Source organism: Crotalus tigris, unplaced genomic scaffold, assembly GCF_016545835.1.
Source record: "Crotalus tigris isolate CLP2741 ecotype Arizona unplaced genomic scaffold, ASM1654583v1 scf7180000017545.3456711, whole genome shotgun sequence".
NCBI classification, from domain to species: domain Eukaryota; kingdom Metazoa; phylum Chordata; class Lepidosauria; order Squamata; family Viperidae; genus Crotalus; species Crotalus tigris.
The window spans coordinates 2,597,985-2,718,044 of NW_024096464.1; the positions used below are offsets into that span (position 1 = coordinate 2,597,985).

Below are 120,060 nucleotides of genomic sequence, written 5' to 3' on the forward strand. Positions count from 1 at the left end.
CATCTTCAGTCCACCATTTCTTCCTCTGGAAACCTCTCATTATTGTTCTCAAATATTTTTCTTAGTGCACAGCCGATTCAGCTCCTTGGTAACCATTTCAGCTGAAGGCGATGAAGCAAGTCAAGAGATGATGAGAACACAGGTGGAGCAAAATAATAATAATAATAATAATAATAATAATAATAATAATAATAATAATAATAATAATAGCAGAAAGGAAACCGCCCCAATAGCAGAGGAACAAAAGATCAACTCCTAATAGACAAAATGATCTTGGAAAACTGCAAGAGAAGGAAGACCAACCTGAATGTGGCATGGATTGACTACAAAAAGGCATTTGACTCTCTGCCACATGATTGGATAATAAAGTGCCTAGAAATAACAGGAGTCAGTAGAAACATCAGAAAATTTGTGCAAAGATCGATGGCACAATGGAAGACACAGTTGCAGATCAATGGTGAGAGCTGGGAGAGGTTAATATCAAGAGAGGAATATTTCAAGGAGATTCATTATCACCATTACTATTTGTTATTGCACTGTTTCCTCTGTCAACAATACTGAATAACTCAGGACATGGCTATCAAACATCAAAAACATCTGCCAGACTATCCCACCTCCTTTACATGGATGATCTGAAGCTGTATGGAAAAACATCATCTGAAATAGAATCGCTGCTCAACACTGTCCGTATATATAGCCAAGATATTGTAATGGAGTTTGGCTTGGACAAATGTGCCACACTTACTATCAAACAAGGAAAAATAGTGAAAACTGAAGGAATCAAGATGCCCCACGAAAATAACATTAAGAGTCTGGATGAGGAAGAATACTACAAATACTTGGGTATCCTTCAAGCTGACAACATCAAGCACACTGAAGTCAAGAAAAAGATTAGAGGTGAATACATCAAGAGAGTGAAGAAGATCTTAAAATCCAAACTCAATGGAGGAAATACCATAAAGGCAATCAACACCTGGGCAATCCCAGTCATTAGGTACACAGCTGGAATAGTGGACTGGACTCAAGCAGAACTAAAAGCAATGGATAGGCAGACCAGAAAAATAATGACAATGAATCATGCCCTTCATCCACGCAGTGACATTGATAGACTTTATCTACCAAGGCAAATAGGTGGGCGTGGAATGCTACAAGTACATCAGATGGTTGAAGAAGAAAAAATGGCTTTGGAAGAATATCTGAAGAACAATGATGAAGATGCACTGAAATTAGTATATCAGGAAGGCTTACTAACTACTGGAGAGACCAAACTGGCCTACAAGAAAGACCAAATGAAGAACAGAATAGAGGCATGGGAAGACAAAGCACTACATGGCCAATACATTAAAAAAATAGCTGGGAAAGCAGATAATAATAAAACCTGGCAATGGCTAAGAGCAGGAAAATTGAAGAAAGAGACCGAGGGACTAATTCTGGCTGCACAAGACCAAGCCTTAAGGACAAATGCATACAAAGTCAAAATTGAGAAGACAGCAACAGACAGTAAGTGCCGCCTATGCAAAGAAGCTGAAGAAACAGTGGACCACTTGGTAAGCTGTTGCAAGAAGATTGCACAGACTGATTACAAGCAGCGGCATGACAAAGTAGCAACAATGGTGCATTGGAAGATCTGCAAAAAATATCATTTGCCTGTAAGCAAAAACTGGTGGGATCATAAAATAGAGAAAGTCATAGAAAATGATAAAATTAAACTGCTCTGGGACTTCAGAATTCAAACAGACAAGCACCTGCAACATAACACCCCAGACTTAACAATTGTCGATAAGAAAGACAAAAAAGTCTGGATAGTGGACGTGGCAGTGCCTGGAGATAGCAGAATAGAAGAGAAAGAACTGGAGAAGATAACAAAATACAAAGACCTACAAATAGAAATAGAAAGACTGTGGCAAAAGCAAGCAAGGGTAGTACCAATAGTCATAGGCTCCTTGGGCGCAATCCCAAAACAACTGGAGCACCACTTGAACACCATTGGCATTGACAAATTTGCTATTAGTCAATTGCAAAAGGCGGCCTTATTAGGAACTGCTTCCATCCTGCGACGATACCTGTAATACCATCAAACATCCACATCTGCCTATCCCAGGTCCTGGGTAAGGACTCGATAGGTAGACAAAATGCCAAATCCAGTCTGAACATCTGGCTTACTGTGCGATGAATGATAATAATAATAATAATCTTCCAATCCTCTCAAACTTAATCAAACACTACTAAGGATTGGTAGCTGAGCCTACATGGCATCCTTCCCATAGTCACAGACAGGGCAGAGGGGTCCTTGACAGAAATATGCAAGAATGATACATAAGCAAAAGGATGACCCCAAGGGTACTTTTTCAAAAGTACCACTGGACTTGGTTATCCCTTGAAGACGTTTCGCTTCTCATCCAAGCTTCTTCAGTTCTGACTGAACATAAACAAAAGGAGTTGAAACATTCTTTAAGATTTGGAAAACATGATAATATACAGAAGCCTCCCTGATTTTCTTGAGTAGAAGATGAGGGTAGGAGGAGGAGATAAAGCACAATCAGGCATACAAGGTTCTATTCATATAGCCAATCTCAATAAAATATAATTTAAGCCTTCCTGTAGAGTTGATTTTTCTGATGGGGCTGATGTATTCTGAACAGTTTGGGAATTTCAGGGATAGGGCTCAACTAAACATTCTATAAAACCCTCCACAGTTCACTATGACATGTTGGCTAGACAGGTTGAGGACAAAATTGATCCTAACTTAAGTCTTTACAATTTCAGTACTTCAATCTATAGATGAGTCTAGGACCCCATTTGGTCAGAACTTTTTGGACGCATTTCACTTTTTAAAGCCTAATGATACAGACAAGGCAGGGAGCTTTCATTAATGTGTAAGTTTGCCTACCACTAGTGACCAAACAGCAAAGCACAAAAGCTAAGAAATCAAACATTAAGCTTTTAAAAACCAAAATCTAATTACCAAATTATTAATTACCATGTCTCCCTTGTAAACCAGTACTGAATAGAATTGGTTGTTTTTATAAATGAATCCACTAATGAGGGAAATGACATTTTCTTCCTATATCTGGCTCTGTTAAGTAAAAGCATTATTAGTTGAGGACCCCCAGCACTCATCCCGAGAATGTATGGGAAGCTGATTAGGTTGACCCTTTGGAGCTGGGGCATAGCCAATCCTATACTAGGATATTACTGTACTCCACACAAGACTCCTCGGTGTTAGGAAATTATATTTAATTGATAAAAAACATTCTCCAATGCAAGAAAGACCCAGTAAAGGTAAAATGCTTGACTAGAGGAAAAGGTCTTCTGAATCAATCATCTCTGTAGTAATAGAAGAATAAACTTTGATCTTTCTGGAAACTGTTATCAAGAATATCTGGTTTTATGTCTGAAATTCTTGCTGGAGCAGAAACTGAGCTGAAAGGCTGCAATAACTTAAGTGAAAATTAGTATCTTTCTTCCAGGAAGGAGCTAAACTATGAGCAGTTAAGGGGGTCAGTCTTATGAAGTGTATAATTTTAGACAATATCTTAGCCACCATATTCTAATATGAATCTGGAGAAGAATCTCCACAAATAACAGATAACATCAGGATCACCTTTATACAAGTATATTTGGGGTGAAATTCTTCACGAGCTCTTAGATATTTATCATATGCACAGCTGTATATTGTAAAGCAAAAGACTGAATACCTTGGCAGCCACAGAATTATTTTCTTTGCAGCTAGCAAATTGAATTATTGCTTTAGAGATCTTTTGTGCTCAGCAATGCCTTTTGTTTTTCCATGCTGTAGATGAAAAGAAGGTTATTGAAAGGAATTTAAACCCTTTGACTTGTTCAATATAGATAAATTGGAGTCTATGTCAGCATAGAGTGTGTCAATCTTCACCTTAATATAGAAAAAAAACTATATAGAGAAAGGGTGTTTGGAGGAGAAGCATAAAACACAAAATAAATATCTTGGTGAACTTTGACAATATTCTACATCCAGTGCTGGTCAGATATTAATATAATTAACAACTTGTAAGGTTATCTTGTGAGTGTGGGTGAGCATATATAGTTTGGGGAGTATGCAGGTTATGTAAGGAAGACAGCAAGAAATATAACTAATAACATAACTAATTAAAGGCATTGAGTTAATAATAATAATTATGAGTTAATAATAATCTTACACATTATTTATTGTAGTGTCCTGTTTCTGCTTCAGCACATGGAGAATTTTTAGAATCCTCTTGATGAGAAAATCACTTTGGTTTGATTCACATATAAATGAATATAAATTAAATTAAATAAGGAGATATCAATATGTCCAGATTTTAATATATCATTATATTTATCAAAATAAAACCTATTTTTAACATTTTCAACACTATAACAATGACTTATTCGCTCTAATATTGATACAGATAGATGCAAATCAGTTATGTCTGCTTGTTTATGTTCTTCAGTTTGAGTACAAATTGAAGGGGTGTGTGTGGATAGAGCTGAAAGTGGTTCATCAGCATAAAATCATACAGATGGCAAAACTGTAGCTGACCCTGAAAAGCATATAACTTTCCAAGGGTGCAGTGTGTCTAAAGCTGTGTTATCTAAAGTTGGTCAAATGATATTGACCAGCTTTAATCAAGATCAATTATTAACCCGATTATGTGTCCTCTAGCTGATCCTGGCATCTAACCATAAGCCTGAATCTGATAAATGCGAGCTTCCTTGTGAATACAAGTATTTATGCACATCAAATACAAGTCTGATTCTGAACAAAGAACATATGTAAACATATTCATACCAAAGTCTGCACTCTTAGTTAGATCAACTACAGCAGTGTTTCTCAACCTCAGCAACTTTAAGATGTGTGGACTTCAGCTTCTAGTATGTGTGGAGTTGAAATCGACACTTCTTAAAGTTGCAGGGGTTGAGACACATTAAACTAAAGGCAAATCTAAAGGCTTTCCTTCAATGTGACAAACTAGAAGATACACAATCAACCCCAATATTATTAACCTGTTTAGAAATACATTTCATTCTGAAAAATTCCTTTGATGTTTTGAGGCTGGAAATGAATTACACGTTGACCCTTGAGTATCTTAATCACTGATATGCTAGTAAATTTGAGTTAGTGCTGTTTGCAATAGTGGTGAATATCTCTGCTGTTTCATTATATTCTAAAAGAGACTCAGGAGTACTGCTTGGGGATTATTGTTTTTTTGTGAGTATAGTAAATAAGTAACGTTGGTTGCTTTTGCCCTGTTGATGATTTTATTTATGCTTCTGGCCAGTAGTGTCTGCAGGGTATGGGTAAAAAAGTCAAGATGGTGAACATAACAATGTGATCGAGCCTGTAGTCTTTTTTTCTCACACTGTTGTGGTCTCCATCTTGATTGTTTTTTTCTTTACTCTGCAGAAAAACCTACTCCAGTTAGCCCTCCCTCCCTCCCTCCCTCCCTCCCTCAGCGTAAAATAACTAACACATGATACCATTTTTCTATATTCCAGACATGGAAGTTGGATTTCTGCAAATAGAGGGTAATGATTCATCAAGCAGGTGTTAGCTGTTTTACTTTTGAAATATACATTTAAGGTTGTCAAGAAAGCTTAATACATAGACAGGGATGTCTGTAGCATATGGTCAAAAGAGTCAAAATGGCAGCCAAGATGATGTGATCAAAGCTGTGCCGGTTTTTTTATATTCAAGTCAACTGTAGGGCCAAGATTATGCAACATATTTTGAGAAAGAGCAGGTTTGCAACACAGCAATGGTCCTTAACCACCAGCGGGGCTGTCTTGTAAAAGAGGGAGGCAACCTATTTCCAGGTGAGAGGGGCCTTTCTCCGATGACTTTGCAAAATAGCTAAAAGGTGTCGTTCACCCAAGCATTTAACTGTTAGCAGGATTTGGTCTTAATTTCCTCCTGATTGTAATTGCACGGATTTTATTGTTGTGCTTTATTGGTTTGCATCTTGATGCATGGCTTGTGATTACTGCCTTGGGTGCTTATGTAAGCAGAAATGTGGGATATTTATAATCAGGCCGTCAATGGATATGGAGAGTTTGCGGAAAGGAGGGCTTAGAAGAAAGAATTCACCCTTGAACCTGAGACAATCACTAAAGGTATAATTGTCTTACTGTATTCCAAAGACAAAACAGCAAGAGTCACAATCCTCCTCACTAATTCTACTTCTAAAACTAATCCTATCATCAGGATTGGAGTAGAAAATGTTATTGTCAGTGCACTTAGGTTCTTATGAGACAGGATTTCATTTGCCCTTTCATCACATGTTCAAAATTCTGCCTGTTGTCAATAGTAGCATTTGTTTCTCTTCAAAGATGAGCACTAAAACAATCACAGCTTCTTCGATTCCTCAGCTTAGGGAAATGGTATTTCAGCCCTGCTGCCTCCTCAGGGCAGGCAGGCAAAACCAAATAAATGTTCTCTTTATTTTTTCCCTGAGAACCACCAACTGATGCTCGCTTCAGCTGAGAGTCCATATTAACAGGGCAACATTTCATTTTGTTCCTAACATGTTACAAGAGCTTTTATCATTTATTTCATTAGATTTCATATCTTCTATTTCATCAGGGAGTGCAAGAGAAGTAAGGAAGTGGCAAAGCAGCATTATCATAGTACCAGAAAGACAACTCAAATCTTCCAGAGCCACAAATTGACTTGGGTGGAGTTGCATAAAATCTTGGGAGGCTGTGACAGGTCAGATTTATCAAGACAACATTTTCCAGAGCTTTTCTTTTCTTTTTTAGTTCAACAGCTTATCTTTCCGGGTTTTAGAGCAACCATAGATGATCACAAAGGTAATAGCTGCTGCAGCCTGATATGACTTATCTCAATGTGTAAACATCAGGATTGAATTGCCAAAATGCAGGATATCTGTTAGCAGAAGCAATTTCAGGATTAAACAGACTTCTGACTTTTGCATGAGTAACTCCTCTGCCCCCACAATCTGCCAGTTAGAAATCTAGGCAGAAGGATATGTGGGGAGGACAAAAAGTCTTCCCTCAGGATTACAGAAAACAGTTTACAAAATATTGGCTGTCAAACGCTCAGTCAGAAACATTGAGCTTAGGCATGAAATGCTCAATTGGAAATGAGGAGTGAGAAGTTAGGCAGGTCTTCAATCAAATATAGAGGATGAAGCCTTATTATGGGGAAAGAACTCAGGGTAGTTAGTGTAGTTGGGGCCAGGCCACAAGGTGGTGTTCATATACCCTCTTCTAACCTTAACTTTCATGGTGTGAGACTACAATTCCAATAATATCTGGCTAGCAGCCATCTGGGTTGGGATAAAAGAAAGCAGGGTATAACAACTTCTGGAGAAAGAACTGGAAATTGTTTGAATAGCTTTATTTGGATTCAGTCTTGACTATGCCTATGGCTTACCAAAATCATAGATCTCTTCTCAACAACATTTAAGCATGTTTTGTAAAAGCTGAGTAAGGAATTGTTGTCTACAACCTTTTGAAACAGTAAAGAGCCGAGGTGGCACAGCAGTTAGAGTGCAGTACTGCAGGCCACTTTAGCTGACTGTGTTCAGCAGGTCAGCGGTTCAAATCTCACCGGCTCAAGGTTGACTCAGCCTTCCATCCTTCCGGGGTAGGTAAAATGACCCAGATTGTTGGGGGCAATGTAAATATATATATATACATTGCTTACTGGTGTACACCGCTTAGGGAGTGCTTGCACTTAAAGCGGTATATAAGTCTCATAAATAAATAAATAAATAAATAAATTGTGCTGCACTGAAGACACATCATTAATAAGTTGGTGGAAAGCAAAATGTTCTCCCTTTTGTTTATCAGAGTCATCACAGCAACTTGCCTCCACTTCTACTGCAGCATAAGGACTCCTGTTAAGAATGCTTAACTGTAAATAGATGCATTATGTTGAAGTATAATAAATATAATTAAGTATAATCCAAAGAATATCAGAACACACTCCTTTTAGACATCTGGATACTTTCATTGGAGACAAACAAAATGGCTATAAAGTTCTGGCACGGGGAGAGGAAAAGAGATAAAAAATGTTAATGCAAAACATTCAACATTAAGGGCAATTTCTCAGACTGGAAATTCAGAGCCTATTTATAAACAACAGCTCTAAGCAATCAGAGACAAAATTAGAAGGGCAGTGCAAGATTATCTCAGACAGGAGATGGACAAAGTAATTCATCCTCTTGATTTCCTTGTCTCTTCCCTAGAGAAACAGAAGAATACAGATAAGGGATTGTGCTGTCATCCAGTTTTCAGGCTCACTTATATAGGATCATATTTTGCAGCTTCAGGGAAGATACAAACAGAGTTTTGGTAGCTCGTAAGGAGTTTGGATAAAAGGACATTTTGATTCAATGCAGCTGATACAGTTTCCAAGGTTTGTTCATGTCTGTGGGTTCTTTTGTGGTAATAGGATATTGTAGATCAGGGGTTCTCAACCTTGGCAACTTTAAGACTTGTGGACTTCAACTCCCAGAACTCCTCAGCCAGCAAAGCTGGCTGAAGAGTTCTGGGAGTTGAAGTCCACAAGTCTTAACGTTGCCAAGGTTGAGAACCCCTGTTGTAGATGTTTTGACTCCTGCAGCTTTCTTTAAATTGTTGATATCCATCATGGCCTCATTTCACTGGACCACTGGACACTCCTATTTCAGATGATTTTGTATCCATTGTCCTGGTATTAAAATACTTTCATCTCTGTGCTTGAATACTTCTTGTGCTTATTTTAAGAACTGAAGCTTTACAGTGAAATCCTACTGTTTACTGTGCAATTATGGGGCTTTATAGGGCTCACTCCTAAGAAATATGCAGTGACAGTTACAACACAAGGTTGGATTGTTGTTGCCATCTGCTGGAGGCATCATGTTAGTTCACAAAAAAAATAATAATCAAGGGGTAAAATCCAAAACTGGATTATTTTGAAAATAAAACAAATGTGCTTTTTGCTTGGGAACCCTTTATTAAGAAATACGGTAAGTATAGCAACAGCAGTAACGCGTAAGCATTCTACCACAAGGATTGATTTAAAAACCATAAAAAAATAACATAATGTACCTTGGATTTGCTTAGGGCTCAAGTCAAACTTCCTACTTCAGGGGTTCTCAACCTTGGCAACTTTAATACTTGTGGATTTCAACTCCTAGAATTCCTCAGCCAGCTTTGGGAGTTGAAGTCCACAAGTCTTAAAGTTGCCAAGATTGAGAATCCCTGCCCTACTTGGATGTTTCCCATTGATAGTTATGGAAATAAATAGCTATATATTTTTTTTAAAAAAAATTCTTCCACAGGAACTGAAAGAGAATTAATCATGCCAAATTTTCAACTAAAAGATGCAAGTATTTTCTGCTTTGCTACTTACAAGTTCTTTACTTAAATGAAGTGGGTGGGAAGTTTACAGTAAAACTTTCGTATGGTGAGCTAATTAGATCTAGTACGTTTTAAATGAAAATGGTCAAATTTTGTTTTCAATACAAAAAGAGCCTCTTTTGAGGTTTTCAGGAAAAATGCACTTACGTATTTTGAGGGCAATTCTCACAAAACAGCCCAGAATCACTTAAGTGAGATGGGCAGTGTAGACATAAATAATATTCTAGTACAGAAATAATCCTAGCCAAAAAACTGTAAATATTCATAAAGTTAGATGTTATCATTTGTGTGAGTAGGGAGGTTTCAAATAAGAGCAGGAAGGACTATTACGTATATTTGCTGCCTTGAGTTATTTATAAAAAAAAATAATGAAGGTGGATTAAAAAGTAGCTAAAAAATTGGATTGTGTGTGAATTGCTTTTCTTTAGCCCGATTGTTATTTTAAAGTGTGTGTGAGCATGTGGTAATTTGTACAAACTATGTATAATCACAGGTATATCTTAGCCAAAATCACAGGCTTCAAGCAAGCATAGTCATAAATATCAGATACGCAGATACTGAAAACCTTATTCTGAAACTGGCTTACTTGGCAGAAGTCCTGCATATGATTTGGCAAGATTCGTCTCTTTATTGCAAACAAAAATGAAGCCATAAACACTGGGAAGATTTGTCCATTGCAGAAATCAAGAAATCAAAGCCCTTCTCGAAAACCATATTTCTGTTTTTCAATTCTAACCTTTTTCCTACTACCTTTCTAAATCAATGAAAAACTTGGTGCTTTTCTAGATAGTCAGAGAAGGCACCTGATCACTGTTGACATAATGGCATGTTCTAGTATGCGAACTACTAGTTCCTGCTTCATTAACTTCATTCCTTTAAAGAATTTTAATTTTAGCTCCCCATTAAAGAATTTTGGTAAATCAGAAGAGGTTTATTTTTTATTTGAATGGCACCAAATTCATTTTAGTTATTTTTATGTATTTATTAAATGTGTTAGCTACCCATCTCATCACAAGGCAACTCTGGGTGTTTTACAACATTAAAAAAAATCATAGACAGCATAACGTAACAAGTATGATGATGAGAGGGAGACAAACCCCAGCATTTTCCAATTACACGTCCTGGGTTGCAAAGTCTTCAGCCCTCAGAGAGAGCAAGAACTAGTAAAAAGTGCTGGACAGTAGTAAAAGTATATAGTAACATATTAAGTCAGCACTTTCATAAAGCATGAGAATTGGAGACTTTGGTAAAAAGCATCCACCATAATTATAAACTATAAATCAGAAAAACTCAATTTTCCAGGTTTTTTTCCTTTGGTGAAAAGAAAAATTGGAGATATCAAATAATTTCATAAGGAAACATAGGCTTATCATATGCATACAGGACTAGGTTATAAGTGGCTTAAGTATAGCACATCCCTCCATTATTTTATTTATTTATTTATTTATGAGACTTATATACTGCTTTAAGTGCAAGCACTCTCTAAGCGGTGTACACCAGTAAGAATGTATATATATATTTACATTGCCCCCAACAATCTGGGTCCTCATTTTACCTACCCCGGAAGGATGGATTATTGTTTACTTTTATATGTAAATCAGACAAATATGGATTACTCCACTAAAACAATTCTGGCTTAATGTTTGTGCTGAATGCAGCTATTTCCTGTGTCTGTCTGAATTACCAGAAAAAATCAGTAAGGTAAAGGTCTAGCCCTAATCTACAAGGAACAGTCCTGAATTTTTCCAACACAGAGTGGCCAAAGCCAGTGTCAATGTGATAGTTAATTAAGACAGCAATAGCAATAGCACTTAACAGTTATATACCACTCCAAAGTGGTTTCCAGCACTGTCTGAGCCATTTACAAATGTCAGCGTACTGCCTCCAACAATCCAGGTTCTCATTTTATCGACCTCAGAAGGATGGAAGGCTGAGTCAACCAACCTTGAGCTGCTGAGAATCGAACTGCCGGCGGCCAGCAGTCAGCAGAAGTAGCTTGCAGTACTGTATTCTAACCACTGGGCCACCATGGCAGTATTTTTTTTATTTTTAACATGGCCCAATATAGTATTTTTAGATACGCTTGTAAAAGGTTTTTACAAATCTTTAATCAAAATATTTTCCCAAAAAGCTACTTTTACCTATCAGAATGTGATACCAATATTTTCAAAATATTCCAAGGAACTGCTATGCCTTTTAATTTTTGTTAAATTTGCAGGATACAGCTTCATCAATATAAAATGACCTATTCTGGCTGAAAGCTAAAACAAAATCATGTGGATGTGAAATTATAGTTTTGACATTTCTTATGGCAAATTATTTACATGTCTTGGCTCATTTTCACCCACCCACCCCATTTATATACATGTATTATGCATAACACTCAACTCTCTGTTTATACCCTTTTTTGACACTGTTGTCTTCACTCCTACCATTTCCTATTCTATCCTGATCATTCTAACTTCCTTTTTTACTTCTCACACAATGTAATTCTTCTCTCTTTATTGTGCTCCAAAGTGTACTGTATTGTCAAATGACATAAGTTCCTCTATTAAAATACTGGCCTTTATTTAGCACAAACTTCTCTCTCCTATCTTTCATTAGCTCATTTCCCTTTCAGAATTATTCACATCTTTCACTGTTCCGACAATACAATTTCTAAAATGTCTTGTCTTTCCTTTCTTACATCCAACATTCCTTCCTGAAATTTTATTTACCAGCACCAGCTCCTTAAATCACCTTGAGTTGTGATCAAAATCTCTGGAGACCATTTAATGTGGAAGAATAATCTATCAGATAAGAATGAGAAACTGTGAAGTCTCTGCATCAATTCTTAATTTAATCAGAGAATTATTACATGGCCATAAGCAATCATTATTCCTTGGTTTATCTGGTTTTATATTTTGTATGAATTTGCAAAAATTCTTATAGACAAAAGCAATGATAAAAAGCAAACTAGGAAATCTGTCTCTCCGAGTTTTGAATGGTTGATTTTGAATTTTCCTGTATTCAAAGTCAGTATATTTTTTATACTTAAGTAGGATTGCCTCACTTTATTTCTTCTGACATGTTTCTCAAATCCATGTACTCCTCGTGGTTTCAGTCATAATTCAAAGTGTTGCATACAGAAAAATCCCAAGAGCACCTCCAATATACCTGCTACTAGAAAAGGTTACTATCAGAGGGTCTCTTTTTACAGACTGAATAATATTGGTCAGGTGATCTTACCTCAGGCAGTGTGTGTATTAAGTGTTACTGAATATTACTACAATCTTATATAAGACTAATCTCATTTGGGGGGGGGCGAGAGGGGTTAGAAAGAAAGGGATATGCCCTTCTGAAATTTATCATGAATGTAATGAGAATAATGATAATAACAGGAGCTAAAATATAGCATGAGTACAATAAAATGCACTTCTATAAAAATGCAAAACCTTTCAATAAATGACAGTTTTGGAGCTTGGCAATGGAAGAATACATAAAGTCATTTCTATTTAAAGAACAGAAGAGAAGGTATATTAACCAGAACATTTTTCACCATTGTTTTTCAAGGGAAAAAGAATAGTGAAACATATAACATTTATACATAGTTGTTTAAAAGTCTCCAATATAAAAAACCGAACATGAAAATAAAACAAGGGACAAGAAGATTTTTTTTAAATTTTGTTGTTTCTTCACTGTCAATACTGTCTTTTCAAAGCAACATGTTACAAACAAATCCTGTCAACTTTTCCCAGTTTTAAACAGCGACAATATTTACAGGCTGTTTCAAACAACATACACACACCCACACGCTCATACTCTCACTGACACATACAAAGTACACATAACCCTATCCCTGGCAAGTTCTCCATATGCTGGTAAATGCAAAGCACATATTCCATTTTCCAACTCATTTTATCTTCACCCTCCCATTATTTAAGGTAATAATAAGCAGTTCATTATCTGGCTGAGTTCATAAAGAAGTAACGTTTGACTTTTAACCTTTGTGACTTTTGTCATCCATTTGGGTCATGTGTAAAGTTAGTATAAATATCTAAATGGTATTTTCAAATATATTTGCTGATGAACGGTGCAGCCTTTTAGAGCAGCCATCTTTTAAAAAATTTTGGGAAAACTAGATATGGGCATTAGCTCCCACCAAGGTCTTATGTACTCATCACCATTTTACTAAGGCACACATTAAATACTGCTATAATTCTTATACTGTCTAGCATTGCAGGGCTAATGGCATCAGGTTACCAATCACCAAGTAGGACCAGACAAGTAGAACCTATATAATAGGTAAGAAAAATCTCTCTTAATAAAATTAAGTATATAAAACCAAGGTGGCTGAAGCTACAGCACATAAGAAATATTTAGATAGTCTTTGAAAAGCTCTTTCAAATGCACTAGTCCATTGGCAGAGTTATTACCACTTAAAATGTATAGAACTGAAGGGCTGGCTGGCATCATTGCTTTATCTCATCTGTTAAGAAGGCATTTCAATGTCAGCTTGGGTAAAATTTACCCCCAAATCTAAGTTTTCAAAGGCCTCTTCCATAACACTCTGTACCATTTATTCAATATTTTCACACAACATTGCAGCTATGCAACTAGTCATTCTCCAACAGCAGCAAGCATGGGTAGAAAAAGCAACAAATAATAAAAAAACACCTTGTAAAAGATATAATTTTTCAAAAACATTTTCCTTCCCTCCATATCTATTTCCTAGGTTACAAGAACATCTACAGAACATTACCTCAATATTAAGCAATAATAAGATTTTGTTCTTTATGAAAATTAACGCACTTCACGAGGTAAAAGAAATTTCTTCTTTAATTTCCCAAAACATTAACTGGGAAGCTAAGTATATGTCTGTGATTTTACATTAAATTAGTGCCTAGTTGGATTATCAGTTTATTATGCATATATTTATAAACGATAGTAGGCAAATTGACTTTCATAAACTTTTTCTACATAAATATTATAGCTTAATCTAGAAATTAATTTAGAGGATTACTAGTTTTCTACAAGACTTAGTATCAACTGCAAAAAAAATGTAAAGTTTTCAGAATGCTTGTCATAACTAGTTGGAGAAATTAATGAAGAAAGCCACTAAGTCCACATATGAAAAACTGCAAAACTATTAATTTGGCTTTCAAGCTCATGTACCGCAACAAGCAAAGAATTTTTTTTCATAAATACTAAATAGTTAATCCAAATAAAGGATATTCCACCAAATTATTGGGAAATGAACATCTTAAAAACTTGGAAATAAAACTAAATATATATTCTCATGAATACTAATTATATGAGATTTATATCTAACAAAGATGTGATTGAGATTGTGCTAATCAAGTAATTTGTTTTCAGTTATTTAAACTAAATTTATCACAGTCTAAATGTATCTACATATAATCATATCAAAAGTCTTGAAATTATAATCTTTCAATAAACCTATATAATCAGTAGTGTGGAGTATCCTGTCAGAGTGCCATTTTTTGTTCCTATTAATAATTAAAAATAGGAAAGAAAAATCTTATCAGAAAAATCCATTTTTCCACATTACAGTTTTTATTGCCTCATTCCAGTTAACCTTCCAAAGCACTCTCTTTATCAATGGATTTAATATATTCAAAATGACTGATTAATCTTTTTGAAAGGTAGATTGCGTTTCTTTCTATTTTTAGGAAAATCAAAAAGATAAATGAATATTTGTCAGTTAAATTATGAAGAAAGATGGCTGACAAAACTCAGAAAATGGTTTTTCTCTTGTTCATAAAATGATGAAAATATGATAGCATCAGGGTTTAAATTGGGGGCATTCAGACATTAGCAGGTGATGTATATTTTACCAGAACAGCAACATCTTTTTGAAGCTTTTTTTCTATATTTTATTATTAATGCTGCTCCCCCCACACACAAATTTTGTGGTTTTCAGATGCTAAAAACAATTATCTGCAGCAGTGAACAGCTTTGCAAATATGTGACCTGGTCAAGATTATAATACAGTAAGAATAGCATTTGCATTTTACTGCTATAGTATATTCTTAGCAAGCTGCAAAGGCTGTTTTTTATGGTATCGGATTGTTCATGTTGTGACATCATTTGGCTATGTTCATTAAATGTACAATGGTTATGTTTCACTGCAATTTCTTGCTTGTAAACCCAACACAGGAATAGTTAAAAAATAAAAGATGGCTGCTTCTAAAAGCTACAACTGCAAATTGTTCTGTTTCCCACTGAGCCCAGGCTTTCAGATCACATGAAGGAAATAACTACTGCACATAAAACTTTCCATTAACATTGTGAGCAAGTCATAGAAACAGCAAGATAAAAAAATTGCAATTTTGTCCCCTTACTCTGTTGCTGTTGGAGTAACTTGTTTCCCTGACAACACACACTAAAAATTCCAATCAGTAAAAATCGATGATATGCAACATAAATCAGTTTCACAGTTATATGCAAAGTACAATTATTATAGAATATATAATTACTGAAAATAAATTCAAGTCACAGAACATAATAGCAACTAAAAGGAACTAAAACGCAAAATGATACAGATAATACGATACAACATGCCTTCTGATTTTTGTCTTTTCGTTTTTTAAAAAAGTAAACTATTTTGCTTAATAAAGGAGTAAGTCCGAAAACAGAGATAAAGTCACAACCTTATTTAAAACAATGTATCTCATCCAGTTTTCCAAAGGAGCCCAGTCATATATTTTTGTTGACTCCATATTGGAAAATAACAAAAATAACAAAAATAGAGAAAAAATATGCACAATTGTATGATTGAGCCCATCGTAAAAAAAAATACACTATTAATTGGTTTCACCACGAGTAGGCTTCCCTGTAGTTTTCTTCTATAATTACTGGTAATCCATCATATATTTTAAATAGGACAGAATAAATAAGTTGCTGGGCAATTTTAAGCCAAAAATGAACCAATGATACTTCCTACCATATGGAGGAGAAGGTGGTTAATCCCAAAGGCAATTTAAATAACGGTATTTTCTTTTATATATATATATTTATATCAATAAATGTTCTGAGCAATCTCAGATTTTTGTAGTGCATTGCCATAAAAAAAAATAGTGCAGTTTTCTCAATCATCTTTTTTTTCCACTTAGAAGAAATAAGAAGTTTGAAATCTGGTTACACTTGCAGTTGATGAAACATTCTATTCAGCTTCACACTGACCTCAACATTTATACAGTTTTCAGCTGCTTTAAAAAATGAATTGAATCTACATTAATGAGACAAAATATTTTTGGCAAGACAATTAGAAAAACGAGATGCTCCTGTTTTGAAACTTGGAAAATGTGGGATTGTTTTAAAGCATTGCAATGGATAAAATAATGTATAAAGCAAAAGATACATCCTGTTTACCCTTCATGCACAATATTTTCTTCAGTAGCTAACTTGAAAAAGATCAAAAGCTTCCCCTTAATTGTTTTGGAGACTGACATCCTACCCTTAATTTCATTTTCAAGCCTCTTCCTGTTACTTAAGCTGTTAGAGCAGTGTTTCTCAACCTTGACAATTTTAAGGCATGTGGACTTCAACTCCCAGATTCCACAGCCAGCAATGCTGGCTGTGGAATTCTGGGAGTTGAAGTCCACATGCCTTAAAATTGTCAAGGTTGAGAAACACTGTGTTAGAGTATTCTTCTGAGACTCCTTACTTCATTTCTAAACATTGTGGAGATGGACTAGATTTTAATTGTCCAAGAAGGTCACACTTCAGCCCCAAGTTCCAGGACTCCAGTTTCAATCACTGCAACATATTTGTCTTCAATTTGGACGAGCAAGATGGTTTTGTCTATATGGGACCTATGCCCTGGATCTCTGCTGCAAGGCACCCAACGGTGAATCACCTAGCAGGGATAGCAAGCAAAGAAAATATATTCAGCTGTAATACTAGAACTTTATCATTCTGAAGTAATATATACAGACTACGTGAGGATCAAGATTAGGCTTTCAGATCTTACTTATCTATATTGTTGCTCCAGCACAGAAACTATTCTGATTCTACTTTTGAAAGTTATTGGTAAGAATCTTCTCTGCTACAATATTGAGAATAAAATAATAATAGAAATATTCCTATATTTCACAGAAGAAAATACCTTCTAGAAAGTTTTTTTTTTTAAAAGTTAAGATTTCCAGAACACATAATGCAAAGAGATATGATGCATATTCCCGTCTATTGTTATAATTTAGAATTTATAGAATTAGTTTTTTTCTTATTGCTCCACTTTTTGAATTTACGTACAATCAGTATAATCTCTGAGCATGCCAATAACAAAGGCAACTGAGGAATGAAACTCACATGGCCTTCCATGCCTTCCTGAGGATTCCAGTCTTTCCAGCTGTTTCTTCCAGCTCTTAGTCTTATCATTTCATCTGGCCATTGCAATTCTTTTCTTTTGGATAAGTTGATCCCTTCCAAAATCTGGCTAGGATCTATTATCTAAAAAAAGAAGCAGCTTAAAATTAGTGCTATGCAAGAACTGAGTTTGAAATGCCCCATTTTGAAACAGGTCAAAACTTTTTCAACTTGAAATGTTTTGCATATCCCTCCAAGTATAACTGGATTCCAAACACAGAAAACCATAGACAGCAAAATAAGAAAGGAGATATATTTCAACAAACTTCACACTCCTACAACTAGTTTGAGTAGAACACAAAGGAAATATGATATAATTTGTTGTTTCCCATTAATGCTTTTCTCAGGTTCCAAACTTGGGTCATCAAGCTTGGACCTCAAAGCAACATTAGACAAGCAAACCTATTTAATGTAAAAACACTGAAACGTGGAGACTCAATGAAACAAATCACTGCTTAATTCCCCACCTAATAGTATTATTGTAACTTTACAGAAATTGTTGAAACAGCTTTAATACTTAACTTGCACCATATTTTCCTGTGATACAAAGATCTTTATTCCCTGATCATATCTTTGCCTTATTCATTCTCTATTCTTTGGTGAATGTATACCATGAAGCACCATTTTCGAAGTGTAGCCAAAGCACAGCACAGCCCTAGAGCAGGGCTTTTCAACCAGTGGAATGGGTACCACCTGTGGTACATTGGCACCTGGCAGGTGGTATGCGGCCATCCTAGAAAAGTGGTAGGGGGGAGGGGAATGAGCTGAACCGGTGGCAGCATCGCACAAGCTTGAGCGAGAGATGGCTGGAGCTGCAGGGCTGTCAGGGCTCAGCGGAAGCGCCAGGATCAGTGCTTCTTCGGGGCTGTCAGGGCTCAGTGGAAGCACCAGGATCAGCGCCAGGCTCCAGCTGGAGCTTGGCACTGATCCTAGTGCTTCTGCTGAGCCCTGAAAAAGCACCAATCAGCTGGAATGTTGCAGCATCTCCAGGATCTTGTGATTTACATTCAGATGCCTGGCAACTGATTCATATTTATGACAATCACAATGTCCCAGGGTCACGTGAAGTGACCAAAACCTGCTGCAGCCACCCAGCAGACGGGGGGGGGGAGGATAAAAACCAAACACCCCCCCACCCCACCCCCACTGCCAATCCTCAACAGAAATGCTCACAACAATGAAAACCTCGGACAGGAGGAAGAGCACCGCAGGCAGGTGTCTTGCTCGGCTGTGCCTTGGGGGGCACTTTTTTCAGTGCTATTGTAACTTCAAACAGTCACTAAGCGAACTGTTGTAAGTCGAGGACTACCTGTACTTTATCACTTTCTTCCTTTTTTTTGGTCATCAAGTTTTTGACACCTTCCTAGGCGACTGGTGGTACTCGGATGTTGCCATATCCTAAAAGTGGCACAATGGGTGAAAAGGTTGAAAAGCCCTGCCCTAGAGGATACCAGCCCTAGAGACTTCAGTGTTACATCTGAAGTCTTCAGCGAATTCTGTATATTAAGAATTAGTGTTTCATTCCACAGGGTTGCATTCCAGAAGCATAGGGAAGATTAAAAAAATAAACACATAACTGTCCAGCCATAAAAATAGTCATTAGGTAGTAAAGGGATATAAACCATATCAGTTCCTACATTTCATTTACCTGAATTCTGTAAACAACATCATCCCTTTTGGTTTGTGCCTGGCTCACAGGGCTCACATTTGTGCCTGCCTGTGAATCGGTGGCATTCGTCGTTCCGTCAGTCCCTAAAAAGCCAACAAGGGCATGCTGTTTGCAGGCTGGGATGCTCTGACTGGAACTGCTTGAAGAAGGGAGGCCATGCTGCATGTTGGCAATGCCAGTCTGGTTAGCGGGTTCCATTTGGTTCACCATGGACAGACGGGACTGTATGGATGAGGGAAGATTGCGAAGGGAAAGCTGGCTGGTGGAAGACCGTCGGCAAGGCACAAAGCCCGTGGTGGATGTTCGGAGGGATGAATGACGACTGCTGTAGCAGTAAGTTGACTGGCTGGCAACTGAGGCACGAGCAGGGGAATGTCTGATAAGGCTTGACTGCACAGAATGAGCACTTTGGCTGGTGCCTAAAAATAAAGTATATGAGCACAGGCTATAGTTTGTCTATTCCAAGGATGTAAATTTGAATGGAAAATTGAAAAAGTTTGGATGCTGTTTAAAATTCAAATTAGATTCTGGATCAATTCCTTCTAGAAGCAGCAATGCCTATTAACTGTTTCATCACTCTAGTTTTTTAAGAAGAGACTGAACAGCCACTCGTCTGAAATGGTATAGGCCGCAGGGATCTCCAACCTTGGCAACTTTACAACTTGTGGACTGCAATTCCCAGATTTCCTCAGCCAGCCATGGGAGTTGAAGTCCACAAATCCTAAAGTTGCCAAGGTTGGAGACCCCTGGTATAAGGTCCCCTGCTTCAGCAAGGGGTTGGACTAAACGACCTCCAATCTATTCTGATTGATTGATTGACTATTGCTCTGTATGACTGTTTTCGAAATGTAACCAGCTGTTTATTTGTTTTGGACATTTTAGTTTTTGGTATTATCATCTGAGGAGGGATAAGGCATAAATACAACTATTTGATTTGTGTGGTGTGGTTTCTACAAAGAACTTCCCATATAGTGAAAATAACTCCAAGAAACTATTTAAGATGATCTTGACATAATGTGCAAAGTTAATTCAGATCTTTCACTGGGTAATGAAATGCAAATGTGGTAATTAATTAATCATTAAGTGGATTTACATGGCCCATATGGAAAATATGACCAGTTGACCATATTGTTGATCAGCAAAGGTGAAGTGAAAAACCAACAACGACTACCAAGAATGGACCCGACAGAAACAGAAACTACTCAAAAGGTCATCTAACCTCTCAACTCCCAAACTTGGAGCACATTCCAGTTTTAGCACTTTATAGCGCTGGCCTTATGGAAAGCTAGTAAGGTTGGAGCCAATCTAGTTTTGGGGAATATGGTTTTCCAGAGGGCAGGTGCTATGACAGAAAAGATGTGTTTCCCAAGTCCTGTGTCATTTTTTTAGTTAAAAGGATAGGAGCATGCCTCTCCTGTCACACAGGTAGAAACAATTGGAGAAAGACATTCTGGCAAATAATCTGGCTACATTCAATTGAAGTTTTATAGATGAGAGCCAACACTTTGAATTCCATCTGGAGGCACACTGGAAAACAGTGGAGCTTATGGAACTAAGGTGTAATATGGGCCTACTAAGGTATGCCCATTTCTGCCTGCATCACTGCATTCTAGACCAGCTGCAGCTTCTGGATAGTCATATAGCACATCGCCATGACAATACATAAAAGTAATCTACTCATTAGATGACCAAGGCAGGAGTGACCATGAGCCTCCTGTTGCAGGAAGATGTACAACTGCTTTACAAAACAAAAAAATCCTCCTACACATGGCTATCACTTGCTCTTTGGAGTCAAGAAGAACTTCCCAAATTGTGCACTAGATCTGTTTGGGGCAGCGTAACCAAAGATGGAAAACTCCTGGATCTGGCAGACCCTAAAACCACAGTCACTCAGTCTTGCCAGGGTTGAGCTGAAGCCCAGTCTCTCCATTCAGATACCATAACACTGAACAAAGTATAGTGCAAGTACAAAGCTGGATAACAGCAGCATACAATCTTTTTTATTATTGTTGTTGTTGTTGGTCTGTCACACAGCCAGCCAAATGTTTAGACTGGATTTGGTGTTTTTATCAACCTATTGAGTCCTGGAGTAAGCAGGCTCAAGGTGACTCTGAGTGGCTGAGTATCACCCCTACCATTAGATGAGCTTGCCCAGCTGCTTCATATAGATGAGAAATAGGAATGGGAAAATCAGTTAGCCTTGAGGAAAGAAGGGGTCATGAGCTAGATCTCTCTCTTCCCTCTCTCCCCATCAACACTAACCAGAACTGGCCCTGAAGAAAAGAGGAAAATCATTGCAACTGTACCTCCCACTCTTCAGAGCTGGTTTAGAAGTGTACCATGATCAGTGGTATTGAAGGACACTAAGATCAAGGAGATCAAGAAGAGCAGGATGGTCATAGCACCCCTATCCCTCTCCCACGGAGGTAATCCACAAATGCAATCAGTGTTCTTTTAGTCTCATGCCTGGTCTGAAACTCAGCTGAAAAGAGTCAAGATAATCTGTTTCCTTCAGAACTCTCTAAAGCTGCTGTACAACCACATTCTCAATAGCCTTTTTTAGAAAGAAAAGATTGGAGACGGAATCAATGTTATCCTAAAAGGTTGAATCCAGCGATGGCTTCCTGAGCAGTGGTGAGACCACTGCCTCTTTAAGCAGTGGTAAAACCACTCCCTCACTCAATGAGGAATTTGCTAGTGCCATGGCCATATGTCACAATTCAAGGAAGCCTGGGCTAACCAGGAAGAATATGGGTCAACATACAGATGACTGAAATAAGAATTCCAAGAACCCTTGTCCTGTCATCAAGACCCACAGGGTCAAACTCTTCCCAGATAACCAAGGCAGGCTGAGTGTGCCTCAAGGCTAGAGTCCAAACCAGTTATTTCTACCAAAATAACTGCTATTTTAGAATTGGTCTCAGAATTTTCCACTTGAGAAATGCATGCAGCTTCATGATACTGAGATTTTGGAGGATGACTTATGTCTTTTATATGTGTGCTGATCTTCACGGGAAAAAGTACACTGTATCTTTCTTATTATCCTCTACAGAATCACCAAAGCCGCAAGGTGAATGGATGGTATGGGACCTGTGGATTCCAAACATGCTTAACAGACACTGTTGATGGGAAGACAGAAGTTAAAACAACAATGTTTCAAAGTCTAATTATCCCAATCTGGCAGTGAGGTATTTGAATATATACACTCTCAGACACTAGTTCAGTTTTACCTAGGGTGACTGGATGAGATGTGACAGGAGGATGCAATCCTACTCCAGATCCCTGTCCAACAGTTGCATTCCCACCACTTTGAGATACACTGCTCTGAGAATCATTGGCAGTTACACTATTACTTGTGCAGGAAGCACCACCTCCAGCATCCGAGTCTTCAATGTTTCCTCCACTGTTGCAACCAGCACCACAGCCTTTTCTTAACCTGAACATAATAAGAATAATAAAAAAACAATAGCAAGCAGACTAAGAAAGTAAACATCAAAATCTTCCAAAGATATCTTGACCTATATTTTTCATGTTTATTTATCATACATTTTCTTCCAGAAATTCATGATGGCATCTCATAACAATTTCTTGAGATAGGTAAAGCTGAACAAGCGGGCCCTGTCCAAAAGTTATTTAACACAACACTAGTTTTCTCAGCTATATTGAGTGTTGTTGTAGGGAGAAACAAAACAGATAAGACTGTATTACTTAATTTACGTTCAGAAACTTAAAAATCATCCTGGAACTGTGAATTCCAGAGAAAATTGGGTTTATTAAGGGAGCATTCTGTGTTTGGAACAGAGTTTCACAGAAAGCAAATTTTATCCATAGTTAATGTTTGCAGGAGGTAAATAATGCAACTGAGATTAAAGTGACTGTTGACAATGTACTGAAATTTCTAATAAAAGCAATATCCTTGTTTTGACAGGAATCTTACTCTGGATTTGCATCGTAAAAGGAAAAGTGATAAAACAAAAAACTATATAATGTACCATTCTAATTAAATATACTAAAATGAGCAACTGTACTCTGGAGACTTTTTTTACTCACCTGTGCCATGTAGATACTACGAAGTTCTTGATGTTTCCCAGACTGATGGCACCACCAAGAATCTCTCTTAGCTGTTCATGACTATCAGAATATGAAGTTGTCAGAGGTGAGACATAAATTGGGTATCCAATAGGCTGATCACAAGATGAGTTAATCATGTTCCTCAAAGCTTGTTTTGCATTTTGGATGCTCCCTCTTTCTGGGTTTCGATTGCGCAAGAAGACCAACTCCTGCTGCTGCCCAGCCCAAAGGCCACGGACACATTCCTTATTTACCTGCAAAAACACAGAAAGGGGAAGATATGTAAGAAAAATAGTGTGGCAAAATGCAAATCAAGACAGCTATAACTACATGAATCTTATGACATGAAATATTCACTGATTTTACCAAATAAATCTACTAGTACAAAAGTAGTCTAAAATTACAATCATCTTTTAAAGGTCCCAAAAGTGCTTTTCTTGTTTTTTGTTTTTTTTCTTTTGAAAACATTTCATTTCTCATCTCAGAAGCTTCTTCAGTGGGGAACTGAAGAGGCATCTTGGATGTGAAGTGAAACATTTTCAAAGGAAAAAAAACCCAAGAAAGTCCAATTGAGAATCTTCATAGACGCTTTTTAAATGCATACTGAAAACAGGATATAGGTGTGCATGCGCGTGCACACACACACACACACACACACACACTTCCATCTTAATCATAAATACTCTCAAGATTTCAACAATTTTAAAATTATACATTAAAGTTTTACCTTTTAGAAAAATAATTAAAATTCATTTAATTACTTCAGAAACATGCAGACTCTGTGTTTAACTTTATGGAAAGCATTCATGCATTTATTATATAATTATTTATTCTACTTCCAAGCAAGTGTTGGCGTAAACAAAATTTAAAATTTGTTTATATACAAGAAATAGATAACTGTTATCAGTTTGCTGTTGGAAGTAAGACTAGCAAGATAGAGGTGCCTGTGCTACACTTCTCCCAATTATGGAATTAAATATAAAATATAACTGTTTTTTTTCTTTGCCTAGTCTGCAAGTCCTGCAGGTTTCCTTAATCAAAATATTTAAAAACCTAAAACAATTTAACATCAAAGAATTGCTTAACAAAATCACAGCATTTAAAAAAGGAATCAAAAATCAAAACACCAATTTCATACCATAAACTAATAAATGCCTATCCTCCCCACTTATTACATCTCATCCTAGAATAGGTGTGTCTCATCCACCCCATTAAAAGTATCTTACTTTAATGACTCTAAAGATTAGATAACGCTTGTTCAGCATGATGATCTTGTATTCATTGGTGCCGTCATCCATCACGTGACGAAGGGCAAGTAGGGAGGGAGAATTGGAAAGTACAGCACTTCGCCAAGCAGGGTCCCCTTCATGAGCTATAACCAGGTTTTGTTCGTGCGTTGTGATAGCTTCATAGAGAACAGCAGGATCATCGTATTCATCGGGAGAGGTGAAATGATCCTAAACAGAAGAGCAAAAGCACTCTTTTTTTTCCAAATTTTATTTATAATACAGTTAAAAACAAACAAACATTGGATTTAATGCAGTGATTCTCAACCTTCCTAATGCCGTGACCCCATAATACAGTTCCCCATGTTGTGGTGACCCCCAAGTGGGTGTGGTCACCAATAAGAGGGAGTAGGACAGCTAGGGAAAAGGGAAAAAATGGCGGACAGCATGGTTTGGTGACCCCCGTGAAATGGTCATTTGACCCCAAATGGGGTCCCGACCCACAGGTTGAGAAGCACTGATTTAATGTGACATTCCAGTATATACATTCTTATCAGATTATTCCACTTTTTACAATCAATTCTTCATCTCTACATATACATCTAAGTTTTATATACAATACTTGTTCTAAAATAACATATATTTCTATCTTAACATTCATCTTTAATCCCAACCGTCCTCTTCAAATTCCTCCAGTGGTAAAATTTATCCCAGGTTTCATAATAAACTGATCCACATTTGTCTTTTAATATCATTGTGAGCCTGTCCATTTCCGCACATGCTAACATTTTATGTATTAACTCTTCCTCTGTGGGAATTTCCTTGCTCTTCCATTTTTGCGCTAAAGCAAGCCTAGCTGCAGTCAGGAGTGTAGCAGCAGGTAGATTGTCGTACTTTTCTGTCGTTATTCCCAACAAGAAGAGTTCAGGTTTTAACTCCAAATCCAGTGTTAATATATCCCTCAACCAGTTTTGTGTCCTGTCCAATACTCATGAGTCTTTGGGCATTCCCACCACATATGGTAATATGAACCTATTGCTGTTTTACATTTCCAGCATAGGGGTGAGATGTTTGAACCCATTTTAGCTAGCCTTACAGGTGGGAAATGCCATCTATAAACATCTTGTAAGGATTTTCCTTATAAGGTGAGTTTCCAATTCCTTTCCCACAGTTCTTGCCAAATATGCAGGTCGATACTGAAACCAAAATCCCTACTCCAAATTAACCTGGTCTCCTTAACCTATTCTTCATACATTGGCTCTTCAATATGAGCCTTTATTGTGAAAAGAGAAATGATTATATTCTAGTCCAGAGTTGCTCAACCTTGGCACTTGAGAATGTGTGGACTTCAACTCCCAGAATAGCAAGTTTGGCTGGGAAATTCTGGGACCTGAAGTCCACACATCTTCCAAGCTGCCAAGGTTGAGGAACACTGTTTTAGTCTATATTAAAATTATACAGTCAAAGTTTATATTTGGCCAAACTCAATTATTTAAGGTTACATCTAATTATCAACTTAAAAAAAAAGATCTAAACAATGAAGTACGGTCTGTTTCCCTAAAAACTAACAAATTTACTACTGTATAAGCATTCATAGATCACAGTCTAGGTTTTAAGCTGAGATGTAAAACAACTCAGCCATAAATTTTTTTCCAGGGGTGGATTTGTGAGATCTGGCACCATGGCAATAACAAATGCAATGAACAAACATAGTTTTTCTCTTGTCAAAAAGATGTGAAAATTGCACTTGTTTTTAAGAAATGCATATGAAAATGAATATATGCTTCTGAAAGTTTGGTATTAAAAAAAAATGAGAAAATAGCCAAACACTGGAGACCAGGGAAAAATTGATAAAACAATACCAGGGAATTTTGCAGTCAGTGACATTGAAAGGTATAGTCTGTTCCCTTCAATTGCTAGATGCTCAATTCTTCCCTTCTCCATTTTATTCCAACCATTTCCCCCAAATTTGCTCACTCCAAGTAACATGTTCTTTCTTACATGAGGTAGCCTTGCAAGAAAAAAATAGAAGCTGTTTAAAAAAAAAAAAACCAAACAGATCTGTTAAAATATCTATTCAAACCATCTATTCACTCTAGATTGAACTGCTCATCCTGCTAATATGGACAGTAAAGCAAATTCACATAACTTATATATCTTTAATTATGAAGCTAGTTGTGAAAATAAATCCTGTTTAAACAGGTAACTGAAAAAAATTCAAAGCCAATTTACTTCTTGAGAGTTTCCCTTTCCTGATAATGTTTTCCTTTCCTGATAAATTATCCTAAATAAACTGACAAAGAATGGTATCGCCAGTCAATATCCATGTATTTTTCAATCTACTGGGACAACATTATTTTAATACGTTTCAATTATGTATACAAATACATTGGTATGAACCAATCTTTCCTTCCTTCCTTCCTTCCTTCCTTCCTTCCTTCCTTCCTTCCTTCCTTCCTTCCTTCCTTCCTTCCTTCCTTCTCTCTCTCTCTCTCTCTCTCTCTCTCTCTACTTCTAAAGCCACCCATCTCAGTGACTGACTAGTAAATTTATCAAATTTACCAGATTATATAACCAGAGACACTTGCTTGAGATAGGTGGCAACAGAAAACAAATAAATAAATAAATTAGTTTTGGCATTCATTTCTCAATTAAAATTTTTCCTCATACGTTATTAAAAGTGACTCCTTTTTCAAAAGCTCCATTTGCTCTTGAATCAAATTTTTACCAAGGTTTGCTACAAATCTCTTACCCACAGAGTTTGAGTTATAATAATCTGTGTCACTTTCAGCTGATGTACGTGTGTGCAAGCATTCTTTATACCTGGTGCAGTTTTAGTGACATCCGTATCCCAGGGACCACCACTTTCCTCAGTAATTCCATGTCTGCAAAAATCCATTCATCTCGCATTGATGATATACGAAAGTCTCCTTTAAACAAGGCATGGAGCCCATACAGGAAAGATTCCAGATTACTGTTTGGTTTGGGAGAGAAACCCCAAACATTAAAGCAAGCATTCAGTATTCTAAAATTAGTTGAAGAAAGTAAGACTTTCATTTCTTTATAAACACTGTGGACTGCCAGAGCAAATTTAAATTGCCATCATAAACAAATATAAATCAGGAGCGTTTAAAAAAAAACCTGACAACCATTCTTCAATTCCTCATCTGTTCTGGCTATGTATTCAAGCAATGGCTGAAACACTAAAGGAAAACTAATCATCCTCAAATTACTTGATAGAAAAGTGGCATAAATTCTTTGGATTAATGAGAACAGCAGTAGTTTTATCTGGAAACTTCCTTTACCTTGTACTTAGCAGTTATTTACTGAATAAGCATCTGGCCTATTTGCTGACAAATTATTTCTGTGTCTCAGAGTCTTTCAATTCCATCAAAATCAATTTTATACTTATTTTGTTCTTGAAGTTAAAGGAAAGATTTCTGATGTTCCCCATCATCATTCATTCATCATGTGTGTTAAATTTCTATATTCATTTTACAACAGACTGAGAATTCTAGTGGAGAATATACGTAGCCCAGAGTTGAACTATTGGGTTCTTGGCATTCTCCAAGTTCCCTTTTCTTCTTCTCGATGTTTATAAATTGAGCTTGTCTCAAATACCAACTCAGTGCTGGTCAATGACTATAATAGAAACAAAAGATCTAAAAATGCAAGTATATTCTTTACAGCGGTGTTTTTCAACCTTCACAGCTTGAAGATTTATGTACTTCAGCTTCCAGAATTCTGTTAGTTGAAGTCCACATACTTTCAAGCTGCCAGATTGAGAAACACTGCTTTAAAGTTCTATCACTCTGAGAAATTAGCCATTAACAGACATACTGAGATAAGGTCTAGCTATGAGCCATTCCAAAAAGGAAGCAACCAAAAATCAAAGAAAGGGGCAAACAGATCTAAGTACATCTGTCATCATTCTGCACTTATTAACCAATGCCAGAACAGGAACCATCACTAAATCAACAACCAAAGAAGAAACAAATACACTAATTAAAGCAGGCAGCAAATTTCTCCATGCACTGATAAGGTTAGCTAGGCTGGCCATAAAATATTTGGATGGAGAAAAGCAAGTTTAGAGAATGCTATGGGCCTAACAAACAGTCATCCTGCATAAAGGAGTTGCAACTTTTTTTTTTACTGAAAATATTTTCTTACAATCATCTAGATGAGAGACATAAGAGTTCTAAATACTAAATGTTTATGGAGGAAAACTGCAGCAGGATAAGTTTCCTCTCCTGTTAAGCATCCTGCCAGAATTTGTCACTAAAATTTCGAGAGTGAAATCAGCTACTCAAATCTGGTAAGTCAAATTAAGAGTGGGAATAGAAAAAGGTATAGCCATATTCTAGGGGACCTATTCTAGAATAATAAAGAAGAGTACCTAGCCATATGATGTGAAGCAGTTCCCAGAGCTCTCCGACCAAGAACAGACAGCCCGTAGCAAAGGGTAACCAGAGAAGAATCCTTATCTGCATTGAGTGGCTTTGAGTAAAAACAAAAACAAAAATTGAAAACATTAGGTAAAGCATATAAGATGTTTGTATGGTATGTTCCATCGTATTACTCAAACTGTAATTTTTCATGATTGTTTTCTCCTTTCTTAAGAAAAAGAACATAGAGAGTAATACCCAAAATGGGACACAGACTTTCACTTTAATAAAAGTGGCTGCAAGCCTTTATAAAGTTCCATCATCAGCAAATGGAATACAGTATTACTGAATAGGTTCTTGGTAGCAGTAAATTCTATTTAGAGGTAATATAAATACTTTAAACAAATACATAAGTGGGACTCGGCTAAGAAGTTCAACTTTCAGTGTTGTACATTCCTGACATCTCCACAGGATTTTCAGGATTTAGATGCTCTTTGAGAGATAAGATACCATATCTTCATAGAATTCCTTAAGCATTCAAAAGTACTTACTTTTTCTCTCTGAGAGCAGCAATATTCTACCCAGTTGAGATAAATTATACAAAAACTCTCTCTTGAAATCCCTGCTAGGCGATGATCATAATCCTCATCAATATTAGGATTAAATGTAGGGTCTACATCTACATAATTTTGGTCTGCATATTGCTGCAGTCCTTCCTGCATTGTTTCATTTGATAACCATTCCTCTAGCTTGGGAGAGGATATTACATAATAAATGATACCCTACAAGATAAAAAAAACAAAGGTATTAGAATATATATATATATATCTAATTGTAACCTTTAAGTATTTTTACCAAACATACAAAGAAGGATTAAACACATCCTTTGTAGTTGTTGAACCCAACTGGGTTCAAACCACAGTAGCCAAGGAAAGGAATAGAAATGTAAGAAAAGAAAACACCCAGATGTATTATTTTTCTGTTGGTTTACAGGAATAAACGTGAAACCATTTAGAAGAAAAGTTTGCACAGTGTTTATTATTTTTAATTTCTCTGGGTGGGAGGATGGAGATTTATATTTGAAGTTCAGACTTCTCACATATTCAACCCCAAAGCAACTTTGCTCACCAGTACATTTCAAGCCATTATGATTTTTTCTATAGGCGCATTCTGAAAATAATTAGAATATTGGAATACAGGTAACCCTTGACTTACAACCGCAATTGAGTTTTGCTTGGCAGATGGTTGCAAAAGGTGATCACATGACCTCAGGACACTGCAACTGTCATAAATATGAGTTGGTTTCCAGGCATCTGAATTCGGATCATGTGAGGTTGCAATGGTCGTAAGTGTGAAAAATGGCCATAATTCACTTTTTTTCAGTGCCATTGTAACTTTGAATGGTCACTAAATAAACTGTTGTAAGTTAAGGACCACCTGTATAGCGATAGCACAGATATTAATAGCTTGGACAAAACAGCTTAGTACTCATTTGTAAAGAGGAAAGCAATTCTACATTCTTGAGTTAGAGATGTACCTTGACATAGTATGTGGTGAGTATTTTCCTTAGATCAAAGACCTGAAGCATGGAAGCAGCACTGTTGTCAGTGATGCTGTAACCCTCCAAGACATACTTTGTGACTAGAACTTCCCAAGCCAGCCAACGCTGGCCAAAGGCAGCATTAAAGGACAACACATGAGGGATATGACCAGGTTCGCAGCAACAAAACCCTTCATCTTCTTCAACCCCTTCAGTAATAGCTTCTACTTCTCGTTGCTGACAATAAGTTCCTGAAACGAAAAAAAGTAATTCTTAAAAATAGGAGCATTAACCACACCAGTTCCGATAATTTGGAAGTAGTTATTTGCATTTGCTGTCTGGTATAAAACGGATGAGTAATATTGAGATAAGTAATTAAGGACCTTCATGAGTTCATGTTCATTTAATTAGAGATGTCGTAGATTTTTTTTTTAAAAAAATACGGTGCTTATACCATTGGAAAGGTGTCAGAAATGACTAAAATAGAATTCATTAATGAAAGAAAACGTAACAGAATTTTTGTTGAAATATTTGAGGAAAGTAAAGATTAAGTGATCTGAGGTTATAAAATGAACTTTGTTCAGCTCCGTCAATTTTACCCAGACTCAGAGCATCTCAATCTAAAATATTTATTAATCGAATGGACTAAATTCAATGTTACAATGTCTGAAAGTAGTACAGGAAGGTTAATGAAAAGTGCATTCACATAGATTTTACCTCTGAATTCAAGCCCTCTCAGTTGGAAGGTGACTAAGCCGTTGCCAATCTCTATAAGGTGTACAAGTGCATTGAGGTAGTCGGAAGCAAGAATAAAGCAATCTCCAGTACTGTAGTTTCCCCATCGGCCCAAGAGCAAGTCTCCACACAGGCTATGCTGAAGGGAGCGAGTTAAATGTTCATAGAAGATTGAATTCAAGTTATTGTCATCAGAACCTATATACAGGAGAAAAATAATACAGTATGCACTAAAAACATAAATTTATTTTTACAATTCTACTGAAAAATCACCCCAAGATATTACAACAGACTGGGATTGATGATCACTTTAAGAGCTTTTAGCTGACTCAACCTCTGCCTTTTAGCCATATTATTTCCACTGTGGAAACATTAACATATGTAGTTCTCTTGACATCAAGGTAAATTTCTCAGCTGGGGCATCCCAAAAGTCAGAGAGATCAGGTGTTGAATCATCTCCAGGAACTCAAGATAGTATTCACATCTCTTTCCTCTCTATTTTTTCTACAATAGTATTATAGAGAGATAGCCAAAGTAGAAATAAAAGATTTGCACTCTTTAGCACTTAGTATACAGGATTAATCTTTGCCCCTGCTTAAGATTAATTATTTTTTATAGATAGCTCTCTCATATTTGGATATACTCTTTTTGAAAAGGAGAATCTAGGCAAGAAGACAAGTTGCTAGAATATATCTGGTAGCTTAAATAGGGATTGTGGCAATGTGCCAAGAGGAATAGTCATAAGGACAGCAGTGGAATTTTGTTTTATTTTTTTCAGAAAAAAACAGGAAAAAAACATAAAAGAAAGATTCTAGATTTATTCAGATGATAAAGAGGAAACATTAGTTGTAACTTTGAAGTTGTAGTTTAGAAAAGTGTGGTTGTTTAATTGGAGAAAAAGATTTTAATCTATTAGTTGATTACAGGTAGTCCTTGACTTATGATCACAATTGAGCCCCAAATTGCTGTTGTTAAATGAGACAGCTGTTAAGTGAATTTTGCCATTTTACGACCTCTCTTGCCACAGTTGTTAAGTCAACCATTGCAGTTGTTAAATTAGTAACATGGTTGTTAAGTGAATCTGGCTTCTCCATTGACTTTGCTTATCAGAAGGTTGCCAAAGATGACCACATGACCCTGCGATTGTCATAAATATGAGTCAGTTGTCAAGCATCCAAATTTTGTTCACATGACTGTGGGGAGGCTGCAACGGTCGTAAGAGTAAAAAACGGTCATGTCATCTTTTTTCAGTGCCATTGTAATTTTGAATGGTCACTCAATCAACTGTTGTAAGTCGAGGACTACCTGTAACAGATATCACATCATCTAAGAAGACTATAGATATAGTCTTATCTATAGATAAGATTATAGATAAAATCAATAAAACAAAGAAGATATTTGAATGATTAAGGAATGCAGTATCTACAAATGAACTGTATTTACTGTAAATGAATTTCAAGTAAATTACTAACAGTATCTAAAAAATAAAAGATTTCATAGATTTATCCTCCATAATACATTTCTCAAAGAAAGAATGCTAATGTTTGTTATAAAAATATGTATATACTGTTACACATACACAATATACTTATCTATTAGAAAGAGTTCTTCCCCACCCCTAAAAAGATGCAAAATGTCATCTTTCATCAGGTTAATTTTGGTTTCCACCAAAAAAAAGGGTATGGACTAAATTGAGCCATTGCACAATTCATTCAACAGTTCCACCTGCCTACTTCCATCGATATTACCTGGGTTTCTGTCAAGCTGAGAAGCCAATCTTGTGTTTGAGTGGTCCACTCGTTTTGTGCTGAAAAAAAAAAAAAGATAAAAGAGTAGAGTTGCTTGTATTCCTGAAATGCCTTGTAATGAAGTTCCACAGGGTACTTACTTTATCTCTTTTCCTACCATTCCACCTTCCAGACAGAGGCTCATTTTTACATGCCTTATCTTAAAATAAATAAGGGAGAAATGTATATAGAGGCTAGTATACCATAAAGGCTTTTCCTAATTGGTGACTCTCCAAAATATTTGATTCCCTGCTTACACCAATTCTCTTACAGCACTGAAAACACAGCTTTCAACAGTGCTAGTTCCAGTCATTTGTTTTCCTTCTTTCTGATAAGAAAAGCTGAGCCAGATGTTTTCTGGGTGTGAAAACAGATCCTGTCTGTTTTTCAAAGTTCTGAATGATACTTTCATGAATTTTATGGCAACCAGAAAGTTAAAGTTTACAACTGACATTTTAGGAGGACAACACAATAAAGAAATCAAAACATTACTAAAAAGCAGGAGAAACACAGCGAATAGTTCTTTAAATTCTGGCAAGTCTTGCTAGAAAGACATATCAATTCATTTTGACGAAATGAGAACTCTGGCAGAAAAAAAGCAGATGCCTTATTCTCCTGCACTGTAAAACTCAAATCTTTTCCACTCCTTTAAAAAGTATTTGTTAAATATTAGAAGTTCTGTAGTTTCATTTTTTTATTAAAAAGTTTTCTGTTCAGAATAGTATCAAGAAAAGAAACATTTTTGTCCCTTTGAGATTAAAAAGATTATTTTAAATTCTAGAGTGAACCAATCCAACAACTTCATGAAGAAACATTTTTCAATGCATTACAAATATACTATACATGAAAGCCTTGGATGATTTCAGTAACACCTACTTGTAATCTCTCTCCCAGAACTTGACAGGTCTGACATATGAAGTGATAAATATTGCACTTCCCAAAAAAGGGTTCAATGGGGTAGAGAAAAAGGCAGACACGATTGCCTGGACAAACAGCATTGCAGAATCTACCAGACAATAAAGTTAAGGATGCCATAATTATGATCAAAATATCTTATTAGCAGGATAGAATGAAACTGGATATTTGTCCCCTATTGATTTTTCTTATAACGCTGAGCATGTAAATTCGTCTTTGCTTTTTGTAATCACTTACTGTATATTTTCTCTACTAGATTTAGAATTCAGGAGATCAAATTAAAATAAGTTTGAATTTCAAAAGGATACGAGGCACAGCAAATGGTTGGGCGAAAGCATGGAAAGCAGATCCCCATGTGATTTGCCAAGGAGCAATATAAGTGTACACAAACCTCAGTTTGTAAAAAAGTTCCCAAAGCTACAAAAGAAATCAGAAAAAAATATTTAGAAATATAAGCACCAGCAGAAGTAGCAATACAGAAGCATAATCATATGCATGGATTTTATCCTCTTGAAGCACATGCAGAATAATGTCTCCATTAAAGCTTAAGGGAACTCGATTTGAGAGAGCCACAGAAACCTACCCACCGCATCCCATGTTCGTGTGAAAGCATGCCCTATTAAACCGATTAAAGACCATTGTCAGGAACAAAAATGAAGTGGAATTTTTCTTGATTCCCTTTTAAAATTGAGGGGAAAATAACATGGCACTGCAAGATTTATTTTACATTGTAGAACTAGAAAAATTTAAAAGGAGAGTCAATTGACACTTCTGGCAACTACATGGACATGCCCATGTATTTTTCTTGGCAACAAACCATTTTCTTGATAATTTATGTTGGCTTCCTCTGGGATGTTTTTTTCACAAATTCAGTTTTTGTATACCACCCTAAGATATCCTGTTAAATCTCCAATCCAACTTTGTCCAATTATCCAATTTTACTTTGCATATCTAATATGTACAATTTTACTTAGCTTTCTGAGATTTGCCAACATTGACCAAAATGCACATGGGACAGCTTACCTTCATACTTGGTACCATAACAATTCCTTTTTATCTATTTACTTATTAACTCATTTACAGAAACCTACATCACACTAAACCACGCACAGGAAACAATAAAATAATACCTGAAGAAGAATACCGGTTGTGCTTACGTGACTTAGTTTATTCAGTGAACCATAGCTAAATAAATAACAGTTCAATATATATGAACTAGATCTGTGTTAAAAAAAGTCTGCTTGAGCTTTATAAAAGTTCATGATCAAGATGACAGCTCAGCTACACAAAAATCCTTTTCTCCCTTTGTTCTGGCAGATGTTGAGATGTTTACACTAAGCCAGTTTCTGCCAGTTGTTTGTATTAATATGGAATAGAATGGGGATGCTATATTTGACTTTACCTTGTTGAAGAGTATGGACATGAAGAACAAATCTAGCAGCATGGTCTCAGAGAATCGATTGTAATCAAACGTAAAGAAAAGCACTGTAAAAATGATAGTGACATACTGGTAGGTTGGATTGCTAAAAGATGAGCGCAGCAACTTCATACCAGCTATAGTAATCATTAAAGCACCAAGTCTGCAATGAGAAAAATACAATTTCAGATGAAACCTGAAGCCAAAAAATTCCTTTAGTTCTCCCTTTAGAAACTTCCATTAATTTCTTCTTGCCTCACTCCCCTCTACTTGATTAGTCTGTTGATTATTCCCAATGAACTTATTTTCTAAAATTCTTGTTTATTAGATTTCCTTACTCGCAAGACCTTGTTTGGATTCTCAGCATATGGCTATATCCTAGAGGCATTTGTAGCTTGTGGTGATGACACTAAGATGACAAAATGTGTATCTAACACCAGCTCCATCCTTTTCTCTTTGCTTTGCAATAATATAGGCAAATCTATTAACAGGCAGAATTTGCACTGCAACTTCAATTTTGTCACTTGCCCCTCAGTGGATACCCATACATCTAGGGGTTATAAAGTCTTAATCTTACCTAAAGAAATATCTAAATTGCATGTGTTTTTAAAAGTAGAAATTAATACATACATACATGCTAAACTAATAAATACAGATGAAAGATATTACAGTGCAACAGTCAGATCACTTTGTTTCTTGGACAAGTAGTATGTTCATTCAGCCTTCATACCAACTCATTCAATTGGAGTCATAAATTTTACTTCCACCTACTTATAATTTTTTCTTTCTTAAAACGATGTATAGGAACCTCCCCTTTTTCCATTATGTACCAATATTCAGTTAATAAAGTAGATTAGGTTAAAAAGTGGTAAAGGGCCTCAAGATCCTGTCATCATGTGAAAAGCTCTGCTGGATTAGACCAAAGGATTATCTATGGAGGTATCTCTAGGCTAGATCCAGCCCAAGTTCTCCTTTCATACCACATTTGGCCCCGTTCTGTAATGGATTTGGAGAGTCATCTTGCCAACAGATAGATGGGCTAATGGATAGGGTTCTGAGTCTTTTTATATGAATTTTATGATATTCCACTGTCTTGGACAAAATAAAAAGTACCATTCATTCATGCAAATATTAATATCTGATATATCCCAATAATATGGTAGATTTCAGAAAGCAAAGAAACTAAAGGTTTGGAATCTCAAGACACACGGTGTTGGAAAGGAGGACTTCATGAATCAAATAACTTAAATCTGAGATAGGACTGGTGGAGAGTTTGTGTGGCAGTTTATAGAGATTTAGGCAAGAAAAAGTTAATGACAGATTCAAACTTTCCTTCCTAACACTAAAATAACTTTCATGGTGGAAAAATATTACCAAGGGAAATTGTAGGCTCCCTTTCTCTAGAAGAGCTATCTGCCATTAACTTTTATTTTAATGTTTGGAACTTTAATAATTGAAAGACAAAAAGGACAAGTATAAAAAGTGGAAAGAGGGGCACATAACTAAGGCAGAATATCAGCAAATAGCCCGAGCCTGCAAAGATGAAGTGAGGAAAGCTAAGGCTCAAAATGAACTAAAGCTTGCGACAAAAGTCAAAAATAACAAAAAAACCCCTTCTTTCAACATGTAAAAAACAAGAAAAAAGTGAAGGAAATGATTGGTCCATTAGTGGGAGAAAGTGGCAAGAAAGTGACAAGCAACAGGGAGACAGCACAACTATTTAACTCGTTTTTTGCATCCACCTTTACACAAAGGGAAAAAACAGTCCAACCTATCAAAAACAATACTGTAAAAAACAGATTAGAAACACAAGTTAAGCTAGGCAAGAAAATGGTAAATGAGCACCTGTCCACCCTAGATGAGTTCAAATCACCAGAACCAGATGGATTTCACCCCAAGATTCTGAAGGAACTGGCAGATGTGATCTTAGAACCATGAAAACTATATCTTTCAAAGATCCTGGAGTACTGGGGAACTACCAGAGGACTGGAAAAGAGCAGATGTAGTTCCCATCTTCAAAAAAGGGGGAAAAAATGGATCCAGGAAACTACAGACCTATCAGCCTGACCTCAATACCTGGGAAGATTCTGTAAAAGATAATCAAGGAACGAATCAGCAAAACACCTGGAGGCAAACAAAGTCATTACCAAAAGCCAACATGGGTTTGTCAAAAACAGATCATGCCAGACAAATTTTATTGCATTCTTTGACCAAGTGACAAAATTAGTAGACGAGAGGAATGCTGTGGATATAATGTACTTGGACTTCAGTAAGGCATTTGATAAAGTAGACCATAACCTACTACTTGATAAGATAGAAAAATACGGGTTAGAGAGCATCACCACCAGATGGATTCGTAACTGGCTGACCAGCCGTACTCAGCATGTGGTTCTCAATGGAATTGCATCTACATGGAGGGAAGTGTGTAGTGGGGTGCCCCAGGGCTCTGTTCTGGACCCAGTGCTCTTCAACATCTTCATCAATGATTTGGATGAGGGGATAGATGGGGAACTTATCAAATTTGCAGACGACACCAAGCTGGCAGGAATAGCCAACACTCCAGAAGATAGGCTTAAGACACAGAAGGATCTTGACAGACTTGAACATTGGGCGCTATCTAACAAAATGAAATTCAGTGGTGAAAAAAGTAAGGTTCTACATCTAGGCAAGAAAAAACAAATGCACAGGTATAGTATAGGTGGTTCCTTGCTCAATAGTAGTAATTGTGAGAAGGATCTCGAAGTCCTAGTGGACAATCACTTAAATATGAGCCAGCAGTGTGCTGCAGCTGCCAAAAAAGCCAATACAGTGCTAGGCTGCATTAACAGAGGGATAGAATCAAGATCATGTGAAATATTAATACCACTTTACAATGCCTTGGTAAGGCCACACTTGGAATACTGCATCCAGTTTTGGTCACCACAATGTAAAGAAGATGGTGAGACTCTAGAAAAAGTACAGAGAAGAGCAACAAAGATGACTGGGAACTGGAGGCTAAAACATATAAGGAACGGTTGCTGGAATTGGGTATGTCTAGTTTAATGAAGAGAAGGACTAGGGGTGATATGATAGCAGTGTTCCAATATCTCACGGGCTGCCACAAAGAAGAGGGAGTCAAGCTATTCTCCAAAGCTCCTGAGGGCAGAATAAGAAGCAATGGATGGAAACTAATCAAGGAGAGAAGCAACCTAGAACTAAGGAGAAACTTCCTGACAGTTAGAACAATTAATCAGGGGAACAACCTGCCTCCAGAAGTTGTGAATGCTCCAGCACTGGAAGTTTTTAAGAGTCTGGACAGCCATTTGTCTGAAGTGGTATAGGGTTTTCTACCTAAGCAGGGGGTTGGACTAGATGACCTCCAAGGTCCCTTCCAACTTTATTATGATTATGTCTGTACTGAGCAGCGGTTTGAACTCAGTGGCTTGAATGAGACCTTCTTATTCTACAGTTGCAGGAGAGAGGCACTAAAGCAGACATGTCAAACTTGCGATGTCACGTGATGTCGCACAACGTACCGGGCCGGTTTCGCATTGCCGGCAATGGGGTGGGCGCAGCTTCAGTATGATGAAACCGGCCCGTGGGCCGGCAGTTTGACACCCCTGCACTAAAGCATTCCTAGTGCTGAGGGTAATGAAAGGTTATAAAATGGAGAAGTGAAACTAGAAACACAGCTCCCAAACAGACACCTTTTTTTCAAAATGCTAATCATAATTAAAACAAAAGTAAAATAAAGATGCATGCTTTTTTCTACTTACTCTGTATCTAATCTCTTTGGACTAGCAATAGCTTTTGCACTGCTGCTGAGCTCATTGAGGACTACCAAGGGATAGATTATATTCTTCTCCACAAAAAGAAGCCATATATGAACTTTCTCAAACCACATAACATGTGCAGCATCTAAGAATTCAAAGAGCACATTTTGATATCAAATATTTTTGGAATATGGACAGAATATCAAGCTCAACTCTAATATCTCTAACAGAACAGTCCCTAAGATAGCTGAACTGTCTTTCGTTATACATAGAGAGAGGAATAAGGTTTCTCTGGCAAAAAGAAAAACTAGTGTGTAATTTAACTGTAGATAGATTTTTAAATAAATGCAACTTAATTATAAAATCTCAATATATTAACTGATAATGCAACCAATATTTAGTTAGAGATAATTTACTGCAAATTGTGCTACTTACTGCGGACTTCAAATTGATAGTATTCCTTGGTTTTCAGCAATGGATGAGAAAAACAGTGCCATGGGAGCTGTTTTCGGAGCTGAGGCAGCACATAATGGGTCATAAACCCTATTAATCCCACCAATGCATACAAAATGTAACTTAAAACAGGCTAAAAGAAAATTTAAAGAAAAAAGAATAAATCTCAAAATCAGAAAAATACAATGATCATCCCTTTCAGAATTGTGTTACTTTATTTCACTGTAAATAGCAGCTCTGGCCAAAAAGCTATCTTCTCCTCTGCATATCAGAAACATCAGAAACACATTTGGTAGTCCCATATTGGATCCTAACTGCTACCCTTGATTAGGTGTACCGGTATATCAGTTTAAGGGAATATGGTAACTGAAGGAAAATTGGACTAGAATTCTGCATTTTCCCTTTAAATGCTGCACTTTAAATGCAGATTATTATACTGCATGTTATTGTTACTAGTTAGAAATAAATTCTGGTTTTTATCCGGGGTTGGAACACTCCTTCCTCTATATTTTCTCACCTATTCTTTGAGAATATATGGGTATCCTAAAGTGAGTTTCTCTAGATGAGTATGATTAAAACCTAGATTCTTTTCCAACTCTTTAACCACTGAGTCTGCTGGAAGTTTATCATTTAGTCACCACCACTAAATGATAAAACTTCCAGCAGATTCAGTGGTTAAGTGATACGTTTACTAACTTTCTTGCTATAGTCCTTAGTATTTGCATTTTATGGCATGGGTATCACACAAAACAAAAACAAACAAAAGTGAGATTCTGGTCTGTTCAGACAGCACAGCTTCTGTACATCATACTTTTTAGCATCCCAAGTTTCCATATTTACTCATACACCAGACATATCAGTCTGCTCTGAAAAAGTTGCACAAGCAGGAACATGGACAAATGAGAATTTTCTAATCACAGGCTAACTCATATCCTTTCGATTTTACTTAACATTCTTAACATACTGTACTAATGGGGACTAGCTGGAATAAATCCTGTAGCATTTGAAAGCGGGGAAAAAATGAGGCATACATAGAGTCAATGTGATGTGACTCAACCCAGAAACAAGTTTTCTATGTGGCTAAGCAATACAAATAATATCCAAGAAAGATATATAAAAGAAGTGGTGAATGCTCCAACACTGGAAGTTTTTAAGAAGAGACTGGACAGCCATTTGTCCGAAATGGTATAGGGTTACCTGCCTGAGCATGGGGTTGGACTTGATGACCTCCAAGGTCCCTTCCAACTTTATTATTATTATTATTATTAAAGGTGTATCATTATTTTTTAAGTGGACAGTAGAAATAAGTCTTACCTGCAATACTGTGAACCCTGTGCTGACATGGATTGCAAAATAAAGTACACCAATGACTACACAAACAACAAGATCAGACTGCAAACGTACATTCTAGAAAGAAAGAAAAAAAAGAAAATGCATTTGCATGTCAACTTTCACATTTTTATTACTCACTTAGTTATTTTGAAGACAGTTTCAGAATATAGCAATGTAATTAATATTTATAGTCTCAAAACACTCTCCCTCCCCCAGTTTTTATTGACATATTTGTGGAATTTGGGTTTAGGTACCAGACAACTTGCCAAGCTGTACAGAGATATTTTTTTAAACAATTGTTAGAACAGACTATCATAAATCTTAGCATAGTCTGAACAAGTTATTTAAACACCTGAATTGTATATATATCTTTGGCATGGAGTATTAACACAGCTTCATGTGACTCTTATACTATATTTACAGCAAGATATATAGAGATTAAGTAAAAATAACATCAGTGGTGCTTGTTTAATTTATTTCACAAAGTAATCCAATAATAAATGTATCCATGTGAAAAAGTAGTTATTTTTTTAGATTCAGTAATTGTTTTCATTATCTTTAGCTACAACCATTGCAACCAAACATTCTCTGAAACTGGTGGTTAGCTTCTCATATTAATACAGGGGTCTTCAAACTTGGCCCTTTTATGACTTGTGGACTTCAACTCCCAGAATTCCTCAGCCAGCCTGGCTTCAATTGAATGGCATTTGTGGGTTTTCTTGCATTAATTGCTTACTTCAGGTTCCACATAATACTTCAATGACACTGTCATCAGTCCTTTGACACCGACTTTGTTCTTTCTCCATCATTTTATAGATTTCCTTATATAGTTGGAATCACTGACTTTTTGTATGATCTATTTGTGCTTTACTTCAGCTTCAGCTAGCAGACAGATGATCTCATATTCTCTGCAGAATTCACTAACAGGATCAGAATTCACGCTTCTTCATCAATGGTAAGTCATTCAGGTCCTGAGGAAGCAAAGCGTCCCCAAGCCATGGCGCTACCAGCTTCATACTTGACTAATGGTACAAAGTTCTTACAGCAGAATGTATTGTTTGATTTAATATAATAAATATACTGTGAGTATAATAAAACTCATACAGCCAAAAAAGTTCCAATTCTGATTTGGTGGTAAAGATATACAAATACTTAGATATTCTGAAATAATCTAATACTCTTTTCATAGAGCTGTAGACATGGAACATGCACATTGGGATGTTTTCCAAATGTTCTGCACTCCCCATCCCGTTTGTGTCGCACCGTTTAAAGTGCTTCTGGGTTGAAAGGATGACATCACCTTTGCCTGGGGATGTCCATGGGGGTTCCTTTTATGTCCCGTCAAGGAGCTGGAGTGGATGATAGGAGCTCATCCTGCCACGCAGCAGCACTTGGGTCTCGAATGCGGATGTTGCTAACCTCCAACCTGGTGTCCTAATATGAGCTACTATGTTCCTAATGTTCTGGACAGTATCTCCTACAAATCCCAGATGAGCAATGATCAGTATTAATAGTTCTGAAAGTTTCCTCTGTTCATGAAACGTATTAAACTGTCTCTTATACTACAGATTTGGCTTATTTATAGCAGATACTAGTGGTGTTCATATTACTGGAAATATAACTGTATACAACACTGAAACATCGATAAGTATTGGATTATGACTAAGTTGGTGATTATTCCTAAACATCCCTGTTTAGGAATGTCAACTATTTAGCTCAATATTTAGTACTCACGATAGCAAACTTGTGAGAATTATTAATAATTGAAACTATGTTCCAACTTACCACTGAGTTTCTAAGCTTTTCAGGTAAGGGGTCTTTGACTTCAGATAGTGGATCTTCTGGATTTTTATCTTCTGAAGTCGGAAAAAGCTTTGATTGCACTAAAGAACTAAAGTAAATACTTGTTTTAAACAAAGTCTTTACAGAAAAGAACTGCATTATTCATTACTGTATTCTAAGCCAGTGTTTCCCAAACTTGACAATTTTAAGGCATGTGGACTTCAACTCCCAGAATTCCACAGCCAGCATTGCTGGCTGTGGAATTCTGGGAGTTGAAGTCCTCATGCCTTAAAATTGTCAAGTTTGGGAAACACTGTTCTAAGCAAATCTAAAGCATTCCTTCCAGTATAAAGGAAAATGAGTCTTCATTTTTTGTTAAAACAAACAATGTCTTTACAATGCTGTAGATCAGGGGTGTCAAACTGCCGGCCAGCGGGCCGAACACGTCATCCCAAAACCGCGCTCACCCCATTGCTGGCAATGGAGAAAAAACTCCGATAAGTCATGTGACGTCGCGAGTTTGACATGCCTGCTGTAGATTATTAGATAAAATGTTATAGATTGCTTCTACATATCCTCTACAGTAGGGGTGTCAAACTGCCGGCCTGTGGGCCAATTGCATCATGCGGAGGCCACGCCTACCCCAGCTCCGGCAACGCAAAAAAAAGTCGTGATACGTCGCGACACGTCATGTGACGCGAGTTTTCACACCCATGCTCTACAGCAAGGTGCCAATCATTCATAGTTTCACTGAAACAGTTGAAACTTGAAAATGTAAATGAATGTTACTATTTAACTATTACACATTTATCTTTTAGATATCATCAGAAATGCTTCAGTTCAATATTTCAAACATATCTGTAAGTAATTTAAAGTACTTTGTGTAATTTTTAGCTGACTGTTATTATGCAAATAATTCCTACGAAGCTCTGGGTGCATCTTAAATTTATTTATTCAGAAGATTTATATCATTGCTCATTTTAAGTAACCCTGGGCAGCTCATAACAGTAAAACCAAGATAAAAGATTGCTTTATCACAGAAAATAATCATAAAAACAGTAAAGCAATAAAACAAAAATTCTGTGCCTTAATCATCTCCTTAGGATAGGTAGGCTCCAGTGGTCCATATTTCAAACTATCTATCTATACAGTTTTAGGAGGGACTGGTCAAGCCAGGGAGAGGAGTCAAACAGGGATTTATTCTAGAATCTCTATGTGAGCACAAGGGGGCAAAATCCAACCCTTCCTTGAATGCCATTGAACTTTATCTAGTCTCACCTAGGTGCAAACCGCTATTCTCAGAAAATTCCTGTGTATAGGATTAGCAATAAAATAGCTAACTGAACTCTTCAAAAGTGGGTTGGCTGGTTGTGTCTGACAATAGTACACTCCTTTCTCAGCACCTTGGTAAAATGCTTGGTCTTAAAATCTCCTGAAAGGCCAAAAGGGTGGGCACCCATCAAATTGTTGAAGGGAAGGTGTTCCACAAGGTAGGAGCAATCACAGAAAAGACATGCTTCTGAGGTCCCGCTAGATGACAAGATTTCAGGGAAGGGATTGGGAGCGTGCCTACCCTATCTGATCTAGTGGGATGGGCAAATATTCTTTTGGAGATGTGGTCCCACAAATAACCTGTACCATATAGGGCTTTAAAGGTGATAACAAGCACCTGGAAGGAAACTGAGAGGCGTGCACTCATGCAATAAAGATGCAATATGAGCAAACCCAATATTGTGTGCCCTGCTGCATATTTTGGACTATCAACTTTCAAGTGATCTTCAAGGGCAGCCCCATATAAAGCACATTGCAATAATCCAACTGGGAAGTGACTATTGCATCTAGACATATACAAATGCTTCAGAACCATCATAGTCTATGGCAGTAATCAGAGTAACTTGGCACTTTTAAGGAAGAAATTTCAATGCAGCAAAGAGCTACAATTCCAATCCTATATCTATTTACTACTAGTTCCAAGTGAGTTAAGGTGACTTATTCGTAGAAACAGCTTTAGGCTTTTAAAAAGTTAATTTCTTCTAGTATTTCTCAATTTGAGGAACAAAACTGATGTAATTATAGAAACAGGAAGGCATCACTTACAAAAGGACAGAAGGATCACTACTTTGTCGACTGAGATGATAGGAAATTGCCACTAATGTACCACAGAATACTGAGAAAAGCACTGGAATATGTTGACCATCCCAAGAATCCTGTAGACAAATATGTATTCCTTTATCAGAAAGAGTACATCAAGTTACAGTGTAAAAGATCATGTTTATTTTTAACTTGTTAGAAATTCTGTATTCAAAAATTAATAATCAGATCATTTGCATAGTTGGTTAAACCACAAGTTTATTTGGTTTGGGGATTATTTTAAACCTGCTTTTTGATTTATACAAAGAAAAGTAATGAAATGTAAATATCTATGGAGATTCTCAACCATCCAGTTATAGTTATTCGAAAAGGGCTTTTTCCAAAAGGCAACTTTCTTTGTTTTGTTTTGTAAATGTTTCACTTCATATCCTAGAAGCTTCTTCAAGTTCTAACTAGCCGGTGGGGAACTAAAGAAGCATCTTCAATGAGAAGCAAAATGTTTTCAAAGCAAAAACCAAGAAGTCCAGTTGCCTTTTGGAAAAAGCACCTTTGGGATAATGACATGTAATCATAAAATAATCCAATTCCAGTATTCAGGAGTCATAGAATTCCAACTGAGAGCTCTGAAACAAGGTACACATTACTCAATATAAAGATCAGAAAGTATCTGGAAGCATTATAATTCCCTGGGAAAAATAAATGAGAACTAATGAAGGAGAATATTTGTAGCTCAAGGTTGAAATGAGGGATCCTTGGTGCTCTCTGAGCTTGCTTGTTTTCTTGAAGACATTTCATTACCCTAACTAGGTAACCTCATCAGTACTAGTAAGGAGTGCCATTTGCTGTCAGTTTATATTCTGGTGTCTTGCCTGTCTGATTGGATGGGGGCGGTCTTAGGGATTCTTTGTTTAGGCTGTTTACTAATGGCTCTGTGGCAGTTTCTTATTGCTTAAAAAATTTAGCAGCTTACGGGCTAAATTTGTTCTCTATGTAACTTTTTTACTTCTTTTTTTGCAAGGTTTAATTTATCGTAATAATCATAATATGGATTGAGAAAAAGAGAGATTCGTTTCTCACTATAAACCATTATTATATTTTTTTTTCTTGATAAGTGTTGTATTCTTTGTATTACAGTATTATAAAATACTGAATTTGCCTAACGTCCTTACCTTACATTCCTTACATTACACCTAATATCAACAAATATTTTAAATATATTTTCTTGTATAACGATGCGGGACTTTTGTATGAATCTTGAAGTTATTTCAAATCAATGTTATTGGAAGATCCCTGGGTTTCTGTACTGTATGAAAAAAAGAATCTCATCTCCTTGTACAATATAAAACCATGAAATCAAATGATAACTGCATTTATCCATTTTACAAAGAACAGAATATAACGATTTTAAATCTAACTGTACTATATAAAAATATAGCACTGATGCTACTACTTACCTTTAGGGCCCCATAACACAATCCATATAATAATGCTACTGCCACAATACTACAGATAAAACTGTAGAGTGCTGCAATGAGGCTCGTCGTGGCTAGATATAATACAATAACGAAGAATAATAATAAAAATTAGTAAAATGAATCTTGACGTAAAAAAAATAAGCATTTATTATTTTGAAGTTTGTTTTAGTTGTATCTTTGGGTATAAAGAATTTAAATAAATTCACTTTCAGGAAATATTTTTTCACATCTTCTTAATGATCAAAAATAAATTATTGCTACTTTTCAAATAATATACAGGTAGTCCTCGACTTACAACAGTTCATTTAGTGACCATTCAAAGTTACAACAGCATTAAAACCATTTTTAAAACCATTTTTCACACGTATGACCGCTGTAGCAGCCCCATGGTCAAGTGGTCAAAATTCAGATGCTTGACAACTGATTCATATTTATGACAGTTGCCATGTCCCAGGATCATGGGATCATCTTTTACGACCTTCTGACAAAGGCAATGGAAAAGCCAGATTCACTTAACAACCATGTAACTAACATAACATAAAAGCAAAAGAGAACTAGGTTGATGCAGTGGTTAAGACACAAGCTAGAAACCAGGATACTGTGAGTTCTAGCCCTGCCTTAGACACAAAGCCAGTTGCGTGACTTTGGGACAGTCACCCTCTTTTAATCCCAGGAAGAAGACAACGGCAAACCACTTCCAAATATCTTGCAAAGAAAAGTATAGGGACTGGCAGTGCCTAGAGTCAGAAGTGACTTGAAAGTGTACATGTGCATGCGTGTCTGCAGACACACATGCATGTTCTCTCACACCCACACAGACACAAAATACCAAAGCAAAGTTTGGCAAAGAACAGCAAAATTCAAGTGAACCCTAGACTCATGCATTTCATCCTCAGCTTTCCTAACTTGCAGCAGTCCATCATCTACTTTTATATTTCAATTGATATGTTATGGTATGCATTTTTTTTTTGCAACTGAGTACTGTAGAGAAAAAAATTCATTATGAATAAAAATGCATAAGACCATGAATTGCTTCCTACACTCCTATGTTATATAGAAATATGCTTAAAATTATGTTTGCTTATATAAATCAGTACATAACTATTTGATTATCAAGCCACTGCCTTGTAGGAGTACTTAACCAGACAGATACAGGTAGTCCTAACTTACAACCACTTGTTCAGCAACCATTTGAAGTTACAAACATGTTGAAAACAGTGAGAAACAGTTTTGTCCAATGGGATGGAGCCTGACTCAGGAAGCCACAGGTAGGAATCGTTTCCTGGAGAAGTTGCTTGCAAAGGGGCATATTTTTTTTGTCAGAATGCTCTTGTTGGCTTTGCACAAAAGGGCATTTATAATAATAATTGCCTCTTTGCACTAAGCTGGTTACTGGAGAAACTGCTTACAAAGGGATATGCTTTTGCTGGAGCACTTTTGCCAATGGGGTTTCTTGGTGCAAAAGGACAGGACAGGAACACCTCATTAACAGCAGCTGCAAGAATCAAAAAGTTAAGCTGGGCAGCAGGGGTCTTAGAATGCAGGATGGCAACAATGACCGTGGCTTGGTCTGGGATGGCTGCTGCTTCCAGGTGCATGGCAAGCAACCCTAGAGCCACACAGTGCTGGGGCTGCCCGTTGCCTTGCAAGGCGTGGTGCAGGACAGTCAAAAGGCAGAGATGGGGAAAGGGATATAGGCAGGTGGGAGCTTTCTAAGGTTTGGGGGTGGGAGGGGCCAAGTTTAGAATGGCTCGGAATGGGGTGGGTGCTCAGCTAACAACTGCTAAAATGTATTTAATGATGACAACGGGAATTGTCAGGATTGCCGCACTAAGCATGTGACAACCCACTTTATGAGTACATTGGTTAACAATGGAAATGTTGTAAGTCGAAGACAACCTATAATCTGGAAAGGTTAAACTTGTAATACACTTAATACTGACAGTTTGGATAAGCATTAAAATTATTTTTAGAAACACACTGAAAAGTTTTTTACTGATTATATTTCATGAAATAAAAGGGTTTTACTCACCATTGCCACCAAAGACATGAATATCTAATTGTTCACAGAGGTACATCACAAATGTATTCACCTGAGGCAGAAGACCAATGAAGAATACTATAGGGAAGCATAGTATAAACACTATAGGAGACAAAAATGATAAAAAGTAGTAAGTACGTGAAGAACTGCTGACTAATTCTCCACTCTGAACTATGATGAATAAATGTTCTCTTTACTTTGGAGAAAGAATTACTTCAAGTAGCTGTTGAATTTCATTTTTAATAGAATACAAGCACTTATATGCATATGGCAGGAAATGTACACTATTTTCAGACTTGTTTTAGCTACATAATAGTCACAAGAGTCTATATTTATAAAAGTCATTTGTTTAAGTGCAGGATATTGTAAAACAGCAAAATATCTGAAATTAATTATTAAACAATTAAGAAAAACTAGCAATACATTAAGATTTATATATACTATACTGAGTCCTATGACTCAAAAATGTATTGCTTCTCTCCAAAACTTTTTTTAACAACACATATTGCTTCTGTCTAAAACTTTTTCTAACTTCACAAATTCAGCAGTGCATTCCATAGCAGCTACTATATTTCCTTCAAAAGTAGCTTCACAGAAGCTTTTGTGCATCTTATACTGTTGTTATTTATATGTATATGAGAAAGAATGAGACAAGCACAAGCTAAGTCTTTCTTGTTTTTTATTCTTCAAATTAACATGTTCAACAGAAAGGTTCTATGGAGGTCTGAGATAAAACAGACTGAGATGGTTATAAAGACGTAAGCTAGGTGAAGAAAAGTATATGACTGGTGTGTATAGATACTCCTTAACTTATAATGGCAATTGGGACCAGCATTTCCTTTGCCAAATGATGTGATTATAAAGCTTAGTGACAGCAATCTCTTCAGCATTGCTGAAATCTGGTCATATAACTGGACAATTTTTGGTGGCGTGCATTTTTACAGCATTTAACACAAATAACAATGGCAATATCTGTGTTAAACTTCTCTAAACTAAAGGTAATATACTTCACCTTTAAATTCCTCTAATTCCTAATACAAAAAACAACAAAGCAAACAAATGAGTTGAACATTTTTGGTCCTGACCACACAGTTGCATCACATATCATCAGACATTTGTGTTCAGAGACCAATGTATTTTTTAAAAAAATATCTACAACACAGGCTAAAAGAGATGATTGCAGCACAGGAATTGAAAGATACATCTCCTAATACATTGGAGGGATACTAGGAATACTTTTGGCATAATAAAATGATGAAGGATATAGAGAGACATTTGTTTTCTATGGATAGTCCTCATTTAGCAGCCAAAACTGGGACTGGCAATTTGATTGGTAGACACATTTAGTGATCATTAAATGAAACTGTGACTGTGGTTATGATCCTACTTCAGCTTTCCTTTCCTTTTCAGACCTGAGAAGATTGTAAATGCAAGGATTGGTTGTAAAGGAACTTTTTCAATACTGTCATAACTGTGAACGGTCACTAAGCAAGACTGTCATTTAAAAAGGACTACATGTACTATTTTCCCATTATGTCTTGATTATATTCTCTAGCATATAAATCCTGTATATTCGCTTAAAATCTTTGTTCAAGGACCTTCTTGGGATTGGTATATCATCTTTTTTAAAGAGAGAGACAGAAAGGGAGAGACTAAAATAGAACAATTAGGTATAACAGAGCAAAGATGACAAAGGGATTGGGAGAAACTAGCAACTTCCAGATGTTGCTACCTGGGATTGCTGCATTTTGGTCCAACAGCATTTGGAAAGCTACAGGTTTTCCAGCCTTTACCTAAATACACGAAATAGAAAAATCACTCACCCATAATCAAGTCCCTTACTGAAAGCAGCAATATTGGATTCGTGAAAGCCATTCCATATAGTTGGAACCGTGCCGTAAAAGTGCTCTTGCTGCCGTAGTCCAATAGCCAAATGAGACTGCAGCATATACAGAAGTAAACAGGCCTGCTGTAGGCTATGATTCGGTTATGACCCTGGAATACAAGTTTGAGTACTAAAGCTTAAGTTGTAAATTATTGCTCCTTCCTTCAAAAGTCAATTCTGAAACTTTTCATTTTGCATGGTAATTCCACTGAAGACAGAGCTTATGCCTTTTTCTAGATGAAGGAATAGGGTCTCTCCCCCCCCCCACACACTCCAATAAGACATTGCAAAACATTATTTTAATTCTACATCAATTACATCAGCTTCATACTCCAAGCAAGGAGCAAAGATTCAAGTAGCATTAATTTTCAGTTCTAAACAACAGCTAATTTTCTGCTATTGTTAGATTTTTATTTATTTATTTTTTGCAGCTTCTACTAAAGTAATAGAAATTACCTTAACTCTTTTGTGACTTCTGAATTCCTATCAGGCACCATTAAAATAAATATTGCTGTGTATGTGTATTGTTTTTCTATGTTCTGCGGTTAACACTTCAAAAACTTTCTATTTAGAAAATCACCTTCATTTTTAGTGGATTTAATAAGTACTGCATACTGGCCAATTGTAAATATATGATATTTAATAAAACTATCAATGTTTTTAAAGCACAATTTCTCTTTAATGGCAATATTTTTGAAACAACAGCAATAGGTGCAGGAATTTTTGATTTATCAGTCTACATAAAGATCAGATGGGAAAACTTACATGTCGAGGTGATGAAGAATCTGGCTGAACACTCTGAAAAAGTGCAAAGATAGTAGAAAAATGTTATTGTTGGTTTGGTATCTCCTAAGATAATCATCTGCACAAATGGTATTTAAAAAGACTTCCCTGGACACATTAAACTTTCAGGACAGTATTTTTCAATTGTGAAAAAATATTTCTCAAATATTAACCAGAGTTGATGGGAACTAAAAAGTCTATCATAGTTTAGATATGTCTAATTGCAACAAAAGAGTAACAAATCTCTTAAGACAATTTTTGGTGGGGGAAATGGCCATTTAACAGTCTCTCAAGGGATATGATATAGCTTGTTTTCCCGTTTCTCCTGCAGATTGTAGGAGACCAGGAAAATCTGCCTTGGACATTCTGTATCTATGTATAATCCATTTCTATAAAATCTCATAATGTGACATGAAGAATTCAGAAATATACAAAAAAGCCTAATGAACAACAGGAAGAACAAACTGTTTCTCTTTCTGGGTTACCACAGAAAGGAAAACTGCTGCTCCCTATGAAAAAAATTCCAAATTCACAATCATCCAATCCAAATACCTCAAATTGTGAGTGAGTTTTTGAATTATTCAGAAAACTTCAGGATTTTTTTAAAATAATATCTAATGTGGTTTTTAACAATTTGTAAGATTGCAAGTTTTCTAAATCTCACTTCAAAAAAAAAAAAAAAACAAATTATAGAATTAATAATATTCCCAAGTGTTTATCATTGTCTGTCTCACAAGATACTACATCCACATACATTAATATTTCCTGTGACATCTAAATAAGAGGATTAGTGGCTTCTTAATCATAAGAGCAAGCCAGAATCCAATCCAATCCATCCAATGAAATATATTTTGAAATCCACACTTGTTCTATAAACCATAGTTTATGCAAACTTCTGAACTATGGCAGGTTTACAATTACATGCAAAATTAATTTATTTCAATCTCCTTCTCTCGCATAAAAAAAAGAAACTGAGAGGAATATGAAGACTGAAAAGATTTGTTCACATGTTGGGAAATATTATTCCACATTCCCCTTCAAGATGCTCTCTTAATGTCATTATTGAAAAATAAGGTATAAAACAGGGACATCTTTTGAAAATACTATATATTAAGTCACAGAGTAGACGACGTTAATAATTTCAAACTAAGCAACAATGAGGATAAAACATTACCTTCAGCAAAGAGTACTGGCAACTGGCAATCACCAAACAAAATTGGAAGACCCAGATGTCCTTGAAGAAGCCTTCTATAAGGAGTATAGAACCTAGAAAAGCCACTTGGATAGCTAGGATGACAGCTAATACATTTTCCAAGATCTCACGATTCCTATGGGCAAAGAGATGTGTTAGTGAAATGCTTCAACAAAGAATGCAAGGAAGCAGAACAAATAAAATAACTATTATTATACATGTTCAGAAGACATATTTGCTTATTTTTGATTTTGAAATATAATCAACTACATTTTCACTTGAAATCTATTCTATTAAATAGATCCAAAGCGGATCATCATTCAATCCATCATTCAATCAAATTATCTAGCAGTCCAAATCTCAACAAGAAGAGATAATCACTTCCTCTTTGTTTTTTTAGATTTCTTTTCTTATCAATAGTAACTATTTTGTGATTATGACCTTGCTCGGATTTCATTCAACTATTTTTTGGCAATTTTACTCCTTAATACTTTGATACTTCTAGAATCTTTGGATTTTTTTTCCAAGCAGACTAATAATCTAAACACATTCTATGTTAGAATAGTATAATGCATACAGGACTTACCTGTCAAACAAAGCCAAAAGAGTCAATCTATCAAAATTGATGCCAATCCAGACTTTGGGTAGGATCCAAAAGCGATAATAATGTTTCACTTTTTGCGATGGCTCCTCTTGTGGTTGTAGATGGTCCTGCAGATCAGGACTCAGTTCCATGTCTTGATGCTCCAGAAGATCGGTATCTATGGTCAACAGTCTATTCAGTCTGATCTGAGGGAGGGAAAGCTACAATAACATTAATAAGATTTTGCTTTCATATTTTACTTCTTTAGTCCTATTTTGAAAGAATATAAATGTTAGGAGAGAAATCCTGCTAGGTGATGACTACTTGATTACCCACCATCTGTATATGGCTATACAAGTACTGGGGAGAGAGTTCTCTCTGGAAGAGTTATATGAATGACAGTTGCTTAAGACCATTACTCAAAAACACTATGGCTATGGCAAAGGATATCAGGATTGGCTAACTGTCTTCAACAAAGAAATACAGATCTTTTCCAAGGTTAAATAAAATAGCAGAGATAGCATACCTGCACACCAAGCTACAGGGATATTTAATGCTATATCAAAGGATGAGACTAGGACTGCTGAACAAGGCATATGATTGGAATGCATATCAATAAGGCATTTATACATATTAGCCCTAGTATATTAAAGCAGCTATGTCATTCTAGTTATCCGCAACTGTAAAGGTAGTCCTTGACTTAAAACAGTTCATTTAGTGACCATTCAAATATACAACAATATTGAAAAAAGTGACATTTTTCACATTTAAAACCATTGCAGCATCCCCATGTCATGCAATCAAAATACAAATGCATGGCAACTGATTCATATTTATGACATGTGCAGTGTACCAGGGTCATGTGATTACCTTTTGCCACCTTCTGACAAGCAAAGTCAATGGGCAAGCCAGATTCACTTAACAACCGTGTCTAACTTAACAACTGCAGTGATTCACTTAAATAATGTTGCAAGAAAGGTCATAAAATGGGACAAAATTCATTTAACAAATGTCTCACTTAGCCACAGAAATGTTGGCTCAATTGTGATTCTTAGTTGAGGACTATCTGTAATGTCCAGCTGCTGACCACTTGAACCATAAATTTCAGGTGGTCAGCCTGAATTTAACTGGACCAGCTAAGTTTAGAATATAAAATGATAGATAGATAGATAGATAGATAGATAGATAGATAGATAGATAGATATGATTATTTGTTTGCAACGAATAGTAGCAAATGCAAAAACTTACTAAATCATGTGGATAAAAACGAACTGAGGTAGAACTTGATACATGAGAATCCGTATCACTGAAACAAGAAGACAAGTTTAGTTTATATCTTAGTCTGTTTTCCAATTCAATTTGGTTTTCTGTTTTAGAAAATAGAACATTACCCCAATATGCTCATATACACAAACACACATTATATTGAAACGAATGTTTGATTTTGGCAGAATGTCTAATTGAGCCATAACCCAGGATGACGGTGATGACTTTTTTCTTTCTTTCTGATGCACATTTGCTTTTAATATCAATATGCAACCCTACAAATATTATCCATTTATAAATAAAATTAGTATTACTGCATAAACTACAGCAATTACTTTTAAAAACACACCAGATGTTAGATGTTCTTCTTGCAGCTGGCTCAAAATTCACAAGCGACATATCGCAGCCCCCCGTTTCATAGAGTGTTGAACTGAACTTACCTATTAAAGAGAAAGTCAAGATAGATGAAATATTATGAAATTTTTGAACACTGTAGTAACAAATATATTATTATCTACAAACATATACCCTAATTTAAAAATCGTAAGAAAAATCAATAAGAAAAATCCCCAAAATCAGGATTAGACATTAACAAATGGCCATTTATGAAGCTGGCTAATGTATATACCCATTTTTCATCATCCTTATTTGGCATAGATTGTTAACACAAACATTAAAAACACAATGTCAAGACAATTAAAATATTTACAATGGGATTCTTTTTTTTTAAAAAAAAAATCAATTTATTTGGCTTACCAATTCCTACAGCAGTAAGACTATCTTTCCTGTAGGAGAAAGCTAATAAATTGGATCTATGTATTTGCAGAAAAATAGTTAAATAATTAAATAAACGAAAGGGGAAGAATTTGTTTTGTATAATATTCAAATGTAAGACCATTCAGTGAAATTAATTGGCAATATGCTTAAAACAGACAGAAGCTAATGCTTCTTTAAAATTATGACAATGTATGTAATTTGCTGTCATGATTAATTCTATTGCCTGATGAAAACATGGGAAATCTGCTTCCATTAAAACTATATATTAGCAACCCATGATTATTAGCCACTGATAGAAACAGTTACTAAATGGTTCCTAACACAGATATTCCTAATAAAGGAATAAAGGATAGATATAAAGACAAATGCTTGATTTTAAGTTCCTAACTATTGTAAATAAAATGGACTAAATCTTTATATTTGTTTATGTGTATATGAAAATATCACACACTGGAATTTTTAAATTATATGACATAGAAAAATGAAAAGTGCACACCTTTTTGATGCATGCTTTTTTTTTTAAATTTGAGGATTTTGTAGAATTTTAAAGGGTGAATTGTAAAGGCCCAAGATCACTGCATCATTTAAAAATCTGATTAAAGCTGGTGAAAATCACACATTTTCATGATTATTTGTTTTTTAAGGAACACAGTAACATTATATTTCTGCATTTTAGCCTTTAAGATCTAACCAAACCCCTAAAAAGACGTGTCTTATTCATTCTGGTTCCATTTATTCTTCTGTCTTCTGAATCAAACCAAATTAAACCACAGATTTAAAGAATTAGCAATGCTTCTTTTTTATCAGCAGAGGGAGATAAAATTCTGCATCTCAATAGAGTGGAATTCTAGGGTTACTAAAATAAGAAAACAATGACACAATGAAATTAAAAAGTAATAAAATAGAAAAATGTAGAAGAACAAAAAGACTCCACTCTTCAAGTATAGCCAATGACATGCTGTACACTTGTACACAGTTCACTACAACTTCTGAGCAAATAGATGATGTGCATTTTTGTTTTATAATATGCATAGTTCCTTTGAAAATGCCCATTTCATTGTTTGAAACAGGGAATGAAGGAGTCATAGTCTCAATTAAACCTCTCTACAGAAGAAATCCATTGGTCACCATAGTTTGGTTTCAATACAGAACAAGTATATACAAACATGCACGTCTATCATGTTCTTCCTGTTCAAGAAATGCAAAATCCACAAAAAAGTTTAATAAATCGTAAACCAAAAAATTAAAGATGTGAGATTAAAAAAAAAAGAAAAATAAAATATACCTTTCTAGCCTTGGAAAACATTGATCTTCTACTGCATCCTTACAGACTCATATATTGCTTTCAATTCTTTAATCTTCTAATCTCACTCTTTCTCAAAATCTCATCAATTCTATCTAACCATGGTTATTTTGGAGTTCCCTTTCCTCTCAAGCAGTTCATTCTTCCTTCACATATTTATTTTGAATTCATTTAACCTATACAAACAAATTAATTCAACTGTCATAATTTATAATCCAATGTAGGCCTTCACTTCATTGCATATATTCCTAAACTCCAAATCCATAATATCAAACACCTTTATTTATTACACTCTTATCCTTTCTCTTATTTTTCATGGATGTACAATGTATATACTTTTCTTTTATTTGTTAATTCACACTTTTTAATAAAGTAGATATCTCTCTTACATTCCAAGTTGTACATTACCTGCTGGAATCTTAAATCTATCATAAATTTGTTTAGTAAGAAAAAAAGTGTAGAAGTGGTTACCAGCTTTAATTGCAAACATGCCATGAGCAGTATCTTCTGTTAATAGTAAGGACAGGATTTTTTTCAGTTCATTTTTGTCAATCTGCCATAGGTGCTGTTGAACTCCAGTTTTATCTTAAGCATGTTCACGCTATTACCATATATGCAAGATAGAGTTTCTAAATTAGAGATTGCAAGCAAGTATTCTGTTGCAAGCATTCCACCAGCTAGAAAGTACATGCTGTATATCAACATAACTCAGAATGTTATAACAATTCCATTAAGTGAATGAAGAAATAGAAAAATAATAATTTGTATAACTGACTTTACATCAGCTTTCCAACTAGTTTAGCCCATACCAATTACACAGGTTTATCATTTGTAGATACAAATCCTTTTTGCCCTGTTGCTTACATTGACTGAAAATCAAATTCAGATTACCTGACAGGAGAGTTACAAAACTGTGAACAATTTTTAAAAATAAAATCAAACTCAAGCTCTCAAAATTTTATAGTCTGTCTCTCTGTCTGTCCTATTTATCTTTCCTATTTCTAAATCTCCAATCTCCCTTAAAGAAAGACTCTGATTTTTTGATCAAACAAGCCAGTAATTCATTCATATTGATAAAGATAGCAAACATATTGGCTTTGAGAAAAGAATACCAGCTGAGAAATTACAATACAATACTTACTCAAAACTTCTCCATTTAAGGGCAATTTATACAACACAGAACAAAACAATTTCATAGTATTAATTCACTTATCCCTCTCTAGATTCCAAATACGACAATACTATGCATTTAAGCCAGTGGTTCTCAACCTTTCTAATGCCGTGACCCCCATAATACAGTTCCCCATGTTGTAGTGACCCCCATGTGGGTGTGGCCACCAATAAGAGGGAGTAGGACAGCTAGGGAAAAGGGAAAAAAATGGTGGACAGCGTGGTTTGGCGACCCCCATGAAATGGTCGTTCGACCCCAAATGGGGTCCCGACCCACAGGTTGAGAACCACTGATTTAAGCTATGGTAAAGCTATATTAAATTTCAACATTTGTAGCAATAGATTAGAACATCATCCAATTTGGGAATGTAACACAAATAATCCTCAATTTAGAATCCCTCCCACTCCAAAACTCCATATGATCTCCCACTAATGGTTTTATTTAGATATAAGTAGCACAGATGAAGAAATGGTATTGTGCAGAACACCATGAGTGAATGACTTGCCCAATGAATACTGTCATCCAGCACCATTTAAAAAAAAATCTAAATTTAGTTTTATTACCTAAGGCATAGAGAAAAAATAGGAATATATGTTTCTGCTACATTTTGGATATCTAAACACTTGAAAATGACTGGTACCTGGCTGATAATGCATTTGATGACTTCTCGGCACTTCCCTAAATATAGTGAGATAAGACACACTATAGTTACAATAAAAATAATATAAATGTATATGAATGAATTTAAGAGTGGAATCCAGATTTCCCTTATTAGTGTGTAGATTTATTTAATTTTTTATTTGATTTCTTTAAAGTATGTATATAATCATATGACAAATTAAATATAACCCATGGACAAAACAATTGTTTGTATTCATTCAAACAATATATAAAGACAAAGATGGTATAACTTAACACTATGAAAAACTGACTTTGCAATCATTTATTCAACAACAACAAAAAAATAATAACAGCTATACCATCTCCTTCTGTGGAAAAGATAAGTATACCCTTTGCTCTAATGCAGGCTTAAACAACCAGAAGTAATTATGATGGACCCACAAATAGTTACTTATGATTGCTGCACACACACATACATGATTTTGGTAAAAAAACACCCATTTGAGAGAATGGATTCACTTAACGGCCACGTAATACATTTATCAACCATATGATTCACTTAAATGCAGTCAATTGCAGTAAAAATGGTTGTAAAATCAGATCACATGGTGATCCACTTAACAACTGCAAAGTCTTTCTATCAAAATTCCAGACTCAACAGTGTGGATTATCTGTGCTTGCCTCCTTTGGCGGAAACAACCTCAAACTGATATTTCTTATAACTGTCTACCAGTCTCTGACATCCACTGCAATTTATTCCCACTTTTCCATGCAGATTTTTTTCACCTATGTGATGTCAGAGGGGTTTCAGCCCATTTCAAATTATCCCACAATGTCTTGATGGGATTTGCTGCAGATACAGACTTTGACTTGTTCCTTCCAGATTACTCCATTTCTTTTTTCTTTTCTTTTTTACCTCCAAGCCATTCCTTGACAGATTTATTACAATGTTTAGGGTCATTAGTCATTAGGTCAAGGTTTCAGATATATTTCCTTACCTAAACAGAGAAACAGAATGACTAGGGACAGGCAGAAAAGCAGTAAGTGTGGGAGTAACTTTTGATTTCCTGCCAGATTCCCAATTGACTTTCCTTGTAGAAAGCTGGCAGAGAGCACTGGAAATGACTAACATGCAACTATGGCTGACTGCAGTGGTACAACAGCGTGGCGATACTGAAGCAGCCACAACTTAACCAAATATTAATTTACGGGAGTCAGGAATCCCAGATTTTGATGCACTATTTAAGTTACTCCATTTGAAGTATATTGATTCAAAAATAGTTGCCAAATAACGCACTGTTTCTCCCAATTGAAGGTCACAAACAGACACAAGGGTTCTAGAGGTATATACATTTATCTAACAGAAAAATGTTTATCAAGTCTGCTGAACACAGTGAAGTTTCAATTCTAGCCATATTTTGTCATTTCTCGGCATAAATGATTTAATGATTGCAACAGCAATGGCTCCTTGGATTAAAGTTGAGGTATCATATGATGACATTATAATCTAATATATAATGTGACTATGATTCAAAGAGAAATAAGTTCGCATTTTTTTTAAAAAAAGAAACCACTTATATTATCAAAAGCCAACATTTAATCACTTCTAAGTTAGCCTTTTTTCACCAGGCCCTCTATATGCTTTCCTGTAGTGTCAAATATGGTGGCAATGAGGCTAACTGTGCACTCTGGTTCTACGGATGTCTACCTTCTCACTTTTAAGTGATTTGATTTAAGCTTCCAGAATGTAAACAATGCCACTCCAAGGACATTATTGGGCATAATTACAACTCTGAAATGTCCTGCCAATAAAGAGGAAAAATCTCTGGAAAAAAAAAATCCTAATCAGAGGTAGCAGGCCTCTGATAACTCTTGAACCCTTGAAACAGAACTAGATGACAAGAAAATAGGAACTCCCTACATATGAATCATAGCAGTCATCTGCTCATTCATTCCAAAATATAAATATAAAAGTAATACATTCAAAGATTACTGTAACTCTAAAATTATCTCGTTCTGTAGTTACCACTAAATGCTGCAGGTACCAATAAAGCAGCACATTCTAATAGACAGAGCCATAGCATTAGAATAAGAGCTCCATCAAAACAGACATGATCCTAAAATTATTCCAGCAAAAGATGGTAGGTATTTCAAATCTTTGCAATAGCTTTCCTGATCTTTTCTTCCTTATACTAATTATTTTAAAAAACAGCATATAATATGACATTAAAAATGCATCAAGTTCTCAAATTTATCAGCATAACATAGCCTAAGTTAATTCTGGGATACTAAACCACAGAAAAATAAGGACACGAAAGCTCACATTTTGGGGGAAAGATAATGCTAATAGAGGATATTCCCCATTTTGTCCTTTGGAGAAGATAAAATCAGCACAATTCCTGTTTGCTTCTGGTTGAATAAACTATTTATATGGAAGCTCCAGCTATTTATGCAAAGCAAGAATTCACACATTGTAGTTCTTTAGTAATGATATCTGTTCTGGCAACCTAAAGAATTAAAACTAAAATGAACAATAATAAAATGGTGATGCAAAGGGGCCAAATGAAAAAGTATTTTAAAAGTAATTATTGGTCTAAAAGCTTATAACTGATTTTGTCCAAATGTTCTCCTGATTATATAGAATTACTATGAAACAAATGTGAATTCATTTAAAACCTTCAATGATTTAGAAATTCAAAGGATATTGTGCAGCACATATGTAAAATTTGTATTTTCCCACAAGCTATGTAATAAAAAACAGCAAAAGGAGAAGAGGGAGAGGCATAGTTTCCTAATTTAAAAATCTAGTTTTCAACCAGGGAGTAATTTCAGCAAGATCCTTCTGTTTATTTCCCAGGACTGTATTTTTAGGATGAATATAAAAAATATTCATTTAATTTTATGACTGCTTTTTGAAGCAAAAAGAGTTTTGCATAATCAGTGAGAGACTACTATTGTTACCAATTTCTTAAAAAAAAAAATCCCAATGTTTTGGTTCCCAGCAAAGATACTGTCTTTCCGTTAACATAAAATTAATTACATTTCTTAAGACTTAATTTTGGGAAAATACAAGTAGAACTGCAGCTTTAGCAAAATAGTATTTACTGTATAATTTACTTAATGCTTTGCAAACATATTTCGCAATCTGCAAGTTGTTATTTTAAGTATGCCTTCTTCAAACTCGTCAAAAATAAATTTTATCAAGTTACATTATTCCAGTCAATAATGAGATGGCACTACTGAAGTCTAATGCAACACTATAGAGAAGAAAAAGACTGCAAAATGAGACATCTGCAATACCTAAATAAGTTGTGATCAACCTGGTCATGCATAAAAACTTCTCTTTTCAAAAATCTAATTTTGGATGTTATAGCCAGGGGAATACAGCTATCATATATATATCACATTGAAGCAGTAGGTGTGAACTTAAATGGACTCCAGAAAATGGTAGAGGACAGGAAGACCTGGAGGAACGGTGTCCATGGGGTTGCGATGGGTCAGACACAACTTCGCAATTAACAACAACAACAAATATATCACATACCCTAACTCCAAAACAGAACATTCCTATCTGGGATGGGTATTCTCTTCTACCAAGCAGGCAATGGAATGGAAGGAATGTGCACAGAGCAGTGAGGGAAGAAGGACAACCACCTGGCCAGCCAGATCAGACAAATCAATCTTGGTGACTGAGGGCACAAAGACATCCCAACCAGACTGCCTTTACATCCACTACTGAAAGTCAGTGTATAAATTTACCACTGCTTACACACACACACACACACACACACACACACACACACACAAGCCACAATTATTTCCTACTTGATTAAAATATTAATAGGATTTTACATTGTGGATGATAATTCAGCAAACATCAGAGGTCACATGACACATTTTATGCTCTGGTACAAATTTAAATCATCCAACATGAAACAGATGTGGAAGTCATTTCTATGATAATTTGTAATTATGTTTTAATTAAAAATAGGCTTGCTAAATTATTAAAGTACAAGTAGTATCATGCCTTCTCTAGCTTTAGTTTCCATATCCAAACATAAGTTCCATTACAGAATTCAGAAATGTTGATCAATACAACAAAATAATCACATGTCAGTACTATAAAGAGGACCATAAACAACTTACAATGGCAACATTTAACACAAAAGTGTATTATAATAACAAAGTTTGAAATGCTATCATTTGCATTCTGAATATTAATGCTAAAAGCCGTTTACTATAGTTCCATGCATAATTAAAATCTTTAAAACGAATGCAAAACATTGAGACATGGTATTTTGATGGATTTTAATATACGTAATTCTGTATCTTCAATCAGTGATTTAAAAAAAAAACCCTAGCTAATAATTTAACATATGAAGTCTTGCAGAAGAGAGACCAGAAGCAATTTGCTGCAAGAAACATGCCTCAACAGTCTGAAATAAAGCCAAGACTAAGCAAGTTTAGGTAGAATGCATTATAAGCCACAAAGCTACAGAATAAACACTTTGATTGCACTAAGTTATGTAATGCCTGCATACCAAGTTCATTGTGCAAACTGCTGCTGCCGACAGCAGATGCACTGTCATGTGTTGCTTCTAACTGGACACTCCCATTTCTCACCAGCAAGGAGGTGCTAGCGCTGAGCACTGCTGCCTGGGAATGGGGGCGTGACTGGACTTTGACTTTGGCTGTGGACTGCTGCCCTTGCTGAACATCTTGAAGGCTACGAAAGAACATGGATGGTGGAAACATTACAGGGAAGAACACAGAAACAGCAGCTAGAAACCAAGTTAACACTGTATTTTGTTTTAAGGTTAAGAGAGAACTGCAATACATTGAACTAACCAATTTTTGATGAACAACACTGTTACAACATATCCAGGAAATCAAACAAACAAAAATCAAAATTAGCTGGATAACCATTCCAAGCATTCTACACTAACTTGGAATTACTACTTCAAAACATTTTCTACTTCACATAGTTATCTTCTAAGCAGTATTCGAAAGTACAATTATATCATGATGTCAATGTCTAATGTAGTATCATGTAATTTTTTTAAAATGTAAGCTTTGCTTTTTTGCTAACAAACAGCAAATATTACTCTTTCATGCAAGTTTAAAGTAAACTTTGAAAAGACTATAAGGAGTAAATGCAGTTGCTTTGCTCAACTCAGTTTAAAAATAACAACATACATCTGTTGCATTAAAAATCAATTTATTTTATAATCTATTTATATTGAAGAAAACAAATTATTAGTACATGTCCAATTTTCCTTTTTTTTCTACATTCCCCTCAAATGTGTTCTGTTTAAAGGGCAGGCCAAATTCAGAGGTATACATGGTGGTAAAGATAAAAATAAGAAAAATTATTTATGTATTACATAAAGCCCACAATTTTTCTGAATAAAATTGTGATATGGAAAAATTAGATGTACTGTGAAATAAGCCCATTCTGCATGCAGGTATTTGCTATGCTACCAACAGAACTAAGTCTAATTTAAATTGTGACTTATAATCATAGTTATGTAGCCTTAGTTATTTAACCTTAGTTGGGTTTTGGTGAGCATAAAACAATAGCAATCTACCTTACATGTAACCACAGAAATCACACTGAATAAGATTATGTACAGTCTTTCAAGTCATGATTATGACTGCAATATTAGCACATTTAGTATATTATGACTGCAATACAGCAAGTTCCCAGGTTAAGAATATCCCAATATAAGGATAGCCCATAGTTAAGAACAGAGTCTATTGTAGCAAAATTGAAGTTAAATACATAGTGATTCAAGTTAAATACACAATGGTTCAAATTCATTATACAATATTACTTAATACATAATATTGTGCCAGCTTACATACAAATTCAACTTGGGAACAAATCTCATTCTTAAACTGGGCCTACCTGTATAGCACATTTTAAGAATAAGGCAGAAATTATATATGTTACAGCTGAACTAAATGCTACTGAATTAAATCTCTGTTACTTCTTGGTAAATTAATAATGGGCATATATATTTATAAATCCCTGAAAGAAACAGTGTGATATGAACCTTTCATAAAATTTACAATGCAACAATCACACTGTGGTGGAACTTATAAACCTGCATAGGTATTCATTTTGAAGATATAAAATTTGAAGTATTTCTAAAATGAACATGCAGCAATCTCTAAATGTGTAACAATTATTTATTTATTCAATTTATATTCTGTTTTTCTACATAACTTTATAGAGTTGGCTCAGTCTTGAAATCTGCATTTGTGCCTTGAAATATCATTGTTCTTTGTTTATTAATTTCATATGAATAAAAATGCAATTATTTGTAAAATGTAGTCTATATTTCTACAATACACAGTATTATGTACGTAAAAGAAATCTTGAATTTTAAAACAATTAGCTTAAAATTATTAATTCCTACAGAAAAAAAATTATATATGCCTAACAGCAATCTATTGGTGAACAATAAAACCATAAATGCTTAGTTATTAATAGTAGTTCTTAAGGTCCTTGTATAACTCCAATAGAATTATTCCAAGAAAAAAAGGATCAAGTTTGATAAGTTCACATTGCTCACAAAACTGAAGCAATATTTAAATGAGTGTTAAGAGACCCATAAAAAGTTTTATACATATTTGTTTCATAAATATAATTACCCAACTAGTTACATCATCAGTGTTAGCAGTGCTGATGTTACCTAGCTGGGTAGTGAAGAATCTGCAAAAAAGCAACGTCTTCTATTGATTTCTTTCATAGTTTATATTCTCCTTGGTTCATATATCTAATTATCCAACCAGTATTTCTGCATTTTAAACTTTTAAACCTTTAAATTTTTCTCTGATTCTTGTGAAGAACTCTTTCACATTTTTTTCCTTACAGAAGAAAATGAGACAGATGGTTGGTTGGCTTTCTTTATGTGTTAACTGGTTCTTCCAAAAACTTTGCATTTGGGAAATAGATTCAAAGGATCTGTTCCATGAAAATATTACAGAAGATTTTACATTAAGAATAATTATGAAAAAATAGTTCTAATTTCAAAACCAATAATATTTATACAATACATTCAATAGATACTTTAAATTTCAATATGTATAATTCCTAAAATTGTAGTATATCTACTATTATCCTAATTCTTAGAAGAATCTTACTATCATATTTCAGTAAAATAATTTAATAACTGAACATCAAAAATATATTTTAAAGAACCATCTACAACTGATTAACACATTGCATTCCAATTAAAACAGATAGCCATGTTTTTAGAACTATAACTGATTTTTTTTTTAAATTATACTTTGTTTACTGTAAACAGCTCATGTCAGAAACAGATGTGGTGGTTTAGAGTATATGAAGCTTATAGAATTGAATTATTTAGTTCCTTTTTGAAAAATATTTTACATTTTAAAAATTTATACAATATAATGTTAATATCTACACATGCAAATACAAGAATGGAAAAGTTATTTAATGTTAGTGTATATTTTATCATTATCTTCAAAAATTTTTTTTAAAAAATGTATATGTTTATTTATGTATATGGGGGGGGAAATTAAATACAAATTTTATACCAAAATGGTCTATTATAACATCAAACTTAAAAAAATACATTTCACACAAAACTAAAATTTATCAAAATGAAATAACTCTTACAGAAATGAAGATAGATAGTCTTTGAGAAATTTGCCTGCTATTTAGTCATGGCTTTTAGTCTGGTTTTTTTTTTTTTTTTTTGAGACATTACTTAGCAGAAGTCTTCAGGAATTAGTTTTAATAAATATCATTTACTCTCAAGCCTTTGATATTCCATTCTGTTGCACAAAAATTACAAATTAATAAATCACCTATTCTACAAGTTTCAGCCATGAACTTTATTAAAAGAGCCCTAAAAACATATTCAACAAAATATGAGATATTATAATGGATAGGAAATGCTGCTGAAGAATATTTCCAAACAAAGTATCAAGTATCAATGGACATGAAAAGAAATATCACCATGCAACATGCAAGCCAGCAAGAATAGTGTTAGTTTCCACGGTCCATAAAAACATTGTTATTTGATGGTTTAGCAGTAGCCACAATTCTTTTTTTCCTATTTGTGTAAGATAATGGCCTTTTGAATGTAAATAAGCTGGGCTTTGGATGTCCCACAAAAAGTAATGCTAAACTGCAACTCTAGACATTTTAAATTCAACCAAGTTAGAGCTACTTAAAGCAGTTACTGCCAGTATTTGGCTTGATAGACAAATGATATGCCTTAGATTAATTCAGCTTTCTGTGTGTCTGGTTCTTTATTTCTGGGTTGTCTGTAATTGTTTTTATTCTGTTTCATAGGTTAAGGGGAAAAAACAACAAAGCCTAGCTACCTCAAATAAAGATACAACAGAGTTCATAGTTTTATGTTAACAAAATGTTAAAGAATGTTACAATTGTATGGAAGACAAGTTAGAACAAGCTCAGACAATTTTTTCCTAGGTTGATAAAATATTTAGGAGTCCACCTAAATTTAGGCTGTAGTATCTATATTGTCCTTTAAGCTGGGAATCCAAATTTGCCTCAAGGACTGTACAGGAGATCACGATACCATTGGTGGGCTTTTGGGAGAATTCCTGTAGGCCATGGAGTCATTTTATATTATAGACAATATTGTTACTGAAATTGTTCCAGACTCCTAAATTTTACAGCTGGATTTCAATTTGATAAGATAAAAAGGAAAAATAGATATACATTCAGATGCAAGATCAACTACATAGTTGAATTTGGAAGTTCATTAGTTTATTATTGAGGAATGTTCTAATATATCAGAAAAAAGTTTGGAATGTTTAAAAGATGAGGGGTCAATAACTTCAATAAATAGTTACAATGAGAAGAAAATGTTAGAAAGGTTGCATTTTTGTTGCTGTTGCTTACTTCAATTTAACACATATAATCCACTTATTTTTTCCCTACTTTAAAGTAATGAAGACACTTGAAAAAAACCATTACTAGTACTTAATACAACTGTTAATTACTTAAATATGACCTAACTCTTATGTTCCTAAAATGTCTTCTTTTGGAGAAAGAAGTCTTGTCACGACAACAAGAAATAGGCCATTAAGAATTATCAGCAAATGAGATTTTTTTTTGTTAAAAAGAACAGCATAATTTCACGTGAGTTCTAAATTAAAATAAGAGCGAGTGAAAAATGGAACACTGATCCAATTATTTTATGATTCAACTGTTGTCTAAAAGATACAGAAGCTGTATCAAACATGTGCCTTTGTCATATTAATGAAGCTCAATATGGTAGACTGTTTTTGTGATGGAATTGCCCACCGCATAAATGGATTTGCATTAAAATTATGGGTCTATATGAAGCAGTAGAGATCAGATCAAGGTCAGATCAGGAAAGAGATTCCAAAAAACTGACTGGAACTGTATTTATGTAGGCTGCAGTAAAAGAATCTTGAATGGCTTCCCCTTACCGTATGTGAAGTAGGGGGGAGTCAGTCTGGGCTCCTTTCCTATGTTTTTGCTATTGCTCAGGCTTAGAGTATGCTTTTCTTTATGTAACTCTTCCTGCCTTTGTTCAACTTTCCTAAGATGATCTGCATAAGTTTCTACAAGTACTTTTGTGTGGACTTCTACAAGTACAAGTAACACTTTCTACTTTGGCTATTTCGATTATACTTGAAAAACCCTAGAGTGGGAAATTTAAAATCAGTCATGTACCATAGAACATGCATTTGTATTGGCAAGTAAAATACAAGTAGTTCTCGACTTACAACATTTAGTGACAATTTGAAGTTACAACAGCACTGAATAAAGTGACTTTATTGGTTGATGGAAAGAATGTGTTCTGATCTTTTTGTTTTCTTTTTAGTGTCTCTTGAATGGCATGTAAATGTGGTTTATTTCTATGTTCTATTGATGGCTGATTTACCTGAATGTCAAGTTTCCAGGAAATTCCCTATGATTACTGGATTTAGCTTGGTCTGGGATGCTCATAGTTTACCAGCTGAAAGCATGGTTGAGTCTGTTCATGTGTGTGTGACTAAGGAGTTTTCATTTTGTTTTCTTACTGCTAGTTGGTGTTCATGGATGCCCTCTGCTAGTCTTCTGCTGTCTGTCCTACATAATGATTGTTATAATCCTTGCACTGTGTGCTATAGAGAGATCCTATTTTTTCTTCTTGGACTACTGGGTCTTTTGGTTTAGAATGATTTGGAGGACTTTAGTAGATCTCTGTGTTATGGTGATGCCATGTAGTTGCAATAATCTGTTGGTTGTTTCTGAGATTTTTTTTGTTGTATTGCAGTGTTGCCTTTCATCGCTTGTGTTGGTTGTGCTGCAGCGGGTTGAGTGGCCAGGGACTTTTTGATAAAGTTGAAAAAATATTCATTTCATTGGATGATGTTGCATAGGTTTTTTTTTTCTGGAGTTGTGTATTGCTGCAGTATGTTTATATGCATCTGAATAATATGCTATTTAGGGAGTTTGGGTTGTTACTTTGTTAATGATTAGTGTGGGTTGTTTTTCGATAAAAGTTGTATTTCTAATTTGCCATCATTTCCTCTGCTGCTGATGATATCGACACTATATAATATGTTGTTTTCTTCTTCCCTTGTGGAATTTTATTCCTTTAAAGATGTTGATTGTTTCATGTGTCTTCTAGATGTTTCTTTTTTATTATGACAAAGGTGTCGTCTACATACTGGATCCATACTTTTGATTGTACGTGTGGAAGTGCAAGTTTCTAGATACTGTATTATAGTCTCTGTTATAAAACCTGAAAGTGGTGGATTCTTTTCCTAGTTCTGGATCTACACAATATCATCATAGCACACAAACCAACTAAAGCCCCCCCCCCAAATCTTAAGTAAACCAAAATACACATTAGCCCAAGAAGAAAAAAACAGTAGTAATCTACAACATATAGGACTATAATAAGACAGGCAGAAAACTAGGAGAGTACACCAACTAGCAAATCAGAAGGCAAAATGAAAACTTAATCTCATAATTAAACTAATAGACTGAATTAATCCTACTTTCAATTGGGAAACTATGAGCATTCTACACCAAGCCAAATTCAACAACACTAGGGAATTTCTTGAAATTTGGCATTCTGACAAATCAGCTATCAATAGACATATAGAGACAAAACACAATTACATACCATTCAAGAGAGACAAAAAAAAGCTAAGAAGGAAACAAAAAGATCAAAACATATCCTTTCTAGCAAAAACATCCAGATAAGCAGGAATTAACATCAGAAAAACAATTAAGCAGAAAACAATACCCTAATCAAAAAACTACCAAGGAGAAAACCACATCCCCATCACACTGGAAGGGAAGCAACTATATATAAACAAGGGGCAAACCCCATATTCATTAGTACTGATGATGCTACTTAATCAAGTAACAAAATGTCTGCAAACAAACAACCAAACTCCGAGAGCACCAAGGACTCCATAGTTCAACCCTGAGATATATATTATATTCTGTTGGAACCATATGCAATTTCTTCCTAAAGCATTCTGTATAGTTACCCCTACCCCTTCCTTAGATGCCTCTAATTTTTCATAATTTGTTAAAATTAATTTGGTAGACAAAGTGGGAAAGTACAAAGAAACAAATATATTTACAACATGAAGTTGAGGAGTATAAGAAAGATTTAACACTGTTAGATATGTCAGTGTTCTATTTTGATCATGCCCAATTCCCCCTGGTTCCAACTATATAATCTACAAGTTTGACATGCAATTCTCAATCTCCCCAAATTCTATGTTTATGTTTTACAAGAACAGAATAGCATTACTGAATTTTCCTGATTCCACCATTTGATTGCCAGCCTATTACACATAGTTCAGAGAGCCACTCAATCCGCTGGAATAACTTAAAAGGGATGTCCAGAAGAAACTGCTAAGTGTGGAATGATCTGGTTATCTATCAGCATCCACTCTAACAAACTGGTTTCCAAATTGGAAAATAGATGTATTTATAAAAATCCAAAGCACCTCACATGATGCTTTAGAATTTGAATATTTTTCCAACACGGCACCAGTATTTTTTTTCTCTTGACACTTACTTTTTCTGTGTATTCAATAGCATGTACAAGAGAAAATCTGTGACCTGTGAGATATACAAACATTGAAGTTACAGCAGTGCTGCACAATTACAACTAATACTTATTTCAGATTTTACAGTAGAAAATATTTTTATGAAATCTATACTACAATTAAGTCTGAGATCTATTATTTATTATTTAATTGCTTATTAAATATAAAAGCTAACAGGTTTTAAAGCAGAAACACGGACCTAAGATTTTTTAAAATTATATAATTTACATTTAAAGGCTAAATGGATGTGAATATATTACAATGTCTCCAAAAATATTAGACAACTTTAATATATTTTGGTTTTTCTGTCCTGTTAACTCTTGAATTATTTAAAGCAATTTCTACATTTAATATTTGTAGAAAAAAATAATACATTGGGAAAAAAATTAGAAACTTAAATGAAAGAGCTAATTTCAGATCAGTTTGTTAGCTGTCTTAGATGACTTTCAGTAGACTAATCATTTTAAAAAGATGGACGAAATAATGAACAACCTAGTGTACACATGCACAATTGAAAAAGTATCACAAATGCATGCAGTAACAGCTTAAGGAGTTTGATTGGTGGGGGTAAGGAGAGAAGGCAGAACAAAGCATGCCTACAACACCATTGGGAGTTGGGAGCAGTGATCAGCTGCATGCATGTTAGATACGGTGGAACACAAATACCATACCTGAGGGGAGAGCCGATGAGCAATGAAGGAGGGGTAGGGTTACTCCCTGCATTGTGACGGCGCCGTACTGCCTGACGCCTAAATGTGCTGCGTTCACGCCGAACTGTGACTGCTTCCTCATTGGCTTGTGCTGCTGCATCAAGATAGACCAAGTCAAATTGAACCTCAGACCAATAATGTTTACACCATCCAATGCTTTTCCCACAAATTGTTCTTTCTCCTGCAAATCAGTTGATCATTTTAGTTCACTGACAAGTAAGAGATTATGAGTATGGAATGGTCAGCTTAACAAGTATCCAGCTATGGTTTTCCTGTTTCAAACAGAGTGATTAAGTGAATTAAAAAAAAATTGATTCCACAAAATCAATAGTTTTTAAGCACCTGCTGAAAATATATCTTAACTTCAAATAAAATCTAAATTAAATAAGTTATTTTTTAAATGGACCCCACAAAGCCTTCTTAAAAAGTTATAGGCAATCCTTTACTAAAATTGAAATTGCGGGGTAAGAATGGGGGTGTGGAGGGAACCTTCAATCTCCCTTGATTCCATGAAAGAAATTTTATATTTCTTTGAATCTAGCTTTTACTTTTTCTAGATGTACAAAATGTAAGAAAAAAAAATCGGTTGCTCTTTTTCCACTAACAAATGTAATTATGATATGCAAGAGAATGTGAACTATAGGATCAAAGGTTTGAGGTCATACCATATAGAATCCTTGATGTTATTTTGTTTCTATTATGTGCCATCAAATCATTTTCAAGTTCTAGCGACCACACAATGATTTTTTTTCAGGACGGTCTATCCCTAACCTGTGCTTTCAAGTTTCCCAAATATTTCTGTTTTCTAGCCACTGTTTTCTAGCAACTAATTAGCAAGCATATCTGTCCTGGAAATATACGGCATATATTTGGAAAATATTTTCAAATAATTAATTTAATTTAAACATTGTACATGAATATCTTCTTTAAGGACATGAGGATCTGTGGTAATGAACTTCTTCCACTGATTATCCTTGGGGAGGAGTGAAGAATAGGAAGTTCAAGTAACTGGGTTTTAAAATGTTGTTGTTGGATGTTTCTGAAAATAGCTTTCTTGCCTTCCTAGGAACCAGCGTTATCTGACTCCTATAATCTGATTCTGACAGATTCTGAAGAAAAGGGGATCACAGTTTTTAATATGTAATTATACTAAAATAGCTGTATATACTTTAGCTTTAAAATTTAACTGCCTTCTCAAACACATTTTAACAGCATTTACGACTATATAAACTGAAATAAATAAAAGACTACTTTTGAAACCCCTACTGAATTATACTTTTAAAAAAAATGACACTCAGCAGCGACGGCTGCTCTCATCAGACCAATGCAATTTCTTTACTGAAGGTTGTGCCCAACAATGGGAGAAGAATAAAAATAGAAAAATAATTTAAATGTTACCAAGCCAAAGTTTAGTATTAATCTTCTAATTCAGACACCGCTGAGTACTATCTACATTCTAGAATTCAGTTTTATTATTCTGTTTTTCTGCAATAGCTCAAGGCAATATGTATACCTTATTTTCATCATCATACCAATTTTATCCTCAAAACTAAAACAAAAATAGATTAGGCTAAGACTGTCCTAAGTCATCCAAGCCACAAAGAACTGAACTGAGTCACTTCCAATCCCAGTCCAATATTTTAATAATTATATCTTAATGGCTTTCAATGGTGGAGAGCAGAAGCCTCTGAGAGTGTTTATTAGCTTGGAGAAATGGGATTTGAGGCTCGTTCTGCTTACACTGAATTTTTAGACACTGCCTTCATTCACAAAAAATGAAAAACAGCTTGATTTAGACAGAATGGCACTCAAGAGTTCGTTGAACAAGCCATTGCACCTTGGAAAACATGGTTAACTATGAGTTTGTCATCTAAGCCAGTGTTTCCCAAACTTGACAATTTTAAGGCATGAGGACATGCCTTAAAATTGTCAAGTTTGGGAAACACTGATCTAAGCCATAGACATATATAAACATCTTCAGTTTAAAGAGAGCACATATTTCTAATACATAGCTGGCTTCTCCTACCAGCAACCAGAATGGTATTTCTTAGAAATTATGTTCCATGGTTCATAAAATAGGTATATCATGTAAAGACTCCTCTTCTGACTTAGTCAAAACTATGTATACCCAAGTTTAGTGTAGAACTAAACATAAGCTACCAGAAGGAATTATGCTTAATCATTTTGTGAACCAGAAGGGTTGTTTGAAGGCAATATCCACCAATAAAAAGAGCTACTGACACTACCCTTTGTATTTTGGAAAATATATGCTACTGATGCAAACAAAAACAACAGAAATAAAATATCCCAAAGAACTATCAAAATTGTCCTAAATTATGCAAGTATGACAGTGGTTATTACAAGGCCCCTCCCAGTCATAATCATCAACCATCTGGACTAGACAGGATATGACACTACTGTATTTACAGTTTAACTAGGAATGAGAGGCAACGTCCATTCTAAAACACTTTAAAACACATGTGAAAATGTATCCAGATAATAACTTGAGGCCACAGGAATATGGATAACTGCTAGATGCTCAGAATCCTGGTGTGTTCATTTTAAAAAGAAAAACCAACTGATCACTATGCTAATTCACACTGCTAAATCACTGTAGCCATTTTAGTAGAGTTGATAGTTCACTTATCATATACTGTATTTCTATCAGAAAATTAGGATATAACATTGCAACTGAATATTATCATTTAAATATTAGATGAACACAGTGGCTGGACACCATCAAAGCTAATAGCAGCCAGAGTATAGAAAAACTTAAAGAAGCAGTGCAAGAGCAGATGTGGAGAGACCTGGCTCATAAAATCACCAAAAGTTAGAAACAACTGAATGGATAACATCCACATAATGAAATACTGGATGTGTTAAACTAGTCTTGCGCTCAGATTTTCCAACTTAATATCTATTTTTCTCCTTAAAAATTATTCTTTAGACTGTTTATTGTCCATTAATATATAAAAAGGAAATGAATAGCTGTATGTGAATAAACAAAACTTCATGGTGTCTACCCACATCAAAATGTTGTACTAAGGTCCGGCAGGCCTCAGAAACAAAGCATTTCTACCAAAAACTGGAGTCATATACATCTAGCTTGGCATTCCTCTATCAAGATGGGCAGTTCTCCCTGGTGATATAAAATACCAATATTTATTTGTTTGTTTGTTTGTTTCCAGGAATGTATTGAATTTCAAATGCTTTTATCATAAACTGCTTTGAAATTTCCTGTGAAAATAAAAAGTACATACAAATTATATTAACTAAATAAGTATACATCATACTAAACGCTGAAACATTTTATCTATTCTGGGTTTCTCCCCAGGCTATCATACTCATTATGCTACTGTTTTCTTCTTATTCCTTTGACAGGAAACAGATAATGGATGGATTTGTGTAAATTATATAAGCTTCTTTTAGATAAGAATATGTCTTCTCAAAATAGATCATCACATTTTATGGCAAGTTATGTTATATATATCACATAACAATTTTTATGTCTTCTCAAAAGAGATCCTATTTAATCCCTGGCTTTTTCAACCATATTCATGAATCTTAACTAAATCTTACAAATATTTTAAAATTCAAACAGGTGAATTTTGTTCCAGATTTAGGTAAATTATTCAGGGAGGCCTTTTGTTGCATTATTTCCCAGTCTTAATATTTTCTTCAAAGAAAATAGAAATTTGATATTAATGTGAATCTGTGGTTTTACAAAAGCCATGGAGAGGGAGCAGATATAAAGAGGTAAGAGAGAAAATTATAAATTTTAAAAGCTGAATTCCAAGATATCAAAAAACATTATTGGCAAAGCATCTTCTCACTATGTAAACCTACAAGGTACAAAGAAAAAAAGCCTATTTAAAAAAGCAACTTTAGTTGGTTTTATTTTTTCCAAAGTTGAGCATAAAATAAATTGGCATTTTATCCAGAAAATCATTTTTTTCGCAGCCAAGAATGACGTTCATAATGCTACATTATTTTAAAATAGTGCTATCTTATATTGTTTCTTATATATCTTATGTTTGCTTCTGTTCTTCAATCCATGAACACACTCATTTTGACATTTTTTTTTCCAGCCCTTGAATTTAAATATACCAATAAGTTGACATCTACATTGCAAATAGAACCAAGAACATTTACAATTTGGAAAATAACGAAGAATATGGAAGTTCCATTACAAGTGGAGCAAGTATTGGAAACAATGTAACTAAGTCTTGCAAATAAACCCAGAGTAGTTATTACCCTGCAAACAATATTACTAAAGCTGACAGGAAATTAGGAGATTTGCATTTCTATGCTAAATACTATGGGGAAATAAAATGTGAATCTCTTTTCTTCTGAGAATACCACTTCATATACTTCTTTTATTCAACCTCCTACAATGTTTCACATTTCTAACTACTCCAGCAGTTTACAGAAGAACACAAAGTAACTCTTGTATCTTACATGTTGACCTAAATTTAAATGGCAGCAGTTAGTTCATAAAGTTTGCTTTTGGCAGATATGAATGGCAAATTGTTTATATAAAATAAACCAATATAACCACTACTATGTGCATAAGGTGTCAGTTCTTTACAAACAAAAGATAAATTACAATATTTACCCAAAAAGAAAATTATTTTGAATTTAAGATGATTGAAACTTCTCTTGGAATGACAAAAAAATGACAGCGAACATATATTACTTTATAGTAAAGATAAATGAGGGTGGGGGAAGATTCTTCTTCCTATCATATTAATATCAGTGCTTGTATTATAATGAATTCTGTCTCACTGATGTCATAAGAACTACACCACAAAATTGGTGTAGTTGGATCTTGTTTATATCCCCAGGCCAGTTCTGGAACCCTTGCAAGTTACAGGTTTATTATGAAGACCTCCCCATTGAGAATACTATAACTATTAATAATTGCTAAAATGTGCATTACAACTTTCTTCACTTCTGAAATTAGAATTATTGCTTGCATTCTACTCATAAGAAAGTTTAGTACGGCTAACCATAAATAATGAACCTATTAGTCAGCTATTATGCTAGTGAATGATGTTGGATGAGAAGGGGCGTTGGTCTTACCTGAACGCCTTTTCTCAGTATGGAGATGGATAATCCACGGATGGGTTTTCTCTGTCTGCCTGCTCTTGAGACCAAGTAGCCAAAACTTGACACGCCCCCACTTCCTGTGGAGTCCATTCTTAACGAGGGCGAATTGGCTGATGATTGACGAGGTATTGGCTCTCAGCTCCCTACTAGCAGCCTGCTGGCCTTGGGGTGGGTGTGGATTATCCATCTCCGTACTGAGAAAAGGCGTTCAGGTAAGACCAACGCCCCTTCTCCAGTACAGGAGATGGATAATCCACGGATGGGACGTACCAAAGCCTCACTGTCCCAAGGGGTGGGAAACAGATAAGGCCGGTAGATTGATCTCTGAGACAACTTGCTGGAGGACCCTCCTACCAAAGGAGGCGTCCGCCGATGCAAAGCGGTCTATCTTGTAGTGTCGTATAAACGGGGAAGGTGAGGACCATGTTGCGGCCCTGCAAACTTCCTTGATTGACGCCTGGGTAGCCCATGCCGCCGAAGTTGCAGCGCTTCGGGTGGAATGGGCCGTGAGATGACTTGGGGGCGGCAGGGATGATACATTGTAAGCTTCTGCGATACAGCTTCGGATCCACCTTCCAATGGTGCCCGCGGAAACTTTCCGCCCCAAGGTGCCCGCTTGGAAGGACACAAATAGGGCCTCCGATTTGCGGAAGGGTTCTGTACGCTTTATATAACGCCGCAAGGCTCTGCGGACGTCCAATGTATGCCACTGCCGCTCCCGGTCATGTGTTGGATTTGGACAGAAGTTTGGGAGAATTACTTCCTGTGTCCTGTGAAAGAGTGAATTCACCTTCGGTATGAAGGCAGGATCTAACCTAAGGACCACCCTGTCCTTGTGGAAAATGCATAGGTCGTTTCTGACTGACAGTGCGGCCAGTTCCGAAATTCGTCTGGCCGATGTGATGGCAATCAGGAACGCCACCTTTAGCGACAGGTGTCGCAAGGAAACGGTCGCCAATGGTTCAAATGGTGACCGAATGAGCGCGTGAAGGACTCGCGGTAGTTCCCAGGACGGGTACCTGTGTACTGGAGGTCTGGTGTTATAGGCGCCCTTGATAAAGGCGCAGATCCTGGGGTGGTGAGCTAAGGGAACCGAATCCGTGCAGGTGAGGAGGGTGGACAAGGCCGCCACTTGCCTGCGGATGGTCGTGGGGGGCGAGGCCTCTGTCTAGTCCCTCCAAGAGGTAATCTACTATCTGAGGGATGTAGAGTTTGTGTAAGTCAAACTGCCGTTCCCTGCACCAAAGGCAAAAATTTTTCCAAGTGGAGTCGTAAATGCGGTTTGTTGCCGGACGGCGTGAAGCTTGAATTATGGTAATGGCTCCGGGAGAGAATAGTTCCTGTGCCATTATCTGGCGCTCAAGTGCCAGGCGGTCAGTTGTAACCATTGGGGTTCCGGGTGACTGATGGTTCCCTGGTGTAGGGACACTTGATGAGGGGGAATGTTCCATGGGGGCGACTGAGACAGGTTCATCAGGTCGGCGAACCACGGTCTCTGTGGCCAATATGGTGCTACTAGGATCACTTCTGCCTGCTCCTGAATCAGCTTGCGGATGACCGCCGGTATGAGTGGTAGTGGGGGAAAGGCATAAAGCAGACCCTGAGGCCACTGAGTTCTCAGGGCGTCCGTCCCCTCTGCTCGCGGGTTGAAGTAACGAGAGTAAAATCTGGGGAGCTGGGCATTGTCTGATGATGCGAACAGATCGAGGATCGGGTACCCGAACTTGCGGGAGATGTCTAGGAACAAGTTCGGGTGTAGCCCCCACTCCGAAGGGTCCACTGTGGTGCGGCTTAGGAAGTCCGCTTGCTGGTTGTTGACCCCCGATATGTGTTCCGCTTTTAGTGACTTCAGATTGGGCTCTACCCAGCTGAATAGGAGTCGTGCCTCTGTCATCAGGGTTTTTGATCTGGTCCCCCCCTGCCGATTGATGTGCGCCTTGGCTGCTACATTGTCTGTTAGGACTAGAACGTGGTGGCCTCTGATTCTGTCTTTGAATTGTTGCAAGGCTAGGTGGATAGCCCTGAGTTCTAGCCAGTTGATGTTGTTTCTCAGATCCGTGGTGGACCAACGTCCCTGTACAAACTGGGAGTCCAGATGGGCTCCCCAACCATACAGACTGGCGTCTGTAGTGATGGTAACTCTGACTGGTTCCTTGAAGGGTGACCCCTTGGTCACGGCCCGAGAGCACCACCAGCGTAGCGCCCTGCGGATTTGTGCCGTGACCCTGACTAGGTGGTTGGATGCGCTGGTGTTCTGCCGTTGGTACGGGAGCAGAAACCACTGTAGTTCCCGTAGGTGGAGCCTGGCCCAGGGTACAATGGCTATGGCCGATACCATCTTGCCCAATAATTGGGAAAGTGTTAGTATCGGAACTGAACGTTGCCTGTGAACCCAGCGAGCCAGTTCCCTGATGCCGGCCACCCGGTCTTGGGAGAGATAGACCATACAGTTGGTTGTGTCTATCATGGCCCCCAGATGCAGCAGCCTGGACGAGGGAACTGTCTGGCTCTTCTGAAAGTTTACTGAGAATCCGTGTAATTGGAGGACGCGAATGACGGTCCTTACGTCCGCCTGAGCTGTCTGTAGGGATGTTGCTTGGATTAGTATGTCGTCTAGGTAACATTGGACGCGTATTGGGATTTTTCTCAGTTTGGCGGCTACCACTGCTAGTATCTTGGTAAATACCCTGGGTGCCGAAGATAGACCGAAGGGGAGAGCTCTGTATTGGAAGTGTTTTCCCCCGTAACAGAAACGTAGGAACCGGCGGTGGTTTGGGTGGATAGGGATGTGAAGGTAGGCTTCCGTGAGGTCTATCGATGCTAGGAAGTCTCCTTCTCTGATGCTTCCCAGGATGGACTGAAGGGATTGCATCTTGAATTTTTTGTATGTGATGTAGCGGTTGAGGTTTTTGAGGTCCAGGATTGCCCTCCATCCTCCTGAAGTCTTTGGAACCACAAAGAGGATGGAGTAAAATCCTCTGCCTCTGTATTCCGCTGGGACCGGTTCTATGGCTTGAATGTCCAACAGGTGTTGGATGGCCTCCTGCATGAGTTTGCGTTTGGTGGGGTTCCTGGAGACCGAGCAGTTGATGAGTCGGTCTGGGGGTGTGACCAGGAACTCCAGGGACAGCCCGGACTGGATGGTTTGTAGTACCCAGTTGTCCGTGGAGGTCTGCTCCCACTGGTGGAAGAAGTGAGCTAGTCTTCCTCCAATGGGTAGGTCTATGTAGGAGTCATTTTGTCTTCCGGTACGGACGACCCGTTCCACGAAAGGGTCGTCTCGACTGGTTTTGTTGTCTGGGCTGGAACCCCGGTCTGTCGTAAGGGCGGCCGTACAGTTTGTTCTGCCTGGGAGTGAATGGCTTGGGTGCCTGACTGATAGGCATGGTTGTTGGTTGGCGAAAGGACTGCCTACGAAGGTAAGGTGTGGTACGTCTGTCTGACCTTTTGTTCAAGTGTGCCATGACCTTCCGCTTGTCTTTGTTCTCTACAAGATAGGGGTCCAAGGCCTCCCCAAACAGACCATTGCTTGAGTAAGGGGCAGTTGCTAGCCGCCACTTAGCCTTGGTGTCAGCTTGCCAGTGTTTTAGCCATAGCATTCTCCTGGCAATTATGTTGGATGCTATGGATCTGGATGAAAAAATGGCCGATTGGAGCGTTGCGTCTGCAGCGTATTCCGTGGCTGCTACCATCTTAGCCAGGTCCTGGTGTGTTCGTATGTCATCCATAGGAACTATGGTTTGTAGTTGTTGCAACCAGATAAGGGTGGCCCGGACAAAAAAGGAGGCCGAGGTGGCTGCTTTGATGGCCCATGCCGCTGTCTGGTGGGTTTTGCGAAAGGCTTGTTCCCACTTTTTGTCATCTGCCTTAAGGGCCTCCATTAGGTCCCCAGCCATGGCTGTCTGGGAGACCAAGGGGGTCCAGGCTTCATCTACTTTAGATATTTCTAAGGCGTCATTGAGGTCTGTGGCAGTGCTGTATAATTTTTTGTCCGTACCACTCACTGATGGGAAGGAAGCGGGAGAGTCCCATGGCTTCTTGATCCCTTTCAGGAAAATGGCGGGGCAAGGTATATGGTGCTGCGTTGTCACCTTTTCTACGAATACGGGTCTGGATGTGGTGGCCGGTGTCGCTTGCGGCTGAGAAAACTGATCCGTCCCCATGTCCGCAATGGCTGTGGCCTTGCGTAGTATCGTGAGGAAGCGGTTGTGATTAAATAATCCCCCTGAGGGGGCCTCAGGGGGAAGCTCCTCATCCTCTGACATAGAGATCCCAGGTTGATCCTCCTCTTGTGGTGAAGAATAACCACTCATGGAGGACTGGGCCGGGGAGGGGGGTTCCTGAATGCCTGAGGACTCTGAGGGGAGTTCCGAGTGTGGCATGGCTGAGGTGGAGGGCCCCTGGTCGTGGTGGGCGGAGCGCTGTGCTAGGGCTCGGTCCACCACTTTGGTTAATAGGGCCTCTACCCGTCCATCTGCCCAGATATCCCCTATGTGACCGCAGGTGGCGAGGTGGACTCAGTGGTTGTGCCTGCCGCCGTGGTTGTTTGTTGGGCCGATGTGGATGGCGAATCCAGTGGTTGCAGTGTTCCTGGAATGGACCACACGCTCTGGGTTGATGTGGATGGACCCAATGGTAATTCCATCTCGGTGGCCGCCATTTGAACCAATTCCAATTGGGCCTGCCTCTGCGCTCTGGAGAACTCCTTCTCCAGGGCCTGGTGCCTACGGCTGGCTTGCTTTTCCGCCAACTTGGAGGGCCTCTTGAGCGAGTGTTTTGTCTTCGCTTTGCACTTGCCTGCCGCCTTCTGGTCAGAAGGTGTGTTGCAGCCGTAATTGGGAGATGGAGGGGTCATGCTCATGGATTGAGGCAACGAGGGTCCCTCCATTCCGCTTGAGCAGTCCCAGAAAAACTGAGAAGACGCTCAGGCAGGCAAGTATTGGCGGGAGCGAAATTGGAACAAGTACCAGGACTGTTCCCCTGATCACCCGACCACAACAAAAATATTCTCTCTGGGCTAAGGTCACGGTAGCTGAGGGAGGTACCGAAGGCACGTTTGGAACCACTCTTTGGGTTCCGCCCGGAGGCCTTAGGTGACCAGGCAACGTGCACCAGTAGAAAAAAGAAAAGGGAGGCAAAAAATATCAGTGGCGACCTCAAAAGGGTCTGTAGGCCTGACTTAATACACAACAAAAGGTATCAAATGGCAGTCACCTAGAGCGGAATTTATTCTTATTAATATTATTACTATTATACTAATAATAGGAACAATAATAATAATAATAATAATAATAATAATATAATAACAACAACAACAATAACGGTGATGATGATAATATTGTGTGTTCTGCCTTTAGGCCTGTTGGCCTTGCAGTTGCTTAATTTTTAGCTTTAATTAATTTTTTTTTAAATTTTTTTTATTATTATTTTTAAATTTATTTATTTATTTTTATTATTATTATATCTTGTCCTATTATTATATGTGTGTATCGGGGGTGGAGCGCTGGCTGTGCGCTCCTATTCCGCCTCTATCAGTGCTTCCAGATATGATGTGGAGCTTCCTTAAGCTCCGTTTGCCTTCCTCTGGCAAGAGATGGTAGCTGCGGCTGCCAGGGATTTAAATTTGGCGTGCTGGTGACGTTTTAAGGGAATCCCAGTCAGGGATTGCCTTTGTTGCCTGAAAGTGGCAACTAAAATGGCGCCCGCGGTTGCCCTGGGCTGCTAGGGAATCTCCGATGATCCGAATTCAAGTTTGAATCCGGACCTGGAGATTGTTATTTTTCCCCCAATTTGAGGAAAAAATCCCTTAGAAGGTTGGGGAGAAAAGCTCAGCAAGTGGTCTCTGCTGATGCCTTTTTTCCCCCCTTTTCCACCTCCAGAGCCCTGGGGCTAACTGGGATCCGTGGGGAGTTTCCCCCCCCCACACCCCCTTTTCCAATTTTAATATAAGATCAGGGATGATTCCAAGGAAAAATTAGTGGTTGTGGAAAAGGTTCAGCAAGTAGTCTCTGCTGATGCCTTCTTCCCCCCCTTTCCACCCCCCAGAGCCCTGGGGCTGGCTGATATCTGTGGGGAAGATATCAGCCAATCCCCTTTTTAATTTTAGGTTTGAGATCAGGACTGATCCCCAGAAAATTTTGTGGTTACATTCCTATAGGTGGCAATTTTTTTTTTGGAAGGGGAAGCCAATTATCAAGGGATAATCAATCAATGGATTTCTTTGTCTAACCTGATAAGCTGAGAGCCACGCCAAAACGAGTCTTCTTGAGCAGAGACCAAGTTAAGAATGGACTCTACAGGAAGTGGGGGCGTGTCAAGTTTTGGCTACTTGGTCTCAAGAGCAGGCAGACAGAGAAAACCCATCCGTGGATTATCCATCTCCTGTACTGGAGAAAAGCTTTCTTTCTGAGAATTTATATCAAGAGAAGCTGGAGTAAACTTAATACTACATCAGTGGCTTATCATGACTATCGCAATCTGATGAGTTCATGCATAACATGACTCTCATGAAATCATGGAGATTTCATCTTCCAGCTATTTCAGTTTTAAAGCTAGATCTGGTTCATGTGTTTGCTAACAATAATTTTAATTCAAGTTACACTTGACAAGCCTTCATTGACTCGTGATAGAAAAAGCCACACAAAACAGTATAGGATTCACCATAACCTAACTTGGCCTGTTAGCACTGTTACAATTGTATCCAATCAGCAAAAAAGTGGAAATTGGAGGATCAAATTGAAGTTGATATTTTATTAATTAGATGAATTCAGAAACAACTTAACTGGAGTAGTACTCTTAATAATTAAGACATAAGAAGAAAACAAATATATCATAAATGCAGAAAAATGCTCTTTTAAATTCAGTCTCTTTGCATTATCAATTTGATAATTGTTAGAATAGCAATTTCCTAGTTCTGAAAAAGCTTAGAATGCACTTTATTCCAACGTTATAATAAAATTTGGTCTGTAGTTCTTTTTTAAAAAATGAACATTTTTATTTTATTTTATTTTTTAAAAATGATGCTAAGGACTAACAAATAAATCTGAGTCACTGCTGTTATACGATTGTCTACAAAGAAAAACTGTTAATTTTTAGGTTATGTAAAGACTTGGGAATCGTGATATCCTTCTAGTCCCCAGCATTTCAGTTTGCAATTCAACTAATCAAACTGTATTACAAAGACAGCAACATTTCTACTTGCTGTATCTCTTTATGATAAAATAAAAATGAAAGAATAAGCCTTTCTGTATCAATGATTGTGATAATGTTAGTTTATACTTATATTTTGTTGAATAATTAAAAATATTTCACAAGTGCAAAAACAGTGATCGCCTTCCCATTTAACTGCAAATACTTTAAATGTGAAGCATCAATACTTTGGGATAAAATTTAAACACACAAAAGTCATTTGTATATATAAATAGTGCCAGAAAATATAAAACATATCTATAGCTTATTTGTTATAACTATAACATATTATAAATATAATATGCTCTTCTATTGGTATGACCAATTAATATAACTGTTAATAGAAATTGCAAGTGAGAGGGTTTCTGATAACTTATATGGCTGGTTACACAAACACACACACACACACACACACACACACACACGCAGTATATATATACATTTTATGGTAATTAAACTCAAACAGCCAGTCAATATAAGTTATCAGAAACCCTCTCACTTGCAATTTCTATTAACAGTTATATTAATTGGTCAAGTTATACTGATAGAAGATATTATATTATTTATAATATGTTATAGTTACAACTTATAAACTATAGTTATAAGTCACATTCGCTGGCATTATTTATTCTTAAAAATGTACCAAGGTACTAGTGAGGAAATGTTTACAAAGCAGAACTGTCAATTGGAGATGCTTTTCTTTCTGCCAGTCTACTGTTCTAAATTGTATTTTGAACATTGGCAACTTTATATGAAAGTTCGGGTTTCTACAAAACATAATTTCTAAACTGGAAGGTGCTGATGTGCTTGTGAAGTGATGCTACTACAGGCAGTGCTCAACTTACGATGATAATTGAGCCCAAAATTTATGTTGCTAAGTGAGAAATTTGTTGAGTTTTGCCCCATTTTACGACTTTTCTTGCCACATTTGTTAAGTGAATCACTGCATTGTTAAATTAGTAACACGGTTGTTAAGTGAACCTGGTTTCCCCATTGACTTTGCTTGTCAGAAAGTTGCAAAAGGTGCTAAGGTCACCCAGGGACAATGCAACTGTCATAAATGTGAGCCAGTTTTCAAGTATTTGAATATAAAACATGTGACCTTGGGGATGCTGCAACAGTCATAAGTGTGCATAATGGTCATATGTCACTTGTTTTCAATAATGTTCTAACTTTGAACAGTCACTAAGTGAACTGTTGTAAGTCAAGGACTACGTATACTAATAGACTTCACACTTTCTTGAGTGTCAAGTATGTTTAAAAGTGACCTAAAGTGGAACCTGAATAGACCTATTCAAGCAAATAGCTAACTAGCCCCTAACATGCTTAAAGAATCAAATAGCAGCCATTTTGGGGAAAGAAAAATCTCCTTCAGAAGCATTGGTCAATCAAAGGGCAAAGAGTTGGTTTCATTGTCCTCAAGAAACAAACACGGATCTTAAATCCACTGTGTACATTGGAAAATGCCTTAGAAGAAATTAGTATCTGTTTAACACATGTACTAATTCAGCATTAAAATATACATTGCAGCCATTTTCCACTGGAATATTTGCCAATGATGAAAGCAAAATAGAAATAGTTACATTATAGAAACCACACATATATCAAGAGCTAACTTATGGGACTTACAAAAAGGCCAGACAGTACCACACTACAAAAGACACTAGTACAAAGAGATGCAACTGAAAAACTTAAAAGAAAAGATGTTATACATATTTAAGAGTTTTAAGAAGCAGAATGCAAGTATGTTCAACTTTATCTCATTATTACAAATGAAACATGGTAAAAGTAAATATTATACTAGATAACAAATACAAAGCATCATATACTTGGGTACCAATATGCCTTTAGATACCTCAAATAGGCATTTGTCAGATTAGCTATCCTGCCTGCCTGATTTTATTTATTTATTTATTTATTGGCATTAGGTTGTAATTAGCTGGCAGGCTGTAATATTGTTCTGATTTACCATAATCACAGGAATTCTTAGAAATTAATACAACTGATAGCTTTAACTCATTTTTCATTTGGAAGTGTGCTCACTAGATCAGAAAATAAATGGTAACCTGAAAAAGCAGGGATTATATTCTTTGGTAGCCGTGAAAAACTTCACCAGTTTGTCTTTTGACAAATGGGTATTTGTAGTAAGGCCTGCCAAGACATCCATTTTGTGAAAGCATCAATACCATATTCTCAACATTCCAATGTGTCCAACCAACCTCAACAATTCTGTACAGTTGTATTTGTTCAACCTGTCTCAGTTCATTAGTAACTGTATTTACTATTTGCTAATTGTACTCAGAATAGCATTAGCATAAAATGATCTCAAAATGTAAAACACCCAAAATATAGATGACCTGCAAGAAGTTGAAATTTCTTATAAGCCAATGTAGACTATGTAGAGAACAACCACACTAATAGGCAGTGCTACATCTAAGTATTCCAGTTACTTACCAATGCTTCCCTTCTCCTGATCTTCTCTTTCAGTAAACATAGGTTGGTTTGGTAAGCTATTTCTAGAGCGAGTGACTGATTCTAGTTGTGAAGCCCTTCCCAACAGAGATAGCTCATCAAGCACCTCTCCCTCTTTGGCCTCTAAGTCAGATTTAGAAGTTGTTAATTGTTTTATTGTATCTGGCATCATTAGATTTGGATCATTCAAACAGGCTACTGCACCACTATCCAAGCTTAACACCCTGGTACGACTCTTGGCACTGTTTGTACTGTGAGTCTGTCGGGTTGAATGTTTTTTGACAATTGCATCAGTGCCCAAGTGAATTTTGTAAGAATTTTCCAAGTCTGTGCCTCTCTCTTTGGCAATATATTTTGTCTTTAGGGCATTAAATTTTCCCTCAGGAGACTGGCATGAATGAGAAGTTGTGCTGGAAGAGCTATCACTGCTGAACTGGTGGGCTGACTGCATGCTTGAAGTTCGGCTCAAATCACTTTGATCACTTGAGTCTTCATCATGGCAAAAACCTGTACTGTGGGGCTTGGTAGAAGATACCCCTCGGAAGGAAATATATTCTTTGTGTCGACTTGTGTCAAAACTACTAGCCCGTTTTTTCCCTGTCCTTCTCCTGCTGGATTTTTGAGCTGAAGCTGTCCGATGGATTAAGCTACATGATTTAGGTCGCACATCCCCCCCTTTCTGCTTTTCTACCATTTCCTTAAAAGTTCTTGAGTCAACCATGGAAGATTTCTCTTTATGTTCATCTCTTTTCACAGTAGGGTTTCGGGGAGACTGTTCTGTTTGTGTTGTTAGTTCGTTAGCATGAGGATTCTTATTTGCTTCTTCTGAAGCAGAGGTACTAAGGGCCCTCAGATTGTGCATCTCCTCTGATGCATTCAGGCATTCTTCTACTTGAATGCAACTGCTGGTGTTAGTTTCAGCTATAGTTCTTTCCGTACTCATCCTTTTGTTAGGAGCAATATGACAGTCATCAGAATCAACGGCGTAGTTTTTTTTCTTGCTGCTTTTTTTCTCCTCTCTAGGTGACACTTCATGCTCTGACAACATGCTTTCTATATGAGTAGAACTTGTCTGCTCACTTTTATAGCTGCTGATGGTACTGATGGTGTCACGATCAGTTCCACTACAATAACTCTCTGTTGAGCCACTACTTCTTGTACTCAGGCTTCTCAGGCTATCCGCACTTTTATCTGCTTGTAAAGATTTACTCTTGCCGCTTTTGACTAGCAGTTGTGGACTGCTACATTTTAGAATATCATCTAGTTGAAATACACCAGAAATACATGAGTTCTCAGCTAATGATTCTTTGGATCCTGTTCGAGGCTTGCAAGCTTCTAGTTCACTGACAGTATCCAGCCCCCGCCTTTGCTGATACAGAGGAAAGTCATTTAGTGATACATCTGGAAATGCAACTGCTGAACTGGAAGTCCTTGGCACACCTCGTGGTCTATGATCTTTCCTATAGGAGTTTGAATGCAAAGAGACAAGAGAAGCCATTTCAGTGTCACATGCATTAGACACAGAAGGATCTAAATGCTGATTAGGAAGGCACACTTTATCAGTGCTGTCTCTTGATAGCTCCTGTGCAGTTGACAATGAGGGCTGAATGGACACAAAGGACTCAACGGAGATCAGATGAAAAGTCTTCCGATCAGCTGCCAAATCTATTTTTTTTAAAAAATGAAACAAAATTAATAAGTATGCAGGCAAATGCTTATAGTAGTTTCCTTCAAATGAATGTATTTCAACAGGATATAAACAGAATAGTATATTCACATATTACACTAAGAAGCTGTGATAAAATATCTTTTATTCTAGGTTTCTTTTTCAGCTAACGTGTACATACAGAATCTGCTCTAACAAATATGACTAAAATCCACAGTTCTTATCACTTTCTTAATTGTTCACCATTCAGCAAATCTATGCATCAGAATATCACAGTCTACCAAAACCCTAAACAATGATAACCAAAACAACTATTATATGGAATTAGTGCAAGGACCAAAAAGAGATAGAATAAGCATTTTACAATGTACAGGTAGTTCTCACTTTACAACCATTAATTCAGTGACCATTCTAAGTAACAGTGGCTGAATGGACTTATGACCAGTCTCAAAGTTATAGCTGTTGTAACATCCCTGCGGTCACATGATCAAATTTTGGATGCTTGGGGGCCCACCTGCAATAACCACAAAGACATTGCAAGTCCACACACCCCCAAATCACCTATTTCCCACCCATCTATGCCTTTCCTGCAGCCACAGAGCAGTGGTGAACCAAGATGCTCTGAGTTGCAGTGCCCAGCTTGGTGGGCATCAGTCAAAAGGGCAGAGATGGGGACATAGGCGGATGGGGGAAACTGAAGAGGCAGTCCCTTACTTATCAAGAGCAGGAGATGGGAAAGTAACAGGAGCTTACCCTGTCACACAACGCTTGGGTCTCGAACCTGGACTGTCAGCTTTCCAGCTGACAAGTTCAGCATATTTGACCATCGAGCCATCGTGCCCCCATAGTTAAATAATAAAATAATATGAACAAAAAAAATCTTGTAAGAAATCAGTCTTGATAATTACAATGAGCTAATTTCTTGATGAAGTCCAGATAACAAAAACGAGTCATTAATATTGCATGAATGTTATGCTAAGTGCATTAACTCACTTGACTGCAGATCTGGAAGCATACAACATATACCATATGGATATGTGTGAAAATCACTTCATCGTTCATTATAGAGAAGTCTGTTTAATTCTCTTTGCAAGCTACTTTCATTAAGATTCATATCACTAGCATATGAATCCACAAGGAAAAACACTTATGACACATCTAACACCCTCTGAGGTTTGCTAGGGGAAAAAAAAAGATTTTAGAATAGCAAAAGACTTCAGATGTAATCACCGTAATTTTAGATTTGATTATATAACAGATAAAATGATCAGTTAATACTGCAAGCTGCAGTTAAATGACTATTATTTTGCAAATAAAGAATTAAGACTGTTATTATTTGTTTTACTAAAAAAGTATTCATGGATATAACCAGTGCTTTTTTTGTAAAAAAAAAAAAAAAAAGGTGCCAGAACTCACACATGTCATACAAACCGCCTTGCCTACCCTACAAGGTTCCATCCAAAAAAGGTGTCAGAACTCCGTTCTGGGCGTTCTATGACAAAAAAAGCCCTGGATATAACACACAGCAGGTTGCACAGGACATGCATACCTTGCTCTTCGTTCCCTTCTTTACAAAGACTAGAACTTTGTCCCAGACTCAGACTGATATCATCAGAGGTCTTTGCAGTGTCTGTATCACCTAAGTAATAGAAATAACGTGTTAGTTCAGAAAGCATCATCCTGTACTCCTAAAAGAAAATAGAATTTAAGAAGTGTTTTTAATTCTCTACCTATAGTTATAATGATCTGAATTGTACACTCTAATCTGTTAGTGCATCACATCAGCAGGGACACTGTTGCATATTCCTGTTGTATTGATGTAAGACTATATTGTGACAGCACAACTAAGAAAACCAAATGATAATAGGGCATCTCCACCATGTTAAGTTACATTACGTTTCTGGCTAATATGCCTGTGCAACAACAAAACTGATGAGAGAAAAGACAACATCGTGAAAGACTAAGAGAGAGTTTTCTGGTGTTATATTCGCTATTCAAGAAGCTGCAAAATTTACAACAGGGAGGCCAGTTGCGTTCTGTGAGACCTCATCATATACAGAGCTTACCTTACTATTTCCAGTGAACAGTCCCAGATAATCCCTACAAGAGGATCGCATGAAAACTACTCTCATATACGATATGGTGAAGATATACATTGCAAATGAAATCCCAAATGGTCAGTACATCTTAAAACCAAAATAAGTTTCAGCCTTCGTATATGGATGAAAGAACACTGAATAACACTTGTAAATGCACTGTCTGCAATTATACTAATGACTTGTAATTTTTGAATCCCTTCTTCCATACAAAATCCCACACACTGAGGACACAGAGCAATCAGCAGGGATTAAGGACATGTTTTAATGAAATTCCTTATAGCAAGAAAACAAGCTCATTCAACATTATATCCCCAAGAAGATTTGGTTCACCTTATGCATTATTTAAAGCAAACTAAACTGAAGGTCCTGACCCTATGCGAAGTGATGAAGATAGAAAATCACCAAATGTCTTCTTGGGGGCTCCAAGCCCTGAAATCCTCTATATTTTCTCCTAAGTTGGGAAATGTTCCTAACTAATTGTTAAGACTATTATTTTCCAGAGCAATTAAATGCTGATGATGGATGTGGTATTAACTATGTTTTATTTATATATTACTGTAAACCTCCTCAGGCTCAACTAAGTGAAATATAAAATTTATAATATCTTTGCATAAACAAACAAACAAACAAACAAACAGTTATATTTTCAAATGAAACATCAAAGTAACTTTTAACCAAAAACTGGAACAGATTTAGTGCATCAAATAATACTGCAAGGAGGGGAAACCTGTATGGCCTGACCTGACTTATTCCAACTTTATGAACATGGAAGTTGTGATCTGAAGAAGCGCTATAGAGATTGGGTTGGTAGTTCATTTAAATATATTAGGAAACAAGAATTATTACAGAGCTTAAGATGAAATGATATCATCTTTAATTACTGGATATATTGCCAAAGGCATGAATATGGTCTATAAATATCATTACATGTAAGATAACTAGAGCTGTGAAATTTCAAACCAGTTTCTACTTGGAAATACTTTGGAAGACAATCTAGAATACTGTAATAGGTTTCAAATCTGGAAAAAGCTTGCTATTGCAACAGGAAAACAAAGGGAAAGAATTCCTGACATATCAATTTTATGGTTAAAAAATAAATAAAATTTAAATTAAAGATATTCTGTTTTTTTTGTCAGGATTCAGGGATCAATAAGAATTTTTCCGTTTCTTATATTGTGCTTTATTTTTCACCTATCAACAATGTAATGGAAAAGCCTTTTAATACTAATACTTCTACTGAGGTTATTCAAAGATGAAAATTAGAATGTTACCTTTAATGGTAGCTGCAGTTCCATGACGAGATAAACCTGATCCAATCTAAAATGAAAGAAATAACCTAATGAGTTGCATCAGTAATTTACCTTAGGCAAAATTGGGATAACTGGAGTAAATACCTGAAATCTCCTTTATTAATAGAACAGGAATGGTACTTTTAAGCTTTTTTAAAAAAATATTTTGTGAACAACAATTAATCATATAATTGCTTTTTTCTCCTAAATCATGATGCTATTTATGCTCCTCTCATAAAATGTATTTTGCAATTTCAAATAATGTGAATTAATAGCACTCATAACAATAATGCATAAATAATTGCAATTAGAAATACCTACAAACATCCAAATACGTGAATATAAAATGATTCAAAGAATCCAATCAGTCCAGTGTTAAACAACTACAAAGAATAGCAACAACAATAACTATTTCATTATCAGAATAACTTCAACAAATTATGTAAATAAAAAAAAAAACATTTTGGAAGAATTTAACCAACATATGATCTTGCAGTAGACAATAGTTTTAAAATCCTGGAAGTTGACAAAAAGCAAACAAAGCAACAGATTCTCAATAAACTAAAACAAATGAGGATAAAATAAAAATAACCATGAACTTTAAAGGGTACTATTATTTGGCTCATATTTCGGCTGAACTTAACTAAAAAAATGTGTCCCCAAACAGTTCTTACCTGGTTATTTAGATCTAGGCCAGCAAAAGAATTTCGAGAACTGCATCCTACTGGAGGTGTGGCTTCTCGAATAAACTCTGACATCTCAATCCCTCCCCCTGGATCACTAAAAGATAAAGAATTTTTAATGTTTAAAGTATTGTTTTAGTTATCTATGTCAAATTACACCAAAGGATACATTTGAAGCTTCTACAATTGCCAGTATTATTAATACTCAGTTCATATACTGAAAATGCACAAAATGCAATGTTGCAATCCAAAATCTTCAATTAGCAAAATATCAAAAGAGTTGTTCAACCTCCTCTATGGCCAAATAAGAATAAACTTTTTTATACTGTTATACTATTTTGTACCCAAGCTTTTCATAAAAATGCCCACAAGATGACAGAGTCTAAAAAGAGTGCAAAGGATCTGTGAATTTATAAGATTCTAAATAGATATGCTAAAGAAAAGGTGTACACTAAAACACTGTATAGTAGAGATATAAACATCCAAGATACCTTAGAAGATATTCCCTACATACAAGAACCTCTAGTTTTAGAAGATGAAGTAAGATCAGCACTTCAGTCATTACCAAGTTGGAAGGCTACAGGAACTGGTGAAATAAGCCACAGCAATATGGATAGCGACAGTAAAAGAAGAATCAGTAAAGGTTCTAACCAGACTGGAGAATGATACAGTGGCCAATAGACAGGAGAAGAGCCTTTTCTGCTGTGGCTCCCTCATTCTGGAACATTGTGCTGTTTAAGATCCACCATTATACTCTTGGCTTTCTGAAAAGGCCTGGAAATCTGTCTCTGCCTATTGGCTTGGGGCTCCAATAGGAGGGTCCTACTCTGGAGATGGTTAATAGACTAAGAAGAAGATCCCAGCTCCACCCTATTTGGTTCCCATCTTCTGTTGTTGTTGTTGTTGTTGTTAACTTTTAGTGTTTGGTGTTTTAATTTTGTATTTATGATGTTGTAAGCCACACAAAGTTGCTCATCAATGAAATGGGCAGCATATAAATTTAATAAATTAAAAATTAAAAATACCAAAGTAGAGTGTTAACAGAGTATGTAAACTATCATACTATATCCTTAATTGCTAGCAAAATAATGCTTAGGAGCATCCAATGCAGAGCCCTACCTGGAAAAAGAGATGCCAGATGTTCAAACTGGCTTTAGAAAAGGTCAAGAAACCTGAGATATTATTTGCTAATGCAGACTGGATAACTGAGAAAGCCAAAGAACACTAAAAAGAAGATACTTGCTTCATTGATTATATAAAAAAGCCTCTGATTGTGTTGATCATGCTTAAAAAAATGGGACTCCCAGAACATCTAATTGTCCTCGTCAAAACCGTATATACAAGTCAAGAAGCCATAGTACAACCTATATGGTGAATCTTCACAAAAGATGGATTGGAAGATGAGGATAGGCACTTCTGGGGAAGAAATGGCAAACTGAAGATGTCTGTGCTAAAAACAGAGCAAACAAATGTGGCAGAATGAAGACCGAGGAAACAGACAGGCTCTTCCTAATTCCTCTTGGGACAAGGAGAGGACTTGAGATCACTCACAATATTCCAGGCAGTTGCTCCAGAAGAGGAGACCACAAGTTAACAATCTTCTGGACTCACATCTCCTGCTCAAAGAGCAGATGACAGGCATGACTAGGACATCTTTTGCACAACTCCAATTTATCCACCAGCTGCAACTTTTCCTAAATCATGACTCCCTGCACTTGGTTATTCAAGCTCTGGTCATCTCTTGTCTGGACAACTGCGATGCACTCTACATGGGGCTTACCCTTGAAATCCATTTGGGAGCTTCAGCTGATGCAAAGTGTGGCAGTGAGAGTAGTCTTTGGGGCCCCCAGAATGGCCCATATTACACTTTTTCCCACAAACTTCACTGGCGACTAGTCTGCTGAGCGCAATTTTGTTTGTTTGTTTGTTTATGGCAGGGATCTTCAAACTTGGCCCTTTTATGACATGTGGACTTCAACTTCCAGAATTCCTCAGCCAGCGTGCCTGGCTGAGGAATTCTGGGAGTTGAAGTCCACAAGTCATAAAGGGGCCATGTTTGAAGACCCCTGGTTTATGGCCACCTACTCATTCATAGTGACTCTGGGTGGCTTACAAGCAGTAAGAACACAGTATAGAAAATAAAAAACAAAAAATAATAACCCTCCCACCCTATCCCTGGGGACAACACACAGTTGATTGAGCCATTTGATGGGCTCTATCCCACTCTGGGTTCCCCAGATCTTCAGGGCCTTAAGAAAGAATGTCAGAGTGGGGGCAAGTTTAATTTCTGTAGGCCTCCTTATTCCAAAGAGAGGAAGCCATCACAGAGAAGGCACTTCTTCTGGGTCCCGCCAGATGTATCTCCTTAGAGGAGGGGACCCGCAACATTCCTTGCCTCCCCACTCTACTAGATGTAACAGGCAAGAGATGGTCCTTCAGATAACCCGGTCCCAAGCCATGAAGGGCTTTAAAGGTGACAAACAGCACCCTAAATTGTAGCCGGAAGCAAATTGGCAACCAATGAAGCTCCTGCAGGAGAGGTAACACATGTGCACACATGCAAAAACCATGCAGGTTGCTGCATATTCAACCAACTGCAGCTTCCAGATGCTTTTCAAGAGCAGCCCTACAATCCATATAGAGTGCATTGCAATAGTCAAGATGGGAGGTAACTAGGGCATAAGTGACTGTGGGTAGGGATTGTTGGTCCAAGAAAGGTGCACAACTTGCAGGTGGACGAAGGCTCTCCTGGCCATAACTGCCATATCCTCCTCGAGCAGGACTGTGAATCCAGGAGAATCCCTAGATTACACATTGGGACAGTGCCATCCCATCCAAGACCAAAGGTAGCAATTTTCTATGGACCAAAGAACCCCAAACCCAGAGCCACTCAATCTTGCCAGGGTTCAGTTTCAGCCCACTGCTTCTCATCCAGCCCCTAAGAGCCTCTAAGCACAGCGAGTATCATCAGCATATTGATGATATCTCACTCCACGGTGACGGATGATCTCACCCAGCGGCTTTAAGATATTGGTTATGACCTTTAAAGCCCTTAAAATTTTGCCTTTATTTTTGCAATCGCATCATCCTGCTGACTCATTATCAGTAGCATTCAACTACTACTCCAAAGTCTTTTTCTCAAGTACTGTACTGCACTATTGCCACGCCAAACAACCTCAGTGCTATATTGCTGCATTTGATTTTTGCTTTTCAGATGTATAACTTTGCTGTTTTCTATATTCAATTTCCTTCCATTACTTTCAGTTCGTTTCTCTAACTTATCAAGATTGTTGTTGGTTATTAGCTATCCCACACATTTGTTATAATCTGCACTAATGAATATATAAGAACAGAGGACTGAACCATATGGCTCTCTGTTTGATATTCTTCTCCTGTTGATGATGAATCCTTCATATGATCTTTTTGAGCCAGCTATGTACCCACTTAACTGTCATGCTTTAGAATCCACCAATCAAAATCTCATGTGTACTTTTAAGCAGCCGCTGAGTAGGCATTAATGTTCCTTGGGCTACTAACATCCTCTGTATCCTCAGCAAGAAATCAGTTGCTCGGACTGAGAGGAATAAAAAAGTAAAAAGTTTCCCACACACTCACTACAGGCACTTTTTGTGGCAAAAGTCATTCATGCTGAAAAATGAAGGGACCTGTTTGAAAATCTTGGGTTTTCAAGTGTTACTCTTTAAACTCTGTATATAATAGATCCAGGGTGAATATATCCTTATGAAGACCGCAAATGTAAGCATAATGCAACCCACAATAACACATAATGATTTTAGCTCAATAAGCAAGGACAATTCTGCGTATCATTTTCTACTACTTTCAACAGTTGGAATAGGACATTTATAATTGAATAGATACTGAACAAGAACTTTGAAGAACACAAGCCAGAATAATAAGTGTAAAGGCTAATCCAATCTTCTATAACTCAGTAGTTTATAAGATGCACAATAAAAACACAAACTTCATTAAAGGTCCAGGAAAAATCAGTGATTATTGGGGGGGGGGAACCCACACAGGACCTATCACCAACTTTAAACCAGGACCTGAGGACAGAGACACTTTTTAAGAGCTTATTGAAATGCAAGGAGAGCAAGAATTATTTTATAATTCTTTTGTTCTGTTCTATTTTCAGCTTGTACAAATTGGAATTCATTTATTCATTTTAATTTATAACCACACTGTTGCCAAAGTAATTCTAGGTAGCAAACAAAATATAAAATTCATCAATATAAATAACCAACTAAACACATAAATAAGAAACAGCAGCCAAGAATAAAACACTGAAATAAAAATAATGAACCAAGTCTCACTAACTACCAATCCTCACACATAAACCAACAAATCTTAAATGCTTTCTAGAATGCCAGCAGGATAAGGGATCATGCTAATTTCAGGTGGTAAGGTGTTCCAAAGGCACTACAACTGTAAACTTATACCCCTGCTCCTCCCCTCCCCAATGACATTTTTAAATTGACTGGACCCAAAGCATTTCCCTGCAAGCAGATTAATAGAGCAGGTAGAAACAATCACTGAGAAGTGGTCCTTCAAATAGCTTGGTCTCATGCCATAAAGAGTTTTTAGATAACAACCAGCATTTTTTTTTAACCAAAAGCTAATACAGGCTATAGAACAAAGATGTAACATGTGCAAAATGAGGAATGCTCATATTTGCCTGTGTCACCACATTCTTCAACAATTGGAGTTTATTGATGCTGTTCAGGTGCAGCCCTATATAGAATATATTGCATAAGTCCTTATGTGAGCTGACCAAGCACAAGTGATCATGCTGTTTGTTCTGGAGGCTTACTAAAAGCAAGGAACAACTGCTATGAGCACTGAATAATGAAAAGAGAAATAAAGATGTCAGTTTCTCCCTTTCCCAAATTGAATCATGGAAATAAGAAAAGTTATTATGGGGGCCACAATGTCCTACAGCAGGAAATTAAAATGAGGATGAAACTTTTAATACAAATTTGTTCCAAGGGAAAGTCTGAATCTCTGTTTAGGCTGAACCTGGATCAATCTGCTTATCTTTTGTACAGAATGACTTCGAAATAAAGACAGCAGATAGATAATCTGCAGCTATGAGTACACAATGGCAGGTAGGTCATAACATGACAAAACAAGTCTTGTTGCCTACAAGAAGGAATGAATCATTAATTAGCTCCAATAGTTAAGGCATCAACTAGAAACCAGGAGATTGTGAATTCTAGTCCCACTTTAGGCATGAAAGCCAGCTAGGTAACTTTGGGCCACTCACTCTTTCTTAACCCAACTCCCTCACTGGACTGTTGTGAGGAAAACAGGAGGAGGAAGGAACATTAGTTATGTTATCCGTCTTGAGTTATTTATAAAAATAATAAAGGCAGGATAAAAAAATAAAAACTTTTAAAAAGTCATCTCAGAATATAAATAGTTACCAGAATATAAATAGTGACCAAAACCGGTCACACTGAAGATATCTTACCTGGGTCCGTTACTGTCCCTTCTCTTGGTAGAAGAGTTATTCTGCTCTGCTTTTGCACTCCTGTCCATATGCTCACTGGCATTTCTCTCCACAATCTCACCTTCATCAAGTGCTCTGTGAAGACGGTAGTTTATCATCTTCAGAACAATGAAGAGAGCTGCTATCACTGGGCAGTAAATTGCTACTATCAACATGGAAGAAGGAAGAGCCTTTTGAAAAAGAAAAAAGAATTGGCTACAAGGAGGAAACTAGGGAAATTATTTTCAAACATTTAGTTACATACACTTTGAATCTGGTTAAGAGTACTCACAACTTGTCAAGTACAATATATTCAGGCAGTAATTAAAATATAGTTAATAATATAAATATACATTATACATGAAAAGAAGCATAAGTTACATCTAGACCACAGGTCGGCAACCTGCGGCTCCGGAGCCGCATGTGGCTCTTTGAGCTTTCCCCGGTGGCTCCCAGCCTCCTCTGCCTTTGCAGAGAGAGACAGAGAGAGGCAATTGCGCTTCCCTGCTTCCTTCTCTCTCTCTCTCTCTCTCTCTCTCTCTCTCTCTCTCTCTCTCTCTCTCTCTCTCTCTCTGTGTGTGTGTGTGTGTAAAAGATTGCACTCACAGTGTTCTCCGAGGAGCTGAAAAGCTTTCTGGACGGAGCTCCTCCCTTTGCTGCGTCTCTGCAGGAAGCAGGAAGGGCAGGAGAGAGCTAGCTAGCCCAGCTAGGCTGACTCAGGAATTCTGGGAGTTGAAGTCCATGAGTCATAAAAGAGACCAGGTTGCTTACCCCTGAGCTTGTTGGACAACAGCTTGAAGCTTGCCAGGTGAGCAGCAGATAGGAGAGGGGGGGAAGAAAGAGAGAGAGAGAGAAAGAGAGAGAGAGAGAGAGGAAAGAGAGAGAGAGAAAGAAAGAGAGCGGGGGAAGAGGAGTGGCAGGCAGACCAAGGGCAGATAGAGAGGGAGGGAGGGAGAGAGACAGAGAGAGAGAGAGAGAGAGAGACCCTTTTGACATCTAAAATGAAGATAACACTGCATATATCCTTTTTTTACCTGTATGTGTATGTGTATGTATATGTATATATATGTGTGTGTGTGTGTATACATAAATATATACACACACAAACACACACACACAAACACACACACACCTATAATAAAGGTAAAAAAGGATATATGCAGTGTTATCTTCATTTTAGATATCAAAAGGATTTTGCGGCTCCCGGTGTTTTGTTTTTGGTGGGAAACGGGTCCAAGTGGCTCTTTGAGTGTTTTGGGTTGCCTACCCCTGGTCTAGACCTATGTCTAAATTTTGAGTTTATGTTTTCTCTGGAAAAAAGCATTAATTGTTAAGGACTCTTTTTAAAAATGATACCGAAATGGAAAATGAAAGGAAAAAGGATTATACTAATATTCAGTTACTCTTATGCAGGCTGGACAAATGCAGCCATCCAATCATCCAAAAATGTAATGATAACCAAACAGATGAAATGTAATGATCATCTAAGAGTCTGTACCATGCTGGTTATGGAACGGATCATAAATGAGGTGACCCTATGTCCTAATCCTAAGTCAACATATTTGTTATTACTGAATAAAAACAGAGCACAATGCCATCAAATTTTATTTACGGTAAATAGAGAACTATTAAGAAAGGCCAACATATTCATGACTAACCTCAAACAGGACATTCTCAAAAGCGGAAGACTGATTTAATGTAATTGAAAGAGAAATTTGAGAAAGTAAAAGCTTTTCAATATGCTTTAAGATGCTGAAAACCACAATTCAGCTACAGCATATGCAGCAAGGAAGTAGAAGGAGCGTAAAGTCCAAATCACCAGTTAGCTATTAAGAAATAACAAAGCCATTTTTATGGTAGATATCTCCCAAACTAATGTTCAACACACCTGCAGGGCATAACATCCACCATACTCATATACATGCTTCTATCCAGTCTGCACCAATTTTGGCTGGCGGGATCCAGGAGAAGAGCCTTTTCTTGCACAGCCCCCACCTTTTTAAAGGAGGTAAGATCTGTCCCCTCTCTTTTAGTCTCAAACTAGGAAAAGCCTCAAAACGTGGCTATGCCAGTTGGCTTGGAGTCCTGAAGTAGAAGCTGCTGGCTGGAGGTGGTTGGTACAATAATAGAGAAGGCATCACCACCTCTCCACTCCAAACTCAGGTGTTTTTTTTTTTTACTTTATATTATATTACATTTATATTAATCTGTTTTTATAGTTATAAAATAAGAGTCGCCTGAAACTATGAGATGGGCGGCAAATAAATTTAATAAAATAACAATTGCTACAGCTGAGTATGTGCCAACTGTCCTGCCCAAAAGACGGTATCTTTACTCTCTGGACTCTCACCCATTCCTGAGTGAAAACAGGACGTTTTACCTTCAATTATTAGCACGTGAATGAATATGTTATATATGTGAATAATCAAATGTCATGCATGAGTTTACTACCTGAGAGACAGGTTCATGTGGTCAATCAGAATAATCTACCTGACTTAAAGGCAAATAGAGGGTAGAGAGCTTTATGTACAAATAAAAGCACAGGTTATGAAATTCTAATGAACTCTCCAGCTGGAAAAATCTTGAGCACAATTTTGGCCTTCTACATTACTTTGACCAACAGAATGGTACAGTATTTAATTTTTGTCTTATCAGCCAATTACAGGATCCAGACAAGCTTGTTTTAATAATGGCTGTTAAGAGCCCTGACTGGTTCCAATGTGTATTAGCTTTGAAGAGTAGAAATTGTGGTAAATTAAATCACTGAGTACTTTAAGCTCTAACTTAAAAATAGTACCTATTTGGCAAAGAAGTTAGATTAGATATGGGCATTGGGTATTAGATATTAGTGAAATGCTGAATTATCTATATTTGCACTCTTCATCTAGTATCAATTAAATATGAAAAGGTTATTTAAAAGTATTTTGAAAAATGATTCTATTTTATAGGTATATGTTTTATATTATATATCATCTCCATCACTATTCTACTCAAACATCAATTACTGTTCTGAATTTGTTAGCCTTTTCCTCACCATTCTTGACCTCTAATATATAAATCGATGGGTTTTTTATTTTTTACATGTCAGAATTATATATCAATTTAGATAAAATGTCTTCTGTTGCAAACTTAATTATCTGCATGGGTAAGTAAATGGGCAAGTAAAAAAAAGGAATATCACTATCTTTGCTTTAAAAATTAGTAAAAACCCCTTATTGATGCTTCTATTTATATTTCTTCTGCATGTTGTGGGAATCAGAACTCTGAAAAAACAAGCGTAATTCTGACAATTCTATTAAGTACTTCTTATTGTTTGAGTTGTTTCTAGAATTTAAGAAAGCACACTTTTTATTAAGATTTACAATGAGGGCCATCTTTTTATTTCACAAAGGATAGTTTGGAGTAAAAATTAGTATTTTAATATTTGCAATTAATCATGTAACCCATTTGTCACATTATTAATTCAATGTATTCTAGAATTCATGGTATCATAACACTTTTTTGGGAAAAGTGACACCTTATAATTTCTTTTTGAAGAAATTGTGCCTTGTCAAACTGGCTCAAGCTTACTTGCTCAACATGAAGCACCATGGTAATGAAAAAACACTACAGTACCCAATTGCCTCAATTCCACAGAGGTCTACTTACTTAATGCTGCAACTCCTTCAGTTATATTAATGAACACATCTTAGAATGCTCATAAACGTAACTGATGGTGCAGAAACAATAATGAATATTCTTTCAGTAGAATTTTTTTTTAAATAATAGCAGCAATAATACAAGTACGATACCCTAAAATCAGAAAAAATTATTTAAGCCACTTCAGATGACAAGTCCTTAAAGAATGCTTCTGGACTATGCACAGGAGTAGAAGAGCCATTAACTTGAAAAAGGAAAGGTAAATCTTTATGTATCCTCTAGTGAGAAATTGTTATGAATTATTAGCAAGCAGTGATTAAGAATACTATGAAATTCAATATATATATATATACAAGAAAAAATTGATAGAGAGAGGTTAAAGAGAGAGATTTTTGACAAACTTTACAATAGGAAAGAGAGGCAACAAAATATTCAAACGAAGTAATGGAGGCCAACTGTTGATATTTTTGGATGGAATGGTCTTTGGAAAAATGAAGCCCATTTACAATAAATACCCCTTCTTGATAAACATCAAGAAGTCTTTAAGTAGAAGCCACTCTAAAATAAGGAAAAACACAGAAGAACAAGTGTAAAAGACTGATAAGGCAGAAGAAAAAAATTGAGGGGCAAATAATATGAAATTGTCCAAGCACGTAATCAGGGCTTGAGTAAGATTATTATTAGATTTATTGAATTCTTACACAAAGAAAACTTAAGACTGCAGTTTCAAAATGACAGGAAGAGAAAATTAGATAAAAATACAGACCATAACCCAATATTTGTGAATGAGGCACAGTTCCATCTATATCAAACAGTAATGCCAAAAGAAAATTGTGTGATGTAGTTGACTAATTACAAGTTCATTAATCAATAGTCAGATGGTATATTCCATATCAAAAGTAACACTGAGCTTATATTTTGACAAGAATAACTTAAAATATCCTATCTTCAATAATACTAAAAGCCTTTTTAAAGTAGTACTCCAAGAAACTAATAGGAACGTGTACACTTTGAGAATAATTCTGTTCCAAGAAACCAGGTGCAATGTCATCACAGTTTGAATTATTAACACATGTAAAATAATTTTATGGAGAATGAACCAGCATTAACTCTAAAGAGGGATGTTTTGCCTCATCCAACTAAGAATATAAAATATTAGGAAGATAAGGCTAATCCAAAATCATCACAATTTGGTTTAGAAATAAATATATTTTATCTCAGTGGAATTTCTGGACAATGCAGGAAGCCACCAAAATTCAAAATTTAACCCAATTAAGCTACCCAAAATCAAAATATAAAACTACATCAACCAGATTTAATTTTAAATCTCTAAAATCCTTTTTTAATGCTCATGCAATAAGTACTTTAACTAGTTATTGAAAAGAAGCCAAAGTTTGTACTAATGCTGTAGGTGTACAGCAAAACAAGCTTAAGACACTGGCATTGACTAGCTGTTTCCACATGTTAAATTATTTTTTTTCCACATAATGAACAGAGACTTTTTCCATTCTCAAGTTATGGACAAATGAATTTAGAAGGATAGAGTCCTTCAGATATTTACACTGCAAATCAGTTAAGTTTTAAATGAAAGGACTAAAAATGTGAAGTGCAATAATTTCAAAGCAAGTTCCTTCAAAACTGAAACAAGTACGGTAATCACAACACTTGCAGCCACAGAATTTGCAGCTTCAGAACTATTTTCACAGGCATATCCAAGCCAAACAGAACATGGAGGACTAATCAGACTACCTCTAGCCAGGAAAATAGCTGATGAATTATATGAAAACAGCAGATGATATTCTAATTTACTAATGTCAATTAATCCTCAAGAGAATACCTCAACTTAAATGTCTAAATTGTCAAAACTTTCCTAAATTTAAGTAGACCAGTTCCTTCATCAAGAAAAAAAATGTTACAGATTGCTAAGTAGAAAAAAATGTATAATTCCTGAAAGAGAGAAATGATATACAATATTCTGTGAATGAATGAGGTTTGAAATTGTAATTGAGAAACAAGAATATATTAATTAGGAGAATAAAATCCAAAGTAGCCAATCGAAACCAACATTTAAAAAGTTCAATGAGTACAGGAAAAACATTTAATAGTAATAAAGTAATACTGTGCAAAACATTCTGGCCTGGACCATTCCAAGTGTCCACAGATCTGATAGCTTAATATAGAGAAAAAAGTTGATTTATGGGCTTATGTGCTCTATAAAGTTTTAAAGGTCAAGATCAGCACTTTAAATTACACTCCAAAATAAATGGCCATTTTAAGATCCGTAAAAAGAAATTAGTTCCTGTTATTAATCTAAATGTCTTATTGCGTAAAGAGGTTTTCAAGGAGCCTTCAAATATAGTCTCACATTTAATAATGTGCTGCACCAATCTGCAGCAAGATTATCTCTAGCTAGAAAGAAGATGCAGATGCTGTAACAGCCAGAGTTGGTGAAAAAGCAATTCATGCCAAACAAGCCACTTGGACTTTAAGGTGAGGACTGCCCATCACAGCAATTCCAAAATGTACAACCTAAAATGACCCTAGTTTTATCCAAGCGCAATTGTTCCAAAAAAAGTCAAGAGAAAATTCACTAGGTAATTGGCGATCATTTTCAATAATCATAACAGAATTTCAGTCAGCCACTGACAGTTGCATTTACCATTCTTTATCAACAGAAGCTCTTTGCTCCTGAGCAAAATTTCCCTAAATACTACACATCTGAATATTTATTTTCTACATCCGCCTATCTTGACTGGATGACTCATACATTAGTTATACCATTACTATTGTGTTATGCCTACAGGTACCCAGAAGCAGCTGACAAGGCACTTGTTGCAAACAAAATATTTAGACTGACCCTCCACCTAACCTAGCAATGTTTATTTTTTCATTGCATGTCAACCTACATTATATGTCAAGCTACAAAACAAGCTACATTGATAAATATTTCTCTTTGTTAAACTTCTTAGCATTTTATATTTTCCAAGATTTAGACTATGATTTCCTCTTATTTTTTGCCAACTCGCTTCCTGTCTGCATCAGAATGTAAAGCATATTCAATTTTCCCTATGCATATGTTATGTGGTGCAGTTATATCAAGTTAAGAACTTACATGAAACTGACAAGATTTTAATCTTAATTGCACAATAAGGGCTACCATTTCTGAATAAAATTTATGTTCCACCCAAAAGGCAATTGAAGATAGTATTAACATATTGACTAAAAAGGCAAGATCTAAGCTGCCATTTTATGCATAGAATTCACAGCAAAGCTTCCATCATTATAACAGGAGTATCTGAAAAATTTAGCCAGACCCAAACACAATTCTAATGGGGCAATCCATTTTCTTCTTTATTGTGAGTTTATAATATATCTTCACATATATGTGCAAAATTGTTCCTTTTCAAGGCTAAAAAGGTTTTCAATGAACTATATTTGGAAGTGCAGACAAGCAAAACTGTTGATGCAGTAGTGAAAGAAAATCACATCCAAAAAGCCTAAATATATTTGTTTAGATATTTCTGTTGTAAATATTCCAGGTTGCTAATGTGATTAACTCCTTTGATGCTCACTTATTTTGTGCTACATGAACAGCCAAAAATAGCAAAATGGGAGGAATGAGCACAGAATGTCTGAGCCTACACCTGGCATCTATCTAAGACAGCCAAATCAGAAATTAATTTAACATTTTTGTTACTATACATCTTTATATAGGACCTTTTGATTCGGAACAAACATTTGTTGTATATAACACAACAGTTGGCAGTGCTAATATCATTTCAGAGATTTCCAACATAGAAACTATTTTGACACAGAAAAGATCAAGTCATACATGATCATCATTTAAAAGGACTTTGTTTCTCTAATTTAATCTCCTGCTTAATTCAAAATCTATAATGCTAGATGTGAGTATATAAGCAATGGTGAAACAATTCCTAGAATACATATTAGATTCCTCTCAAAAGGGGAAAGAACTGTATCAGACAAAATAAATAAACTATATGTTCAATAAGTAGCCTTATCTATTTTGTAATTTAATTAGAAAATTATAAGGTTTCTTTACAAAAGCAAAGAAAATTTGCACTATTTCAGTGGTTCTCAACCTTTTTAATGCCGTGACCCCCCAAACCGGTCGTAAGTCGAGGACTACTCAACCGGTCGTAAGTCCAGGACTACTCAACTGGTGCAGCACCGTTTGCAGAATGGGACTTTTGGCGGGCTCAGCAGGGCAGAGACAGCCTGGACAATTCCTATTGGCTTTGGAAAGCCAATAGAATTAGACTCTATTCAAGAGAGTCTATTCTATTGGCTTTCAAAAGCCAATAGAATAAAAGGGAGTAGCACAGCTAAGGAAAAGGGGGAAAAAATGGCGGACTGCGTTGTTTGGTGACCCCCGTGAAATGGTCGTTCGACCCCAAATGGGGTCTCAACCCACAGGTTGAGAACCACTGCACTATTTGATAGAGTGAAAAAGTTTTATAACCAAGCTTTGGCCCCAGGTTATAGGTAACTACATTCATCAATACATTCATCAATCAAAATGTATGCCATAATAGATGGCTAATATTTGAACAAAGTACAGCGGTATTTTGGTACTCAATTGCTTTGAACCTCATTGAATTTGGTACTCAACACATGGAAAATTTTGTTCCTATACTCATCATTGTTTTGTTACAATGTTGGTTTTCTTGTAACCATTACATTATTTCTTATGGGAAAAAGTTTTTGGTACTCATCATTTTTGGTACTCAGCACACCTCATGGAACCAGTTAATGATGAGTACCAAGGTATCACTGCATTAAATTTAATTCATAATTTTGAAGTTAATTACTCCTGTGCATAGTTAAAAGCCACATCCTAAAATAGTCTCTTTCCCCAAACTCTAAATAAATATTGTTATTATGTGTAATTGTTCTACTGGTCCAAAGTCAGAAAGCTTGGAATAAATAGTACTTTGAAACCAAAGAATGGGATAACCACAATACTATTTAGTATATAAACCTTTTACCCATGGCAAAATGTGCAATTCATAAAGAGTCAATTGTGATTTGAGGTGTGACTATCCAACCTATGTTCACTACAGGATTAAGATTGTTGGCCTTTCCAGTTAATTCAAGCCTATCCAAGAATTATTTCCTTCCCTGAAGATCTATTTATCATCTTTTTGCTTTTGTATTAAGAAGCAGATATTACAAAGAATTATATGTATGACTACCTTAAGACAAAAGTCATAGTTCTGAAAAGTTATTCAATTTTATTGTCCTTTATGCTTTTCACCTGACAGAACAGAGCTCATAATTCCATATCCTTCCTGTAAGCCTCAGTGGTAAAATAATTCTTTGACTTGTGTCTTAAGTACAAGTTTGATAAGCAAAGATAATGTAATTCCCTACAAGTTTGATACTGATATTTCTGTACACATGTACAGCTCTGAGCTTTATACAAAGTTAAAAAAATATATGAAAAACAACAAAATCACAACAAGCATAATGGTAGCCGAAACTTAGCATAATGAAAGCTCAAATACATCTCAGAATGGGGTTTCATATTCCTACAAAAATTCATCAGGCAAGCTGTCCCATGGGAGGGAAGTCAACACTGGGAAGACTTAAGTATGGTGTACTACAAACAGGACTCCCTTGAGGAGAGGACCTTACCAGAATTTCCTTCCCTAATTTTATGGCTAAATTCAGTATGAAGCAGATGATCTTGAAGATAACCACGTTCTGAGCCATATAAAGCTTTAAAGTTCATAACTAGCAACTTGAATTTCACCTAAAACTGAGTAGCAACCAATGCAGGTAATCCTCAATTTACAACGGTTTGTTTAGTGATCATTCAAAATTACAACGGCCCTGAAAAAAGTGAGTTATGATCATTTTCACATGACCATTGCAGCACCTCATGTCTCAGGATCAACATTCAGACACCTGGCAACTGACTCATATTTGTGATTGCTGCAGTGTCCTGCGGTCATATAATCACCTTTTGTGATCTTCTGACAAGCAAAGTTAATGGTGAACCCAGATTCATGTAACAACTGTGTTACAAACAACTGCAGTAATTCACTTAACAGCTATGACAAGAAAGGTCATAAAATGAGGCAAAACTCCCTTAACAGATGTCTCACTGAGCAACATAAACTTTAGGCTCAATTGGGGATGTAAGTCAAGGACTACCTGTACAGTTCCTAGAATAGAGATGTTATGTGGGCAACTGTAGGTGCATCCATTGCTATTCATATTAGTGCATATCGAACCAGTTGGGGGCACTGGTGCTTATGTATAAAGCCTTCTAATCCAGGGAAAACCACAACAGACACACAAAATATATATGTACAAAGGTTTCCTAGCCATGGTTGCTGTTCAAGCTGAACCCAACATCCAAGAAAACCATCAGATTACAAAGCTGCTAAGTATGGGGAGTCATGACCCCATCCTATACATAAACCATCTCTGGATTCTGAAGGTCTTCATACCCTCAGCCACTCATTCCTAGATTCTGTGTACCTCTCTATCCAGATGCCAATCACCTTCAGGTACTGAGTCAAAAAGTTCATGCCTCATTTATCCTGGCTGATAGAAGGAACAGTTTGCCTAAATTAAAAAAATAGCAAGTTTGTAAGAAAAGATGCATTTTCCTTTATTTATTCAATTTATACGGCTGCCCATCTCAAACAACTGATTCTGCACAGCAAACACTCATAAAATCAATTAAAACCAAATTATAAATACAATACATACAGCAGCCATGAAAATTATAAACTGAAAATGATAATTTAACCAGGAAATGGGAACCTTAAGAAACTCAGGACCCTAGCCCAGCCACATAACTAGATCTTCAAGCACTTATGAAAAATCAACAAGATCATCCAAATATCTTAAGTGACAATATTCCAGAGCATAGGCACTACAGGAAAAAAGAGCATTCTCCTAGTCCCTGCCAGCAGATATTCCTTGGGTAATAGACTCAAAGCATGCCCATTCTGCTGGACAAGATTGGACAGGTAAAAACAACTGGGAGAAGATGGTCCCTTGTATAGCCTGGTCTCAAGCCATGAAGGACTTTAAAGGTGACAACCAACATCTTAAATTGCACCTAGAAACACAATGGCAACCAATGCAGCTCAAGAAGTAGGGGTGTTACATATGCCAAGTATCCGACGCCATTTTTACCCATGCAACTGCATTCTGTACCAGTTGAAGCTTCTTACTGCTCTTCAAAGGCGGCCCAATGTACAGCACATTGCAAAAATTATGACTGGAAGTCACAAAGGAACGAGCAATAGTGACCAGAGCTTCCTGGTCCAGGAATGGTGCAAAAGCCCTCTTAACCACAGGTCTAAGAGGACCCCCAGACTGTGTACCTGGTCTGTGAGGAGCATTGCAACCTCATCCACTGGAAGGCCCAAGCAGACAAAGCCACCCTCCTCCCATCGCAGAGTGGAGACTGGAGTGAGATTTTAAGAGAACAAGTGCAGAAGTGCTTTTTTACATACTGAAAGCAATGTGCAGGAAAAAAAATCAGCAAATGAGATTGTCTATAGAAATTACTTGCTTCCTCCCTCTCCCCACAGACTGGAGAGGAAGAAATTTCAAGAAAGTACTGTAAGATGTTTGTGTAGTGTGCCCTCCTCATTTTATTCTTCTAGTTGCAACCTCATGCACAATTCTCTCTAGTGTCTTATTTGATGAACAACATAAATATTTCACAAGTCAGCTTTTCCCTGATATTTAATGTTTACTAGAATTTCCAAGGAATAAAGTGCAATGTCTGGTTGTCATGGCAACACCATACTCACAAAAAAAGTTTCCCCTACATTAGACAGAACTGAATTTGGTAAGGGGAATGAGACAGGAATAGTATTTATAGTATTCATTTCCCAATTCTGTTCTATTAATTCTTCAGCTCATTATTCATTTCTGAAATCAAATTATCAAAAGTATTTGTATAATTGTTTATGCCATTAGCAGTTTATGGCTACCAACATCTAGATTTCAGCAGGCCAATATCAGTGATATTGCAATAAATGCATAGAAAAAATATTTAAAAAGTGATTCTAAGAAATATTTCGTAGCTTTCCCATAACATGACCTGGCTGGGCTTAAGTTACAGTGATTTTATTTGTTTACAGCAAGAGAAAGAATCTCATTATCTCTCTTCATCAGCTCATTTATTAATCCACGGAACACAAATGTAGCTTAAACCATACTGTAGTAGAAATATATGCTGTAGTCTATCGAAGTTGTGCAGTTTGTCATCCACGGTGTATGCTTTCTGAATCAGTACACACAAAGACTTCAAGTTTTTATGGAAATATATAATTCAAGCAAACCTCAAATACGTGGCCTTCTGTCATCCCTCCAATCAAGACAATATTAAATTAACATTATACATCAGCATCAATAAAAATAAAATAAGCACTGGGAAAGTGTCTGACGATCATTTAATTGCACCTCCAGCTATAGGATTTCTACTAAAAAAAAGAGAGAGCATTACTTATCTCACTACAGACAGGGATGCATGTCCAATTGGGAAACATTAGCACCAACACTTCCCTCCCTCCCCAGCTGTTGTTTCAGTACTTTGGGACCTACTCCCGCCTAAGCCTTAGTTATTTATCATTGGTCCTTCACAACTACACACTCAACAACTGTATATGTTGACAAGCTGCAGCCAATCCTGGATTTGGAGGACACGGACTCTCATCAAAACATCCCACGTGTAAGATTGCCCCCCATTCAGCTTTACATGAAAAAGGAACATTGGTTTCCACACAAAGCATTTCCTGTGTGTGTGGGGGGGGGGGGAATCCATAGCGTACGAGGAGGCCAAAAAAAGCCACGGATCCGCTTTAAACGACAGGAGAGAGGTCACACCACTAGAACCTTTTTGTATTTGTGTTTTTAAGTAGCCGAGGTCGGTTTTGGACTCCTTTTCTTCCCAAGTTTAATAGCTTAGCGTTTAACCTGAACAAGCAGGCAACGGCCCTTTATTCCGACGCCCTCCGCCTCCAAAATAGAGTAAAAAGCAGCAGCGGGAGAGCGGAGACGGTAGTCTCCAGGCGGCTCTCCAGCCCAACCTGACTGGGAACGCTCCGCGCGTGGCAAAGGCAGTAGCCCCCCCAACCTGAAGGCGAGGCTGAAGCCCGAAAAGCCCCCTTCCCCTCCTTCTCTCCCGGCTGGGGGGAATGTGTCAGGCCGGCTCCCTCACTCACCATGTATAACGTGAAAGGGAAGCCAAGCAGGAAGAGCCACAGGTAGAGGTGCAACGCGTTGACCCCGGCGCCCTGGTGCGGGTCTTGGTACCAGCCGCCGCTCAAAGCCGCCCACACGCCCTGGCGCAGGATCTGCAGCAACTGGGAGCCCATGGCGGCCTGGCCCCAGCCCGGGTCCTGCCAGCCCCGAGCCCTGTTCCCTCTACCCGTCCTGCGAGCTCGGGCACAACTGCCCGCCGTCTCCACAGCCCGAGCCTCGCGACAGCCACAAGAGCCACCCCCCCGTCCTCCGTCTTCCCCTCCTCCTCCTCCTCCACACCCCCGTCAACGCCGCCGCCATCTTACGTCCGGGCTCCGGACCGCCCGCCCGCAAGCCTATGGACCGGCAACCCTTGCGGCAGCCGACGCGACCTCAGCGCCCGGGCTGGTTTCTTCGCCCGTTGCGCGCAAGCGGAAGATACATCGGTGGCGGAGGTGGCGTTTTCGGGTCGGCCGCCTCATCGCTTCGCAAGCTCGCCCCCCCCCAAGTGAAGGCAAAGGGCGAGCGGGGAAATCAGAGCCGCAAGGGGAGAGGGGGCAGAATAAACGCTTATTCTCGACCCTTGGAGAATGAACCAGGGATGGAGAGTCTTGGAGCTGCCTTCCAGCCACACACGCTGTTCTTTTTGGTTTGGTCTTTTAGCCTGCGTTGATATCCCCACAATTGCGAGATACTTACTTATGTCGCTGGAGTGGCCCAGCCACCTGGCAAGCTAGGTTGCAGAGAATCGAGTCTTTGGCAAGGCTGTCGATTTACCAGGACAGCCTCTGTCTCCAACACTCCAGTTGCTTTGGATTGCATCGGCCGGCTTCTCTACCCAGGATCGTCAGCCGTTAGCATTGCTGGAAGTATGGGAATGGAGGCCAAGGCATTTAGGGGATTGCTAGAATGCGAAGGGATGTCGGAAACTGCGAAAAACCACTTTTTTTAGGAAAATGCTTGTGCGCAAGGCAATGTATAGCGTTGGTAGGCAGTTAGCAGCCCGCTGCGAATATGAAATTGGGCGATGTGGGTCACTGATTTAATCCCAGTACTGCGATACAATACTGTGCCAAACTCTCATTGGCTTTCGGAGAAGAGTAACCCGGCAAGGAGGAACTTTTAGTGAAAGCGCGAGTTTGATTGCATAGGATGGGACCGGGAGCTATTGAGAGCTTACTCCTCCTCGTCTCTTCTCGCGGGATTGCCAATTCTTGCGAGAACAGGAAAGCCGAAAGCGTCCCTGGTGTCATAGTAACGAGAGTCTCTTCCTCTACACTTTATTCGATCTTCAGAAAAACAACCATTTTATGTTAGTGCTCCTTTCTATTTTTTTATTACTGCTGTAAAATCTACTGTGGGGCATAGTCTGGAATTACTAAGATTCACAGAGCAGATCTGTATCGATTTGTTTGTAACCATGATTTATTCAAGCCAGCTTTCTGATTTGCCTGATGTATGGCATGCTAGGCAAAATTATGGCTGACTAATTGGTTGTTCAAGGTATTGTGTAACCCCGGCCAAAAACAAATGGCAGTTTGCTGCAAACTGGGACGATGTTAATAAAAACACATCATTACTTTGATGACAGGAAGGCTCAATAGTTTCATTGACTTTAGAACAGTGGTGGGATTCAAATATGTGAACAACTGATTCTCTCTGTGTGGATGCCACTTCCGGAAGTCCATTCTGGGCTTGGGCAATAAAAAATTAGCTATCGGTTCTGCCAAAGTGGTGTGAACTGGCTGAATCCCACCACAGCTTTAGAACTGTATGGGAGCAGGAACTCCTTGTAAGGTGATTATCATCACTAAAATCAAAGGGGAGGACTGAGGTTAACAGGAATCCATAAGGGCAGCTGGAGTTCCATCTACCCAAATAAGGGCAGGAGCTGCCATTGAGAAAATACAATGCCTGAGAACAGTGTGTGCTCTCAGCAACCAAATAGACTGCAAACAGTCCATTACAACAAGGTGATAGGAAAGAAAAATATCTTGGGATTTAAATCTCAGCATATTCAGATCTTTCAATTCTGTAGGAACTGGATTTTTGGTTTGTTTGTTTTTTTACATAATTAGGTCTGCCTAGCATCTACAGTAAAATTACCTACCCATGCAATTCTCACAAATCCTGATTTCCTAAAAATCTATTCATCCAAGAAGTGGCTCAGGGAGCATGAGGGAAATCAATCCACCTAATGATCCTTTTCCATTTGAAAGAAAATAGCACATTATTTCTATATTGCTACCAAAGACAGCCTGTATTTGGCTTGAGTTAAAGCACTTCTCTAGTTATTTGGAAACTTGTGTAAGTAGATCTGGAGGTAATTATATGGCCAGATACAAAGTAATGCAATCACCAATGCTGCCAGGTTTGAAAGAGGAACATAAAATATAAAAAGTGTGAAAAAGAAATCTTGAAATTGTCAAAGTAGAAATTAAATTTTCGGCATATGTCAGCTCATGCACCAGGATTTACTATTCAGCACATGGCATGGCATAACAATAATGCTCAAAAAGGACATTATTCAGTATAGTATGTGGCAGTAATTGGCTATAATCCATTAATGATGGGATAGTATGTTAGAATTAATGGATATCCCGTGCACATCTATTATGCTCATCTATGTGCCTATTGATCTACTTCTTGGGATATCTTATCCAATCCTCATTTGGGTAAAGTTCTTTAGCTGTCAAATAGGATATTTAATCACCAAATGGGGATGAAATACCCATTGAGTTATTATAAGCAAAGAGGAAGTTAACAGCTCTATGTCAACAAATATGAAAGAAGACTGAAATACAGTCAGGCATGTAGTTCAGTTTATATATTTGTACCAAAAAAGTGAGATGCGGGGAAATGTATAAATTATTAAACAATTTCATTCATTATTTGTGTAAATAAATTTATGCTTTTTATTATGCTTGATAATACAAAGTTGTGGAGATTCACACTTGGAAAAAGTAATGCCAAATGAACTGGCAGCTTTTAGAAAAGTCAATGAAGCATAAGATACCTAATATAAATTATATAATATGAAAAACAAGACATTACAAGAAAAAGATTCTTTGCTTTGTTGACTGGTACATAGTTTTATTTGATTTTAGCTCAAAAATAAATATAAGTTATCTGATGGAGAAATAGAGATATAGGGAGTAAGGCAATAGATGAGAAGCAGCAAAACTATATGGTCAAAACTCCATATAGTTAGGTTGCCAGGAGGTCAAAACATGAGATCCTTATTTAGCAATCTGACAGCTACAATTTATATGTTTCTTTTCTCTGTGTCATCACACACAGAGTTTAATGGAAATTAGTGAAAACTTCTGGCTAGAATTGTATTTCCATTTATTAATTTATCAGATTTCTACACTTTGCATCTGACTTAGGTGACTCTGCAGAGTTTAGAAAGAGTGGGCAAAAATGTATTGGAAAATTACTAGAAATGTGAGGTTCTTGCATTGTCTCCTTGGAAGCAAATTTTAGAGAAGGCCAGTCCAGCCATTGAGCCAGATCCATTGTGGGCAATTAATGTTCTCAAGGAGTCACATGAGAAACAGGGACAGTTGTGGATGGCCAAACTAAAAGGGCTATAAAGGTGCATAGGGATGCACGCAGATAAGCACATACATAAATTGAAGAGAAAAAAAAGCAATTGCCATCAAAATAAAAGCAACGCAGTTGTGTGCATGGCATACACTTATTTACATTTAATTTTTAATTTATGAGCTGGACAGGAATACCCAAAGGGCCAGATGTGGTCTAGGAACCATAAAATGCCCTGGTCTGAGCCAGACTGTAACTGCTGAGGCAGGAATGGTCCACAGTGATTTATCAAGTAGTTTACTTGTTATAAGAGTTGAATGTCTCCATTTCAATAATTTTAGTTTTAAAAGGATTAGGGTTTTTATTATTTAAATAATTGAAACACAATAATTATTGAAAGGAGCTCTTTTGTTGCTTGTATTAACTCCATATAATTATTATATTCCAGTGATAGAAAACTTTTTGAAACTATCACAAATAACCCCATACTTTGTTTCTTCAGTCAATTCCTGATAGTCCTTTCTACCTCTTCATTTGAGTCAGATACCCATATTATGGGAAAAGGTGAAAATTACATGGCATCAAGATTGGACTACACAGTGAACAGGATAAGATGATGAAATTCAACACTGTAATTTCATTTTTGTATTTCTGATCCTAATTGTTTCAGATTTAGAGGATTGCAATGCAGCAATGAGTTGTTAGTGATGTCAAGTTCAATAAAATCTATGAATAACACCATCTGCATTGCCAAAAATTATAACCATGAGTTTTCCTACCAAAGTGTAGCTTTTTAATTTTTTTAATTTTTTATTTTGGCAGTGAAGCTTTGTGATGATATTCTATTGCTTTTGAATTATAATAATGGACCCATGTTTTGTTGTCAACAAATATGATGCTTTAAAGAAATTTCTTGTTTTCATTCTCATAGTATGACAACAATTGCTGGCAAATTTCTGTTCTTCAAGTTTTCACTTCTACTATCAGCATTCAAGGAGCCCATCTAAAGGACTTGATAATGTGACCCATATCCATGTGAAATTCTAAGCTTGATAGCAATTTCCTTTTGGTGACCCACTAGTTTTTTTTTATCAGTTCATCAATCTTTCTCATAGGAAATTTGGTGGTTGCTGTAACAGTGAGTCCACCTTGTCCTTGTTCACATAAATCAGCTCTTTCCAAGTTGACCCAAATGTTAATAATCACATTAACACAGTCATCACCATAAACTATCTGTATTCAATTGTGAATCAAACTGGAGGGATTCCTTGAGCAATTAAAACTTCAGTCTCATAATGGGTTGCTTAGCATACTGAGGAATACTCATTACAAGCTTTCATTTCATGAATAACCCTAACAACTCTTCACCAATTTAAGTGAAAGAACAGATACTAAATAGCTTTGGGTGAATCAGTGCTGCCATCTGTTGGTCACATACAACATTGGAGACAATTTGTTTTTACTAATCTAGTTGAAGGAAAATAATTGCTGTTTTTTTAAGTACTACAAATGATATGCTGATATATAGGCTCATCTTGCTTACAAATTGTATATGGCTACAAGCCCAATCATGATTGATAACTTTTCACTAGAAATTAGGTAGAGATATTTGACCATCAAGTTCCTGTCAAATCTTTTTAAGATTTTTGAATTCATAGTTTGAATACAATGAAAACATTGGTACTGATGCTCAGTATTCTAAACTGGAGTTTCTTTATAAAACATAATGATAATGCTATTTTATTTTCGGTAGAGGTAAACTGAACACGTGATTTAATGGTACTGGGTTTAGGAGATTTTGGGAGCAGTAGTCAATTTTTCATTGGACATCACCCACAATTAAAGCCATATGAAGCAATTTGGGCAAGTGATGTAATTTTATATAATTTGTGTCAATTTGTATACTTAGACAATTGATAGCTATTTGTATTTGTTATTTGTGTCAGATTTCAACATTTAATTTACAGAGATGATAAAAGTAAATATTTTCCCTTTTCAGTTGTCCAACTCTAGGATGCAGGTGCTCATCTCTGTTTCTTAGCCAAGGGAGCTAGCATTGTCCAAAGACACTTGTATGGTCATCTGGCCAGCATGACTATACATCAAGGCACATGGAACACTTACCTTCCCATTGAAGGTTTTACCTATTTATCTACTTGCATTTACATGCTTTTGAAGTGCTAGGTTGGCAGTAGCTGGGGTACATAATGGGAGCTCACCCCATCATGTGGCGCTTGGGTCTTTAACTGCTAAGTCATCATGTCCCTCCATAGAGATATAAAAAGTCAATTAGAAAATTACACAAGTAATGGATTTTGGATTCCCAACATGGTCTGTTAAATTGAGGTTTTTCTGTACAAACCTTTACTGAAAGAGTTTGTCTCCTCTTTTTGCTTAAAGTTAAGGAAGGTACATTTTGTAAAGCACAAGATATCCAAGTTGCTTCTGGTTTGGCCCCCAAATCTATTAGAATGAGAGGAAAAATATAATTTCATGTTCAGTAATGTTTTTCAAAACTTATTTAACTGTAAATATTAAATAACTATATATGAAATATAGTTAAGTTTATGAATATGATTAGATTTTATGAGATTTGGAATGTAATAGAAATCGTGAAATTGTAGAGGAAGAATGATCAAGCTTAAGATCTGATCTCCCACTCTGGAGTAGAATGGGTACCACAGAATTCAGTCCTGCTGTTGGGAACCACCATTTATCCATTTGGATAGATCTTATTGGCACATTGCTGACACACACAGCTGTACCTCAAGATAAGACAGGCAGGATAAGTATACTGCTTTATCCTGCCATCTGGAGGTTGTCAGAGACAGGAAAATCTATTTTGTCATTACTGCAATTTCTTTTGGTGGATTGTAGGATGCTAAGAAAAAGACACAGGCATGTCTTTTTTTTTTTTTTTTTTTTTTTTTTTATTTTTTTATTTTTTTACAAAAACAAATCCCCTTCCCATACCCCCCCCTACCTCACCCCCCCCTTCCCAACCTCCCAAACCCTCCCCTGGACTTCCCAGAGCTGAGTACAGGCTTAATTAAAAAAAAAAAAAAAAACTTAAAACACTTTTAAAACCTAAACAAATTTAAATACAATCATCATTCTATATAAGCTCCCTCCAAAAACACAAATTTAAACATTACTTTCTTTGAATATCTATATCTATAATATAAAATCTAATTTCTCCCTCTTTCTTTATCCTAAAACGAAAAAATAAACATACAAATCTTTGTTATACCATTAAAGCTAAATACTCTTAAAGAACTTAAAGTAAGTACATATTTCCTTCAATCTTCATAATCTTCTCTCCTATCCAAAAAGAAAAAAAAAAAAAACAAAAACTTAAAAAACCTATAAGTCCTAAACAAATCTAAGCACATTTAATTAAACAAATTATTTTGTCTTAAAAATATTAATAATAATATTTAAAAACTAAAAACACTTTTAAATCCTAAACAAATCTAAATACAATCATCACTCTATATAAACTCCCTCCAAAACCACAAATTTTTAAAATTTAAAACATTAGAATCCACTCACTAAAATAAGCAAATTATAATCCCTTCAAAACACAAATTTAAACAATATTATCATTAAAGGTTCAAAACTTAAAACAACAAAGTTAATAAACACATTAAACATTTCAATCTTCACCAATAACTAATTCCATCCGTAAAAAACTACATCCTTATCAATCTCAATTATATTAGTATTATTAATTATTCACATTCCAGTTTTTTCCATTCTCCATTCTTCCATTCTTCCATTTCCCTTCTCCATTCTTGTATCAAACTCGTAAGAAATGCTGCAAGTTCTGCCTTAGGAGACTGCTCCAAAATTCCTGAATCTCCCATCGACTCCGAAGCCAATAAGGGTTCCTTAAATTCCTCCTTGTATTGATCTTTACAATTGTAAGTTGTACAAGTTATCCTCTGCCCGTTCCTCTCTTGTTGATGCCCCTCAGACTGAGATTTCCCAGTTTCCATTTCAGGCAACAATTCCACCCTTAAAGATTGCTCCAAAGACTTTGTAGGTCTAACATCTCCCAGAGATTCAGAAACCACTAAATATGAAACTTCCTTAACCTTCTTCTGTTGCTGCTTTTCTTTGGGATTATATACTGCACAAGTTGTCTTCTGCTCCTCAACCTGGACTTGTTGAGGCCTCTCACACAAAGATTCTCCAGTTTTCATAAATATAGGCTCTTCAAACTGTGATTCTACATTCTTTTCTTCCAAAGCTTTAAACTTAATTGATGGCGATGCACATACCCCCAGGACCGAAGTATAAAAATCTTTTGCTTGAGAAACAGTATTAAGTCTATAACATGTCCCCAGGTAATTCACCACCATTCCAATCGGAACATCCCATCTGAATGAAATTTTTCTCTTTTTAAGTTCATTTGCTAAAAAAGCAAACTCCTTTCTTCTTCTTAAAATTTTAGATGGGATCTCTTTAAAAATTATAACATCTTGTGAAGCAATTTGAAATCTCTTCTTATAATAGGCTTGCACAATTTCATTGCGTAAAGATCTTTTACCAAAGTAAATTACCACATCTCTTGGCAGATTCTTCTGTGCTGCCACCACAGAGTTAACCCTAAATAATTTTTCAATTTCATTAAGTATTCCCTCTTTTTCTTTATTCAAAATCAATGCAAAGTCCTTTGCAACCATCTCCTTCAGATCTCCTTGCAAAGACTCTCCCAGGCCTCTAATTCTTAAGGCATATTCCATTTGTCCATATTGAAGCATAAGAATCTCATTTTCCATTTCTTTTTCCATACTTTCAATTTTCCCCTCCATTATGTCCACTTTTTCAGCTACCTCTTCCACATGGGAGTTCACCTTTTCAAGAACAGAAGCAACACCTTCTAAAGCCAAAACAAAATCTTGTCTCAAGATCTTATTGTTTTCCTCTAAAATCTTTTTCATTTCTGCCCTAATTTGAATTATAACATCTCCCATCATGTCTTGCAAGTCCTTCATAGTTATTAGCTGACCCCCAGAAGAGGGTGAAACTGTTGATTTAGAAACTGTAGAAATCCCTGGACGCTTTGGAGCCATCTTAAAGAAAAACCTTTAGTCCTTCTTAAGAAATTATAAAAATTCCTTCAAAAATCATAACTCCCTCCAAAGAAGGTCATTATAATAAAAAGAAAAAAGGGAAAAAAAGGAAGAGAAAAAGAATTAAAAAAAAGTTTTACTCCTTCTTAAAAATTACAAAAAATTAAACAGAAAAAAAGTCCTTCAAAAAAAGGTCATTACAATAAAAAAAAAGGGAATTCAAAGGAAAAAAAAAGGGAGAAGGAAAAAAAAATAATAATAATTAAATAAAAAAAGTCCGTTCCAAAAAAAATACTTAGAGATACCAAAAACAACCATTCCAATCATAAGGAAATAAAAAGAGAAAGGGAAAGGAAAGAAAGAAAAACACCAAAAAGCCTGCCGGTCAGCATTCTAACTTCCAGAAAAAAAAAACACCGAGGAGTTTGCCGATCGCCATTTTACTTTCCCTTTCAACAAAGAAAAAAAATAAAAAGAGAGAATAAAAATAGAAACAAATCTTAAAACTTAAAATCCAAATAAGTCAAAGAAAGCAAAAACTAAATCCTCTACTCAGCTCTGTCCATTTAAAAAAAAAAAACTCACCAGTTCTCTTTAAGCACGGAGGTGTTTGCGGCGGCTCGTTTTGTCCCTGAGGACAAAAACAGCTGGGAAGCGGAGACAAGTCTGAACTCCGTGGGAGCACTCCTTTCACCCCCCCAAAAAAAAAAACTTGGGGGGTGCGAAAGAGGCTCTACCACTATTCAGACACTCTCTACCCCCCCCCCTTTGCCCGGGAGGGGGATTTTGAACCGCTGAACAGCTGATATCTGCTGTTCATAGCGGTTCTTACACTTACCCAGGAGGACGGCTACAAAGTAGCCGCCATCACGCACGCAAAATCCACCGGAAGTCGACACAGGCATGTCTTGAGCAGAGGTTTGAAGCTGCAGGATACAGCTTGACAAACTCTGAGTTTATTCCTTCTTATATACTTTTTACAAACATAGGCTTTGCCATTAACTGCTGACATTTTACATTTAGAAGTTTAACCTTTAGTTGTTGACATAAAGTAATTGAAAAATTCCTTCATATAAGCAATTATTTTCTAGTAATACATTACTTGTTGAGAGCAGGTAAAACAAATACAGGTAAATTAGAAAAGGAGAAAGAACTGATAAAGACAAGAAGAGATAAAGACAGGAAGAGATAAGGGGGAACTTATTATTTAGGTAGGTAAGATATTAAGTCAAAAGGGGGTGATCTTTTGGCTGCTTCCTTGGGAGGTTTGTGGGGGGGAAAGCATGGCAGTTTGCTGCGCGTGCAAATTCCCCCACAGTGGATATAATCATTGAACATATTATAGAAGCCAGCATGAATTAGAATCAAAATATACTGTTAAAATAATGGATGATATCTGATTACAGTCTAACACTAACAGAACAGTTTTTATAAAATGAATGAGAAAGCTCCAGATATTTGCACTTAGAATAAAAGGTGACTTATAAAATTTACAAACATAATTACTGTGTTGCACACATGCTAAACTACAATGTAGTTAATTGCTAGTTCAGTGTGTTATGTAAAGTCAGGAAGAACAGTTATTTTTGGATCAATCTGTGTGTCAATGCTTTGGGGTTAATCCAGTAAACAATGTTTTAATAAATCATGGATTAAGACAATGCCAGCTGCAATACATGTATGTTGGAAACAAGTGTAGTTTTGTTTCAGTAATAGTAAATAAACTTCAACAGTATTATTACATCCATAAG

At 36.6% G+C, this 120,060-nt stretch overlaps 1 protein-coding gene across 3 annotated transcripts; it reads right to left on the reverse strand.

Annotated features, from left to right (window-relative positions):
• Positions 1-12,834: 12,834 nt before the first annotated feature.
• On the reverse strand, positions 12,835-109,975 carry PCNX1 (pecanex 1). Of its 3 annotated transcripts, none has more exons than XR_005555605.1 (37): positions 109,667-109,975; positions 96,792-97,000; positions 91,295-91,400; positions 90,603-90,648; positions 88,782-88,871; positions 85,549-87,231; positions 70,759-70,891; positions 62,533-62,717; positions 54,469-54,559; positions 54,102-54,159; positions 52,857-53,074; positions 52,253-52,406; positions 51,061-51,093; positions 50,234-50,405; positions 48,402-48,512; positions 46,349-46,440; positions 44,901-45,010; positions 42,807-42,912; positions 41,004-41,096; positions 39,672-39,822; positions 39,240-39,381; positions 35,470-35,647; positions 34,376-34,484; positions 34,029-34,158; positions 33,114-33,172; positions 31,348-31,563; positions 30,628-30,881; positions 29,642-29,872; positions 29,102-29,202; positions 27,529-27,679; positions 24,706-24,936; positions 23,459-23,733; positions 22,639-22,844; positions 19,388-19,827; positions 17,683-17,823; positions 17,006-17,230; positions 12,835-16,889 (listed from the first exon to the last, which is right to left on the reverse strand). XR_005555605.1 is itself a non-coding variant. In XM_039334213.1 (37 exons), exons 1-36 carry the CDS (start codon positions 109,817-109,819, stop codon positions 17,090-17,092), a joined length of 6,999 nt encoding a protein of 2,332 aa, XP_039190147.1. In that variant the 5' UTR covers positions 109,820-109,975; the 3' UTR covers positions 12,835-16,889; positions 17,052-17,089. The 3 variants fall into 3 exon arrangements, 2 of the variants coding, with proteins under 2 accessions (XP_039190147.1, XP_039190156.1); XM_039334213.1 differs by having other exon boundaries at positions 17,052-17,230; XM_039334222.1 differs by lacking the exons at positions 12,835-16,889; positions 62,533-62,717; positions 70,759-70,891 and having other exon boundaries at positions 16,996-17,230; positions 109,667-109,974.
• Between the last annotated feature and the right edge of the window lie 10,085 nt (positions 109,976-120,060).

Excerpts from the sequence above, each read along its gene's own strand:
- PCNX1 (XM_039334213.1), bottom strand. The coding sequence starts at position 109,819 with ATGGGCTCCCAGTTGCTGCAGATCCTGCGCCAGGGCGTGTGGGCGGCT. Across the intron at positions 62,718-70,758 it reads CTCATCGGCTCTCCCCTCAG|CCTTCAAGATGTTCAGCAAG; the intron begins GTATGGTATTTG and ends GTTCTTTCGTAG. Across the intron at positions 46,441-48,401 it reads TCATGTCTTTGGTGGCAATG|CCACGACGAGCCTCATTGCA; the intron begins GTGAGTAAAACC and ends TATTATATCTAG.